The sequence below is a fragment of the Colius striatus genome, chromosome 1 (assembly GCF_028858725.1).
Source record: "Colius striatus isolate bColStr4 chromosome 1, bColStr4.1.hap1, whole genome shotgun sequence".
Taxonomy (NCBI): domain Eukaryota; kingdom Metazoa; phylum Chordata; class Aves; order Coliiformes; family Coliidae; genus Colius; species Colius striatus.
In genome coordinates, this window is record NC_084759.1 from 156,131,335 (window position 1) to 156,255,691 (window position 124,357).

Genomic DNA, 124,357 nt, shown 5'->3' on the forward strand with positions numbered 1-124,357 from the left:
AAAATGCACAACCCTTCTTGAGTGCTCCTGGGCAAACATTTAGTAGTTATGGCAGGCAGCAGAGTCCTGTCTCCACATCTATTTATCACTTGGAATGTAAGGATTTTTTGTTGTTGTTGTTAAGGTATCAGTTTTCCTGAGACTTCAGCTTGCCTTAACAAGTCTTAGGATCACTCAGACAAACCAGAGGAGCTCAAATTGTTTTTGACAAGTATTGAAACCAATGACTATATGAGACGTCCAATGGCATCCTGGGATGCATCAAGAAGAGCGTAGCCAGCAGGTCAAGGGAAGTTCTTCTCCCCCTCTACTCTGCCCCGGTGAGGCCTCATCTGGAGTCCTGTGTCCAGTTCTGGGCTCCTCAGCTCAAGAGGGACAGAGAACTTCTGGTGAGAGTCCATCTTTCATACAGTAAAAGGCTGCAGGAACTGGGGCTGTTTAGTCTAGAAAAGAGGAGACTGAGGGGGGATCTTATTAATATTTGCAAATATCTAAATGATTGGTGTCAGGAGGTTGGGGCATCCCTTTTTTCTATAGTAGCTAGCATCAGGACAAGGGGTAATGGAATGAAGCTGGAACACAAAAAGTTCCACTTAAATATAAGGAAAAACTATTTCACTGTGAGGGTGAAGGAGCCCTGGCACAGGCTGCCCAGAGGAGTTATGGAGTCTCCTTCCTTGGAGATCTTCAAGACCATCCTGGACATGTTCCTATGCGACCTGATCTAGATGAACCTGCTTCTGCAGGGAGGTTGGACTAGATAACCTCTAGAGGTCCCTTCCAACCCTACCATTCTATGATTCTATGTTTTTTGAAGCTACATTTAACTACTGAAATTTTAAAAGTAGTGGGAGTGCGATTCAGAATTAATAGGTACATAGCTTCCCAAATTAACATGGAGAAGTGTTGTTCTTGAAATAACAGAAAAGGAAACATTTTTTTTCTCCCCAATCAGCACTGAGACCCATCTGGATTTCTCTGTCCATTTCTGTGCTCCCCAGTGCAACAGAGACACAAACATACCTGGAGTGAGAGGAGTGAAGGGCCACAGAGATGATAAGGAGACTGGACCATCTTTCACATCAGGAGAGGCTGAAAGAGCTGGGACTGCCATCTGGAAAAAGAGAAGGCTCAGAGAAGTCTTATCCATGTGTTCAGATACATGCCAAGGGGAATAAAGGAGGCAGAATCCTATTCTTCTCAGTACTGTCCAGGAGAGGAGTCAATGAGCACAAACTCAAACATAGGATGTTCTACTTAACACTCTCCAGAGAGGCTGTAGTGTATTCCTGTTCTAGCCCACCCTTCTTTGATCATGGAGGTTGGACTAAATGTGCTTTCCAACTTCAGTTCTCTGGTGATTCTAGAACATCTGCAATCTTCCAAACCTCTGTTCCTATGCTCAAGTACTCTCCAAATGGCGGGCAGCAATTCTTGCTCTCTGAACCTGAGCAAAGACTTCCAGTATGGATTTTACTAGACTCTCCTATCATGGGAAATTGTGGGGGGAGCATCATCTTTGTCAGCTTTGATGAGCTCAGTGACAGGGTGGATCTTACATTTACAATTCTTCCTGTATGCATTTCTGTGTGCAATCTCAGTACAATGTCTCAGACTGACAAGAATGATAAACCCTTATTGTCTGCCTTTGAAAGTAGCAGTCATCAAAATTGTTCCTTATCCCAAGGATGAAACACAATGTTAGGGCAATGTAAACGTGTTGAAGAAAGATATCCATGGCTATCCACACACTCCACAGCTGCAGAACATCCTTATATTCACTTCCTTACAGATAGACCACAGTGTTTCTCTGTCTCTGTGTCTGCAGCGCATCATAATTTCCCAAATTTTGCTTGCATATCTTCAAGACTATGTTTCTTGGCTAATACCAAGCTGAAACTCACTTTACTCCGCTTTCTAAACTGTCATATTATTATAGGTGTTAGATTAGAAGTCAAAATACCTTTTTTAGGAGCTGTGAGGTCCTAACACTGAAACATCTGGTAGCATACTTCTATTAGCTTAGTTGAAGCATAGATCTAAAAGGATAGTGATTTCTTTACCACTGTTAACTCTTTGAAATCTTAACACTTCCCTACTACATAAACTTTGCAATTGCTAAATCAGTGTTGCCAATACAGTTGAAGGATGCCAGAAACTTTTGTCCTTTGATCTTGTTGTAGTTGTTTTTATTATTAAAAGAGTGATTACTGATTGTTTGCAAAATCATCCTTTGCAAGAGATAGGATGCTTCAATTAAAAGCTCATCATTTCTCTCACTATTCACCATGCTAAGAATACCAAAGATAATCTGTAGGCTTTCAAGTGAAGTTGGCTAATGTTCTTGTCCACATAGTTCTCCTATAGTATTATATGCCTCTATTTATCTGATGTCTAATCTGTTTCTTCAAATTGTGGAGCTGATGTTTTGATAAAGAAAAAAAAATAATTTCTCTGCTATACAGTTTTAGGAATAATTTTCTTAAGTTATGTGTGAAAAATTTTTGTTTTGAAGATCTTAGCAAGGGCATTTTGTAGCATGTTCTGTAATCTGCACTAGGACATAACTGTTAGGCAAGGAAGGAGGCCAGGGCATGTGGTGTGATGATGCATGGAAATTAAGTTCTGTTTTGAGGAAATAAGGGTATGCTTTTTAAGGAGGCATAAGAAACTGATTTGAGGTACTAGCAGGAGATAAACAGAGCCTACGTGGTGCTTGGAAAAGAAAACCAGGAGAATTTTCAATCTTTGCTGTTTGAAATTTAGTGTAAAAGGAGTTAGACTTAAATATTTATCTCTTCACATGGAAACTACAAGCTATTTTGGTTATCAGCTCAGTCTCAAAACTTGTTTTTCAAGTTTCCTGGCAAGAAAAAAAAAACCCCTCTGTCAGGAGTAAATTTTTTTCCATACTCTACCATTACTTTGCTTTGTCTTTTTTTATCTGTAAAACACCAGAGCAATATCAATGTTACTTGTCAGGTACATAGGGAGTGCTCTCTCTGAAAACTGAGCATTTTTCTTGTGGCCTAATGTGGCATTTCACAGTTATTTCCAGCAAGGCATAGCCAAAAATTGTTCAAAGTATCTGACAAGTTTATTTTCTCTAATTAATTAGAAAATGCCATTGCTTGGGTCAGGAGGGGGAAATTACCTTGGGAAAGCCACCCCTTTCACACCTCATATTTCTAAAGCACATCACTCTACAATAAAAAAAGCAAACAAACAAAAGTTTGTCTTTTGCAGAAATAACTGGTAGGAATATGAACATTTTCACTGCTAAAAAGTAGGCCATGAATAATTTGTGCAGAACAGGACTGGTTTGATGGTTACTGGCACATGATGCCAGAGGCCAGATGGTGAGCCTTCCAGAAAAAAACAAGGAACTTCAGAAATGCAACTCTAAATAGGGAGCAGGGAACTGTGTAAAAGACATACACATTTACACTGACGACACCAGAACTTTTAGTTTAGAAGAAGTCCTAAATTCTGCTCCTTTAAATCCTCAGCCTTCTTCATGTGCTTTCCTTACAACATCAGAGACAATTTTTCGTTTAAATCTTGTCAGAGAGCAGGGAGCAGCAATCACTATGTGTTGTAAACGGAGTTCAAGTGACTACTGCTACTTAGGGAGTAAGATTTAAGAACTCTTCTCCCATCTCTTTCTACCTCCTTTATTTATTACAAACCTGAAGTCTGTTTATGGGTGAAGGAAATCTCTCCTGATGGACTGTGAACATGTTTACAAATAGCAAACTTGAAGGAAAATATGCCCAAATGTGTGGATCTGAGGGATGGAAGTGGTGAAGAGGACACCTCTGGTACTACAATGGCACTGTTGCATCAGCAGTTTCTATTCTCTCCCAGAGAGATCAGTTTCTAGTGTAATAAACCAGAGTCATAGAATTCTAACACTACATCATCAAAACTACAGAGAATAAAGCACATTAAGCTTCTTTCAGTCTTTATTCTCAGAAGAATGTGCATTATATTAAACAGACCCAGGTAGAACACAATCCTTCTTGTCTTTTGTCTTTTTGTGTCTGATTCTCCTGTATTCCTAGCTCTGTTCACATTCTCTGGCAAATAAACATGTTTTTCTCACGTTGCCACAAGCAACTACCTTTTTGCCTCTTAGAAACATAATCCTACATACATCTACCTTTGGGTTACCAGTCCGTGCGTTCAAACTCTATGGCTCCTGTGGATTTTGTTTAGTTGCTTATGTGGGAATGACATCCTGTTCACAAGAAATATGACAGATTTCACAGCCTACTTCAGCATGCCTTTTCAGTCTGGTTTTTACTGCCAGGTACCGAAAAGCCTAATTTTTCCCTTTCTCTGCTTTATCCTTCCTTCTTCTTCTCTTCTTCAAAGTGTTTATTAGTTGGCCTGTAGGTAGAAACAACAAAGTAAAAACAGAAGTAAAAGATAATATGAAACAGTGGCATTTAATTGTATTCACTTGTGTTATTCTAATAAATTTCATTTTAATCTAATTTAAACTATAACTACTTACTATGAAGTATAACTTAAATGTGTGTTCAGCATTGAAGGTATGAAAATAAATGCCAGGGCCTTTTTGAAATGTAGTACTTTTCTTCCAGAATTTCAAATTCCTTTGTAATAGAAGAGATACTCCTTTCATGAAATAGCCCAGCAATGTTTCCTATGATTAATTTTTACAAAGTACAATGGAGAAAAATATTAACTTTGGCTTAATTTGTCCTTTTCAACCAGGGAAAAATATCTGGCTGTTTTTTAATTAAAAGTCAATCCAGGCTTTTGTCCTCTGATTTAACCAGAAATTATCCTAAGCAATTTGTAGCAGCCCATAAAAAAAATTTATTTTTTCTTGATTGAGACTTGATAATTGAGATCATAATAAATGCAGTTTATTGTGATTTATGAGGATTATCTGGAAATTATTTCAATATTCTGAGGATTTAGATGAAATGCTAAACTAACAAACATTTTCCTTCTCCTTTAAAGAAAAGAATAGCATCTATATATGGAAAAAGACCAAAGGAGAACAAAACAAAAAACCCTCATCCACTTATGTCCAAATATTTACAGGTAACAATGAGGCTGAAGCATTCTCTTCACACAGTGAGATTTCCATATTACATATCTGGAGGGAATCAATGCTCCATCTGGCCCTATTAATTTTCGGGTAGCATACACTACACATCAGTATATCTTTACCTGTTTGACATTTTTTTCCCTTACAAGTCTGATTCTGACCTTTATAAGTCATAAGGAATAATAGTATACACTACTATAACTGGGAAAGTGTTACACTAGCAGTTTATAAGGAATTTATATGCCTTAAATAGGCATCGACATCTTCATTTTATAAACAGAGGCTATTTGTAAAAATATCAAAATCGTGCAATTCACTTACAGAACTCGACAAAAAACGCAGAGCCCTGGTATGTTCCAGACACTTTTTAACAGTATATATGTTCCTCTGGAGGTCCCTTACTTTCCTAAAACTCGAGGTTCTGTAGAAATACTGTGTCCTTAATAGTTAAAGATATGGTTAAGAGAGCTGAATCTTTATCCGTATTCAAAGCTCAGCCATGAAATTGTGTTACTTCCTTCTCTTTGAAATCAATTTACGACAAAAATACTGAAGCTGCCGCTTCGGTTTCTATCCTAATCTAGAAGAAAGCCCTTAAAGAATAAATCTGCGTGACGGGGGAGACTTTTTATCCACGGGTTTTATTTTAATTTAGAAGGAAAAACAAAAGTTTGCCGTTCCCGGGGTCTCTCTGGCTTCACAACGCGGGGTAAAACACGTCTTTTCTCGGTCATCTGGGGTCCTAACGGCAAGAAATTCACCCGTGTGAAAGTCCACCGTCTGCTCCTCACTCCCCGAAGAAACTGGGGTGATTTTGTGGCCCGTATTTTTTTAAAAATATGAATTTATAACTCCGAAGAAACACAGACTCGGAGGACGAAAAGCTCTTCCTGGCTAACAGTTAGGCGGGCTCTGCAAAGCACCAATCACAGATCACCGCTTCGCTATAAATTCAGGCATCGGGGTTACTGTAGCCCAATTACTTTCTTTTGATTAGGAAGAAGTCTCTGCAGCGATGTCGGAGACCGCTCCTGCTGCCGCTCCCGCTGTCGCGGCCCCCGCCGCCAAGGCCGCCGCCAAGAAGCCGAAGAAGGCGGCGGGCGGCTCCAAAGCCCGCAAGCCGGCGGGCCCCAGCGTCACCGAGCTGATCACCAAGGCCGTGTCCGCCTCCAAGGAGCGCAAGGGGCTCTCTCTCGCCGCCCTCAAGAAGGCGCTGGCCGCCGGCGGATACGATGTGGAGAAGAACAACAGCCGCATCAAGCTGGGGCTCAAGAGCCTCGTCAGCAAGGGCACCCTGGTGCAGACCAAGGGCACCGGCGCCTCCGGCTCTTTCCGGCTCAGCAAGAAGCCCGGCGAAGTGAAGGAGAAAGCCCCCAAGAAGCGGGCGGCCGCGGCCAAGCCCAAGAAGCCGGCGGCCAAGAAGCCTGCCAATGCTGCCAAGAAGCCCAAGAAGGCTGCGGCGGTGAAGAAGAGCCCCAAGAAAGCCAAAAAGCCGGCGGCCGCTGCAGCCAAGAAAGCGACCAAGAGCCCCAAGAAGGCGACTAAGGCTGCTAAACCCAAAAAAGCGGCGGCAGCAGCGAAGAGCCCGGCCAAGGCGAAGGCGGTGAAGCCCAAAGCCGCCAAGCCCAAGGCGACCAAGCCCAAAGCAGCCAAGGCAAAGAAGGCGGCAGCCAAGAAGTGAAGTGTTGAAGTGGAAATACTTAAACCCAACGGCTCTTTTAAGAGCCACCCACTCGTGTCCGAAAAAAGGGCTGATACACTCGGTCGCCGAGCTCTGTGCCCGCAGCAGGGCTACCCCCGCGCTGCTATCCGTGTGGGACGTTCGTTCGTGGAGTGGATGGGACGCTATAAACTTCTGGCCGTGCTTACGCTAAGGCTTGGGGGAAAAATAAAGTTTACTTTCCCTGCGAAAACTCTTTTTTTTTTTTTTTTGAGCACCGCCAGAGGGTGTGTGGGTTAAAGGGACCGCTTCTACTTAGGGCGGGTATCGCTCTACAGCGCAGAGGTTTCTTTGTGCTTTAACCGGCGCGGTTTCTAACAGCCTGGGTGCGACTGCCACACCTCCTTAGTGACCGTATCCGGGAACTGTCTGCGCCACTCCTCCGCTGCTTTGGCAGTGAGCCTTTCCCTGGGCAGCGCTGTCACGGGGCAGGTCTGAATTCTTGCGTGATTTCATTGACCTGCTTTTCGAGCAGGGGATGGGCGAGGGACGGGTAGAGCTACCGGAGGCCCTCTTGCCCACTGTACCGGCGGCAGCTCTGCCGGGAGGTTGTGGGGAGCCTCGGCGGCAGGGCGGCGCGAAGCTCCGTGCAGCCCCGGCAGCTCCGGCCCCGGCACTGCTCATTGGCTGTTGGCAGAAGCAGGAGCCGCTTATTGGGCCGCGAGGCAATTTTGAAAAGCCCGCGCTACTGGGGCCCGCGGTGCATCCTCCCGGCACTGTCCGCCCCGGCTCGAAGGTGTCACTCCTAGTCTTCCGACCTACAAGGCCAGTTCCTGTCTTTACAGAAGGGCGTTTCTACGCTTTCACTCTCCCTTAACAGCTGTGCAAAACTGCACACGCTCATTTATTTTTTCCCCCTCATCCTTTGTGTTAATGCAGCGATTTGAAACCAAGGGAAGCTCTTAATCATATCGCAACGTATGGCATGATAGATGGTATCTTATGTCTACGATCAAAAATAGCTTAATACTGCTTGCCTTTATTTGAAAATATTTTAACGTTAACTGCTATGAAGTAAAAGTGAAGGCTTGGATTTGACTGAAGTTCTACAACGTTTAAGATTTCAGAGATTGTTGATCACTGCATGCTTTGGTATTGACAGAGTTCTGTGATATCTTGTTTGGTATTATTCAAGTACACTGCGTTAACTAAACAGATGGAGACTATTGTGTTAAAGCTCTTTCACGGAAAATGTGGGTGGCTCTTAAAAGAGCCTTTGGGTTAAAACTGACGATGCGAGACAATCTACTTGGAGCTGGTGTACTTGGTGACAGCCTTGGTGCCCTCGGACACGGCGTGCTTGGCCAGCTCGCCGGGCAGCAGCAGCCGCACGGCCGTCTGGATCTCCCGCGACGTGATGGTGGAGCGCTTGTTGTAGTGCGCCAGGCGCGAGGCCTCGCCGGCGATGCGCTCGAAGATGTCGTTGACGAAGGAGTTCATGATGCCCATGGCCTTGGACGAGATGCCGGTGTCGGGGTGCACCTGCTTCAGCACCTTGTACACGTAGATGGAGTAGCTCTCCTTGCGGCTCTTCTTGCGCTTCTTGTCGCCCTTCTTCTGGGTCTTGGTGACGGCTTTCTTGGAGCCCTTCTTGGGCGCTGGGGCGGACTTGGCCGGCTCAGGCATTTTCGCAGCAACCTCACTCTTTGACAAAGAAAAGCAACCACACTGTACAGCAGCCGTCCCGTGCGCTACTTATAGCGCTGCTGTGCCTCCACGGGCCCTCTAACGCGCGCAATGCGATTGGGCCTTTCCGAGCGGGGGCGGATCCTTATTGCCGATTGGTCAAAATACGATCCGTGTTCCCATTGGGTGCGCAGGCCGTGGCTGGTTCCAGCCAATCAGCCAGCGCGCGTCCCGCCCAGGGAAGGGATAAAAGCAGGAGCCGCCGTGCGGCAGAATGGGTTCACTCTGACTGGTAACGGTGAGGCCGGTCCGTAGCTCTTAACTGCCTGAAACATGTCTGGCCGCGGCAAGCAGGGAGGCAAAGTCCGAGCTAAGGCCAAGTCGCGCTCGTCGCGGGCCGGGCTGCAGTTCCCCGTGGGCCGAGTGCACCGTCTCCTTCGGAAAGGTAATTACGCGGAGCGGGTGGGCGCCGGAGCGCCCGTCTACATGGCTGCCGTGCTGGAGTACCTGACGGCCGAGATCCTGGAGCTGGCGGGCAACGCGGCCCGCGACAACAAGAAGACGCGCATCATCCCCCGCCACCTGCAGCTGGCCATCCGCAACGACGAGGAGCTCAACAAGCTGCTGGGCAAGGTGACGATCGCGCAGGGTGGCGTGCTGCCCAACATCCAGGCCGTGCTGCTGCCCAAGAAGACCGACAGCCACAAAGCTAAAAGCAAATAAGCACAGCGAGCAAAGCTACCCAGACTTTGCAATATTGTAACCCAAAGGCTCTTTTCAGAGCCACCCACATAATCAAAAAAGAGTTGTATTGCTTTCTTTGTAAAAGCACTTTAGTGCTGTTTTTTGATCCTGCTGTTAAACTAAGCCCACTGATTCTGTGACCAAGTTTTAAAACTTGGTTCTTCCCCATGGGGTGATAGCATTTGCCTTCTAACTTCTGATCTTTTTTAATGGAAAAACGCTAATTGCATTGGTGCTGAGTCATTTTGATTTGTAATGCAATGAGTAAAATATTTGGTTTTAATATTGAAACTGTTCAACTGTGAATTTACAGGCTTTTTATAGTGTGAAATGGAGGTGATTAAAAGACTGAGGCAGCAGTGGAAAGGGATGCAGCATAGAAGGGATGCATCTCAAACCCTGTATAACTATGTCTAAGAATGAAGAAAGGCTTCCCTTTTACTCCTTATTTTATTTTGCAATGCAAAGATTCCCTGTGACTTGACTTCATTTAGAAATAAAATGATAAATGATTTAGGAGATATATCTCAACTTGATCTTGACCCTCAACTAGTCAATCCTGCCTTGTAAAGCAGTAATGTAGTATCTTTTCTTTCAGATTAAAAACCTTTGCAGTGATGGTATATTCCTGTTTAAAATGGGATTTTTACTTGAGACTCTCTCCTATTAAGTTTCCTCCCCGTACATAACTATTTCTCTTGTTACATCAGTATCTGAGGGGAGGGCAATATTATGTGAATTAATCTACATTGATACAGCAACTACCTCACGGGAGCACAATGTTGTTACTCCCTGCCCTCAAGCTATAACAGAGGCGTTTTGGGAAGGACTGTACCATGGCCCAAGTGGGACATCAGGGGTCATTTGTGGAGAGAAATATAAAGGAAGAGAGCTGTCTGGAGCACCAAACTATTGATATAATAACAGTATCTGTCTTTAAAGGTTTTGTTTGCAAGTGGATACATTTAAAACTTATGTTTTCATTATCCCATTTTACTAATCCTCATTAGCTGCATTTACAAGTCTCCTGGTGCTTATGTTTATGTTCTTGAAGATCTGTAGTGATATAAAACCTGTGTTTTAACATGCACAACTTAGCTGTATTTAATTTCCAGAACAGATCCATGAATAGGTGTTGTGGTTGTTTAGCCAGCTGTCCACTAAGTCACGTCATCACTCACTCTCCTAAACTGGACAGGAGAGAGAGAAATATAACAAGGGGTTTGTGAGATAAGGACAGAGAGATCACTCAGCAATTTGCGTCATGGGCAAAACTGACTCAATTTGGGGAGAAAAAGATTTGATTTATTAAAGGAACAATAAGAGCAGGGAGATGAGAAATAAAACCAAATCTTAAAAAAACACCTCCCCCAACCTCTTCCTCTTCCCAGGACTCCCTTTCCTTCGCCCCAGCAGCACAGGCGCTGGGGGTGGCAGTCAGTTCATTACAGATGGATGGACTTTGCCTCTGTTTCTTCTCAGGGGGAGGCCTCCTCACACTTCCCATTGCTACAGTGTGGGGTCCCTCCCCATGGGAAACAGTCCTTCATGAACTTCTCCAGCATTGGTCCTTCCCATGGGCTACAGTTCCTCACAAACTGCTCCAGCATGGGGCTTCCCATGTGGGCAGCTCCTCACACTCTGCCCCAAGGTGAGTCATCCACCGGGAGAACAGTCCTTTAGGGACAGACTGCTCCAGCCTGAGTCCCTCAAGGGATCACAAGTCCTGACAGCAAACCTGCTCTGGCATGGGGTCCTCTCTCCCCACAGACTCTCAGGTCCTGCCAGGAACTTGCTCCAGGGTGAGCTTCCCATGGAGTCATAGCCTCCTTCAGGCATCCACCCGCTCCAGTGTGGGGTCCTCCATGGGCTGCGAGTGGGTCTTTGCTCCTTGGTGGCCTCCATGGACTGCAGGGGCACAGTTGCCTCTTGTCCTGTTGCTACAGGCCTGGGTAAAAAGTTTCTTCGTCTTTCTGTATTGAAAAGCTGTAGTAAGATCTACCTAGGGCCTGTTTTTCCCCAGGCTGAAGAACCCCAACTCTTTCAGCTTTTCTTCATGGGAGAGAGGGTCCAATCCTCTGATCTTTTTCATGGCCTTCCTCAGGATGCAAACCAACAGGTCTGTATCTTCCTTGTACTGGGAGGAATCCCCCAGAGTTGGATGCAGGCACCAGGTGGGATCTCACAAGAGTCAAGGAGAAGGGGAGAATGACCTCCCTCAACCTCATGGCCTGGCTGCTTTTTATGCGGTCTGGGATATGGTGGGCTTTCTGGGCCACAAGTGCACTCTCTAGACCAAAGCACTGGAATTCCTGAGAAAGATCATGGGGAGTGTCTGTACTCAGGAGTGGCATTTCTCTCTAAACAAACTTCTGTAGACAGAAATCAGAGCTGATACTACAGGACAGGACCCTGGCCTTCTCTGAGTGTGGAGATGAGACTAGCACCTCCGAATTCTACTCATCTTGATAACTGGAGTTTCACCCTCTTTGATGTTTAGGTCCACTTCTTAGCTTTCCCTGGTTTTGTTCCTAGCCACTAGTGCTTTCCTCAGTTGTGAACCCTGTGCTGCCATCACACTGATGAGGCCTCAAATGTAAATGTCGTCTAAGTCAGATGGATTATGTGACAACAGTGATAGCAAATCTACTCTTAAGACTTGTATCTTTCAAACCAGTTCCACTGGAGGAATGTAGCAAAGCAAGTTTAAATAAATAAGTTTTTTCTCATTTCATATACAACAAACAGCAGTAAAGAGGAAGACAATACTGTGTGGTGTCTTAGCTGTGTCACTAGAGTTCCAATACACCTTCACATTCTAAAGAGCTCATCATGCAAAAATACCTCCAACCAAACTCTCTTGAATGTGTAGCTCAGTTACATTTACGGATAATTCAATCATGTCAATATATATATCGAAAGTCTTTAAATCACATTGTTAAAGAGTAAGTTGAAAAACTTTTCTATCTCTTTTCATCTTTACTTTGCTTACAGTATTAGGAATAATGTACTAAAAAGATCTTGAATGACTTTTATATTATTACATATTCAGCAGACACAGATATTTATTTCGATTGCCATATAACTTCTCAAGAAAATTAAAACCAACTTGGCAGTCGGATATAATACACTGATTTGATGGTTCCTCACAGAATCATAGAAATATTTGAGTTGGAAGGGACCTGGAAGATCATATAATTCTGGTCTCTCTGCCACAGGCAGGCACACTTTCCATCAGATCAGGTTGCTTCAAGCCCAGTTCACCCTGGCCTTGAACACTTCCAGGGATGGGGCAACCACAGCCTCTCTGGGCAACCTGTTCCACCATCTCACCACCTTCATAATGAACAACTTTTTTGTTATATCTAATATAAATCTACCCCGTTGCTGATAAAAGCCATTACCCCTTGTCCTGTCACTACGTCCCATTGTAAAAAGTCCCTCTTTTCTTGTAGGCCCATTTAGGTATTGGAAAGCTTCTATAAACTCTTACTCGAGCTTCCTCTTTTTTCAGGCTGAACAAACCAAACTCTCTCAGCCGGTCTTTGTAAGATAGGTGCTCCAGCTCCCTGATAATCTTCATGTCCCTCCTCTGGACTTTCTCCAACAGTAATGTGTCTGTTACGTTGGGAGCCTCTGAACTGGCTGCAGTACTGCAGATCAGGTCTCGTGAGAGCAGAACAGAAGAGGAGAATCACATCCCTTGACCTACTGGTCACCCTTGATGCAGCCCAGGATAGGATTTGCTTTCTGGGCTTCTGCAAGAGTTTACTGTTGGGACATATTGAGCTTCTCATCAACCAACACCCCCAACTCCTCCTCAGGGCTATTCTCATGGCCCAGCCTGTATTTCTGCTTAGAATTGCTCCGACTCATGTGCAGGACCTGGCACTTGGCCCTGTTGAACCTCATGAAGATTGCATGGGCTCACTTTTCAAGACCTTCAAGGTGTCACTGAGCTTGATGACATCAGCAAATTTGCTGAGGGTGCACTCTAACTCACTGTCCATGTTGCCAACAAAGGCGTTAAGCAGCACCAGTCCCAGTACTGACCCCATAGAAACATCACTTATCACTATTTTCCATGTGGACGTAGAGCCACTCACCACAATTCTCTAAGTTATCCACTGAGTAGTGAATCTATCAAATCCTTGTTTCTCCAGCTTAGAGACAAGGATGGCATGCAAGATCATGTCAAATGCTTTGCACATATTTTTTGTTTCCTGTTTTGTACTGGTGCCATCATAGAGAGATGTCGCCTTAGTGCAACAAACAAATGCAGTTTCTTCATTATAGTTTAATGAGGAACTAGTGTGACTGTCCTAATTAAAGTACACTTGAAAAGCTAAGGAATTTTTTTTAAATGGAGAAGAGTTTTGCAAAGGTTTCTGTTCTCATTTGAATCCTACTACTACGTGTCCAAACTCATCAGAAAAATCTAGTACCCATAAGTTGGGGATAGGATCTTAAACTTTGATTTAAATAACAATATTTTGTCTAATCAACAATAAAAGCAACTTTATAAGGGATTATACTCAGGAGCAAAATTTGTTTCCACTTCCTTTTTTTTTTTTTCCCAAAAAAGCTCCCCTCTGGTCCATGAGAGAACTGATTATGTCACTAACAGAAACACTTGGGAAAGGTATCTGTGGCTGCCTGTAGCAACAACCTACAGGCAAGGTAGCCTTCTAGAAAGCATGATATTAAATGATATCAAATGTGTTCCACACTTCGAGGAAAGGGGTTTGCAGTTAATTAATCTGTAAACTACTGGTCTCAGCCTCTGCATCACATATTCTGCCAGGACACTTTGGAAGATGATTTTCCAAGCCTTCCAGCAGTTATACTACCAGAGAGATAAGATATACTCACCTTGCAGTTAGGAGGTTTTGAAGAAATAATGATTTTTGACACACTAAGAGACTTTATGTAATTCTGTTATGCTTCCTTTAGAATTCAAAAGGCCTTTTTACAATTGCCTTAGGAAACACAGATCTTCACACAAAGAACAGAGCAGACTTTGTGGAGTCAAATGTTAAGGTCAGGCACTAGCCTGGCACATCCACTAGTGACCTTTCAGTTGATCTATAAATGGTTTTAGTTCATTCTATTCAGTAAAAAACTCTAAACTGAAGCTAGTATTGCCTGCTTATGTTGTATATATTTGTGGACAATTCTTTAAATCCTTCAGTTGGTTTAAAAAAATGGTTTAAAAGAAAATGGAATACACAGAGATAATGATAATCATAGAAAAGATAAGTAATTTTTTTGAGACCTGTAACTTAATACTCCAATATATCACTCTAACTTATATATGTCATATCTCAATTACATTTTCCTCCAAATATATGGAATATAATCTGCCAAGTAATATTAAGGAGATGTTGCCTAAATTCTATAAGTTATCTTCAGGAGTGAAATTACATTAAAAAAACTGTACACATTTAAAGGAATAGCAATATTATCAATATAATGTATACTAGAACAGCAATGTTTGAAGTACACAAAACATTGCGTAATATAACAACAGGCAGGTACCATAGGCATGTTTTTTCTGTGGAAGTAATCTTAAGCACATTTAATTTTAAGATATAGATTAATTTCAATATTTATTCATTCACTTTACAAATACAGTCCAACATATACAGTCCAATATGATGTAAACAGCACATATGCAAGGTTTGTTAGCAGAAGTGTGAAATACACAGCAAAATATCTAGATTGCTCATTTGAAGAAGAAATGATTGGTTATTGTTCAGTTTTTAAATGTCATACAGACATCTGGTTAGTAATGTCTATAAGGTTTTCCTTCGCTTCTTGGCTCCAGTGACATGCTAACGAGCACTCCTTTTGTTTTAGCGAGGATCCCTGAGACCAACGCTGCCCCTGGGACCGCGCTACGGGGCTGGGGCTGGCTGAGGAGCAGAAGAGAAGACGCTTCCCTAGCGCCCACCAGCAGCGGTTCCGAGTTGCCTTCGCAAGAGTCACAGTGTTTCACATCGGAAGCCCTCACTGACCATTTTCACTGCCGCTTAGGACCTCGCTCCCTGCTCCCTCTTTGTACAGACCTGCAGGTCACTCCGTGCGTACATAAAATCGATGAATACACCGTTCGCGTCTGAAACAAGGAGAGAGTAGCTGTCGGGTGCACAGTGTCCGGACAGATAACGACGGAGCTGCCATAACCAAAGAGAACAAAGAGACCGACCCCTAGCAAATGTCCCTTCACGAACAGCCCACGACTGGAAGCGGGGAGCGGCGCCGGGGCGGGCGGCGGCGCCCAGCGCGGCCCAGGATTGGTCGGATTTTGCCGCAGACCCGCGGGCCCCGGGGAGGGAAGGGCACGGGCCGGGAGCGCCGCCGCCCGAAACGCGCGCCCGGGGCCGCCGCTCCTGCCACCGGCCGAGACCCAAAGAGGCCTCGGGACAGTCACCCGCGCGGCGGGGGCAAGGACAGGGCGGGAAAATAGCGCAAAGACGCGCAGGCTGGGAGCGGGACGCGGCAGCCTGCAGAGCGGCCCGAGGGTGGGAGGTGCGGGCGGGAGTCCGGCCCCGGTGGCCACAGGCAGAGCGGACGGACGCGTCCCGGGCGCCGGCGCCGGGCAAAGCGCCTCGGCCGCCTTCCCGCGGGAAGCCCGTGGGCAGCCGGGGCGAGCGGGACCGTGCGGGGGCGCTGGGCGGGGCGAAAGGCGGGGACAGCGGGCGAACCCCCGCCTCCGCGCCCCCCGGCCCCCGACGCAGTCCTCAACCAGGTCGGCTCCCGGGCAATATACCGCGGCTCCGCGGGGCAAGCGGAGTGCAGTGTGAGGCTGCGGGGAGCGGAGTCATGTCTGGCAGAGGCAAGGGCGGGAAGGGGCTCGGCAAGGGCGGCGCCAAGCGCCACCGCAAGGTGCTGCGCGACAACATCCAGGGCATCACCAAGCCGGCCATCCGCCGCCTGGCTCGGCGCGGCGGCGTCAAGCGCATCTCGGGGCTCATCTACGAGGAGACGCGCGGCGTGCTCAAGGTCTTCCTGGAGAACGTGATCCGCGACGCCGTCACCTACACGGAGCACGCCAAGAGGAAGACGGTCACGGCCATGGACGTGGTCTATGCCCTCAAGCGCCAGGGACGCACCCTCTACGGCTTCGGCGGCTAAAATCTTAAAAAAGTACATACCGTTTAAACATCAAGGCTCTTTTCAGAGCCACCCACAAAATTCACAACGAGAGCTGTTTATTGCAAACCAATGGGAAAAGTTCAAAGCCTAAAGTTGTATCCAGTTTTACATTTCATACACCTCTTATGTATGCAAAGCCTTAATAGGAATTGCAGCTCTTCCTAGGAGATCCTGGGGGCTCTTAAAAGAGCCATTATGATTATAGTTATCAAACTTTTACTTAGAGCTGGTGTACTTGGTGACAGCCTTGGTGCCCTCGGACACGGCGTGCTTGGCCAGCTCGCCGGGCAGCAGCAGCCGCACGGCCGTCTGGATCTCCCGCGACGTGATGGTGGAGCGCTTGTTGTAGTGCGCCAGGCGCGAGGCCTCGCCGGCGATGCGCTCGAAGATGTCGTTGACGAAGGAGTTCATGATGCTCATGGCCTTGGACGAGATGCCGGTATCGGGGTGCACCTGCTTCAGCACCTTGTACACGTAGATAGAGTAGCTCTCCTTCCTTGCTCTTTTTCGCTTCTTGTCACCTTTCTTCTGGGTCTTAGTGACGGCTTTCTTGGAGCCTTTCTTAGCTGCTGGAGCGGATTTAGCCGGGTCAGGCATCCCTAAAAGTTTCTGCGATCTTCTCTGTTCCCTCAACAGCATGAAAAATGGCGCCTGCCCCTCCTATTTATAAGGGCGTTATGCAAATTGGCGGATTATAATAATTCCATTCCTATTGGAGTAAAATGCACTCACGTAATTACAGGCATTTCCTTGTTGTAACCGTCACAGCTTAATTGCTGCATCTACACTACCGTACTCTGCAGTTACAGTGACTGTCTTCCATAGCACAGAAAAATGATTAAAAACTCCGTTTTTCACTCAAAACCAAACTGCAGTCTGATCCTAAAACGCTGTATATTTTGCAATAGTAGCTTTCTAACGGTATGTTCAGAAAGCAGTTGGAGTTTTTTTTAACAATTTCGAAGTTGAAAACTGTTACTAAATTAAAACACCGAAAGCACATTAAAGCCTCTTAAAATATATAAACTTCAGCAATAAATGAAATGTAAAACTGGATACAACTTTAGGCTTTGAACTTTTCCCATTGGTTTGCAATAAACAGCTCTCGTTGTGAATTTTGTGGGTGGCTCTGAAAAGAGCCTTGATGTTTAAACGGTATGTACTTTTTTAAGATTTTAGCCGCCGAAGCCGTAGAGGGTGCGTCCCTGGCGCTTGAGGGCATAGACCACGTCCATGGCCGTGACCGTCTTCCTCTTGGCGTGCTCCGTGTAGGTGACGGCGTCGCGGATCACGTTCTCCAGGAAGACCTTGAGCACGCCGCGCGTCTCCTCGTAGATGAGCCCCGAGATGCGCTTGACGCCGCCGCGCCGAGCCAGGCGGCGGATGGCCGGCTTGGTGATGCCCTGGATGTTGTCGCGCAGCACCTTGCGGTGGCGCTTGGCGCCGCCCTTGCCGAGCCCCTTCCCGCCCTTGCCTCTGCCAGACATGACTCCGCTCCCCGCAGCCTCACACTGCACTCCGCTTGCCCCGCGGAGCCGCGGTATATTGCCCGGGAGCCGACCTGGTTGAGGACTGCGTCGGGGGCCGGGGGGCGCGGAGGCGGGGGTTCGCCCACTGTCCCCGCCTTTCGCCCCGCCCAGCGCCCCCGCACGGTCCCGCGCGTCCCGACTGGCCACGGGCTTCCCGCGGGAAGGCGGCCGAGGCGCTTTGCCCGGCGCCGGCGCCCGGGACGCGTCCGTCCGCTCTGCCTGTGGCCACCGGGGCCGGACTCCCGCCCGCACCTCCCACCCTCGGGCCGCTCTGCAGGCTGCCGCGTCCCGCTCCCAGCCTGCGCGTCTTTGCGCTATTTTCCCGCCCCGTCCTTGCCCCCGTCGCGCGGGTGACTGTCCCGAGGCCTCTTTGGGTCTCGGCCGGTGGCAGGAGCGGCGGCCCCGGGCCCGCATTTCGGGCGGCGGCGCTCCCGGCCCGTGCCCTTCCCTCCCCGGGGCCCGCGGGTCTGCGGCAAAATCCGACCAATCCTGGGCCGCGCTGGGCGCCGCCGCCCGCCCCGGCGCCGCTCCCCGCCAGCCCTTCCCGAATCGCTGCCTCCACGTGTCGCTTTTTCATTATTTATTTATTAGTATTTGCCTGCATGGCAGCCCATCTTCCTTGCGCTTAAATAATGTCTGCTAGCCTTTCGCTCTTCTACCTACAGCTTCTTTCTGCTACTAAGCCCTTCCTCATTTTGCTTAAAATAGGAAGGCAAAGGAAACACTCGAATGCCGGGATGTGAGGAGGGTTTGGGGGTGGTTAAGTTCTTTTTCTTTTTTAAATGTAACGTAGTGAGTCCTTGGTGCTGATTAAAATGTGATCGCTCTTACGTTTGTGTTTTCTTCCCGCAGCACACGCACTCAAACATCAAACTCAAACTCAAACATGTTTGCCATACCTTTACCTATCTAGCAGATATTGAAAGGTGCAAGGCTTGGAGCCTAAAAAATTCTTCTGAGAGAATAAACATAAGGGAGGGAGTCACATCACCTTTTGAGAATACTTCTTATTGTGAAGCAAGAGATCCATCCTTACTTAGGATGGAAACAAACAAACAAACCTATTACGATATAATGTTGATTTATCTCATTGCTAAACATGTATCATTCAAAATGGGAATGTTACTCATCTTTTTTTATGGTTAACAACATAATATGGGTCAATGTTCTAACATCAGAAACTGTCCTCGCTTAAGGTTGATTTGCTCAAACTTATAACATTTACTCCCTGACACAGATAACATTCAACTAATTTGTACTGAGGTTAAGCACAACTTCACAGATGAAGAGAAAAAAACCCCATTTTTAGTTATGCGGGAGTTTTCTTCAAATTTCCACAAATTTCGAGTGATTTTGGCAATAGGAAATAGTTTGTCCATTTAACAGAACAATATTGAAATAAACATAAATATGTTGTAAAGAAATAGTAATGTTAGAGTTTCCCAAAGGACTTTACAAGGATTTTGCTTTGCTGTGGTTTCTGTTTTCATTTGCACGTGTGTAGATATATATATATACATATATATATATATATCCCCCTTTATTTTCTGAGAACTCATAGAAGTTTGAAAGATCCTTGCTGCCATAATTTTATGTAACTGCTTTAGAAAAGAGGAAAAAATGTGATTCTGTGGCAATCACACACAGAATGTCTTATTTATTAGTCATAATGACTCACACATTAAATATGAAAATTACCTAGTTCTTTCCCTTAACATTCCCCCCTCATCTTCTATAAAATGGTCTAGCTATATATGCAAAAATGAACTTGCTATCCTTTTAGAAGGTATCTATATCCTCAGATATACATATTACTTGTATTCCAAACACAGAAACATAAGGAAGCATGTTTGAGTTATTGTTTTGGGGGGTAATTTTTCTTTAAATTTCTATGGTATTTTACTTCTTTTTCCATTTTTGTCTTCTTACTCAGATCTCTTTGACCTTCTTTTACCAAATTGTGTAATTCCATTGGTAGTTTCTCTTTTATAACTCAGGCAACTGCCAGTTTGGAACTGTGACTACAGCATTTAGAGATCTATCATAGCCCATTTATTTATTATTTCTTCCTTCAGTTATTATTTCTTCCTTTGATTTGAAGCACTCTTGCCTTTTCTGCCTATTTAGCATCTTATAAACATCACCAGTCACCCTTTTATCTGATTCCTACATTTAAACTAGTCTTCTACAATGACAGATCCATTAGCATGTGTCAGACCCCAGACAGAGAAACCTCTTATGTATCTACAAAGCAAATCAAATTAGCAACTCCAAAACTAAAATCAGAATGTTGAGTAAAGGCATCCATAGAATTGATGGAGAAATGAAATAGTTGTGGAAAGATATCTCAAGGAGAATGGGTATAAAAGCATCCCTTTTGCAACTATGAACATCTGGAGGAGCCTCAGGAAAGGTTTTAGAACCCTGTTTTCCATTTTTGGGGAACATCAGTCAGACTGTACCGGCACTCTACACGTGTACTAGGACAGTGTGGTGACTTAGTGGGAACTTTAAATTGCACTTTTACTTAGCTGATAACTAGTAATTCTTAAATGTTATTTCTAATATATTAAAAAAGCCCCACAAAAACTAACAAAAAACCACCCCAAACCAAACCCCCACAACCTCTTGAGGATACAAAGTATCAATATTTGGAAATGTTCTTAAAATACAGTGTCTACAAGTGCTCATAAAGAAAATATAGTTTGAAATATCTCTAATGTGGTGTTAATGCCATTCATTCCATGGGAATCAAAAGAGATAAACAAAACTCCTATTTGGGATAAGTCTAAAGATATGAGACATTATAGATATCTGAAAATGTGTAAAAACTGGAAAAACACATGCACATACATATATACATACAATAATTGCTATTCAGCCCTCATGGCATGTAAAACAATGACTACTTCACTTCAGGCTTGCTGTTCATTTTATTCCTGTGTAGCCTGCACTTCTGCTGATGCAAAAGGAACTGAAACCCCGCACACACCTGCCTAAACAAACAGTGAAGAGTCAAGAACTAGCTTGGCAACATTGTTCACTCTGTGAGGTTTTCAGACATTGGATACAGATGTGACACCTTCAGTCTGGTGAAACCTCTGTGTTACATTTGAGATCACAGAACTAGACTGAAAACACACAGCACTGGCAACCTCTACGTTTTCTTTATTGACTATATAGTTATCTCTCAATTTAAAAATCATCTATCCTGGGAGTGAATTAGTTCATATCTATGTATTCCACCTGCTGTGGTTTTTGTTTTGTTTTGTTTTTATCCAGACAACTTCATTTTCCCTAACACTCCCCCCGTCCCTAAACATCACACAATCTTGAGAGACCTGATGGGAAGATCAAAATTGGCACAACTAAGGAAAATAACATTCTATTTCAACAACCAGCATCATATTCCATTCAGGAGAAAAGAGAGGGGAGGCAGGAAAGCTGTGGAAATGTTTTTTTTCTTTCATTATATAACTGTTGCAAATATACTGGGAAGAAAAACTTATCTAGACAAAGTTAGATAAGCAGAGATAGCCTTTATTTGATGATGCACAAGGGTCAAGGTATAATTCTCAGAGAATGTCCAACAAAGCATCAAAATTAACAGATATTTATACCCAATATTATTTTGTTCATCCCTACTATTCATATAAAGCCCATGTATTTGTTTCATTTCATTTTAATTTAAACAATTGTTCGTTAAAGTTGCCCTTTACCTCGATTCGTTACTTGTTAATTTTACACATTATATTGGCCTTGTAGATTAATCCCTCATTACACAAGTTATACATATTCATAACATTTTAAAATCACATGGCTAATTAACTGACATAAGCTATTGATTATCTGGTGTTCTGGACCAGTATGGTACATGGGTTCAGCACAGTGAGTTGCTCAATGGTTAATATAACAAACTCTTTTCTTCTTCCTTTGAAGCAGTTACTCCCAACATTGCACTTGGATGTTTTATGGCTTGCAGGTGCATGGATCTGAACAATTCACCTTGTTCCCACTCTCATCCCCATGGTGTCTGATTTCTTGTGCATGTTCTTCCCTTTGGGAGCAGTTTCACAAAGGAGGCCTAGTTTTGCTTAGTTATGCTAAACTACCTATAAATTTACTTAAAAATAACTATTTTATGAAATCATTTAATTTTTCATGCTTTTATAACATAACTAGAATTGTAGCTAGCATGGTTCTTCAAAGCCCTTTAATGTCAGTGTGACAATGATTTTGACAATTGGTGGATTGCAGCAAATCATAGAGAAATTCTGAAATGCTATTTACTGTACTGGTGCAGTGGGGAATTTACCCACTTTTCTATCAGTAGTCTGAATTAATTCACACTACTGTTGATAGCTCAGTTTATTGAATTGGCATCTGAAACACAGAGAATGTTTTGCACTTCAGTTTTGGATATTCCTGAAAGTTCATCTCCCTGAAACCATCCTTCTTCCCTTTTTCATCCTTCTTCCTACAATATGCATTAAGCTCTGCATTCATACACATATTATAGCATTGGCATAGTGTGTTATAGTCCATGGAAACATAACAAACTTTTATTGAAAACTATCTCCCATGCCGTCTACAACAATTTTTTCTTATTGATGGCCTCACAGACAGAAGCTGTTACAAGTCCCCAATTTGTAGATCTTTACTGGTTCATCCTGATAGATCAGTGGTGTGCTTGAGGTAACAGAAATAAAACACAGATCCAAAGGGAAGAGTGGTGCTTATAGCCATTTCAAATATTCCTGATACCAGGTAGACATGACAGGAAATGCTGGAACACTTTCAGAAATTTATAGTGATGGATCAGGATAGAGAGGGCAGTGAAAAAGATACATGGGAGATTACAGTAGCTTTTTCAATATCTTGACTATGTTTAATCTTTACATGTGCATCAGAACAGATAACACTGTACAACACACATACTACAGTCTTTGGTGATGTATAAAGATGGTGTGATGAAGACTAGTAACACATTTTCTTCCCAGTCCTTCACCAGCAATTGTGTTACAGTGTAAAGAGATGAAAGATTGTAGGAGAGAGATTAAAATAGTATGCACTAGTTGCAGATGCATAGGTGCTTTGTGATTAGAGCTAATGTTAAGACAGTACCTATTGAAAAAAAATGAACCCAGGACAAATCTATCTTCATAAAGTCCTGGAATAATAAGTTCCTCTGCATGAGGAGGAGAGAGTATTATCGATGGGTGGATGAGTCACTTTATATGCATAGCCTGAAAACAAACAACTGTACTATGATCTTTGTCAATAGCTTGACTGGGTGGGCCTGGTTACACTATATGTATGGCTTGCTAAAGACTGTATTCTTGAATAAGGATCAGATGGATGATCCTTTACTCAATCTACATGGCAGGTGGAAGACTCACTAAAAAGAACAATAGTATGTATTATCTAAGATTTTGTCTAAATACAACAACGGGTGTACTGTTGGGTATGCTGGCTTTGTGGAGTTAGCTTCCAGCTAATCTGGAGTTAATTTCCAGGTAACTTCTAACTGAGAAGTTATCTTCTATTCAAAGACACAAAATAAAGCATTATCTCGACTCCCTGTAGGTTGCCTTACTGCACATGAATCTGCTTTTCTGACAACAACAGTGCTTAGGGGTAAAGTGGCCTACAAGACCAAGAATTGGTTCTGTAACTGAAGTCATACGACTATCACTGCCTGGAAGCTGGATAACAAACAGTTCTTTCTCTGTAACTAACTATTAACTGATGTTAAGAAAAAAAAAGGGGGGGAAAAAACCCTACAGCATCTAAATACTGCTGCAGAAAAGTTCAGTGCAAGAACTTAGAAGGAAAACATGTTTTTAATTTTAAAGTAAAAGTGATTTACTCATTTGTTCTAACACATGCTCGAGTTTGCAAGTGGGCAGGCCAGTATTGCTTGCAAGGACAAGCAGGATAAGGAATGCTTGCTATGAACCCTCAGCAGGCTACTAGAAAGGGGAAGGTGCCATATCTAACATGCTCCTCTTTGAACAGTCTCTTGTGCTGTTTAGAAGCTAATAGCAATTCTGTCTATGTGTCTGTCCAACATCTAACATTTCCCTGACCATTACACCTTTCTCACCAATTGTGGTCTTCCCCTGCCCAACAACTGATTGTTATTTTCCTCTCATCTTCTCTCACTTGCTTTAAGCCCTAACTTTGTTTTCACAAAATGGATGTCTCAGACAAAATGCAGGTAGATATTTTAGGATCTCAATTACAGGTGCAATAAAGACACTTCATACCTTACAGCTATTCTTCTACTCTTTCTGGTGATTGCATATACTACCTGGTTCTAGACTTCTGGGAATATATGGGTTGGGTTTTTACACCTCTGGACAAATGTCAGTTTTTTAACATCTCACAATTTCAGTTATTAATGTTGTATGAGCATTCACCAGTGGTAAAGGCCACTGCTCTTTTCTGAGAGAGATTAAGGCTTCAGAGTGAAGCACTTACACAATAGTGTTCACCAAAATTCAGAAAGGTGTGCTTTGTAACTCTGCTGCACACTGCTGCTCTGTACTGTCATCTAGAGTATTAGGGCACTCCTACAGTGGGAGTTTTCAGACACAACAGGCTGAATGCTTAGAGCCTTTGCTACAATTGCCCTACAAAAAATAACTGTCCTTGGATAAAAGAGATTAAAGAGGCTAGAAATGTCTCATGTCCCAGACTTTCATAATATATAGAACACTGTAACACCACCACTTTATAGTTTGCCTCTCAAAGCCAAGGTATCAAATTAAATTTAAATTAAATTAAGTTTTCAACTACCATCTGTTTTTACCAAATTAATTTTCATTTCCATTGGTTTGTATATTATGTTCTTTGAGCAGATTGGTTTTTTATTAGTAGTCATTTTCACTTGAGTAACAACTTCACTAAGAATACAGCTTCCCATTTGACCATTGCTTCACGGTAGCTGACAAACAGTATTTCCTAAAGGTCACCTATATACACACTACAAAAACTTAGGAAATAGTCTTACTGTTGTGACAGTGATATTTGTGCAATTACAACCTGAAAGATGCTTATACCCAGCAGAAGATACAGCATGACTTGAAAGTGAGAGAAAAGATATAAGAAAGGATGCAGCAAAGGAGCACAATCCAGGCTGGCAGGGGAGATGAGGTTGTATAATCACTGTTTGCAATTACTGAAGGAAAGCAGCCCAGGAAAGGTATTTGCAAATAAAAATAATGTGACAGGAAGTTTAGGATTTATGTTTACATACTGGCTTGCAGATGATAAAGTGGTCTCCCTTTACAAAGTTTTTACGTTACAATAGTTAATTCAAATGAAAACCTCTCCTCTTTAGGGCAGCTAAGCTCTACCTTATCCAATGGACTGACAGGAAATACCTTCTTCAAAGCAGTGATTTGAGCCAGATGACTCAAGGAAGACAGCTAAACAGCAAGAAATAGTCTTAGATAGATAACTGACCAAGCAGCTAAAAAAAAAATCTCCCACAAAAGAACCTTACATGATTACCAAGTGCCACAAGGGCAAAGCACCAGCAGTTTACAAGCCAGTCCTCAGCTAGTGAGCACACTGGGCTTTACCCACACCCAGCTTCTACCTGGCAGTTTTCATTAGCTCAAGCTCTCCTATAAAAGCTAAAGAAATGCTGCTGGACCTTGCTGGTACTAGAGGAAACTTCTCTTTATTTTGAGTTAGGAAATCTTCCACTAAGCATTCCTTAAACTAAAGAAATATCACATCAAATAAACTATGGCAAATTAAATTTTATTTCTAAACTATGGTGTCTGGAGTTTCCTTATAACAAATATCTTCCAGGATATATTCTGTGTCAAACCTGACTGATAAGCAGTTTCTCTTAGAATTTTTTAGCGTTTTCAATATGTTTTTCAATTCCTTAAGTACTTTTATCTTTGCTCAAAAAACCCAACTTAATTAAATGCTCTTGATATTAGATATTATATCATATGAAAGACTCCCCCCCCCCCTCCCCGTCCAGTCTAACTCTGATTTGGGATATTTGTCATGTCTTTTTTATACTTAAGTGATTCAACACAAAATGCAAGCTGTTAGGATTCCAGGTAGGATTTATTACTTGTATAAAGAGGAAGAAGTAAAGCCCTTTTTATACATTACAATCAGTCTATCACTATTCCCTACATCACTATTACAGCCTTCTGCAGTTGTTAAACCCAGTTGAAACCCACACAATATATTCTTTCTAACTCCTAGTCCACAAGGACAAACTATCACAGGTTGTTAGTAGGGTTTCTTTTCATAATGTGCTACACCCCAAAACTACTTCAGACTTCGATGTTATAATTTGGGGTTCATGTGAGCTCACTCTTCCTGCAAATGAAATCCCTTACTAGTGTTGCCTTCTCAGCTAATGGAGTGATAGTGTTTACTACAATTCGAATTTGCACGTCTCTAAATTATTCCAAATACTATTTATTGACCAGCGTAAGGGCTTCAAAAGAGTAGAGGAAAAGTTACAGAAATTAGGGCAAATAAAACCCACCTCTTCTCGCTCCTCAAAAATTGTTTATTTCTTGAACATGCAAACAGACATCATTTTACACTCAAAACTCTTGCTGAAGTGTTGTTTGCTCATACATTAAAATATTCACAAGATAAAATATTAAAAATTCCGATTTTACTGAGTTTAATTTAAAATGTTGTCATAAACATATGTAAACCGGTTTAGATAAATAAATAGATCTCTTACTAGCACTGACAGTGAATGACTTTGCTTTCCTGCGATCACACTGCTAATCATCTACTACAAAAAAAACCCCACCGAAATTAAAACACACAAATCCTGTGTCAATGAATAAATAAGAGGGAGAGGGAATAAATCACGGAGACTACAATAATTCCCATAACACTTCGCAGTACTTCCCACCTCCCTTTTACAACACCGAGGTTAACTAACAGAAAATGGCTGAAAGTGAGAAAAACAAGAGAAAGAAAATGGTGCTTCGAGGCACTTGATTGGACAGATTTTGCTGCAGACTCCAAGTTCCCGACAGAGAGAAAAGATTACCTCAGGTAAAATGCATCAGCAGTTAACACAAATCAGTCTTGAAGTTTCAGGCTTTCTAAAATGTTTCCTCTAAGCAATTGTCGGGGGCTGCTTGTTTCCGAGTGTAAAGGAAAGCTGTATTCAAATCAATCAGACCGCTTCTTAAAGGCACAGCTACTCATTTGTAGCACTGAAATGGTTCGACGGAACAGCAAGTTCCCCACATTACATAAAAGGGCCTGCAGTATCAAGAAAAAAACAAAATGCATCCCCTGATTAGAGATAATTTTAGAAGTGTAATTAAAGAGAAGCTCCATTTTCCAGATAGGTTCTCAAAAAAACCCCACAATTATAAATAACTGACGATGACAGATAAGGAAGTCTCCATTTAATAATTCTGGAGTCGATGTCAAGTTTTTAATCGCTAACATTCTTTGGAAAACACTTCTGCAAATATTTTCGAGAGCCTAGACACAGATGAAGAAAGTTGATTCAAAGACGTGACTGTAATCGCTGACAAAAGATACCCAGAATCATCAAGGATGCCATGATTCTGTGCCCCAGAGAAGACACCAGCAAAAAAGCATAACTTTTCAAACTGGGATTCACTGACATTACCTTTGCCCCCATCGAACCTTCAATTCTCTCTACAAATACATTGTTTTTCTCTGGAATAAGTGCTTGAGATGCTTGGGCTAAAGATGCCCAAGGGGACCTCGCTCAAAACACTGATAATCAGAGCACAAGTAATAAATCACTGAGGTAAATAGTGACCGAGTGGCCCTTCATGAAAATGCTGGACAGGACTCCTTGCACATTCAGAAACACTCACCCCCTTTCCCCTCCCCCTCCCCCCCAAAAATAAAAGCTTGGAAAGGAAAACACTTTCTGTCGGGACAATGAGACAAACTTGTAACCATAAGGATATAAAGTAAGTGGAATTGAAGCAGTAGGCGTGTACATATACACTTCTCTGAACACATCTCCCCTGAGAACACAGACTTCTGTAAAGAACTATTTATTCAAACTCGAGTTTGTATAATTGCTTTCAGAACAGACCGATTTTAAAAATGTTTATAAGCATTTTGGAGATGTGCATCTTATTCAGGAGAAGAAAATCTCAACTGTCCTTATGAGCAAAAAAGTTAATTGGAAAAACATATAGAAACAAATCTTCACTCTAAAGTAGCATTTGTGAGCATGAATCCCTCAACGTCAATTTACCACACCGTGCTGCTTCACTACAGTCAGGATCTTTTTGAATCCCTTTAAAACGTACCTTACATGCAGCTTGCTACTCACCTAATGAGATATTGGCTCTTGGTCACTGGAAAACTACATAAGGACAAGGAAACACCGCTTTCTACATGAGAGCAAAAGGTTACAGCTCTTTCCAGTGGCTTTGTGGTGGCTCTTAAAAGAGCCTTTGTGTTCTGGGCGAGTCTGAAGGATCCGTTAGCTAGAAGCTCAGGCACGCTCGCCGCGGATGCGACGGGCCAGCTGGATGTCCTTGGGCATGATGGTGACGCGCTTGGCGTGGATGGCACAGAGGTTGGTGTCCTCGAAGAGCCCCACCAGGTAGGCCTCGCTCGCCTCCTGCAGCGCCATCACGGCCGAGCTCTGGAAGCGCAGGTCGGTCTTGAAGTCCTGCGCGATCTCGCGCACCAGGCGCTGGAAGGGCAGCTTGCGGATCAGCAGCTCCGTGGACTTCTGGTAGCGCCGGATCTCGCGCAGCGCCACCGTGCCGGGCCGGTAGCGGTGCGGCTTCTTCACGCCGCCCGTGGCCGGCGCGCTCTTGCGGGCCGCCTTGGTGGCCAACTGCTTGCGGGGCGCCTTCCCGCCCGTCGACTTACGCGCCGTTTGCTTGGTGCGGGCCATGACCGCCGAGCAGCTTCCCTGCAACGAGCTGAAAACGTCTGCACCCAGCCCCGCCGCGGGGCCCGCTATATATAGCCGCCGCCGCGCTGTGATTGGCCGCCGGGAAGACACGCACGCCATTGGCCAATGGGAAGCATTCGAAAAGCCCGCCGTCCACCGCGGCGCGCGGGCGCCAACGTCCTCTTCCTGCTGCGCAGCCCCCCCTCGCATCCCCCATCCCCCCGGCGGCACGGCTGCTCTCGCTGCTCTGAACCTCCAGCGCTGCCCGCCGAGCGGGGCCGGCCGCTCTGACGCACCTGTAAGCTGGACCCGAAGCAGACGCTTCTGTGACCACCTCAGTCCTGGGCAGCCGGGATTTTAGCTTCCCCTGCAAAAGGCAGCGTTGCTTGCGCATCCTGCGCCACTGGAAGATCGCTCGAGCGCTCTCGTTCACATTTTCTAGGCTTAAACCTCTCATTTTTTAACTTGGATTATTATTTCACTCGGATTTTCGCACAACCTTGTCACCTAGGACCCTAGAGAAACTTTTTGCTCACCATCAGTGAGGAAAAAAAGATCCCGAACAGAAGGCGCAGCCTACACCAGTTCCGCCAGAGCTGCCTGGGGCTTATGCAATTGTTACCCTCTTTAGCATTCAGCTTCCGCAGCGCGTGGCGTGATGAATTTCATGAAGCTTTGACTTCTGAATATCATATACACGGACTAATTGCTAATCCCTCTGGAGCTCTGAGTAAACAAGCTGCTCTGGCTTGCAGCCAAAGTCGCTAAAAAAGGACGGCTTATCCTTTAAGGGGATGACGTTTTATTAGGAAAGGTACAAAAAAAGCATTAGAAACAGACTTATGTAAAAGAAAAAAACATAACAACGAAGCTGCTTTATTTCATATGAGAAATGTAGGGAAAAAAAATACCACTGTGCATTTTTCCTTTGCGGCAAAAGGTAGCTCTAATTACTCAAAAATAAGGAAAACTTTTAATAGTTGATAGCTTTAGAACTAATTAGGTGCTTAGGACGCTTTTTTATAGACCTGCGCGATTAGCATTTAGGGCAGGGCACATACAAGTCAGCCCAAATCATACCGGTAATTTTAAACACGCCAAAGGTTTTCTCTATTAAGCAGTTTTATCCTAGCTTGAGAACAGTGCTAAATACAAATACCACTCACCGAACCGACTCAGTGTGAACGACTCTTTTACTGAATATGTGGGTGGCTCTTAAAAGAGCCTTTGAATTAGACGATTTTTCAAACCGAGATTTACTTGGAGCTGGTGTACTTGGTGACAGCCTTGGTGCCCTCGGACACGGCGTGCTTGGCCAGCTCGCCGGGCAGCAGCAGCCGCACGGCCGTCTGGATCTCCCGCGACGTGATGGTGGAGCGCTTGTTGTAGTGCGCCAGGCGCGAGGCCTCGCCGGCGATGCGCTCGAAGATGTCGTTGACGAAGGAGTTCATGATGCCCATGGCCTTGGACGAGATGCCGGTGTCGGGGTGCACCTGCTTCAGCACCTTGTACACGTAGATCGAGTAGCTCTCCTTCCTAGTCTTTCTACGTTTCTTGTCCCCCTTCTTCTGAGTCTTGGTGACGGCTTTCTTGGAGCCCTTCTTGGGCGCTGGAGCGGATTTAGCTGGTTCCGGCATTTCAGAAGCCTGTCCGTACCTGTCTACCGCAGGAACGACGTAAATACAATAGCGACGGCGCCACTATTTATAGAGACGGTATGCAAATGAGATGACTCGAGGCTGTCCCTTCCCATTGGGCAATCCGCGGTCGTGATGTCACACCCCGTCGCGCCTCGGATTGGTCGCTATTTCATCTCTCTTGCAATTGGTTGCTTTCACAATCGCAGCCTTCGCCAATCAGAAGTGCCACCGAACCCCAGCAGGAAGGGATAAAAAGGCCGGGTGGCACCTCCTGGCGCAGTTGTGTCGATTTTTGCGACTTTCAGGAGCATTACGCAGTTTTTTATTTTCGTTTAGCTTAAGCCTTTGCCTGCCAAGATGTCCGGCCGCGGGAAGCAGGGCGGGAAGGCGCGGGCCAAGGCCAAGTCGCGCTCGTCGCGGGCCGGGCTGCAGTTCCCCGTGGGCCGTGTGCACCGGCTGCTGCGCAAGGGCAACTACGCGGAGCGGGTGGGCGCCGGCGCCCCGGTGTACCTGGCTGCCGTGCTGGAGTACCTGACGGCCGAGATCCTGGAGCTGGCGGGCAACGCGGCCCGCGACAACAAGAAGACGCGCATCATCCCCCGCCACCTGCAGCTGGCCATCCGCAACGACGAGGAGCTCAACAAGCTGCTGGGCAAGGTGACGATCGCGCAGGGCGGCGTGCTGCCCAACATCCAGGCCGTGCTGCTGCCCAAGAAGACCGACAGCCACAAGGCGAAAGCCAAGTAAAAAGCTCCTCTGACAAAACAACCCAAAGGCTCTTTTCAGAGCCACCCACGTTTTCCCAGAAAGAGCAGGAACACTTCAGCCTGGAAATACGTGCCTCTTCAAAAATAGTGTTTTCACATATTTGGAAGCTTTTTAGGTGTTGAGAGGGAAGGCTTCTGAAGCATAATAAGGTTTAAAACATTTCGAGGAAAGATCTACGTTTTCAACCTTATTTCACTGTTCTTTGTAGGTCCCGGTGTTTTTTCTGTAAGGAACTAATGTACTTAGTGTTTTTCCCAGTTTCACTTTTGTCAAAGTCAGCGGTTGCCATTGCTGAGCTCAGCCACGGCCAGATGGTGTAAGGGGACGCGAGCAGGTCACGGGTGGGTTTGCTGTTTCCCCGTTAAAGTTTGGGCCGCGGCGCGCACTCGGCGCGGGGATGGGGAGGCCGGAGCGCGCCCCCCCGCCCCCTTCCCGCCGCGCGCTGATGGGCGGGGCCGCCGCCCGCCAATCCGGGCCCAGCGCGCGGTTTTCAAACCGAGAGCGGCGCGGAGGCGCAGCCGCTCTGCCCCGGCTCCTTCATGGGAGGCGAACGGAGGCCGAGCACTGTGTGCTTACTGCCCGCTTTGGGGTTTGGAGGGTGTTTTCGTTGCTTTATGCTGCGCTTTCTTTTCTTTTTCGTGTTTAGAATCTACGGCTTTCAGGCAGGGGTGACAGAACACTAAGTGTTTCATAGGTTTGCTCTCCGTTAACTAGCCCAGAGCTGTTTCCAAACTGTTTAGTTATTTTAAGTAATGGGGAGGCTAGTGGTGGAAATCATAATAGGGGATGGTCAGTTAAACCAGCTAGGCTAGACTTGACTTTTCCATAGAGCGTGAGCTTGAACAGAAGCACCCCACAAAGTCCCAACGCTCACACACAGAGGATCACTGAGTACTGGTTTAGACTGAACTGATTTTTCAGTTCTCCCGTTTTTGTTCTGACAGCGTGGCTGCTGTTTAAAAGCGCTGATGAGGTTTTTTTGCAAAATATTCTCTTTCTCTTATGGTATTGCCTCCTGGGTGCTGTCTTCTTCAGCTTAACTGCACTTTTTAGTGCTGCCTTTTTGTGCTTGGCCGCCTTTTGGGGCTTTTGGATGTGGTCAGAGACCTCTTTCAAAAGGTGGTGGGAGGAGTGCAGGGAGAAATAAAGATGTTTAGTGTAAGGCCAGTATTTATAGGAAGGTGCCTCTAACTCCATTACTCTGGAGGAATCTGCCGCGATGGAAGGTACAGATTAACATGCTTTTTCTAGTCATTTGAGGGACACTGCCTTCCCTCTTTTGTTAGGCATATATAGAGAAAGCAGGGTTTTAGTCTTTCATTCCGTGGTAGTTTATATGGAAGAAAACAAAACTGCCCGAAGGGACTGACACGCTGGAGCCTGGAGACTCCGAATGAGGCTGCTTGGGGGAGTATTTGCTTTGGTCTTTAAAAGCCCCCTTGGGAAATAAGGCAAGCAAGACAGTATTGATTTTTGCAGTGTCCTCCCTCAGGAGGGGGAGGAGTGAATCGTTGTGGCAATGTGATAAACGGAAACGTTTCTCAAGCAGAAAGGGAGTGCCCGGCCGAAGTGTTGCTTGGAAACAAAATGAGAATCCCGAGACTTGTTTTAAAGCATACTGGCTTTTTAGATAGTTTTCAAGGGGGGGGGGGGGGGGGGGGTGTTTTTCCAGAAACAGGTAGAGGACTTGAGGGTTGGAGTGGTTTTTTTTCCACTCTTTTATCAGCCCTTCCTTTATGAAGGAAATTATATGGGATATTAACGATCTACCATACAGAGTTAGAATTTAAAACAATATTAACCACAGGACTTTATTAGTAGCTGTGCTGAAATTTAAGGCTAGAACTAGGTTTAAAGCATTTGATGATTACTCCTTTTTAAACAATGCCTGGTTATTTAATGTAGCATATTAAGGAAAATAACCAGGGAGCAGGGGGTGGGGTGTTGTTACGTGGCTCTGAAGCAGAGGACTGATTTGCAGAAGTTCTTGAATGGGACATTTAAAAATGACGTGGTTTGAAACAGTCTTTCCAGGTTCAAGTTTGCCTTCAAACACCCTGTGAAGAGTGAGCATTAGTCTCTTTTGAGGCCCAAATCCCACACTGAAGTGCCTAAGAGGGAAGTGTATCTGTTTTGTTTCTCTTGGACATTAGGGAAGGAAAGATTTTTCTCCACTAATGTTTGGAAAAACACATAAACCCACAAGTAGTCTAACTTTTTTTGGAGTTTTTTAGTGAGATACAAACAACTTGAAATACAGTAGCCTAAAGTATTTTTTCTGTTATCCTCTTCATTAGAATCTTGTTACATGGAATAATGGCAAATCACAAAACTTACCATTTTGTTCTCTGCCCTTCTAGCTATGTTTCCACCTTGAGAATTTTTTTCTACAGTTACTGAATATAATTCCTCTTCCTTCCTTCTCACCAGTCATTGACACTTAATGTAGGAAGGCAGTATATTCTACTTTGTGTCACTATGCTTGTTATAAAGTAGGGTAGATTTTCTGGATACCATAGTTAAATAAGAGTTCTATATAATCCAGCTCTCTCATATTTTAATGTAACATCTATTTACTAGGTGATAGATGAGATATTTAAAAGTTTTCTTTAATAAAAAAGTATTTTATTTTAAGTTCAAGTGCTGAATTTCTAATTATTTAGGATCCTTCCCTGGATTTCCTTCCAACTATTCGGACAGTCTAAATTCTCAGACATATCTCTACACAAAGGAGGAAGGCATCACAGGTGATGGTAGTAATGAAAAAAACACAGTGCTCTAGATTATGACTTAAATTACTTTTGACCTTTAAGTCCATACAAAATACATTCTTATGCTTTAGAGTATTAGCTCTAGCACTGGCAGAGCAATCTGTCAGCTTGCTCCCAGAGAATTCAATCTGTAGTTTCTTAGTAGCTCTCCATAGCTTTCTTTTTTTTCCCCCATAAAGCACTAGCAGATAATAAGGAAAGGAAAGGAAAGGAAAGGAAAGGAAAGGAAAGGAAAGGAAAGGAAAGGAAAGGAAAGGAAAGGAAAGGAAAGGAAAGGAAAGGAAAGGAAAACCATACTCAGTTGCAGAAACATTCCCAAGTATGCAGACAAACAAGTAAAAACATGAAATAGTAAATGAACATTAAATTGTAGACAAGTTACAGTATTTGCCTAGCCAACAAAAGTGAATGGAGTTAATTGCCTGCTACCATGGATATGTCCATGAGACTGTTGGCTGCTTTCTGCAAAACTTCTTGGAACATTTGTGTGGCACAGCCTATGCAAAGGTTAAACATTTCTAGGTCTTTTTGTACATTACTCTCAAATCCCTTCACTCAACTTTTTAGTTCCATTAGTACTTTTCTGCAGCCATTCATGAGTACACCAAAACACAGTAAATTAGGAATATCTTATAAGTCTGCTGTAATGTACAGAAACCTTTTGAATAATAACATCATAGAATCATAAAATGGTAGGGGTTGGAAGGGACCTTTAGAGATCATCTAGTCCAATGCCCCTGCAGAAGCAGGTCCACCTAGATCAGGTCGCACAGGAACGCAACCAGGCAGGTCTTGAAACCTTCAAGGAAGGAGACTCCACATCCTCCCTGGGCAGCCTGTTCCACTGCTCTGTCACCTTCAGAGTGAAATAGTTTATTTCTTATGTTTAAATGGAACATTCTGTGTTCCAGCTTCATCCCATTACCCCTTGTCCTGCTGCTAGATATAATAGAGATCAGTAATTTACTTTTCATATGTACTTGAAAACAGACCTGCTTAAACATCAAATGAAGTTTAAAAAAAAAAAAAAAGGTATTTTTATTTCTCTCAGATACACAGTACATTTTGACAAGTGAAAAAGAAGCTCACATGTTTCCACTCAAACAATTTCAGGAACTGATGCTGACATATGGGAAATTTGAATGCCAGTCTGAAAACCACTTGCGTTATGGCTGTAGAAAAGCATCAGAAACGTGCAGCTGCAGGTAACAACAAATGCTCTGAGTGTGTCTAATACTAACAGAAACACCTGTTGCTGGAATCTGTAGGCAAGTCTTTGTGTGTCTTTCTCATTGCATCTTCTGAGAGTTTCCCTGATAATACCATGGTACAGTCAAGTAATGGGGGGATCGATCTGGTTTGGGACATTTCCCCTGGAACACTACACTGGTTTGGGATGGGCTTGGGGTGGCTTCGGGGCCCCTCAGATAGACTGCACCCAGGCTGCATCAATTTGTGACCAATTCTGCCTGGGAAGCAGCTCCCTTCCCTTCCCTTCCCAGTTATTTTTACCTGCATTTTATTTATACTTTTATATTTATTTATATTTCTGATGTCCAGGGTTAAAAAAAAAGGCTTGATCAAAAAGCACCAGGAGCAGTAGGGCTTCCACCTTGCTCTGTTAGAAAATGTTATTTTGATTCTGGAGGCTTTCATGGCTGATAGCACAACTAACCATTCTGCTCGATAAACCACCTCTATAAGGAGCCCATGATCCTTAGAGTGTTTTCTCCCCTCGTTCCTTCTGTCTTAAAAGAAACATAGCTGCATAGGAGTGAAATAACAGTACTGTACTAATTAGGCAAACAAACCTTTTTTCCTCTCCAGATAGCATCTCTCTGTGTCACTTATTTAAGGACTCTATTATTTCAGGTCTCCGAACACAAATTCAAAAATTATATTGCTCTTGACATGTGGGGAGTGATTTCACATAGAAACCAAATCTTTCCCTCTACCTGTACACCCTGCAGCTTTTTCCTCTTATGCAACCCTATTGCTTCCTTAAGTAGTTTGTGAGAGGATCATGGAAACACCTGCGCAAACCAGGACATTGGGAACTTGGAAATCCCTGGAAAAAAGAAGAATCAAATTAATAGGAGCTTTTTTAAAAGGGAAGTGGTATTGGTTTTTGAGGATTGGCTCTTTGTTTATGACTGAATTTCGGGGTTATTACCTTATAGCAAAACCAAAACTGATCCTCAGGAAGCACATTTAATTAAATGGCAGTTGATATCACCAGGGATCAATTTAGAAGTTTTTAAGGGATTGGAACTATTTATCACCATGGTTATGCAAGCAGCTGTGTTCTCTAGAACTGATTATTAAAGAGGGGAGAGATGGCTTCATCATCACTTTGTCACTCATCATCTTCAACTCTTCTTTTTCATTTGGAAAAAGTCTATAGAGATGAGTTCATTTACTTAAGGAAATCACCTATGATATTTAGACAACCTTTCTGGCCTCAGTAATCTTGTGATTGGTAACTAACTTTATAATTAGATTGGACATTGCTAAATTTGACAGATTTAGCCAGTGACCCTACAGATAGTACAGAAGATGAGCAGGAACATCTTCACCCTGTAGTTATGTTCTGAAAGTGTCCTAGTATCCTTAATATGGAAGCCATTTTAGACATTCAATCATCTTTATTACTTTTCTCAGAACTTTCTTTTCCAGTTGCACTACAGCATTTTTTAATTAGAGGCCACAAATGTACACAGTATTCAAGGTGCAGCTATTCCATACAGTTCTACAATGGTACAAAAATACAGTATCTCCTGTTTAACTCTCTGTTCTTCTTCTAATGATTCTTGACATTCAATTTATTTTCATCATAGTGTTTCTGAACATTGAACAAATCTTTTGGTTAGTTATTTATTGGATTTGAGATGTGGGAGGATTTTTGTTTTATTAGGATCAACCTGGAGGGTGCAGTGAAGGTAGAAGTTGGTGGTGACACAGTTATGAAGACTTAAGAGGGAGGGAACAGGTAGTGCAACAAACCTATGGTCCAACAAACAAACAAGAATAAACAAGAAGGCTAAAGGTTATTTTCATTTAAAGACACTCAAAATACCTAAAGCTTGGAGAACCCATCCTATGAAGCTCATGATGGCTTTTGGCATTGTTGCAGGTCAGGCAAATGGGAGATTTTTTAATCACCATAAGGATGTTTTGATTTTCCACCGTCCATTATGATCCAGAAGTTCAAGTCCACACATCTCTACAGGCAGTGGAGTTCTCATTAATTGCTAGTCCTAGGTACACACTCTGTGTGTACAGACTGCTAACTGCTGAAGGACCTTGCAGCCACATCAGAGCAGCTGGTGGTGGATTTCAACAGGAAATTTCATACTAGATGTGTGCCTGTGTTTGTGTGTGTGCATAGATATGTAACACACTGGCAGTGTAAAATGACAGTATCCTACATTACAGCAGCATAGGACAATCTAATACTAATAAGGTCAATATTTACTTACTATAAATGGAAAGGAGCAGGGAGGTCATTACCTTGTAAAGGACTTCAACTTTCTCCTATGTGCTTTCACCCATGTGGTTTTTGGTTGTGGGTTTTTTTTTTTTGCTTTCAGCCCAAACTATTCCTTGTCTATCTCTGAATCTGGGGATAATCAGTAAAGGTAACTGAGGGTTGCTGCATAAACACACCAATGCATGAAAAGATAACACTTTTAATAGGTGACGTTAATAAATGTATGTTAATAAATACAAATATTATTTTAGTGAGATTTATAAAGCTATGTCTGAGAAGGACCCCACTGTTCTGGGGTAGAAGTCCCCAGGAACAATCCACACTGGATCAGGACTTCCAGCTTCTGTCTGGAACTTACAATGCACCTTCGGTGGCTTCAGTGTAGAGCCCAGAGGCAAATGCACAACCTAGAAGAAATCCTGCTGTGCCTGTGAGGAACAGTCAGTCCAGGTGAATGAGAATGGAACATAAGCTTGAGCTGACCAAAACTCAGGCAGTCCAGAAGTAACTTAGGAGGTTATTGAGCTGTCAAGTGTAAAATGTGCAAATCTCCTTTATATTGAGAGGATAAGTACCAGTCATACCAATGGGCCTGTCATCAGTTTCCTGGCAGATGTCCCATGCAGAGGTGTAGGTTGCTGACCTGGACAGAGATTGAAAGCTTGGAGTTTCTGTATGAGTGGGATGCACAGAGAATTAATTTTGCTTGTAGTTTAATTAACAAATTTGTGGTGTAACTCACCAGATTTTTTTCTCCTGGAACCAGACAACTTCTGTAACATTTTCATCACATTATTTATCACTCTAGGCAAAAATTCATCTTCTTGTTTACTTGGATGTCTGTATTTCATGTGATTATGCCCTGAGAACTCTAATATTTCCCTTAAAAGATGATGCAGTCTTCCTTTTCCTCACAAATATTTCACGTAAGTAAAATAACACATTTATCACAAGCTTCTGCTTTAGGAGGTGAAACAAATCTGTTTCTCCAAATCTCAACATTTCTATCACAACACTTTCGTCTGGTTTAAAAAAAAACAGACCACAGAGACTTTCTAAGTTGATATTAATTCTCCTGTTGACCCGAGAAGGCACATGCTGACAGACCTACTGAGGGTCAGCATCTCCTTCATGTAGCTAAAGAGTTTTTTTGAAAAGCCCAAAGAAAGTAGGTACTTTAAGAGAACACAAAATTGGAAATTCACACTATTCAACAGCCTCCTCAAGGGGATGGTTGTCTTTTGGGAAAGCTGGGAATATTAGCAGGAATAGCAGGATGGAAGATCAAGAGCTGATGGAGAAGGGAAGTGCTATGACCTGCTATGACATACCTAGAGTGGGAAGAGGAATAAAATTGTTGCCCTTACCCAACCTGCTACTTCACTCCAGTATGCTCAGGGTGGCTTTCCACACTATAGAAGACAGCTCAAGGCTCCTTCAACTAGTGCTGCCTGATCAGGAAGAGTGAACCTTTCGCCCTCCCCATTCTGTCTTCATTAATGATGACAGACAAATTGTAAAAGTAAACTAATCAAAGGGTAGTTCATATACTTACTTGTTGGTTCTCAGTAGCAAAACCTATGTAAATGAACCACCAGGAGTGAAGGATGAATGTTTGTAACAAAATACAAGACCAAGATGTCATATTGGGAAACAAAGTGTTACTCCAGAATTCTGTCACTGCAGATTGCTTAGGGCTTCTTCCTCTTTTTCCAGAACATTAAAAGGTTTAAGCTCCTGTAGATAGGATGTGTGCCCCTCCTCTTGGTTTAATTTTGTCTATTTTCAGGAGTGCCTCAACACTTCAATATACACTTACTTTATAGCTACTACAGGTGTCAGTGAAAAGTTTAGAAAGATACCACACACATCATGCTAAAATAAACCCAAGAAATTTAAACTGTCTATTGTTTGGTGTGGAGAACATAAAACTGTCTAAGCATTACCTGACTTTAACCATCATGAAATTTAGGACAATACTTCCTCAAATAATCCAGCAGTGTAATACAGCAGTCTATTCTATGTATATGTACATTGCTGTCAAAACTAGAAAGGTTCTGGGTGAAATCATAGTGAAAATTAATGCTTTAGACTATCTGTAGGTTTTATCCTTTCTGAAGCCGAGACGTTCCTTAGGTCAGGAACAAATTACATTTTTGGCTGCTATGACTTCTCAGTAGGGTTGTCACTCTTAAGTAATGGACCTTGGAGACAGGTGTAAACTTGGTTATGTAATGAATTAGAAGGATTACTATTCTAGCATTAATAAAGCATGATGCAAAAATAAGCAAAGGTTATATTTCATGGATAAAAAAATATCTACACATGAAATAGTCCTAGTGAACTAAAAAGAAGCAAGAAATGCTTGCTAAGAGATTGTAAGCTTTGGACAAAGTGCCAATCAACATTCAACCACACCAGGCATAGGAAACGAATAGGTCAGTTTGAAAGGCAGAATACCTACTCCTACTAAGCCACATAAAGAAAATGGAATTAGGCGTGTAATCTTACAAGAATGTTGACACCTAAAGCATCTGAACTCATGAGGTGAAATGAAAGCAAAGCTATAAAAAAAGATGTAAAAAAAAACCCAAACCAAGTCAGATGAGATGGGAATAATAATTCTTTGAAGAGAAAAAATGACATCCTTTGAATATAGACTGAAAACCACACTAATAACTGCCAGAGAAAATGTCTATGATATTAAATAGTGAGAGAAGTAACAGGGAGGGAAGACTACACTTTATAGTGATGCGGAAGCTTTACTGTGAGTTATCTTGTATTCTATACATTCTGAAACCAGTAAACATGGGAGAAAAAAATTATATCAATTCGGGGGTTTTTCCCTCAAATATTAAGAGAACTAACAAATACTGTGTGAAGGCACAATGTTTGAAATATAAACTGAGGATCATCTCCTGCACCACCAACACGATAAAGGTTGATACACAAAGATAAATACATCTTTGCTATTTCTGTAGAACTAAATAAAGTAATATTAATAAAGACTGGTATAAACATTACAAAATTGTCTACACATGAAAATAGGGATCAAAATGATGGTGAAACATAAACTGAATTAAATAACATAGTAAAAGGCTACAGAAGGAGAGAAGAAAACAAAAAATACCCAAAACATCACACCCATACACCTCCAAAGATCCCAGAAAAAAAATTATTTCAAGTAAAACGGATGGAAAAGGTAAAACAATGAAACAAAAATGTGACATCTGAAAGGGACAGGGATATGGAATTACCAAGCAAAAAAAAATTACCCATCAGGAAACGTTTTGGGAAGTGGGGGCCCATTAGTAAACAAGGAAAAGATTGGTGGGTGGGAATCAAAGAAAACAAAAATCACATGATAGAAAATTAAAACTTATATTTCATGCACATATAAGCAACCACGGAAAAATTCCTGACTAGGAAGAGACCATAAACAGCAAATATTAGAAACAGAATTTAATAATGACCATTCGAGAACAAAGTAAAAATACTTCCAAACGTATTGCATAGTAAATTTAACCCCAAAGTCAGACAAAAAAGAAAAAGTCCAAAGCAGCATGCTGTCCACACGCAGCGTTTGAGGGCTTTTTACAGCGGTCAGCCTTCTGGGAGACAGCACAGCAGTTCCCGTACGTGTGGCTGACAGACCGCCAGCAAAACCAACACCTCCCAAAACTGACGCAGCTAAAACCGAAATATATCGGAACTGTTCAAGTCATTCCTTAAAAAAAGATAAAAAAATAAAGTAAAAAAGGGACTATGCCACGGGGACCGTTACCCTGCATTAATGTCCTCCACGTCGAAAACACCGACTACCCAGAAAAACGCGCCCGAGGCCTCCGAGTCCTCCTCGGCCGGGCCCTTTGTTGTAGCGCAGCGAAATGGCGGCGGCGGCGGCGCTTGGGCGGGAAGCGGCGCTCCGAGCCCCGCCGCCCCATTGGCCGCGCTTTGCCGCAGCCCCGGCGGGGCCCGGCTCCCAGGCACCGAGCGCCGCACGGACGGCGCCGGGAAGCGGGGCCAGCGGCGGGAACAAACGTGTCTCCGTCGCCCGCGCATTTGCTCCCGCTGCACCCGGACCGAACCGGCAGCGCCGACGGCTCTCGCAGGGGCCGAGGCAGGGACCGAGACCGGGGCCCGGTATGGTACGGCATCGCACCGCATCGCACCGCACCGCACCGCACCGCACCGCACCGCACCGCACCGCACCGCACCGCACCGCACCACCCGCCCCCGCCCCCTTCCGCCGAGGGAGGTGATGGCGCGAACGCTCCTGCCCGCAGGGGGAAGGGCGCGGAGAAGAGCCCGCCCTTGCCCTGCCCCGCCGCAGTCCCCAACCAGGTCGGACCGCCGGCAATATACACAGGCGCCGGCGCCCGCCGCTTCTACTCGTTGTCTGCACCGGCTTGAGCAGCAGCATGTCTGGCAGAGGCAAGGGCGGGAAGGGGCTCGGCAAGGGCGGCGCCAAGCGCCACCGCAAGGTGCTGCGCGACAACATCCAGGGCATCACCAAGCCGGCCATCCGCCGCCTGGCTCGGCGCGGCGGCGTCAAGCGCATCTCGGGGCTCATCTACGAGGAGACGCGCGGCGTGCTCAAGGTCTTCCTGGAGAACGTGATCCGCGACGCCGTCACCTACACGGAGCACGCCAAGAGGAAGACGGTCACGGCCATGGACGTGGTCTATGCCCTCAAGCGCCAGGGACGCACCCTCTACGGCTTCGGCGGCTAAACTCGTTTTCTCGGATAGCTTACGCGTATAGAACACAAAGGCTCTTTTCAGAGCCACCCAAGCTGTCATCTACAGAGGTGAAATCATTTCTTGAAAGCGTGTGTGAGTGCTGCCCTTGTGTTTGCAGTTGCTGAGTGGGAGGTGGGATGGGAGCTTTCCCGGGTTCTAGCCCGAAGTTTTCATTTCATCCCTCACTCGCTAGCTTAAGGCGGGAGGTGGTTTAAGCAGAGTAGGGAGCAGTATCCCAATAATTCATAAAAGTTGTGACAAGGACAGGGCTTCTCCTTACCCCATTTTCTAGCCCCAAGATACTTCCCCCCGCTTCCCCTTGGAAAAGTCATGGATAGAACAGGCAGGTGAGGAAAACAGTCCCTCAGGGCAAGCGATATTGGGACAGCCGCTACCCCTCCTCGGCCTCCCCGTGACAGCCTTTAAGGGGAAGCTTAGGAAATGGAACTGCTTTTTTCCTGCCAAGCCCCGGGCGGGGAAAAAAGCAGGAAGGTGTGGGGTGGGGAAATGGCCGAGAAACACAGTGCTCCAGGGGGCTGCAGAGAAAACAGGTTGTGAGCCCCCTGCAAAAATTGCTTCGCTTACATACACATCAGTATCGCTCTTACTGCCCCCATCATCCCTCATCATCTCTCATCAGCTTATTGTATCGGGGAATAACCAGAATAAGACCGGCAACAGGGCGGGGCTGCCCCCCCACTACCTGTGGCTCGAAATCCCCGCTGTCTGCACCCCCCCAAAGAGCACAAGGCAGAAGCTGCCTCTGCTTGCGCCAGTCATAGCGATACAGCTCTCTCCAGCGGACAAGTGAGTGGCTCTTAAAAGAGCCTTTGGGTTTGGTGGTGTGGCAGCGCACGAGGCTCAGGCGCGCTCGCCGCGGATGCGACGGGCCAGCTGGATGTCCTTGGGCATGATGGTGACGCGCTTGGCGTGGATGGCACAGAGGTTGGTGTCCTCGAAGAGCCCCACCAGGTAGGCCTCGCTCGCCTCCTGCAGCGCCATCACGGCCGAGCTCTGGAAGCGCAGGTCGGTCTTGAAGTCCTGCGCGATCTCGCGCACCAGGCGCTGGAAGGGCAGCTTGCGGATCAGCAGCTCCGTGGACTTCTGGTAGCGCCGGATCTCGCGCAGCGCCACCGTGCCGGGCCGGTAGCGGTGCGGCTTCTTCACGCCGCCCGTGGCCGGCGCGCTCTTGCGGGCCGCCTTGGTGGCCAACTGCTTGCGGGGCGCCTTCCCGCCCGTCGACTTACGCGCCGTCTGCTTTGTGCGGGCCATAACTAGTCGCTTGCTGTCTTCTAGTGCTGGAGAGCCGAGAACAGTAAACTGCTGTAACCGCTTCAGCCTACCTCCTTTTTATATGCAAGCCCTGCCTTTCCATTGGCTGATGAAACCGGACGATCCTATTGGCCTGATTTGAAAACCCGCGGCAACCCTTGTCTGAGCTGCACCTACCAACTGCTTAGGAGTTAGACAACGCAGGCTCGATTGTGTCATATTCCGTTTCCTCAGTAGTGATTTGTAACTTTTGTGGGTTTTTTAAGCGATGTATCTTTTAAAATTATTCGTTCGTTAATTATTCATCAGTTAAATATGCATTAATTAATTTATTAAGCCTTAGGCAAATTGCACAGTCCATAGTTTGAAAACTCTGTTTCCAAAAAGGAGTGAAAACAAAATATAGCTATGTCTAGGTTTATCAGAAGGAGAAACCTTTTTTTTTTTTTGTCCCCTGGTTTGTTTAGTCAATCTGAAGCATGTAAAAGCATACTCTTTGATACTTTGTAGTTCTAAATTGCTTAGGGAATTATTTCCTGGAGATTCGAATGCTTTGACTGCACTATGAAACTAATAGTTCTTACTAGCTAAAATCAAATGTATTGTAACATGATTTGCATTAAACACAGGCCTTTTAAGCACGATTGAGAGGCACAAAAAACTGAAAAAGCTAAAAAAAAAACAAGGGAGAAAGGAATAACGAAGAAACAAAAGGTTTGTCGCTGATAAAGTTTTCAAAACCAGCAAAGGCGGCTGTTTTCCTGTGGCAGGGGCTGGGCTCGCGGCGCCCGCAGCTGCCACCGGGGCTCCGGGGTGCCACGAATTGCCCAATTACATTCTTTGCCCTCTGACCAATCAAAGCTGAGAAGGCGGGGCCGACATTCTATATAAATAGGAGTAGCAAGGGACGACGTAGCCCTTTCTGTCTTGGGGAGATAGAAGAGCGCGATGGCCCGCACCAAGCAAACGGCGCGTAAGTCGACGGGCGGGAAGGCGCCCCGCAAGCAGTTGGCCACCAAGGCGGCCCGCAAGAGCGCGCCGGCCACGGGCGGCGTGAAGAAGCCGCACCGCTACCGGCCCGGCACGGTGGCGCTGCGCGAGATCCGGCGCTACCAGAAGTCCACGGAGCTGCTGATCCGCAAGCTGCCCTTCCAGCGCCTGGTGCGCGAGATCGCGCAGGACTTCAAGACCGACCTGCGCTTCCAGAGCTCGGCCGTGATGGCGCTGCAGGAGGCGAGCGAGGCCTACCTGGTGGGGCTCTTCGAGGACACCAACCTCTGTGCCATCCACGCCAAGCGCGTCACCATCATGCCCAAGGACATCCAGCTGGCCCGTCGCATCCGCGGCGAGCGCGCCTGAGCCTCGTGCGCTGCCACACCACCAAACCCAAAGGCTCTTTTAAGAGCCACTCACTTGTCCGCTGGAGAGAGCTGTATCGCTATGACTGGCGCAAGCAGAGACGGCCTCTGCCTTGTGCTCTTTGGGGGGTGCAGACAGCGGGGATTTTGGGATATCGCAGGCATTTCGAGCCACAGGTAGTGGGGGGGCAGCCCCGCCCTGTTGCCGGTCTTATTCTGGTTATTCCCCGATACAGTAAGATGATGAGGGATGATGGGGGCAGTAAGAGCGATACTGATGTGTATGTAAGCAAAGCGATTTTTGCAGGGGGCTCACAACCTGTTTTCTCTGCAGCCCCTGGAGCACTGTGTTTCTCGGCTGTTTCCACACCCCACACCTTCCTGCTTTTTTCCACGCCCGGCGCTTAGACGAAAGCAGTTCCATTCCCTGAGCTTCCCCTTACAGGCTGTCACAGGAAGGCCGGGGAGGAGTAGCGGCTGTCCCAATATCCCTTCCCTACGTGGCTCAGTTTTTTTTTACCTGCCTCTTCCTCCCATCCCTTTTACGAAGGGGCAGAGGGATTGTCTGAGGGCTAAAGAAGGACTAAGGACAGAAAAGCAATGTACTACTGTCATAATTTAAATGAATTATCGGGATACTGCTCCCTACTCCGTTTAAATGATCTCCCGCCTTAAGCTAGCGAGTGAGGGATGAAATGAAAACTTCGGGCTAGAACCCGGGAAAGCTCCCATCCCACCTCCCACTCAGCAACTGCAAACACCAGGGCAGCACTCACACACGCTTTCAAGAAATGATTTCACCTCTGTAGATGACAGCTTGGGTGGCTCTGAAAAGAGCCTTTGTGTTCTATACGCGTAAGCTATCCGAGAAAACGAGTTTAGCCGCCGAAGCCGTAGAGGGTGCGTCCCTGGCGCTTGAGGGCATAGACCACGTCCATGGCCGTGACCGTCTTCCTCTTGGCGTGCTCCGTGTAGGTGACGGCGTCGCGGATCACGTTCTCCAGGAAGACCTTGAGCACGCCGCGCGTCTCCTCGTAGATGAGCCCCGAGATGCGCTTGACGCCGCCGCGCCGAGCCAGGCGGCGGATGGCCGGCTTGGTGATGCCCTGGATGTTGTCGCGCAGCACCTTGCGGTGGCGCTTGGCGCCGCCCTTGCCGAGCCCCTTCCCGCCCTTGCCTCTGCCAGACATGACGCTGCTCAAGCCGGTGCAGACAACGAGTAGAAGCGGCGGGCGCCGGCGCCTGTGTATATTGCCGGCGGTCCGACCTGGTTGGGGACTGCGGCGGGGCAGGGCAAGGGCGGGCTCTTCTCCGCGCCCTTCCCCCTGCGGGCAGGAGCGTTCGCGCCATCACCTCCCTCGGCGGAAGGGGGCGGGGGCGGGTGGTGCGGTGCGATGCGGTGCGATACGATACCGTACCATACCGGGCCCCGGTCTCGGTCCCTGCCTCGGCCCCTGCGAGAGCCGTCGGCGCTGCCGGTTCGGTCCGGGTGCAGCGGGAGCAAATGCGCGGGCGACGGAGACACGTTTGTTCCCGCCGCTGGCCCCGCTTCCCGGCGCCGTCCGTGCGGCGCTCGGTGCCTGGGAGCCGGGCCCCGCCGGGGCTGCGGCAAAGCGCGGCCAATGGGGCGGCGGGGCTCGGAGCGCCGCTTCCCGCCCAAGCGCCGCCGCCGCCGCCATTTCGCTGCGCTACAACAAAGGGCCCGGCTGGATTTTGCAGGATAGATGGAACAGGTGTTGTGAGAGTCTGTCCTTCTCATAAATCCCCGGTTTATGTCGAGAGTTTAGCAATATTATTAGCCCTCATTGTAATTTTTTTAATGTAGAAATTCAGTTGATTGTCTCAGGTCTCTTAACTGCTTGTTCACGTGGCTTTTTTTTTTTGTGGGACTGAGGTGCTGATGGAGAAAGTGCTTTGTTCATCTTACTCATCCAGCCAGGACAAAAAGCTAAGATTCTTGAGGTGCTTTTAAAAAATCGGCACACGTTTCTAATTTCCACGGTGCTACCCTTTATTGATACATAATATCCTAAAGTATTCCTTTTGCTGCTTTTTTTCTTGCATAGTTTCACTTTTTGGACACAAAACATAGTATCCTTCTATACATTGTATTTCTTCATCTGCAATCAGAGGGGAGAAAATGTTTAATGAGTTGCCTCGTTAATAGTCTGTAGAAATCTCAAGTTTCCCAATATCGTATATTTCTGAAATTGCATGTCAACTTTCTCTCTATTCTTTGCTTCCATCTTGTGGCTTTTCCAGTGCAGGTATTTTATGCTTTAAAATTGTGGCCCTCATATTTACTGTTTCTCTAAGTACTTAGTTTGTCAGATGATAGGGACAGCTTGCAGCTATAGATGGAAAAGTGTGCAGGATATAATACGACTGTGTTTAATATTTCAATCTTAATGTCTAAAAGTAGGTACTCACAATTTAAAAACCCAGCTTCTTAAATGTGTTTATAAAGTGCATTGAGTTCCTTAGACATTTCATATATAGTCACAACTACTAGAGAGCTCTATGTTTCATCATCAACATATTTGTTATAACCTCTGTCGCTATTTGCTGTGTGTCTTTTGTTGATGGTCTAGTTATTCTTTAACTTTTCCTGGGACTTCTTAGTTCTTTTTTCTGGATTCCATGCAGAAGAATACACTACCATAAAATGAAATGATATTTGGAATCCAACCTAAATCTCAGATATTTGCCCTACTACACTTAAAAGTCTACTTTTTAACCTCAGCTTGTTTCCTTTGGTTAAAGTCTTTTGTTGGTTTCTTTTTCATGAACTTCTGACATGCAGATGTGTATTCTGTAGGCCCAATATATTATACAGGTTTCTAACTTTCTCTCATCAGATAAGTGTTCCTCCAGCATATCTGGCTGAAGGGACTGCAGAAGATGGGATAACTAGAGACAAGATACTACTAAAAACATTTTACTTTTTTTCCTTGCAGACCATTTAGGCAACAAGCACAGATAGAAAGGAATTATCTTTCTGGCTTGGGTTTTCAGCATAAGAAAGAATACTTTTTTCCAGAAAATAAACCAACCTATGCAGAGCTCTCACAGGAGGTGTACTGGGAAAACACTAACAGCAGCTTTGCCTTGTGTCTTCTCATTGCCTTCTAAAACCTTCCAGCTGGAATAGTTACCTGAACAGGAGAAAACTGTCAGCCTGTAGCACCTTCACCTGCAGGACATACATCAAGTGGGAAATTGGAGGGGCAGGGGGCAACGAGGAGGGAGACTATGCCACAGTTCATACTGTTTGGTAACATGCAATAGGCATGTTAGGTAACATACAAGCTCTGATGTCCTTGAGTTCTTCTGGAGCTGTTATTGCACATTTTTCTCCATTCCTCCCATCAGACTTACATTTCCTGATTCTGATGGGTTATGGTTTTTTGGATTCTCCAAAACCTTGGTCAGTCACTGGAAACTCCATTGTTGTTGATGGAGGGTAGATGCTAGGTGACTAAACATTAACAAATTCCAATGTTTCCTTCACTGAATATGGATGTTTTGCACTGTTGAGAGAAATATGAATGTCTGGGTTCCTTTTCCATGTATTCTGACTGTCTAAACACTCTTGGCTCTTCTACCATTATTGATAAGGTTTCCACAACCAGTTCTTTCCAAGAACTTGAGTTTCCTTTATAAATATCTCCTAACTCTCTCACTACTCCCCAATTATTTTTCCTTTACCACTCTCTGGTTGTACCTCTCTGTAAAGAGGCAGCACATACAACTACACTACACCAGGACTGACTGGCCTTTAGTCATTATTCAGCTGCTACTTTTGTTTAATTGGGATTTGATTTTGTGGGGAAGTTTCATCTGGAAGGCAAAAAACTAGCAGTATGTGCATTTAACAAATAACCATCTTTCCGCTCCATAGCTGTCCTGTATGAAACTTGTTAGAACTAAGATTCTCTTAAGACCTGGGCCAGCTCTTACTTCAGCCTTGAACTGATCAATGGACTTTAAAAGAATGGGGGGGGAGAGGACTCAAAAGCTGGGGTTTGGGGTTTTTTTTGTTCTGTTTTTAATGCCTCTGTATTCTGAATCAATGGACTTTACATTGCTGAGATTGTCCTATGTTTTTTCACAATTTCAGAGCAGTATAACAAAAAGAACGGCCTTTGCCTGCTATTGTGGAGACAAAACTGGAAATCCTACACCACATTTTCCAGGTGTGATGTGTCAAGTTGTGGATTTTCACAAATGCTCTTGAGAGAACTCCTGTTATCAGGCAGAGCTGTTCACTGTTTTCCCAGATAAGGTTGCTTCTGAAAGAAACTCATCTGTCATGGTATATGTGTGGAGCAAAATAGAAAGGGCCATTCTGACTTTTCTTGCTTTGAGGGAAGAGAGAACTACTTGTCTTCTCCATAAAAAGCAGATACAACTCCTTTCTGCCTTCTCAGGTTTTCTCCAAGCTCATCAAGCTTCTACTGGCAGCCTAGGTGGAAGGCAAATAAGACGGGTGAGCACCCACTCTATCCCTTTTACTGAGGAGAGGTAGTAGGGCTGGGTGGATATGAAAACAGAGAGCTGCAGCATTGCAGAGACAGCATGAAGCTGCTCTCTTCAACATGTGTGTCTCCTTTTTTTCTCCGCATTTTAAGTGTTACGCATAGTTAATGCAAGCAAGCATTCCTCGCTGGGAAGATGAAATGTCCCACATTCCTCCTTAACTGCCTCCCTTTTTTCAGATACTTTGAACACAGGCTGGAAGTCTTGACACATCCAGAATTCTGCCCAGCAAGGTAAAAGTATTTAAAAAAAAAAGCAGAAGCTAAAACTAGTCTGGTAAGGTGCTAAATCTTTTTATTGATTGTACCAGTACCCAGAATGTCCCACTATCCTTACAAACCTACCTGAACAATTAGTTTGCTGTGATTTTATCAGCCTCACCCACCTTAAACCACCTATGCTAGCTAGGTTCCTTAGACAGACCCATACCATCTGTGTCCTCTGATACCACAAAAGTCTAGACTTTGAATGACACTTAATGGTTCCAAAAGAAAACGGCATTATTACAGTACTTGCTGTAAATCATATATACGATAACGAACTTATCAGGTAAAGAGTTTAATTCAACCAAAAATTAACTTGATCCCTTTAAAAGTGGATTATAGCATTCTAATTTACTGATGAATGGATTGATAATGTTTGTATTTTAAACAAAAAAACCCACAGCATTTTAAATTTAAAAAAATACCATTTTCAACTCATAAAATACATTGTTATATAGAAAAGTATTAGTGCATCATAATTCCTAATACCATCAAATCATTTTCATCTGTTTAAATGAATGTATTTTCTTCTCATGCAGTTAGGTCAACTTAACAAGAAAACAGACAGAATTTCTGATTCATAATTATTTCAAAAACAAAGTTTAAACCCATAGTTTATTTTTTATAACCAGGAACATCTTCATTTTGACTTAAATTAATCCTGCCTTTGATACCTCCAAACAAAATTCCACGTCCATAGAATCATAGAATGGTCTGGGTTGGAAGTGGCCTTTAGAGGTCATCTAGTCTGATCCCCCTGCCAAAGCAGGTCCACCAAGATCAGGTCACACAGGAATGTGTTCAGGTGGGGTTTGAAAACCTCCAGATCAGGAGACTCCACACCCTCAGTGGGCAGCCTGTGCCAGAGCTCCCTCACCTCAACAGTGAGATAGTTTTTCCTTATGTTTCAATGGAACTTTTTGTGTTCCAGCTTCTTTCATTTACCCCTTGTCCTATCTCCTTGTCTTGTCTTTGTCCTGTCATTCTTTCAACTTACACATTTAAAAAGAACTTCAATCTCATTTAAAGCCCCCAAAAATAAGCCCCGTTTGTTGGCCAGAAGAATTACCAAACACAGTTATTGAAGTTTAATATTCTATTAGTATCGTCCCTGTATCTTTTCTGCTTGATTTTTTCTTCCCCTTTTACATGTAACTTATAGCAGTTACAAATGCAGATTACTATATGAAGTATGCACTTAAAAAAAGTGTTAGCAAAACCTCGCACAGATTTATCTGTTGTGAAGGATTCTTTTGTTTGTTGATTGTTTTCATTTTCTGGGAAAATCCCCGATAACTGCACTTTGTACAAATCCAGCCGAGAGGGAAACGTCAGGAAAGACCCGAGCGCGGACGCTCCGGGGTGACCCTGCGGGCGGGAGGTGGCCGGGCGGCAGCGGCCGAGCTTCCGCACCGAGCTGGGGGATTGAAACAGCAACTTGTGACTGGCTGAGAAGATGCGGATAATTAACCAATAGTCTCGTGGCATTTAAAAAACACCAATGGCAATGCCGCTCCGCGAGGGCGTGACGTCAGGGGCGCAGCTATCCAATAGACGTGCTCATCTCGGAGGCGACAGATTTGCATAGGGCCTCTATAAATTGGGCAGTCTCGCCTTCTCAGGCACTTCGGTGTTCCCGAGCAGCCCGAGAGTTTTAGCGATGCCTGAGCCGGCCAAGTCCGCCCCAGCGCCCAAGAAGGGCTCCAAGAAAGCCGTCACCAAGACCCAGAAGAAGGGCGACAAGAAGCGCAAGAAGAGCCGCAAGGAGAGCTACTCCATCTACGTGTACAAGGTGCTGAAGCAGGTGCACCCCGACACCGGCATCTCGTCCAAGGCCATGGGCATCATGAACTCCTTCGTCAACGACATCTTCGAGCGCATCGCCGGCGAGGCCTCGCGCCTGGCGCACTACAACAAGCGCTCCACCATCACGTCGCGGGAGATCCAGACGGCCGTGCGGCTGCTGCTGCCCGGCGAGCTGGCCAAGCACGCCGTGTCCGAGGGCACCAAGGCTGTCACCAAGTACACCAGCTCCAAGTAGATTGTCTCGCATCGTCAGTTTTAACCCAAACGGCTCTTTTAAGAGCCACCAATTTTTTCAAGTAGAAGAGCTGAAATGCTTTTAATTTTTCTTGAGAGGTATGTAAATAGCCTGAGTGTGTTCATCTGCGTGTTTATTAAAAATGTAATATATTTTACTTTCTTGGGTAGCTGGGACGTACTGGCTTAATTTCAAGGTGCGGTGGGGGAGTTAAAAGTTTAAAAAAGCGTGTTTAAAGTCTATGCTGCTTGTTCTGGTCATGAATGTAACTGAAAAGCAGCGGAAACTTGTTTTTTGTGTTTTGCCAGCTGCTTTTCCGAAACTAAAAAGCTCTGAGGGAAAGGTTGGAAGTCTTTAATTATTTTATACATCTAGTACAATAATTATAGATGCTGATCTCTCCCTTTATATGTACTGTGCCTGTAAAATGTATTAAGTCTTTAGTCTTACCTTTTTCAGTGATAATAAACACTTTAAAAACAGTGACTGACCCACGTATTTCTGAACTGGTTTGGGAGGAGATGGGTGTTGTGCGTTGCTTTCTCCTTCCTGCCCCTGGAGCTGTTTTCAGTGCAGCGGCTGTCCGCCCGCAGTCGGGCAGCAACGAGGGAAAGATTTTTACGAGGGATTTTCTAGTTTAAAAAGACCAAGGTCCGAATTTACGCAGGAGTTCGTTTATTTGTTTTATTTACTGTGTTAGGGCTGTGAAGCAGGGTGCAAGGATGCCCGGGGAAGCAACGTGGGGCCGCAGCTGCCGGGAGCTTTTCTCTGTGGGGCAAAAGCAGAGCTGGGCCACGGCGCGCATCTTTTCCCCACCCCTCATCTTCATTCCTCCCCCTTCTCCCGGCCGGCTCCCATCCCCCGGAGGAGGGAGGGCCGATGCGGTGCCGCACGTAACCGAGCGGGAGGTGCTGCGGGCAGGGGCGGGGCTGGGCGGCGGGAGGGGCCAATCGCGGCCCAGCGCGGGACTTTTAAACTGGGCCGGGCGCCGCGGGGAAGGGGCCGCCGTGGCCGCGGCAAGCCCGAGGGGGCGGCGCCCGGGGCGACCGCGGGGCTCCTGCGTGTCATGTAGGAAAAGCTCCGCAAGGGAGTCCAGCTCTCCCACCCCCTCCCCAAGCTTTACGGAACGCTCCCCTCTCGAAAATGGCAACTTTATTTCGGTACGAACTGCTGCTCTAACTTCCTTGAAAGATTTACTTTTGGTGCCGTGATTACTGTGGTGTTTCAGCTCTTTAAAGACAAAGTGGGTGGCTCTTAAAAGAGCCTTTGGGTTTATTGAAAAGAGCAGACTCTCTAGTTGTCAGTCCAATTATTTCTTCTTGGGCGCCGCCTTCTTTGCCTTGGCTGCTTTGGGCTTGGTCGCCTTGGGCTTGGCGGCTTTGGGCTTCACCGCCTTCGCCTTGGCCGGGCTCTTCGCTGCTTTCTTGGGGCGACCCGCCTTTGCTGCCTTCTTGGGGCTCTTGGCCGCTTTCTTGGCCGCAGCGGCCGCCGGCTTTTTGGCTTTCTTGGGGCTCTTCTTCACCGCCGCAGCCTTCTTGGGCTTCTTGGCAGCACTGGCAGGCTTCTTGGCCGCCGGCTTCTTGGGCTTGGCTGCCGGTTTCTTCTTAGTTGCCTTCTCCTTTGTTTCGCCTGGTTTCTTGTTTAGCTTGAAAGAGCCGGAGGCGCCGGTGCCCTTGGTCTGCACCAGGGTGCCCTTGCTGACGAGGCTCTTGAGCCCCAGCTTGATGCGGCTGTTGTTCTTCTCCACATCGTATCCGCCGGCGGCCAGCGCCTTCTTGAGGGCGGCGAGAGAGAGCCCCTTGCGCTCCTTGGAGGCGGACACGGCCTTGGTGATCAGCTCGGTGACGCTGGGGCCCGCCGGCTTGCGGGCTTTGGAGCCGCCCGCCGCCTTCTTCGGCTTCTTGGCGGCGGCTTTCGCCCCGGGAGCAGAAACAGCGGGAGCGGCAACAGGCGCGGTCTCCGACATGGCGGCGGCCGTCGTCCACGAATCAGGGGAAATCACTGGGCCTGGAGCAAGTCCGCGGCCTCGTATTTATAGAGAGGAGCCGCGCGGTGATTGGTGCGTTGCAGAGCCCGCCCCGCTGCACGGCAGAAAGGTCCCTTCTCCCCGCTCAGTTTGTGTTTCTTAGGAGTCAAAAAAGCCCGTTTTTCTCAGAATTTCCGCCACCGACCCCTTCCCCGTTCGCAGCGGCGTGGAAAAGAAAGACTGATGTTCCCCTCGGCAAAGTTTCCCTTCGAAGAGGCAAAGGGTGAGTTAAAAAAGAGGCGATAAACCCCGAGTCCTGGACCTGGACAGACCTCGGGAGACAGAAACTTTTGTTTTTCCTTCTAAATAAAATCCGTGGCGTGGGTAACTGAATCTCCAAAGTAATTAATTATTATTCTTTAAAGGGTCTTCTCTCAATCTGAACTGAAAATGGGGGATTTGAATCGATATTTGAATCGCAATTTGATTTCAAAGAGGAGGAAGTAACACAGGCTCATCTCGAGCACTGAATATGGATTAGAAATTAGCTTCTTTGTCCGAAATCCTGTACCCCTTTGAAAATAATTAAAATTAGTTAAACTGGTGCGTTATGCAAGGAGGTGAGAAGCAGATTAAAGTCCTGTGAAGGGCCGTTTGTGCCCCAGAAGGAGATGACTTTTCCCAGCATAGCAGCTGGCACAGTGTTGCTCAGTGTGCCACAATACAGACATGGTTCCCCAGTGCTGTGCCACAGAAATAGTTCTTTTCTTAATAAATTAGGGGACATGAGAACTTAACACCGCCGAGGGGGTGGCTTTTTTTGTTAACAATCATAATCTGTGTCCTATCAATTTATAATTCAGGGGTGTTTTTATTTTGATACAACTCGATTGGTGAGAATCTGAGTCATGGTTATCTAAGGAGACGCTGCTGCAGCTGATTACTTTCCATACTTCTGCACAATAAAAGGTGCCTGAGTTGTAAGTTCGGGCTCTATCTTCACATCAGGTTGTGAAATAGTCCATTTTTCCATTGTCCAGTGACTGATTCCTGCATTCGAAGCATTATCAAAACCAGCATATCCAAGAGATGTAGCTGCTGTGCCAAAACAACTGGCTGGTGACAAGAGGGGAAAAGCTTTCATCCACCTTTTACAAAGACCATGCTTAAACAAATTAAACCCAATCATGCTTTATTTTTTTTAGGGCACGGAATTAAAACAAGTTTTCTCTGATATTTTCATGGTTGCCTGAAACCCTTGGTTTTGCCAGAGGCCTTTAAAATGCTCATTACCTCTTGCTACTGTCAGTGGTGCTAAAATATTGTGTGTTACAATCCAGGTAATTTGTGTTTTCCAACGAGTGGTTATTAAAATGTATTTATTGACCCATAACCACAGATTTTTCTGGTATTATTGCAATATGGTTTCATGGTCATGTTCAGCACTAGATATAAGGTACAACTGAAACTAGTAGCAGTCCTTTTTCACCTCCCCTTGCCTGCCCAGTCATTACTGGTTATTCCCAAGCCTGTTCTGATTTCAGCCAGAAAACGGGCACAGCAGCTCAGCCAGAGCCAGGAGAAAAACACAAGAAAAATTAATAACTTAAATGCCTATTGTTAGGAGAAAAAAAAAACAGACACATAAACACAACACAGAAGCAGTGTGTAAGTCAAAAGGTTGTTCAGAGGTGGGCAGGGCTATGTTTAAGACATCAGTGAGATGCTTCAACTTCCCAGAGGGCTAAGCCAATCCAGGAAAGGCTGCTGGGCCATATTCCTTCTCACAAACCATCACCTTTGTCCTCCTCATACCTACCCGCATAGAACCCTTCCATGTGGGATAAACCTCATTATTTAAAGCATCCATTTACCAGAATTAATGTGCTACTTTATAATGCAGAGGGCTTTAATTATTTCACTTTCAAGAATAAAAATAACAGAAAGGGTTTAGAGTTAGTTTCTTCAGTGGATTTTTGGCGGGGGGGGAGGGGGGTTCTTAGGATCTACAGCTCTTTTATGAGAAGGTGGGTGGCTCTAAAAAGAGCCTTTGGATTACTTTTGAGGTGGGAACGCTACTTGGGTTAGCTTCACTTGCTCTTTGCCTTGTGGCTGTCGGTCTTCTTGGGCAGCAGCACGGCCTGGATGTTGGGCAGCACGCCGCCCTGCGCGATCGTCACCTTGCCCAGCAGCTTGTTGAGCTCCTCGTCGTTGCGGATGGCCAGCTGCAGGTGGCGGGGGATGATGCGCGTCTTCTTGTTGTCGCGGGCCGCGTTGCCCGCCAGCTCCAGGATCTCGGCCGTCAGGTACTCCAGCACGGCAGCCAGGTACACCGGGGCGCCGGCGCCCACCCGCTCCGCGTAGTTGCCCTTGCGCAGCAGCCGGTGCACACGGCCCACGGGGAACTGCAGCCCGGCCCGTGACGAGCGCGACTTGGCCTTGGCCCGCGCCTTCCCGCCCTGCTTCCCGCGGCCGGACATCGCTACCGACGCTCTTCCGCAGCTGCCACGGCCCAAACTGACGTGCACACGCGTCGCCGCCCCTCCCGCCCGGCCCCTTTTATAGGCTCCCGGCGCGCCCCGGCCCGTGCTCTGATTGGTTGTGGCGCGCTCTCTCGCGCCGCGACCAATGGCGCTGCGGATCCAAATCCACCCAATGGGGGAGCGGGCGAGCGGCCCCGCCCCGCCCCGCCCCGAGCGGCTGCCCCCGCGGGCCAGGAAGGGCGCGGGGCGGGGCGCTGCCGGAGCGGCGCCAGCGGGGGTCCCAGGAACGGGGATGTAGGGAGTATCACAGTGAGTACTGTACGTGGAATCCTGTATTTAGAACCTCAGAAATGCTGCTTTCTAAAGAAATAATGTTTATTTCATCATAAAAGATTATCTTTCCCGTTCCTTCCGGATTTTGGGAGCCCGCGCTACTGCTCGCGGTAGAAACCAGGCAGGAACACGCAACGCAGGGCATCTCCCCGATTCTGGAGATAAATGCCTCAGATACTACCGTAACCAAACAACTGTGGCAGTAGTTGCAAGGCTATTCTGAAGAAGTCACGAGGACACACTTGTTCTCAATCCGGAGAGTATGTCACTGCACTGAGAAGCCACTTCCAAGATTCAGGATGATGTCTGATACAGTCTGGCCCTGTCCTACAAAGATACTCCTATTCATTTTTCGTCCTTTGTTCTACTACCCCTGCCTTCTCTTTAGTCCCTCTCTCCTTCTACACATTTGAAGCAAGGATAGACACTGCTTGGCTAAAGCAATGAAGGCGCCTATGCCCTGCACTTGGCCACATCCTTCTGCTACCCCCATGTAGTAGAGCAGGCTCTTCCTCCCTTTTCCCCACAGTAGAAGGAATCAAGTGACTCCCACAGGTTACTGATGTAGTCACACAGCTGCCAGGGAGATTTTCTCTCAATCTGGAATGACTTAAACACAGAATATAATTCTCTCATGTCTGCTTCCTGGGAGGGAAGGTCACTACTAGTAAAAATCAAAGGGTCAGAGGTACCACAATGATGCCTCTTCACCCTAAAAAAAAAATCATCATTCATACATTTCACTTATTAAAGAATAAAGACAAAACCAAAATCTAAGAAGTTAAAATACAGATAAGGTATTCCATAAATATAACTAGAAAGATTTAAGATACTATTGGCACAACAGCAATTAACTCCTGAACCAGGAAGAGAATTGTTGTACAAATCTACATGGCTTTATGTCCAGAACTTGTGAAAACAGAACCAAAGTTCTAGAGTGTAAGTTTGGGTAGCTAATAGTTTTGTCTTCTTAAAATATTAAACCTCAAAGCTAAGCCCAAGGCTTGCAGCCAACTAAAGGTATTGTTTGAAACGTCTACTAGGCTATCAGCTTGCCACTCATTCTCTTTATTAGAAGTCCAAAACCCCACACTCCCGGATACATTCACCTAGAACTTGATATATTGTTAATGACTAAAATCCAGTTCTCTAAAACATTCACCAGAAGCTCTTCAGCTGAGACAACGTTGAGTTTTCTCAATCTCTTTTAGTGTTGCAAGTGTGAAACTCTGTAACACTCACTTTTGTTTTTCTAGCAGGATGAATACATCTGCAGAAATAGCTATCTACTAGCGCTAGATCTTGTGCTCAAAATCAGTATTCCAGACAAAACTTTGGAGGCTGGAAATATCTCTGTGAAGCAGCAGCTCATTTGGGAGAGACTTCTGGCCAACACAACTGATCCCACTGGTCTTAAACTGATTTATCTACAAGATCCCAAGAGATTGTGCAGCCTGTTTCAAATGAGAATAAAGATTTGTTTCTTGCATATGTGGTATCACCGAATCTTAAGGGCTGGAAGGGATCTTAAAAGATCATCTAGTCTAAACCTCCTGCCAGAGCAGGATCATCTAGAGTAGGTCACACAGCACCTTGTCCAGGTGAGTCTTGAGTGTTTGGCTCTATCAGCATAGGGAACACTTCTGCCAAAAGAGAAAAGTTAAACTGGAAATGTGAAAGTCCTTTGTAAAAAGTACCTGCACCTTTAGAGCCACTGATTTCATCAAATTTGAAGTCAGAAATTTTCCACAAGTAAAATTATTTACCAGACTATTAAAACTGTTTAACAATTTTTACTTAAGGTAACCCACCCAAGATGCATTGGGTAGGTAGCTGAGGCTTGATGCTGAGTAAACCTTTCACTCAGAGTATATAAAAGAAGGCTTTTTTTGTAATTACTACTAGTACTTCAGGATTTAAATTTCTACCAGCTACCAGAGGTTGAAGGTGATTGTTCAGGAACTCAAAACCAAAAATACAGGAGAATTTTAGCTTTGTGGGGTTTTTTTTAAGGAAGTATTTATTACTCATAATGCAGCTATTGCTTTGCTTTTCTGAGGCTCAGAATACCTCTTATCTTATCCCAAGGCCAGCAAAGAATCATAGAATCACAGAATGGCAGGGGTTGGAAGGGACCTTTAGAGATCATCCAGTCCAAACCCCCTGCAGAAGCAGGTTCACCTAGATCAGGTCACACAGGAATGCATCCAGGCAGGTCTTGAAGATCCACACCCTCCCTGGGCAGCCTGGGCCAGGGCTCCCTCACCTGCATAGTGAAATAGTTTTTCCTTATGCTTAAATGGAACTTTTTGTGTTTCAGCTTCATCCCATTACCCCTTGTCTTGTTGCTAGATATCATCAAAAAAGTGATGCCCCAACCTCCTGACACCCACCATTTAGATATTTGTAAATATTAATGAGATTCCCCCCCCTTCAGTCTCCTCTTCTCTAGACTAAACAGCCCCAGGTCCCACAGCCTTCCCTCATAAGGAAGATGCTTCAGTCCCCTGATATCTTAGTGAAGTTGAACCAAGTTGAACTTACCCCTTTCCATCTACACACTGATTTTGGACAAATCACAAGGCAACCAGTAATGTGATACACTGAATATTTATTGTCCGTCTTTCACAAGACAACCTGAAGTTTCCCCGGCTGATGAAAAGCCATCAAGGTGACCGTAAAGGGGAGAGGGCGCAAAATTCCAGTGTACAGTATACGCAACAAATTACCTCCCTGACTACCCTGGAAGAAAGATGATTCATCAGTCTCACTGCAACTAAAAAAACAGAAACAAACAACCCCCAGATTATAAAATATTTACACAAAAGAACAGTATGGAAAGAAAAACTGGACAACCATATGTGTATGAAATGCTGCTAACGCTTTTCTGGCTCCTTAAAAATCCATTCCACTACCCTCACCAGAGCACTCAGGATGTGCAAGGACTCAGGCAGAGCGTAGTCACCCCGCTACTCTCACACTCTCCCCTCCTCAAAGTACCATTATCTCCCTCCAAGGAAGGAGGAGGACTGGAGGGCAGCAGCATTGCTGCCTTGGCTGTAATTTCCTTCCACCAAGTGGACATGCTAGCTCTGAAAGGCAGTTCCCAGCTACACCTCATCTGCAGCAGCCTCTATTCAGAGCATCCTGGCAAGTTAACCTGTGGGTAGGGAACTATGCCCTGTCATGCGAGCCCTTTCGTTGCTTGCAGGAGAGTTGTTCCTCCTCTTCCCTCTGTGGTGGTCTGAGCTGTGTTCAGAGGGGCAGGAAAGCTGACTGGGATAACGACGGGTCACAGGAGACCTTCCATTTCCTTCATGAAGGCTTCATACACATCATCCTTTGTCTGTACGGAGATTGGGGCAGACGATCCAGCCTTAGGGGCTGCTTTGGTTAGTGGGAGAGCAGGCTCGTCATCCTGTTTTCTCTGGGAGGCAGCTGAAGCCCCTTTATTCTCCCGGCGCACTCGCAGGGCCGTGGGCACAAAGCGAGTGATCTCTGCCTTGGGGTTGGTGATCTGTGGCTTGGCGCTGATAGTGGCCGTAGCTTTCTTCTCGATGGTGGCTGCACTGGTGTCATCCGCCTTGGGACGCTGGATCAAGCTGGGGGGGGCACTCAGCACCCCAGGATTTGGAATAGGAGCTGGTGGGAAGAGCCCAGGTGGGGCAGGTCCTAACGGAGGCACCAGAGGTGGCCGTAACATGCCTGGGCGAGGAGGAGGGATACCTGTAAGAAGAAAACAAAGCATGAGCTGGCTCCACACCCAGCAGTCTTAAAAATCTTTGGTCAGAAAAAGTGCACAGGCTCAGAAAGCCAAGAAACAAAAACAACAACAAAAACCTCCCACTTCAACAAGATGCAGTAGCACTGGCTCTAAACGAGGTTTTCACCCTTAGCATATCTGGGTGGAAAACACTGCTGCTCCTCAGACTTGAAAAGCTACAGGATCCTGTGTATTGCTCTCTTTCGAATTTTAAAGTTACATTCTGAAAATAAAAGTTTCTTGATGATCCATCCCACTGGAATTGCTGTTATCAGAAATGTCTGACCAGTCAGGAAAAAAACTCAACAAACACCTATCTCCAAGTCATTAAGTGCAGCACTGTTAAAGCACCTGGAGGTTATTCAGAAACAGTTCAGCAGAAGCCTAAACTCTGAGATACCCTTTTTGAGGACAGATTTCTTGCTACCAAACCACACAGAGCACTATGGAATTACTTGTTATTACACAGAAAAAAATGCAGCACAATGCAGCCACACAGACTAGAACAAAGGTAAACTAGTAACCGCTTACACTTCCTGTCTCTGTCATCACTGCAAGAACTGGGAAAATAAAGCAGGAGGAGACCTGGTGCTGAAGCAAAGAGAACAATTTACCTGGTGGAGCAGGAGGGGGCAGGCGAGGAGGAGGCCCACGTGGAGGAGGGCCTGGGGGCAGACCTGGTGGGGGGCCTGGGGGTGGGCCTGGTGGCCGCCCAGGGGGAGGGCCCGGTGGCAGAAGTCTTGGTAAAGGTCCACGAAGCCCTGGTAAGCCAGGAGGTCTCAGGAATGGAGGAGCTCCTGAGAGCACAAACAAAAAAGGAAGATAAATTTAGTTCATGTTTAAGAAACACCAAAACTATCCCATCAGCTAATTCTAAAGATCCTCAACAGGAACTTGAAAGCTGTTCTATTGCTAGCCAGCTGCCAGATTAAACAGATCTAAAAATAACCTCAAAATGAAGCAGCAGGGAAATTTCTTCATAATAAGCATGTATCCTCCTTCACTTGTAAGGGCTCTTCCCTGTTTAAATGAAACAACAGCAGAGAACACCTACTGAGCTGCCGTTGTTACAAACTGAACAGATAAAAGTGAAAGAATTTTTCACTCTGGCTTTTGATCACCCTTCTGGCCTGAAAGGAAGTAGTTTTGCTCTATTGAAAGTAACTGTTTTGAAGTTTGAGGTTCCCCCTCTAGGGATATCAGAGAAAAACTCTAGGTAAGACACTGGAAAGAACTTTGTTGTCCTCTCACTCCCTTGGAAAAAAAACTGTTAGTATACTCATATAGAATAAAACACATTAACATATATCATACACTGCTCCTCACTGCAGTCCAACTATTGATCTTTGCCATGTAAGTATAAAACTGAAGAGAGATTTACATGCTTTTTTAATTACAATTCAGCTTGTCACTCTTACCCAGTTCACCTACATGGCAACTCCACTAACTTACAGAAAATAAACTACTATCTTCCTCTAAATCAGGTGTTTGCTCTCAAAAAAAATAACATATACTATAAAAAACGTTACTGATTTGCCCCATTGAAAGTAGCCTCCAGACAGCCTAATACTGACATAAATTCAGTACTTATTTCATCTGAAGACAGTTTTCTTCCCTAATACGACTGAAATACATTCAGCTGGTAGAACAGCAGAAGCCTTTCACACCACAGCTTGTTAAAAACCCCCCAAAAAACAGCAAACCATCAAAGCCTGGAACCAGGCAGTGGCTCTCAAATCTCTTCAGCATGTCTTGTTCAGGAGAGGGTGTGAGGGGAGCAACACAAATAAACCACCCACAAACAAAACACTGTTCATGGCACTAGGCACTGCACGTGGCACTAGGCTTTGTTCTTCATACTCCCACACTGACTCCACTGCTGCCTGTCAGTGCTACTGCTAACAAACAAGCCAATGCCCATCAGCCTGACTACAGGTACTGATGCCTCAAAATACAGTACAGTAACAGACTGAAGAGCTCACACAGGCCTCAGCAAGCGCCACAGTGGGCTCCTGTACCTCATCTGCAACACATACTGCAGCTTCAAACTCTTCAGCTGATCCCCTGTCTGCAGTACACAGAGCCCGCATCCTTCAAAGCAGAGTAAAGTGAGTATTCACCTGGTGGAGGGCCAGGGGGAAGGCCGGTGGGTGGGCCTGGGGGTCTCAGTGGAGGGGCTGGAGGTGGCCCTAGTGGAGGTGGCCCTGGCATAGGAGGTGCCTGTATCTGAGATGGAGCAACAGCCTGGGGAGGTTGTTGCTGCTGTTGTGTCTGGGAAGTTGCAGATGACCCGGTGTCTGCAAGAGCTTCCTCACTGAGTTGTTGCTGCTGCTGCTGCTGTGTTGTCTCTTCAGACTCTGAGTCCTCTTCCTCTTCCTCCTCTTCTTCTGAATATTCCTCCACTTCTCTTCCTTCCTCTGGAATTTCCTGACCTGGAAATGGAGACATACTTATAAAACCACTCCACAGGTAATAACTGTGTGCACATCAGAGAAATCTGAGCACACAGAACAAAATGAAAGGAAGAAAAATAAACCTTATTTCAAAGGAAACAAAATTGCCCACACCTTACTGTTAAAAAGAAAATTAAAATTAAAAAAGTCACAGTTCTAGGTAGAGCTTTGACATACAAAAATAAGTGTTCCTGAGGGAGCTGAGACTTCTACTACTAACCTGACCTGCAACTATTTGATCTACGGTTTGGAGGAGTTTAGGAGGCCAGGGGTGTGGAAAAAGGGACAAGAAGGGGAACAGGGACACAACCTCGAAATAAGCACAATCCTGATCTTCAAGAAACTCCAGTGCCTTTGAAAGATACTGGGGGTAGTCTTTCTAAAACAAATAAAAAAAAATCTTAACTGGTTAACGTATTTCTGCAAAAAGAATATTTTTAGGGAGTAGGAAACCTTACAGGTTACAGGCTGAGGGCATAGAGAATCTCTCCTTTTCTTTTCCACTAAGAGGTTTTGCTTGCACAACTGTTTAAAAGTTATAAAACTTAGAAGCAAAAAACCCCTGTACATAAAAACCCTCAGTAAGTTGCTACCATAGCTTCAACTCTGCTATGCAAAACACACGCACTACTAGACTAAAATTGATTTTAAAAACTCCATCAAATAACCTAACCACAGCTTATATTCTTAGTAGATCTCACATTATAACAGTATTTACTCTATAGAACAAAAACCACGCAAACAAAGTAAGCTTACCAGAGAAAGCTTAACTGGAAGCTTAATGGCTTATCTCCACATCTCACTCACCTGCCATTCGTAACATCATAGCCTGCAGTGGAGTCAGTTCTTTCATGTTCTTTTTCTTTTTCCGGGACTTCCCAGGCATGTCTGCAAACCGTACACTATGACCTGGGGAAAGCAAAGCACAGGCAAGGGTAGCAGGGGGTGGGAAGAAAAGAAGAGACATCAGATAGATTTAAGTCTTCAGCCAGGTACGAGTAATCTAGGATTATAATACCATGATGCTCCTTCACATTTGGCTGACCTATTATTTTCTTGCAATTGGTCTCCCCCAAGCAATCAAGAAAAAGAATATTATCCAAAAGCATTTGCAGCATGAAATTTAGTTGTCTTAGTTGTTCAAGTCACTGAAGAGGGAGTGTATTTTACACCGAGCTTTCATTTTTGTAGGGTATCCTCCCAACTCAATGCTTCTGGTGGAAAATAGCTTGTGACCTTAGCAACCTAATTCAACTGTTAAGAAACTAAGACTATCTGAAAAAGATGCTTCTCTTCCAGAGAGTCTCCTACTGATTTGTTTGCTAACAAAAATTCTTCAGTTGGAATTTAGGTGAATTAGAACAGAGTTAGCTGGCTAAAAAAATCACTTTCCCTCTCAGTCAGAAAAAGATACCAACTCTGTTAAGCAGTGTCACTCTTTTGAATAAAACCCAACCCCAATCTATAATTTCTCCTCATACCTGATTTCTTTTCTTCACCACCTTCCCTCTCCTTGTCATTATCCCGGTGCAGGAAGTCCTCGCCTTCACTGTCTGCATCTGACCTGTCGCTGTCACTGTCATCACTGCTCTCATCATGTTTGTCTTGATCCATATCATCAGGATAACCTTCATCTTCACTGGTGCTGGACATATCCTCATCATGCCCTCGCTGCCCTGCAGGAAGTGAAGTGTTAGGAAATGCCTGAACTCCAAATATAATGGTGTGAAAGACAGAATTTTGATGTGTCTACAGCTGGAAGAATCCCGCTGGCAGCAGCACAGACACACTGCCCACCCCTTACTGTTTAGTACATATTCCTATTTTGCAGAGTCTTTTTATAAGATTCCCTGTTAACCAGATGGTTAATTCACACAGCAAGCAAGTGAAGGCAGCTCCTACCAACAACTCATTAGTTTGTTTCTATACAGAAATCACCTACCGTTAAATGCTTTGATGCTTTCTGGTATGCAATAAAGCTGATCTACCCATTCACAACAGTTACTAGGGAAGATACAGCAACTGTTAAAAAGAAGGACCTAGGTACTTCTACAAAATCCGTACCCAGGCTTGGTTTGGATTTTTGGGGATTTGATTTCTTTTTTTTTTTCCTTTTAGTGTTTGTTTGTTTTGTTTTGATTTTTTTTCCTAGAGAAAGCTGGGGGAAAGTTATTGGTTTGTTGTTGGTTTGGGATAATATGTACAATTTTTCATCCCTGTTAAGACTACATGGGAAAATATCCCAACTGTGCAACATAACGAAAAAACAAAGATCTCAAAGTTGTAATTAGAAGTTTCAGCATTTAAAAATACAGCTGAAAACAAAGTTTCAGGTATTATGGAAGATTTTAGAATCACCTGAGAGATATGATCACTGAAGAAGAATCCTTCAAGTAGTATTAACATTCATATTGCCAGAGAACACTTTGTCTAGGGCACGCAATTTTTGTGACAGTGCTATCCACAGCAAAACAGAGAGGTCAAGGAAAATCCCAGAGAGCAAGAAGAAAGTCTTTACCTCCTTCAGAACTGTAAGAAATGTCCTCTTCTCGCCTTCGAGGAGCCATCTCCAAGGTGAAACCCACTTTACGGCCATACATCTGTAGGACTTGAGGTGGGGGTGGCCCTGGAGGAGGTCCAGGGGGCTTCCTGCCTGGAGGTAAGCGTGGAACACCAAGACCAGGAGGAGGAAGGACAGAAATGGATCGAACTGGTGGTCTGGAAATAAGAAACACAAGAACACAAACACACACACACGCGTGAGCTTAATAGCATTGTCTCATCATTGCTTACACAGAAGCCTTCTAAAAGGAAGCATGAACATTTATGAAATATAGATGTGTCCCAGGGAGTTCACTACATCATACAAAGACACGATTGCTGAAGACCAGACAAATGCAAGCTTCTCAGAAGGCAACTGAAGAGAAGACCGAAAAAAGTAAGTACTGAATCTCATCACAGAAGCAGAATGAAGCAATCATGAAGTTGTTGAAAACACACTACTCAGAAAGGAATAGAAATAATTAGTATGAGAAACCTGATAAACAAGTAAACTGAGAGCTTAAACTGAATACGCTAGCAAGACAAAAGAACATAGATAACAAGCTAAGGGGAATTTATGTTCAAGGTTGCAGTGCTTTAACTTTACTGGTATGCAGAAAGACAGATGGTAAAAGTCATACTATATTACTCAAACCAGTTTAAATAAAAAAAGGTTATATTAGGGCAAGATTGTTTTTAAAAAAACAAACCAAACTCACTCACACAGAACTCTTATTTCTCCTAGTCAATACTACCTCTGCTTCTACCCCTAACTCCTCCCCGTAATAAAAGTGGGATTTTTTTACTTCCTCTCCAAGTGTGTTTTTTGGTTTGGGTTTTTTTTGGGGGGGGAGGGAGGGGTTATTTTTGTTGTTTTTTTGTGTTGTGTTGGTTTTGGGCTTTTTTTTTTCCCCTCTTACCCATAGGCTGATGTCTTCTTGAGGATAGAAGGTGGTTGGGCCCCTGGAAGGGGAATGTCCTGTATGAGAATGTTGGAGGGAGCATGTGGCATATCTGGTAAGGGGATACTTTCCACTTCAACATGCTGAGCATTCTGGAGGTTAAAAAAAAAGAAAGAAAAAAGAGAGAGAGAATTGTTTACTCCCACAGAAGCTGCTGCACAACCTCATTACCTTTCAAAGCACAGAACATGTAGGACCTGCCGCCACTTGCCAAAGGCACCTGTTTGGGCATCTTATCTTACAGCAGTCTATGAAGGACATTTGGGAAATCAATAGTAAAAGCTATTAACACAAAACAAAGCATATGCAGTGAACACATGAAAGGCTTTAGAAGTTCAGTCAAACCACAGACAGGTTTCCATCACCCTTTAGACCTTCAGTTCCCAAAGTGAAGCAGCTGCAGACAAATGTGCCTGTATTTCAGTATACAGAAGGCACAAAACACAGGCTGCTGCACATTCCAAAGAAAAAAAACAACTTAAAAAAATCTTATAGATACTTGGACTTGGGCAACATTATGTTCTCCAAAATGGTAGGGAAGAATGTCAAAGAAAGCTTTTTAAATGAATGCCAAAGAACTGTCATTATTTCCAGCAACAGATTTAGCAGAAATTCACAGAAATACCCACTGCACACTCACAGGCTTGTTCTCTAATACAGAAAACAAATCCTGCAGGTTTTTATTTGCAACATAAATCTCCCTTTTCCCTGTAACTTACTGAGAATTAAATCAATGTATCAGAGACAAATACAGACCTGATAACCCCCATGCAACTCTCTCTTTAATGCCACAACTGGAGAAAGTATCCAAATTAGTGCAAGTGCTTAACATGGGCCACATAACATGTACACTGGTCTTTTATAAAGCTCCAGTCCTTCATAACTGTCAAACCTAATAGGCATACACTACCATAGCACGTAACACGCATTACCTTGACAGCATCAAAATACTGGCTGAGTTGGGACCTCTTCTGCTCGTACTCCACTTCCAGCTTGCGCAGCTCTTTGTAGATGTCGGGGTTCTCCTTCTCATAGAGCCGCAAGATGCGCTCAAACGTCTCACGGAGCTTCTTGCGTTTGTCCTTTAGCACCTTCTCATTCAGCTGTGGCTGCTGTACTGGGTTAAATTCTAATCCAAGGCAGACAAAAAAAACCCCAACCCCAAAATTCTTAAGTTAATATCTCACAGTTATGGCACCCTGCCCTGGTGAGGTCCTATCTGGAGTTCTGTGTACAGTTCTGGGCTCCCCAGCTCAAGAGGGGTGGGGAAGTGCTGGAGAGAGTCCAGCACAGGGCCACCAATATGATCAGGGGACTGGAACATCTTCCTTATGAGGAAAAGCTGTGAGATCTGGGGCTGTTCAGCCTGCAGAAGGCTGAGGAGGGACCTCATCAACACTTACAAGCATTTAAAATGTGTTTGTCAAGAGCACGAGGCAGGACTTTTTTCTGTAGTGTCCAGTGACAGGACAAGGGATAATGGACAAAAGCTGGAACACAAGAAGTCCCACTTAAGGAAAAACTTATTTGCTGTGAGAGAGCCTTGCCACAGGCTAGCCAGGGTTGTGGAGTCTCCTTCTCTGAAGGTTTTCAAACCCACCCACACACGTTCCTGTGTGACCTGATTGAGGTGAATTTCCTTTGGCACGGGGTTTGGACCGGATCATCTCTAGAGGACCCTTCCAACCCTGATCATTCTGTGATTTTGACTGTCCCCTCCTTCTGCTCTAAGTCATCAGGATGCACACTATTCGTTCTTTATACCAGCCACCTTTGACAGCACCACATCAAATCATAATCAATCCCCAACTACTCACAGAAACTCTCCTTCTAACAGGAAAGAAAAAAGGCTACTCTACTTTAGTCTCCGACATTCTTTAAAAGTGTGTTGTGTATCTGCTTAAACCACTGCCCAAATCCAACACCCAGTACCTCCCACTCACCCATCTCATCCAATTTTTCCATGTCCCGGATAATCTGCTTTGGATCTTTCATCTTTAGTACAGCTGCTCGTACCATCATCCGTTGCTTTTTGTTCTAAGATCAGAGATCAAGCTGATCAGTAAAGCATCACAGGAGAAAGAGACAGAACCTTTGTACCAAATACCACTGCTCCAATCCTCACCAATATTCCCAGTCTGATGAAAAAAAAATCACCTCAAAATGCCCTGAAAATATTAACCATGGCACACATCAGCAGCAAAAGTAATCAAATTCCTAGGAGTTTTAAATTCCACTATCTTGCTATTTACAAATGCTTCTGCAATTCACTCACTCGAATTCAGACACATCTAATCCACAAGATAAACCAACTGCCAAAAGGTATACAGTAAAACATGCTGAAAATTATGTGAGTTTTGGGTGGTTTCCTTGTGGTTTGGTGGTTGTTTCTTTGTCATTCCCAAGTATTTACAGTAACGTGTCAAAAATCTGTAATCACCACAAGCTTAAAATCAGTAGATGATGCGTTATGGTTACTCAAAACAAGATGCCTGTCTATGTTTTCTTCAACTACTTGTTTGGGAAGCATTTTCCAAAGTGATTCTTAGGATATCAACCAAAACAGCTGTAGTCTATCCATCAGCCACAGCCCATTACAGTCACAAACATCATTAGATATGTGGTTTAGTGATGGGCTTGGCAGTGTGAGGTTAGTGGGTGGACTTGATCATCTTGAAGGTCTTTTCTAATCAAAATGATTCTACGATATACAGTACAGGGAATGCATTTCTAATCTCCTTCTTTACCTTCTTTAGTTCCCTTTTCCGAGCTTCCTTCCCTAGAGAGGAAAGTAAAAAAGAAAAATGACAACTTGAAAGACAATCCAATCTATGAAGAACATTTCATTCACCAAGACTAGTGCTGTTTTGCAACAGTTCACTCATTTTAGAAAGACTGTAAATGTTCAACTCATTCCAGCACTACAACAGGCTGCCCAGGGAGGGTGTGGAGTCTCCTTCCTTGGTGGTCTTCAAGACCCGCCTGGACATGTTCCTATGCGACCTGATCTAGGTGGACCTGCTTCTGCAGGGGGGTTGGACTAGATGCTCTCTAAAGGTCCCTTCCAAGCCTACCATTCTATGATTCAACATGAAGGAGATTTTTATTTTGTGTGTGTTAAACTGAAAGAAGAGATGGAGCACTCTGAACTCTGTGTCTCCAGAAGCAGCAGTGTTTCTGCACACACACACAAAAGAATAATAGGCAGCAAAAGTCAGAGTGATATTGTATGTGCAGTCATGAAAGGATTGCTGCCCAGAAGCTGAAATAGTCAACAACACACTTAAAAATGTGCAGGCTTTAAGTATACATTTGAAATAAAGCACAGCACTTTTTTCTGTTGTATCCAGTGACAAGACAAGGGGTAATGGACATAAGCTGGAACACAAAAAGTTCAATTTAAAGACAAGGGAAAACAACTCTGCTGTTCAGGTGAGTGAGCCCTGGCACAGGCTGCCCAGGGAGGGTGTGAAGTCTCCTGCTCTGGAGGTATTCAAAACCCGCCTGGATGTGTTCCTGTGTGACCTGATCGAGGTGAACCTGCTTTGGCAGGGGGTTGGACGGGATGATCTCTAAAGGTCCCTTCCAACCCCTACCATTCTGTGATTCTATGATATTCACCATGGAACTCTGGATTTTCTTTAGCATCGATAACCTCTGGCATGTTACTAGAAGGAATAGAAAACCAAAAACCCACCATAGCTAGACAACTCCCTCATTCTAACCACAGAATCTGTAAAGTCTGACATGTTCCTCAAATTCTAGCCTTGGACAGATTAAGTAAATCCCAAGAAGCAGCTTGCAGTTTAGCCAACAGCTAAACTACAAAGAGCTTTGAACATAAATAACTACAGTAAAAACATACATCTCCCACTCTCCCCACCGGCTTAGCTCTTACGGATACTTACGGGCCTGATCCGTGGGATTCATGAACTTCCCACTCTTGGTGGATGAGGTCGATCTCCGCCCCATTTTGACCTTTTTCCTTCTGCCTCAAAACAACTTTAAAAAAAAAAAAAAAAGAGGGAGAGACCTGGAAAATAAGACACGGTTTCAGGTCATATGCACTGGTGGCTTGAGTCTGCTTATTTCTCTTCTCTGTCTCAGCAGGTTGCTCCCTCAAAAACCTTAAATAATTGTGAGGCCCTCGAGCCCCACACACTCACACGTTCACATGAAAATTACCCCACTTTAAGTGCTACTATTTAACAAAGTACCTTCTTACTAGTAATAAGTCTAGAGAAGAGGAAACTGTGGGGGGAATCTCATTAATATTTACAAATATTGAAATGTGGATGGCAGGAGGTTGGGGTGACACTTTTTTTCTGTGGTGTCCTGTCACTGGACAAGGGGTAATGGACATAAGCTGGAACACAAAATGTTCCACTTAAGCACAAGGAAAAACTTCTTTGCTGTTCAGGTGAGGGAGCCCTGGCACAGGCTGCCCAGAGAGGGTGTGGAGTCTCCTGCTCTGGAGGTCTTCAAAACCCGTCTGGACACGTTCCTGTGTGATCTGATGGAGGGGAACCTGCTTTAGCAGGTCTGGATGATCTTTATACAGGTCCCTTCCAAACCCTGACGTTCTATGATTCTATAATTCTGTGGTACTAGTTTACTAAGTACCTCTTTTGAACTAATCAGCTAGTTTATTGTCTTTCACTCCAAGACTCAAAGAAAAAAGCTTCTTGCTTCCACAATGGAGGGGCATAGGGAAGGCAGGAACACACATTCTGTTTTCCTAAGTGACCGTCAGAGTCTTTCTAGATCTCCTAAGAGCTATCCAATTTTTACCTTTCTATTCCTCTCTATTCCAAATGTTTCCTAGAAATTTCCCCTCTTTCTCAGACTTTTAAGCTGCCCTTGATTTCTCTCCCCAGCATCCACTGGCAACTCTTCTGCACACATCCATGTCTTTTCCTCCTCACAGACAACTGTTATACTTCTGTCTTTATGCTTTCTGCCTCTGTCAATATGACTTCAAGACGCATTTTGTCAAGAAAAAGTTATTCTGGAAAAAATTCCTTCCAGTCCCCAGACATTTTGTTAACTTTTACATGACTCCATAAGGGTCCAAAGTACAGCCACGGATGCTGCCTCTCTCACAGCTCTAATCCCCCTACACACACCCCTCCAGCCCTACTTCCATGCCAAAACACCACTGGAAAACAAAAACCACAACACACAACAGATTCCACCCTGAAACCCAAAACACCCTTTGAAATGTGGGAGTTGAGCTCTCTGCTCACCAAACTGTACCCAAACAGATTGCCACCAAAGTGAAGGCATTCACGAGCTCAGCCCAAAGCCCTCTGCGGCCTCACTGCAGCTGCCACGTGCATCCTTCCTTCCCAACTGCAAAGGTGCTGCTTTCAGACCCCTCAATGATGTGCCTTCCCTTAACCCCAGGAAGAAATTCAGGCACCATGCCTCATTTATAATGCTTTAAGGCCTTATTAAAGGGGTTCCTAGCAAGCTCCCAGAACTAACTGCCTCCTTCTCTAGGGACACGCCAAACCCACCTGGAATAATTCCTGTGTGACCTACTCTAGGTGGTCCTGCTCTGGCAGGGGGATTGGACCAGATGATCTTTCAGGGTCCTTTGTAGCCTTTCAGATTCTGTGATTCTGTGGCTGGCAAAAAGCGCCGGAGCTCTGCTCACGGCTCATACTGCCATACTAAGCTCACAGCTGGCCTGCCGCTTGCAGAAGCAGCCCGTGGCCTACAACTCTCAGCAGCACACTTCCCACTTACTGCCCTAACGCGGTTTTTGGCAAGACACTGTCATTTCTTTAGGCGAGAAGCTCACCAAACAGAAGTACGAGCTACATTTGTACGCCGTCCTTCCCACGCTTCTATCCCTTAAAGGGTAAAGGGAAAGAGAATAAACTTCAGAAACCCCTATCCCGAATACTTTCGGGGCACAAAGCAAAGAGCTCCCACGCAACGAATTAACGGCCGAAGGAGAAAGAAATACACTACGGACCACATGTCGGCTGGGGAGCAGGGCGGAAAGCCGCCCATGAGGCGCACCAACACTTCCCCTCCTCCCCCGGCGCAGGGAGGAAGAGGAGGCGATAGCGCGAGCCACCTTCTCCTCCTTCTCGCTTCCCTCCTCCTCCCCCCTTCTGCCGCCGCAGGCCCCATCCCGTCCCGGTGCTCTCACCCCTCCGCCCCCCGCCCGTGCAGCCGGGGCGGGCCGGCTCCGTCCCGCTGCAGCGGCCGTTACAGCCCGCGCCGCGCCGCCGCCGCCATCTTGCACCGGGACCGAGTGCCGCGCCGCGGCCGTAAAGCGCGACTGCCGCGCACGGCGCGGGACCGGAAGCGGGGGCCGCCGCGCGCCGCCTCCAGCTGCGGGGTTCCGCGTCCCGCGCGCGCGGGTAGACGGGCGCCCCCTGGCGGGGTGGGGGAGGGGAGCGGGGAGCGGGCGGCTCCGGGCTGGCGGGGCTGCGACGGTGTGGCCCGAGCTGGGAGTTCGCTGGGAGCCAACAGCAACGCCACGCGACGCCACAAGCTTGGGGCAGAGTGCCTGGAGAGCTGTCCTGCAGAACATGAGCCAGCAGTGTGGCCAGGAGGGCCAATGGCATCCTGGACTCTGTCAGAGAGAGTGTGGCCAGCAGCACCAGGGAAGTGATTGTGTCCCTGTACTTGGCGCTGGTGGGGCCACACCTCAAGCACTGTGTTCAGTTCTGGGCCTCTCACTACAAGAGGGACATTGAGGTGCTGGAGCGTGTCCAGAGATGGGCAACAAAGCTGCTGAAGGGTCTGGAGAACAAGTCCTTTGAGGAGTAGCTGAGGGAGCTGGGGTTGTTTAGTCTGGAGAAGAGGAGGCTGAGGGGAACATGATCACTCTGTACAGCTACCTGAAAGGAGGTTGCAGTGAAGTGAAGATGTGGGATGTGGGATGTGGGATGTCTTCTCCCCAGTAGCGAATTATAGGACATGAGGAAATGGTCTCACATTGCTCCAGAGGAGGTTTAAATTGGAGATTGAGAAGATCTTTTTTACCAAGAAGGTTGTTAGACACTGGAACAGGCTGCCCAAGGAGGTGTTAGAGTCACCATCCCTAGACATCCTGAGAAGACACACAGATGAGGTATTCAGGGACATGGTTTAGTGATGGGCTTGACAGTATGAAGCTAGTGGTTGGAGTCAATGATCTTAAAGGTCTTTTCCAACCAGAGCAATTCTATGGTTCTATGATTCTAGCATGGTTGCTGCAGCCACTCTTCCCCTACACTCTCCTGGTGAGATCTGACAAAATGCCCCCCTGCCCTGAAACAAGGCATAGGTGAGGGGTGTGTGGGATTTGAAGGTTGGCTGCTCCTCAGAGGGCTTGGAGTCTTCTGTCATGGCAATTAGAGACATGGTTTAGTGGTGGGCTTGGCAGTATAAGGTTAGTAGTCAGACTAGATGATCTTAAAGGTCTTTTCCAACCAAAACAATTCTGTGACTCTGTGAATACTGGGCTTAGTGGGGGCAGCCATGCTGCCACACAGCCCTCACTACTTTCTCCCAGTACCATCTATTGACTTGGAGCACAAGCCCTCTCATATTTTTTTTTCACTTGGTACTTCTCTCACACCAAGGGGCAGTTCCAGGGAGTCTAGAGGAGACACATCATCAGACTGGTTAACCCCAGGCTGGTTATGACGTCTTTGGAGGACTGCATTGGGTCTGTGTGGCCAGGTTTTGATGGTGGGGGGCTACAGGAGTAGTTTCTTTAAAAAAGCTGCTAGAAGCTTCCCCTGTATCTGACAGGGCTGGTGCCAGCTGACTCTGAGAAGGACCTGCTGCTGACCAAGGCCAAGCCAATTAGTGATGGAGGTAACACCTCTGTGATTAATGTATTGGAGAAGGGGAAGAAGTTGCCGCACAGACACAAAACTGCAGCAGGAGGAAGGAGTGAGAATGTGAGAGCAAACCTGGGAACCTGTGGGGAGAGAAGCCCATGCCAGACCAGATTTGCTGTCAGGACCTTTGACCATGTGAGCAACCCACGTTGGAGCAGTTTGTGAAGAACTGTAGCCTGTGGGAAGGACCCACGTTGGATAAGTTCATGGAGAACTATCTCCAGTGAGAGGGACCCCACACTGTACCAGAGGAAGTGTGAGGAGACCTCCCCTGAGAGGAGGCAGCAGCAAAGACCATCTGTGATAAACTGACTGTAACCCTCATTCCCTGTTCCCCTGCATTACTGCAAGGGAGAAGGCAGAGACATGGGAAGAAAGGAGGGTGAGGTGAAGTGTTTTAAGGTTCAGCTTTTATTTCTCATTTCCCTACTGTTTTGAGTGATTGTTAATAAATCAAACAAATTCTCCCCAAGTTTGGTCTGTTTTGCCTGTGAGGAGTGATCTCCCTGTCTTTATCTCAACTCTCCAGCCCTTTTTTATATCTCTCTTTCCCCTGGCTTTGTTGGGCACCTGGCACCCAGCCAGGGATAAACCACCACAAGGACCAAGTGTAAGATGGGTCAGAGAACTGGAGTTTCATGTTTTGTGGGACAGTTTCAGTTACCAAGCAGGAACAGAGAGCTAAGCTGTTTCTGCTCCACTGGGTGCTCTCCCTTGCATCTAGCTAGTTAAATGCATTCTGCTCAAGTATGTAACTGTCAGTAATACAAGTAAATCTCATTGATTTTCTTATTACTAGAGTTGGGGGAAAGAGTTTGGGAAACTCCCAAGGTGATTGGTAGGGTTGGTTTCAAAACCATCCTGTTAGGGCTGGATATTGCCATACCCTTCCATGAGGTCAGAGACAGCTCTCCTAGCTGGCTGGCAATGGTAGCCTCTGTGAGCTCACAGCCACCTACCTCATAAGCACAGGGACAGGTTGCCACCCAGCAGGATCCAACGTCTTTAACATCTTCCAGCATCTCCCAGGCATCAGGACATCTGCCACACCTGCTGTTGAGGCTAAGCCAGCTTTAAGCACACCAGGAAAAAAGATCTATCAAGAGGTGAATAGAGATTTTATATCTTTGTGTTCCTCATTGCATATTCCCCTGACACCGCTTACCATTTGCTTTTGAGAAAATGTGGGCAAGCTGCCTGAAAAATACAACAGATTTGTTTTCCTTTGTCTCCTCTGTTCTCATACAGCAGTGATTGGCAATCTCAGAAAGATAGATACTGAACTGGTGGGTTTTCTTCCTAAATTAGAATTTACATTTGCACATAGAAAGTCATCAGAAGCCAGGAACTCTTCCTGCCTCTCCAACACTCAAATATTGCTGTTCTGCTGATTGACAATCTTTGGCCTGTAACAAGTACCTCTAAACTGAGTGCCACGTGTGTCAGGAGATGATGTCACATTTTGGAGAAATGATGCCTCATTTCACCATGTCCCACCCCAATACCTCGTGTGAGGCAAGGAGGTGCGTTTTGCCTCCTCTGAATTGCCTCTATTGACCCATATCACTCAATCTGCGGCTTGTGCTGGTCTCAGTTCGCCAGTCCCTGGACCAGTCCATGCTTCTGAACCCTGGGCTTCCTCCCGCGGTGCCGGCAGAGCTGCTAGAGAGCCAGCAGCTGCATTGCCATCTACCGTCTTTTGAACGCAAGAGCAAGGAGGAGTCAGCGAAGATGATTAAAGTGGGAAGAGTTGGGAGGGAGGGAGATCAAATGAAAAAACAACCCCCACCCTCCCAGAAAAGAAAACAAAAAACCCCACCCCAGAATGGAAGGACAATTACGAAGCCAATGGAGAGCTTCCTGTTTGTAAACTCATCCCTATTTTTACTTTCACCGGCATGATCTAGTAGTTATTGATAAAACAAGCTAATATCGCTCATATTGAGTATTAAAAACTATGTATGAATTTGGATAGGCTTTTAGAATGAGGGAAGCTGGTACTGAAAACGAAGCCTGTATGCAATCCTACTAGATTAGTCTGTCATGGATATAAAAAATCATTTGTAAATTGCATCTATAATTAATTCTTTTGAGGGGAGCGTGATTTGGTTTAATATTAGCTTTTCAGACAGAACAAAAAGAAAAACCAAAGCAAGTACAGGAAAGAAAGGTCTTAATTCAGGTACAATTTATTCATTCTTACATTACTTTTTTTTTTTTCCAAAGATCAAAGCAAAAAACCCCCAAACCATAGCTTATTAGAGCGAGAGACTGCAGAGCATGTGCTTGCTTCCAGCTTTGTTTTTTAAATCTGAAAAATAAGGACATTTTGTAGCACATTGGGAAATGCAGAATCTGAGCATGTGCCTGGCAGTCCCACATTGATGGGACTGAGTAAGGCACTTGAAAATAAATTTAGTGCCTTAATAGGGCCGTAATCCTGCATTGAATTGACAGAGCAGCAACTGTGCACAGAAATATTTACCTGTGGGCTGGAGGGAGCAGGGCAGAAGAAGTTATTTACAGCCAAGTATGCCTGGAAAACTACAGATGGTTTCTCTCAGCTGTGAGACAAAGTTGTATTTGCCTGTAGGCCATGCTTCTCTTAGCTGCTAATCTGCAGGGATTAAAGTTTATTTAGAGAAGATCTCTGGCTGGCTCCTTAGGCAGGGATGCGGCAGGAAATAGCAGTTAAACACGCTTCAACTAGTCCTTGTAAGCACTTTAATGAACAGAGAATCCAACCTATTTGATTTGGCACTAATCCACACAAAGAATTTGGCAGTCACAGCTGTCCTGATGAGCCCTCCAGAGGAAGACACGGACTGGTTTGTTGAAATTGTTTTTCTCCCATTATGTTGTCATCTTTGATGAAGAAACACAGAGAAAAATCACACCTTCTCAGCATTGCTGCTCCAGCAGTGGATATTGTTGTCACTATCATGAATTACAGTTCAAAGTTATCTACAATGCATTCCAGAAAACAGATGAAGGAAAGATATGACGTATTTGAAGTGTTCCTTCCTAGACGCATCTATAAGTATTTCCCTATGAAGAGATTTCAGTGACAATTCCCTGATCTGTCGCATCTCTTGCTCTGATGACACTAATAAGAAAAAAGCCATCAGTAGGTCGTTTACCACAATGAATCAAAAAGGTTTCTGCAGGAGTAGCTGCTGCAGATGCTGTCACAGCAGGAGAGACAACTCTGACTTCATTCACTGGACCTGCTGTCTCACCAAAGAAGTCACTTCATGTATTGCATGCTGGTACTTTTCTGAGGCTGCCTTAAACTCAGCCAGGTGCTTCTCATAGCTTCTCACAGCCATCAGGAGCTGATTCCTCTCCACAGCTCCCAGAATGGCATGGAGAATCATTTCAATGCCGAGCCCAAGAATGGTGATGCTGATTCCTCCAAGAACAGATGCCCCAATCTGTGCAAGGAGACTCACAAGCTTGCTCACAGTGAGAGTTATAAGATTGGAGCTAAGCAGCTTGATAGCTACCATCTCAGCTGTTGAAGTTGCTTCTCCAAGAACAATGGAAAAAACTTTATGGGCTATTGCAATTTTCTCTAACTCAGGCTCTTTGATGTCATATAGCTTCTGGTACAGCACAGGCTCTAGCTTTTCCTTCATGTCACTATCAATCTTCTGTACCTGCTGCTGAATCTCACTCATGGCTTCAATGATAAGGTCACAGTTTTCCTTGACGGTGCCGCTTGCTCTCATCTGAACATGGGCAATGGTACAGCCCAGGTGTTCATTCAGCACTCCAGCCAGTTCATTTGTTGCACGGAAATTTGTGGACATGCAGTCGAGCAGTTCCTGGTGCAGATGGATCAATTCTTGCCTTCTCTTGGGGTTATCTGGGTAAAGGAGGTCACTCAATGCCATTTTTCAGAAATAGGCTGCTTCAAGAGAGAAAAGAAATCTCTTAATGTGTTCATCTTAAAGAGCAATGAAATGTCCTTTGTCTCTGCCTCACTCATTGCTTTTATACTCAGCAAGTCAAATCCCAAGACATAGTTTTTAAGTGCAGAAATCTTAGTTCTTGTTTTGGATCTTTAGCCAAATGGTTGGAAAGAGGCCTTATGAGACATTGGACACACTCAGAGCAACCAAAATAGCTAGCAAAACATGTAATCAGCAGATTGGTAAAATGAACATGGATCAGTCTTCACCTTGGAAACTGAAGACAGTAAAAGCTGAACTAGTTCACTAAAACCCAGAACAATCTAATCTAATCTAAGCAAAATCTAATGTAAGATGTGGAAACAAAAGGCCTGTTCTAGACACACTTTTGTATCAGCCTATTTTTTTCAGTTTGTGGCATCTGATTTTTTAAACAACTATGGTGGAGTGGGCACAGTCTGTATCACCATAAGGCAGTTTTATGCCAGGATTGCTTATTTCTCTTCACATTCAACAGAAAAAGTTACTACATAAGCAATCTGTTCTTACACTAATGAACTTGCTCTTGGGAATTCGTAGAGAATAATACAATCATCTATAATAAACTCATTCTAACCTTTGCCACCTTACAGCACAAAATATCACTTCTTTGATTACCCCTCCCCCTGAACACTTGTGTCTAACCCTTATGGCTACCATTCTTCTCTGAACTGTCAGTAGTTTGCATGCAAAAGGACATATTTAATACATTTTTCTTCATTACCTACACATCAATATGCAGAGTCCAAAGTGACTGAGTTGTCAGTGATCACGGCGTTACTCTTCATCACTAAAGTTCTGTAATCCGTGACACTTCCCTTTAGTCCCTCACCAGCTGACTTTGCACATCTGTCTTTGCAACAGGGGTAAACTATGAATGAGTAGAATGACTCCTTTCCTTGTTGGTACTTTTGCGTTCTCAGCCCTCTCATTGCAAATCTGGGCCACTTTTATGCAGTGCTTCATATTTTTCCAATATAAATCTCTTCTTGCTGTTGGTACCTACATATCACAGTTATAGCAACAAATAGATATGTGTAGAGGAATAGTTAGATTTTTCTTTTTAAAAAGATACCTCTCTGTCATTTTGGCCCTTTGTAGTTCGTGCATTATCTGCTAACTGGAAGTCATCTGATGCTGACCCAGCTGTATTTTGCTGAACACACCCTCCCCCACAAGATCACTGTAGAAAACCAGAGTGATTTCAACAGTGCCCTAGCCAGCTTTTAGTCTCAATGTTGAAATACAAGCCAGTCTGAAGAGAATTTTTCCCACAGTTATTTACACAGCACTGTACATTTCTTTCAGCCACTTACCTTGCAGCTCTGTCAAAGGAATAAACTCTTTAATATATCTTTCTTTTTCTTCAAGCTGAAGGGCAGAAAATCTGTACACACTAAAGGTTTGAGATTTTCAGGAAACATAAAGTCACATCAGAGCAAGTAATGATTTCATACCAGTCTTGCCTCAGAGCTGTTGCTGGCTTGCTCTCTGATTCAGTGTGATATTAGATCCTTGCTATTCCAGGGATGTTTTGTTGAAAGGTCATTTGTTCTTCCTGATTTGTAGAAACTGAGAAGACAAAATGTTCTAAGAGGAATGGCACTTCAACAAACATTTTGTTAGACAGGTGTGGAGGAGACTTTTAGCATCTATTATTTATGCATGATTATTTCAGCTTCCCATAACTGCTCTAGTCTCATTATTGTCTCATAATGATAAAATTAGCTTTTACTCTTCACATTAACACATCTGACAGTTTTTATATATGCTTTCTAGAGTTAAGCAGGCCACATATATTTCCATAGTTCAGACTATTTCTCCAGCTCCAGGGAGATTTTCTCCATTAGCTTTTCCAAACAAACATTTAGACTGCCTACCTGATTTTGTCTGAGTGCTCCTGCAATCAGCTGAAATGTGTATAGGAGGGTGACTACATCCTCTTTCCCCTGTGTTCCTCTGGTGCTTTCCAGCAGCATGTGATGAGTTAGGGATCCAGAGGCTGGGCTTCAGTGAGGTCCTGTTGCCTGCCTGCCTGTCATTAATTCTATCGTGTGATGTTTACCCAGATTCATCCAATTTTCTTCCTCCTTTCCCCTTTTAATTTTAATAGATTTCAGTTTATTTCATGCTAGTTCCCAATTGTTAGATCCTTCTAAGACCTTCTGTTCCTGGAGAGAATAGATACAGCATGAAGACTTCTGCCTGATGCCAAAGGTATTGTCACAGGCACCTACAGCCATGACTTAAAGAGGATGGTATTATTTGCCACTCTCAGAACATAAAATATGTAGGATAGCATTTTTCATTCATGCAGATGCAAGACTAGGTTTTAAACTTAAGTGTTTACATTTATATTGTTTATAAGTATAAACAATAAGCACTAATACTTACAGCTAATTACTGAAATAATGAATGGTTGCCAAGACTGGTTTTATATTCCTGTGAATGATGGAAGAAAAGTTTAACAGTCCCACACAAATAGAAAAAATAGATATCACAGACAGTGAAAACAGGCTTTGTCTGTCCCAGCAAAACAAGCTGGTACTTCTGCCTTCATCCAAGCTAGATATCTTGCATGTCTGATCCTTAGAAAGATAGACCTATTGCTCACTATGCTCTGATCATGATGAATTCTGCCTCCTCAGTAGAGAATGTTTGAGTTCATAGATGAAAGTAAAAGATCAGGCATAAAATGAATACTCTGCAATTGCCAGCTTGTTTTCCTCTCAAAGCTGAGCTACTGTGTTCAACTCAGAGACAGACTACCAAACTCCTCTTGTTTTCAGAGCTGTAGGCATGAGACAATGAGTACTAATGATTTCACTATTATATTTCTGCAACCGTCAATAGTTGTGACTCCTGTTATTAACTGAGAATGCCATGTAGTCCTGAAATACTTCTTTCAGTATTGGACTGAACTGAATTGATCAGGCTGGCAGCTGCTTCTGTGTCACATTCTGTAGGCTGGAAAATGATTTCAGGTCTTCAAGGTTTGCAGAGGATGCAAATTCTTGTTTTCTGGAGCCTCTATCGTTTGGAAGAGTACAGAAGAAACAATAAGCAAGCGGTTTTGTTCCTACTTTACTCTGGGCCTTTAGAGAAGATTAATGGCAATTGTTTCAGACCTATTAAGTTTGAGGAAAGGACTTCATCTGGAGGGCCTGTCACTCCTCTTTGTTGCAATTTGCTAGGTACCCTCCTCTGATGCCACGTGAGTTGAAGAAGTGGAATAGATTCCCAGAGCCAGCTAACTCTGTCAGAGCAGCAGTGGCGGCTAAAGTCAGTTTTGCCATTTCACACAATTTCAGGCCACTTTTTCTATGGGAAGGGAGAGGAGAAAGAGACAGAGGGCCGAGCTGAGCACAGAGAGAAAAGTCTTAAAAGTATTAATTGGGATGTGAAGCTGCAGCTGCTTGGACACATCTAACTGCACATCTAACCACAGCAATGTCTGATGAAACATGTCTACTACAACCAGTCTGGCTTTCCAGGGCTCTAACAAAGCAAAGACAACATCAGGAGAAGTCCCTCAGCCATGTGCTGTCTCAGGACTGTACCTGCAGTTAGCCTTGGGAGAACTCCTAGGTGCAAACAGAAGGACATAACTTCCTTAGCAGTCAAAAGAGTAGCAAGATGAGAACCCAAGCAGGGTACAATGTTTTGTGCTTTCACCTTTCAAGGGATGGTTGCAACACCTAGCTGCTGTATGAAGGGATAGATATGAGTCACTTCACAGGAAACTGTAGCCTGACAAAATGTTTCATTACTTTATCTCCAGTTGCTTTATCTCTTGAATGTAGATGTCTGATGTATTTGCTGTGTCTATTCACCCCATCCCCAAAATGTGAATTTAATTCTGGATAGACCTACCAGTATCTACGAACTAAAGGATTAGAGTTCTAAGGACAATGTAAAGTAGTTTGTAATACTGCTTTCAGAAATATAACATTCTAGCTGAAAATATATCCAGTTTTATTCCTCTATATCTTCTGAATTTCCTCTGTTTGTTTTTCAGAGTCAGATCTCATTCCAGAAATGTTAGCCTGCCTTGGTTTTAAGAGTGATAAAGAAAGGCTGGTCATGGCCTGCCAGAATCTGCATGACTTAGTGTACATCTATGTCTCTTCAGCGAACAAAATATTCCGACTCCTCAACACACAGCTTGGCACCAATTTCCCCATCATGTCAGTAAAAGAAAACTTGAGCATTAAAGACAATCTGCAGCTCCTGGTCAGTGCTTTGAAAGAGGTGCAAACCAGTATAGAAACAAAAGACAAAGATGTGTGGGAAAGCATCAGCCACAGTTTGCATGCTAAAGTTGGTGGTCCCATCACTTCCCTGCAGGACAAGACTGCTGCAGTAAAGGAATTTTATGAAAATTACAAGGGAGTTGTAGAAAGCAACATAGGTGTACTCATTGCAGTGATGTTGAAACATGAGAATGTCCCCAACACAGTAGAGTCTGCTGTTCATCAGTTATTGAGTTCGCCTGCCTTATCCCTCCAAGTATCAGAACTTCTCATGGACCACTCTGATATTGTGAAGATGCTGCAACAAGAGCAGACACTGAGTGCCACGGAAGGCAGCTCCTCCTTGGCTGGAACATCACACTTTTCACTTCCTGGTTTCCAACAGGCTAGCCTTCAAGGACACAGATCCATAAAGAAAAACCTGAAAGTAGCAGCTGACAACTCAGAGGAAGTTTTCAGTGTGCTGAAGCCACCTTGTGAAGGATTCCAAACCTTTGTTAAAATGCTTGAAGCCTTTGTACCCCAGCAATAACACATAATCAGCAAGAGATATAAATGTGCTGATGTGACAGAAATCTATCTTGGTTCCTGTAATTCTTACATAGAAAAGAGTTTATGCATGTTTGAACACAAATGCAAGAGGTACCTTCAGCAGCTGCTTCTAAAGTTTTTATTCTTTTTTGAAATCTGGGCTTAATATCTTTGATCATTTAGGGATCAAAATCAAGTCCTGACAACTTATTATTTGAAATCACTGGTAAACCAAGAGCAATGAGAAAGCTACATGAAATATAGATAGAAAACAAGATAATAGTAAAATAATTCCGTATTAAATCTGATTTAGCTGCTTGGGCAAGTGTGTTACAGTATTTCAGGGGCAGTAGTTCAGTTTCACAGAAGATGTTACTAGATTTTTGATGATTAGATGATGGCCTCTGCTATTATAGGCTCCTAAATCTAATACACAAGACGCTGAGCCTCCAACTGCTCCATTTAAGCTTTTAAAACCTGAAGACATCAAAATTCCTTAAGTGCCTACGTTTCTAATGCTAATATTTCTCTTGTACCTTTGTTCTGCACCTCTTGCCATAGGATTTTCAAGGGAATGGCAGCAACAAGCTTATATAGAGCTGCTTCGATGATCAAGCAGTTCACACAGGTGCTTTTGTCTGTCCTTGCCTTTAACTGACCATTTGATGAGCAACTTATGCAGTCCTCATATTCAGAAATCTTCTGGATAGCACATTTGTTGCTTAGTTTGGGAAAGGCGATGGTGAACATAAAACTCCAGCTTCCTGCCACGATCAGCAGTGTCTGAAAGCTGAGGTCATTTGTGAAATGTGCCAGTGAGTTTCAGTTTAATTGTTTAATGACTCCACTACAAAGTTAAATCACTATGACTAGTCTTCTTGGACCAGTGAGAGAACCTTTCTGAATGTAGCCTCAGCCCACAACTAGTGTCAGTAGGGATGAGTGACCAGGGGTGGAGAAGCAAGCAAGACATGTTGGAAAGAGGAATTGCAGGAAGAAAATATTTCCTATCATTTCCACACCATATTTTCTTTTGAGGTGGGAAGACTTCATAGCTGTTCTGGCTTGGGTGTCTAAAGTTCCAGAAGTACTAAATTCACATTAAAAAGTGAGAGGAGTCCGTAGCTAAATCATAAGTTCCAGTTCCAATTTGTGATGTTGATTTAACCTCCAGCATTAGACATTGCAGATCAGCAAAGCAGAAAGTCAGGCAAATGAATTTCAGTCACATCTAACACCCATGAAGACAGCAGTGGGCTCCACGGGCTCTCCTTCCTTTCAGCATGGAATGACTAGCACACACTCATCAGTCACTAGATATCTGTTATGAACATGGGATCTGTCTGAGTTTTTCAGAGAAATGACGAAATCCAACATGAAAGCTAAAGATAGGCCTGAAAAGTCTCATAATCCTCTGCTGCTAAGCTCATATCTCAAGGCAGCTTTATGCTTCTGTCTCCCATGTGTGAGACGTGGTCAGTCTGCTTGAGATGAGAATCATAGAATCATAGAACGGTAGGGGTTGGAAGAGACCTTTAGAGATCATCTAGTCCAACCCCCCTGCAGAAGCAGGTTCTATGGCTTTTGTGCATGGAGTCATACAGTGGGGAAAGACACTATGCAGCAGCCACAGATTTTACTGTTCATTGAGACCCTGCACTCAAAGGTGATTTGCAAGGGTGCACAGCTACCCACTCAATTTTACCAGCATGGTCCATCACACGGACAGACTCACTAAAATAAAGCTACTCAAAGATCTGTAAAGAGTACAAAGTCCAACTCTTTCCTGAATGCCTAAGGGAAAAGCTACCTACACTGAAGGATGTCACCAGCCTACTCTTCAGAAAGACTGTACATAGCTGGCTTCCTACCTGCAGGGGTCCAGGGAATGTCTGTTTTGATGCACTAAGTTGAATGCTCCAGTCTCAGATGGAAAGTTGCAGCTGAAAGCAAAGAGAGGACGGTGCCTTTTATAACAACAGAAACTCCAGATACTGATTTCCTGTGGATTCTTCTCACTCGCTATTCAAATGTATGAATCTGGCCCAAAAATCAGTCATTGTGGGCCAAGCACATGAAAACTCCAAATGCAATAGGAAGAACAGCAGAGGCGAGGGCAGTGGAACCACTGTTTTCATATCTTGAAGCTGAAAGAAAGTCAAGAGACCAGTCATTTAAACCTCTTTTGCTGCTTAAAGCTTCCTACACTTGCTAACAGAGCCTTTGCCCAGAAGAGCTGTTTCCTCAGGTCTGCTTACTGCTTTGGCTTAAGTCCAGGCACAAAGTCTCATTCCTGAATAGTTATTTTGCGCTCAAATGTTGTATTGACACACTGCTGCTCAGAGAGACAAAAGAAGGAGTCCTGTATTGGTGGTGGATTCACAGGAGGACAGGTTTGTGGAACAGGCTCAGTGAGGTCTTCCAGCACAGAATAGTTATCTCTGTAGCCAGAATACTCTCAGTGTGTGCTTTGCCAAAGCATATCTTTCCTCCCTTCTGCCACAGGAGAGAGAACACAACTAAAGCAGCAATAATTTTGTTCTGAGGCTTGAAGTGCAGCAGCCTTGCAGGCCACCAGAATAAATATCTGAATTCAAGATGCCTGCAGATCTCATCTGCCTTTGCAGTAGGAATGTTGGGGACCCACATGCTTGCGTCTTGTGACATCCTTGCAATGGCAGATGGGATAAATGGAGGCTGGCAAGAACCCTGAGACCTGCTGTGTATCAGGTGGATTCATCTTTAGTGAGCTGTGGAATGCTTCCAGGTTTCATGACAAACAGATGAAATCTGGGTCGTGTGCCCCTTGTCTGCAAACACAGCGGGCAAGCTACAGATTTGGCCTTGAGTGTGGTCACATGTAGGTGCAGCTGGTGAGGGCTGCTTGGGGCACTTGTGACGAGACTGTTCTACATCTCCCCTGCATGAAAGGCTGTATACAATACCTTGCACGAGCTGGCAGCGGTACTTGCTGTAGTTCCCCACAGAATGCAGGTGCAGCCGGTTACCATGCTGTGTCCGAAAGAAGGTCTTGACAAGGAATACCTCATAAGGGGGAATGAGGACTTCCTTCTCAAATGTGTAGTAAGAAAAGCCTTGCAAAGCTGCTCCCAGGCAAGTTGTCACTGTGAACAAAGTTTCATTCCCAAACTTTTGGGCTTCATTCCAGAGGTGGGAGGTGGAGGTGAAATGGCCAAATCTCACCCTGCTGCCTACCGTGGCCTCAATGTGTAAGTCTTTTACGCCCCTGTGCACCCTGTAGCATTTACGTTTCCCCGTGCTCTCCTTCCTGCTCTGCCATTGCTTCATGATCTGGATAGCTGTCGTTAGGTAAAAGTGAAAATATTTGAAACCGAAGTTGTGTCTGTAGTGCTCTGGAGAGCTTCCTGCTGTAGATGTGGCCCAGTTCAACTGAGAGTACAGGGGAGAGTTCATAGTGTAAGCCATGAGGACTATGGCATGGCTCTCATGCATCTCCCGCAGAAGACCTACAGGGCTCTTTAAGAAAGCTTCCTGAGCATTCTTCCAGAGATTCAAATAGTCCTCGTTAGCAGCTATTTCCTTTTGGAAATAGTCTCCTTGCTCCAGTTCTTCCATCATCTGCTCTCTGCACCCCAGATACTGGTCATCAAAGGAATGCAGAGCCATATCCATCATGAGCTGTGACACAGCCTGCAACATAAAACCAAATGAAGATTAGCATCAGAAGTGTGAACTTCATGTGTATCTCTATGGATTCAAGCCAGTTTTTTCCCTACCCTTTTCTTGTCTCTTTGCCATTATTGTCAGAGCGAGCACAGAGGATAGGAATCTTTGATAACCCCTTCCTGAGCAAACTCAGATTATTGTCCATGCTCCATCTCAGACAAATGCCAGACAGGATGCCAGAGTTGCTATTTTATGTGGATCAGTAGCATTAAAAACTTCAGGAGAGTTTACCCTTCAGACGGTGAGGGTATAGAACCTGTAGGGCAGACCCAAACTCCATTTATTTCAATACTCTGCTCATGATTAGTGAGTGATTTTGAGGAGAGAAAGAGTAAGCAAAACAATGTGCTTGAGACAGTGCAGTCTGAATATGTCTCAGGAGTGAATTTCTTCTTCCTGTTTTGTCACATCTTTTAGATATGTTTTTGATTCCAGAGAACAATGTTCATTTCTACAATATGATAGCACTGCACCAAAACTTTTGGCATCGTCCAGTTTGTTTTAGTGAGTCCAACTGGGATTGCCATGTAAATAAACATTAAACACAGGAGTAGGGCTTTACACAATTGGATACTATAACGGGAAATAGTAATAGATCCTGTCTGTGAAATAGCACACTAATTACCTGCTTCTAGCTTTTCTGATTAATAAAAACCTTGTGTAAGAAAACCTAAGAAATTATGTGAGTTATGACATTGTTCTTCTCGCTTTTTGATCTCCTGGTAGACTAGTCAAGTACTGTAGTCAGTTGACTGTTGAATTCTACAAGTATATATTCACTTCATCTCAAATAGTCAACCCAGACACACAACCAAATTGATAACTTTATTAACCTCTGAAGTTATACTGACCCATAAACTCTACCTGGATTAACTTGATTTCTCCATAGTACTATAATTGCTTTGAGAGAAAGCTGAAAGACAGTCACATTTAACAGAGCAATATTGTCATTTTCACACCAAACAACACAATGCTTTTGTCAGAGCCCCAAATGAGACGTGCTGGAAAATGAGAGGAACAATTCCATGAGATTTACTCACAAACACACCCAGGAAACCATCTGACTTCAAACAGGAGGAAATTCCTCACCAAGTAGTTAAAAGGAATTAGGATAGGTAAGAAATGGAACAGAGCAGCTGAAAGCAGAAGAGTTTAAGCTGAAACCAGAGCTCCTTAAAGAGTGTGTTTCAAATAATAATAAAAAAAGCTTACTTCAGTATTATGAGCAATTTCATAATTTGAAATAAAGAACGTTTATCCCGTCTTACCAGCCTTTGCAAGGAGATCAGCAACAGAAGGCTGGCCAGCAGCATCGGCATCCTAACGTCCACCCAAGACTCTGTAAAGAACCTTGAGCTTAGTAGAGGTCATTTCCACTTGTTTCTTTCCCTTTGTTCTTCAACTGATAAATTCTGCATTTTGTAATTTGTATTCAGGTTTTGATGATGCTTCTTCAACCAAAGATCTTTCACCAGATTCTCACAGCAATTCAGAGGTTGTTAGTCAAATGGACAATTTACTGGTAGAAGTAAGCCCACAGGCCATAAGGAAGGATCTGATTGCACCAGCTCCAGCAAGTATGGCTATCCTTCACCTTGATAGTTCTCTTAATTCCAAGGTATCTGATGTCCTTGTTCTTGTAAAAAGGAAAAAAACCCTCTTGGCTTGGAGAGGCCCTAAAGCAGTTCTCTTCTGAGGAGTGATGTGCGAGGTTGATGTGGAGAGCACTCCCTGGTCAGGAGCTTAAAAAGTTCTTTTAAAGCAGTGCAGAGCCCTGATAAAGCCAACACCGAAATGCAGGGTAGGTTGGGATCCCATCTGGAAGCGGAGATAACGTAACTGTCCTTCTCCTCCTTAGCTTCCCCCAGTTTCTAATAATGTGCTTCCAATTCTACCCTTACACCACTGCAGAGAGACACCTTGCTGAGCTGTTTACTTTGGGTAAACTCAAAATGAGTGTGTAAATATAGGTTCTATACTGAGACCAATCTCTCTGTAGTAGCTCTCTCCTGTCACCCTTCCAAATAATGTCAGTGAATGTCTGAAGCCCCACAGCCTCTGATAAAAACTCTGCATGGGAAAAGAGCCAAGAGGAGGTGTCAGGACCTTGTTCTGACTACAGAGAAGTGAAGTTCATTTTCTGTTGCCTGCTGGTGATAGCTTGGGTGAGGGGGGCACCTGTAAACATAGTGTGATTCCTTGAGAAAAGAGATGTTTGTCCAGCTGTGAACAGAGAGCATTTGCCAAATATTGCTGAAATAGCAAGAGAAATTACAAAAAGGTGTCCTCCTGAGTTGCTTTCAAGGTGATCTGTAACACTGCACCCACTGATGCTTCTAACAATATCTGCAGCCACTGGTAATACAAGATGATAGCATGAGCGATGACTCAAAGTGATTAATGCAGCCTGCCTTGCTTCTCCTTCTCAGAATTGTTCTGTTTTCTTGGGATGAGTTTTATAAAGTGGTCCTTTGACCACTAAAAGTGAATCCGCAGAAGGACTTGTGAATTTATTCAGTGATATCACCTCTTATGTTCACATAGAGATAAAAAGGAGCTAAATGGTGACATGATTCAGTGAAAACTTGACAATTGGGATAAATAGGCCCACTAAAATGTCAATTTAGCTGCATATAATCTAGTTGCAGATTATATCCCTATTTTTACCTTCTGGCCTCTTATTGTATGTTATAGTATGAAGTGAATCAGGAAGAAAGCCCAGTAGGTTTGCATTTTCCAACACTTCAACGCATCGTTAAATACAATAACTTCAATAAATACAATAGCCATAAGATGGCAGCAGAGAATCAGTAGTTGTAATTAGACCTACATTAACCAAGCAAAACTCGAGTTCCTCCTTTCCAGCAGAAAATTTTTAGTGGGATTTGTGCATCCAAATCCTCAAAGGTTGTACTGACTTCATCCCCTATAGACATCTGGTGACACAGAGCAGGTGACATCGTGGAGGCCTTTGTGTGCAACTTCCCTGAAAAAATATTTACTGAATGGAAGAGATAAATATAAACCTAACATAAAGATGCAAATATAGCCAAGAAGTTTGGTTTTCTTTTTGTGAAAACAAAACCAGCAACAAAACTACTACCTTGTTAGCACAGCAGGTATTAGGATTTTGTTAAACCTTTCTCTAGGTTCTTTTCCATCAAAATTTTCACTGCTTTCCATGACCACTTTGTTCAGAGGAGATTTTTGCTGTGAGCAGTGAAACCCTGTCAGTTTATGCCAAGAGAGGAATCAGTCCCAGGTGTTTAACCAAGTCAAGCAGAGGTACTTATTAACTGTCTGCTCCTTGGCCAAGGTCAGCATAGCTGGTGCAAGCCACAGCAGCTTGTCAAATGAGAGATGCTCACACTCACACTGGCAGCCATTTCTGTGGACGCATCCTATGTCTTTCAGAGAAATGCTGAACTCAGTAGATGGTGAATCAGGAAAGCCCAACCCTCCTCTCCCTCACTGTCATGGTGTGCTGGGATCATCACCAGAATTTCAATGTAGTCGCTTCTGAGACACGCTGAGGCAGGAAGGGGAGAAGGAAGCCTCACAATTCTGGATCCTGCTCTTTGGGGTTCATAGGAGCAAACTTTATCTTCTAGGCATCCCTAACCACAGATAAAGGTTGTGTAGAGGAACAGAGAGAAACATCACACCAATCTACTTTACATAAGCAGTATTTATTGCAGTCAGCAGCTGGGGATGACTGCACCAGCTTACATGTAGCCAGAGATGTTCAGTCTCTCAGGTTCCTGAGGGTCAGCAGTTCCTGACCTTGGAGATGGGATCTGCCATCTATCTTTCTTTCCCTAAGGGGAAGGAAAGCTGACTAGGCACATCAAGGGAGGCTGTGCAGAAAGTTGCTAAGGTGTAAAATTCATACCAGAGGGCAGAGTGAAGTAGTGCAGAGGGAAGAGGATATGTATATAAACATACACGCATAGTTTCTTTTAATATATATATGACAGAGATATAAGTTGCCTTGAATATACCAAATGCTGACCCAAATTCAATCCATCCTTAAGTTAATTTCAGTTTTGTTTATTTCATAAAGTTTATTGTTTTGCTTGGGTTTTTTTTGTGGTTTTTTTGGGGGGAAGGAGTTGTGTGTGTTTTTTGTTGGGGTTTTTTTGAGCTGTTTAGATATTTTTACTTTCAAGAGTAAATCTTAAATTATAAGAGAGAAGCAGAATATTCTATTGTTCTGCTTGGCTATATTCAGTTTCACCAGAAATCCAGTTATGACAAACTCAAGAATTCCAAGTCTTTTTTTTATGGACAGTCACTGAATGCAGTTTACAAACAGAAGGGGTTCATAGAAAAGGACTCTTTAAAACACATATTTTGGGATTTATCTGTTGCTGCTCTACAGGCAAGTTTTGTAACAGAATAATTGGAAGAGTGTACCAGAACCTGTTTTCTGTCTATGTAATAGTATTTACACACTTCTATCCTTATAAAAAATCCTGCATTGGCATATATTTAGAGTGATTAAACTACTTGAAAATATTGAACTTTCCCAGTCATTGTATCAGGAGACAACCAATTTGCCTTCTTTCTGGGATCAGAGCCATCACATCTACACACGTCATGATATTGTCCTCCCATAATCCTTCTGCATTTTGTGGAAGAGGACAAAATGTCTTGTTGTGTTTCTAAGGCATACATTGATTTTCTTGAGAGGAATTACAGGCTTTTTCACCTACTGCATCATGGAGATCCAAATGCAAGGAGGTAAGAAAGAGCCTTCTCGATCACTTCTGGTGAAGCTCAAAATACCACAAAAGATGGCTGAAGAGAAACATTTTTAATGAAAGGAAGTAAGCGAACACAAGCTCAACAAGTGAGACAATTATTGCCTTGGCATTCCAGCTGGCTAGGGACATGGTGGAATAAGGCTCCATTCTAGATTTTTTTATTCCTTTCTTCTCACCTACAATCTTCTTTCTCCTGGGGGGGATTCAGAGCGGTCCCAAGCCAAATTAACAAAGTGGCCATCCCATCTTTAGTATCTCCCAAAGAAACGGTTGTAGGCCATGGAAAATCCTATTTGGTCAGAGAGATAGTCACAGGGTGGGTAGTTTTCACAACGCTCATGCATCTGCTCCATTGGACTTTTGTAATACTCAAAGTACCTGGAGTAGACAAAGAGAGAGATGCCACTCTGCAGATTCAGTTGATGCAGTTGGAGAGTTTTCACACCCATGACACTAATATGAGAAGAGCAATTGCCCCAACAAGGGACTTCTCATGGTAAGTTAAACATCCACTTACATGGAGATGGACTGACTCATTAACGCTGGGGAAAGGTTGGAACTGACCACAGCTTAAAGCAGTTACATTTGAGCTTTTATCATCAAAGAAGAACCACAGAAGCAGTTATTGGGTTTTTGTCCCTAGCCTCATTCCCCAGCTACTTAGGAATCTTTTGTTATTGTTGTTACCCATTTATATCTAAATATATATATATATATTTAGATTTAAAATATATATATAAATATTTCTATCTATAAATACCCATTTATCTTTTTTTGCTCCTAGTTTCTGCTCAGTTTCCAACTAGCCACTATTTTCCTTCAGCTTAAGGAGTTTTCTCTTATCATCCTCTCTTCTGTTATTGGCAGCAACACTATCCTCACTCAGCTTTTCTTTTGACACTCTAAGCAAGCCCAAGAACAGCCATTCTGATCTAGCCTCAACCCTGCAAGAGAGCTGTGCTTCCTTTGGAGGGAGCCAGATGCAGCAACCAAGGCTCTGTGATGCTAATTATCCTGGAAACTGAGTCTGGTGACCCTGCAGGGTAGAGTAGCTTCTGATTTGTATCCTGGTGTCCCCATGGCTAGTCCAGATAGCTAGTACTGTCATTCTCCCTGAGAGGAATATCAAAATCCAGCTATGAGCTCTCAGAAATGTATTTATGAAAAAAAAGAACCGTTTATCTATCAATAACTGTCTCCCACAGCCCTTTTGCTTCAACACATGAAGGTAATAACACAGATGTACAACAAATTAATGTCATGTCCTGTTGCTTTCCCACCCTCTCTTCAGAACAGGTGCAGTGTCCAGCTCTCTGACTCATGAATTGTTACCGTTCATACAGGCTGGATCTCTTCTGCCTCTTTACAAAGGCATTGGCAACTTCTTTTTTAATCTTGATACCTATCAAGAGAGGACACAGAAGGTTAGAGTTGCAAGGCCATGGCCTATTAAAAACAGAGACCAGTCTAACCTATGAAAATGGACAGTCTACTCTCTTCACAAGAAGATGACAGACACAAACCAATCTAGTTGCCCATTCATCTCTCCCCAGCCCATTGTCCACTCAAAGCCCAACAGCTGGGCTCCTAACTTGCACATCTACATGAAGCAAGGGCCTTTTCTGTCATAAATTCCATTACCTTACCACACAACATGATCTGAGTCCAGAGCAAATGTGCAGAAAGCAAAGTCATGTCAGCTTAAAGTATGAATAAGGAGAAAATGAAAGGAATGACACCTTCTCTTCCTAACCCACTTAACTTCAGGTCTGTGTTTTGGCTTAGGCCGAGTGATGTGGGATACTGATAACTAGGGCTTAAAATGCTTCTAATGAGCCATAAGCAACAGATGGCACGTGGAAATACCAATGCTGAGATGTACAGGGTTCCATGAAACGTGAAAAGTGTAAAATAACGAGAGTAAACGTCACCCAGGGAGATATACACCCAGGACATGTGAAGATTCTGACATTTAGGTCTTGAAGAACGTAAGAGATCTTTCTACCATCACAGCATTGGCCCTTGGTCTGCACTAACATACTGTGTTAGTGCAGTTACTTATACAAACACCAGGGTGCTGTGGAGCACCCCACAAACAGCAAATAGAGCCACTTCACTCCCCATTCCCAACCAGGGCTCAACACAGCATAGTCTCACTCCATGGGATGGACCCAAACCGGCAGAGGTGTGCACACATGCCAACACACCAGCAATGTGGACAGCTCCAACGATATACATGTTTCAGGAGGGAAAGTAACAAACTGTGAGTGTCACTAAGGGAAAGAAGTTTTCAAGACCTCTGTCTGTGTGGACATGGTAGGATTTGTGCCCTTCACTCATCATGTAGTCATTGAATCATAGAATCATTTCAGTTGGAAAACACATTTAAGATCATTGAGTCCAACCACTAACCTCACACTACCAAGCCAACCACTAAACCATGTTCCTCAGCACCTTAGTTATAACTCTTTTAAATATCCCCAGGGATGGTGACTCCACCACCTCTCTGGGCAGCCTGTGCCAGTGTCTGGCAACCCTCTCAGTGAGAAAGTTTTTACCAGTATCCCATCTAAACGTTCCCTGGTGCAACTTGAGACTGTTTCTCCTATCACTTGTTACTTGAGAGAAGTGACTGAAAACCACCTCACTACATCCTCCTTTCAGGTAACTGTAGAGAGCAAGATCTCTGAGCCTCCTTTTCTCCAGGCTGTACAACCCCAGTTCCCTCAGCCACTCCTCACAGGACTCCAGACTTTGCTGCCCACCTCCAGACACACTCCAGCATCTCAGTGTCCCTCTTGTAGTGAGGGGTATTTGAGATACAGCCTCACAGTACTTGAGATACATCCTCACCAGCATTGAGTACAGGAGTACTATCACCTCCCTGGTCCTGCTGACCACACTATTTCTGATACAAGCCAGGATGCCTTGATTGTTTTGTCCCAAGTGCAGGACCTGGCACTCAGTCTTGTTAGACCTCATACAACTGGCCTCAGCCCATTGATCTAGCCTGTCCAGGTCTCTTCAAACATATCTATGCTCCCACTCAGCTTGGTAACATCCACAAATTTACTGAGAGTGCACTAGATTCCCTCATCAGGTCATTGATAAAGATGTTAAACAGAACAGGCTCCAGCACTGAGCTCTAGGGAACACCACTGGTGACTGGCTGTCAACTGGATTTAACTCTATTCCCCACCACTCTCCGGGCCTGGCCATCCAGACGGCTTTTACCCAGTGAAGAGTAAATTAATCCAAGCCATGGGCAGCCGGTTTCTCCAGGAGGATGATGAGGTAAATGGTGCAAAAGGCTTTACTAAAGTCTAGGTAGACAACATCCACAGCCTTCCTCACTCTCAATAAGTGGGTGGGTCATTGTGGGGTGTTTGACTGTGTGTCTGTTTGGCAGGTGAGAGATGCAACTGCTCTAGCAAGCCAAGGTTTAATCTCGGTCAAAATACTGACTACACAGAAACTGACAGTTAATGAGCTGTTAAGGAACCTTTCCCTGAGAACTCCTCATTTTTTTTCCTCTTTCCTATTCTGTGTTTGTATTGGCTCACTGGAAAAATACCAGCTTTCATGCTCCTCAGTGGTAATGTTATCCTTTAAGGTGTGAAAAGGGAGAAACAGGGGAGAACGAAAGGGATTTTCCACACCAATTTCTTCCAGGATCAGCTTGCTTCAAAAGCTTTGAATATCCAAGGTGTGCAAATCCCTGTTTCTCAAGTGACCTGACAGGAGGGACTACAGCCCTCAGGAGCAGCCAAGGAAGGTACTTTTTTTCAGGATCTCCAGGTTGTGGGATGAGGTAGGGATATCACAGCCTGTCATCATGCAACCCCAGACTGACTGCTCAGCAGATCAGAAAGACTAGTTTCTGGAACTCCTGGGACAGATTCTCTTGACAGTCTGGGGATGTAGCATTCACTTTGGGTAGGTCTCTAAGGCCAGCTCAGAGAAAGAGGGAGACCATCCATGCTGCTTCACCCATATGACCCTGTTTTACCGAGGGCAGATACATCCAGCTGCTAACAACCCGCAGGACTCACATCCTGCCTGGGGGCTGCTGAAAGGTTGTGGAGATGCAGACATCTGTCACACCCAGAGCAATGCTAGGCTGCTGGTGCAGGGGGGCTGACCTCCCTGGTGTCTCCTACCCCCTTGGCTGTGAAAGACAGCCTCTGTCTTTGCTGCAAGTGCTACTGAAGCTCAGGAACTGCAGCACTGAAAGAGCAAAAAGGCAACAGTTAAGACTCAGCATGGTTCTTGTTCATCCATTGAACCTAGAAAGGGGAGAAAGGAGACAGATGCAGGAGAATGGAGCTGAACGTCAGTCACAATGAAATACTCACTGGCAGCGCTGGAAGATTCTGAGGGGCCTTTGGTATCTGGAAGACAGACAGACAGAAAGAAATTTGCTTGTGAGTCAGCTTGTTCTCCTCCACTCTGTAACTGAATCTCTCTGCCTACTGACTGGGTCCAGCTCTTCTCACTTTCCCAGGCCTGTTCCAAAAAGAGTGTTATTAACAGCCACCATTTAGAGACAGACTTCATCATCACAGCAAAATTTACCCATTGTGCCTGGATTTGCTTAATTTCAGCTTCCTCTGAGCCATATTAAGTGACAATAAATATATAACCATTGCAGAATCTGGAGGAAGACCTTCCTCCTTCTCCCTCCTCACACTTGCTAAGAGTAAGGATAGCTAGAGCTAGGAGACATTTGAGCAAAATCCCAAATTTGGACAGAACCTGAAGATAGGTTAGCATCTCTCCTATTTTGGAAAGAAAGACTTCCTTAACTCTGGGGAACCACTGATAAGGAAGAAGAAGAGAACCATAAATACAGAACACTGTTATCACAGTTTTCTGTCTCAGGGTTGAGGTACCTGGCTTGCCAACCCATCCAAGAGAAGTTTCCTTACTGTATTTCTGTGTTCAGTCCTAATCTGAATCCTTAATGTTCCTCATAAACACCCAAGGAAAGTATCCTTTAAGATAAATGGAAGGCCTCTTAATCTTGGCTCTCTCACAATCTTGTGCCCTGTTTCACAATTATTTTTCCTGTCTCATCATACTTTTTTACAACAATACCAGTTCCATCCAAGTTACCAGGTATTTGGAACAAGCCTATTTATTGGCAGAAAGAGGACTCTAGAGGCCAAAAAAATAACAATACTTAAGCAAAAACTTAATGTGAATAGGGCTGCATGTAGTTCTATTTTTAAACAATGCATACGATCCTTGGATGAAAAATAAATAAAGAACTGGATAGGTAAGAAGTTACTCCAAGGACATTAATTATTCTGAAATATAATAATGACTAAAAAAAAAAAAAAGTATATATTATATATACTCAACAGTGAACAAATGAGAAAGAGATTGACAGAAGGAAAAAGCTCATCAAACAAAACATATTTGCCAGTATTGAATCATGACATATCTTAGTCAAGGACTGAAAGAAATTTAACTGCCAATGAGATAATACAGGAAAAGATAGAGCTGTCTCCTGCTCAGCTTCTCTTTTCCTGCTGTAAAGAGAGAACACTTGTTTTCATCAACTATAGAGCTGACACTGCATTACTATCCCTTTGTCATAAGGTCACTGTCCCTAAATCACCTTCAAATATGAAGTACTCTTATTTCAATGGGATAACTCCTGTTTTTTTAACCACCAACAGGAGGCTTTCTCCCTCCAGAAATTCTCCACATCCTGCATTTCCCTGTGAATGAGGGCTTGACTCAGTGTACGTCTCTGATCCTGCAGCACTCCAGGACTGACAGACACAAAATCTTTCTCCCCATGGTCAACATAAACCTGCCTGCATCTCAATCCTCTTACTCAAAAGTGAGCATCCAGCATACGTTTGCCAGTTCACCTAAATGCTAAATTGGTTTATCACTTAAACATAGTCAAATGTTTGAATTCTCTGCTGTAAATCAACGATGCAGTTGCAGGGGTGGGGGGGGGTGGATCAGCGCTGACCAGAGGAAGAAAGCACCTAGTGAGAGATGAGTTTTTCTGTCCTCAAGCCCTCTCTCTTCCGTGACTCTGTCTCTCGGATAGAGGTCTGAAGTTGTGTAATGACCAACAGTTCATCTCCCCTCCCCCCACCCCCCAAAACTGTGCATCTCTCCCAGCTGGACAGAAGGTTGGCGGCAAGCTCTGGGGCTGAGCAACACTCCAGGGAGCCTTCCTGGGCAGATGTCCCCTTACCTTTCTCACAACAGCAGAGTGCTGCCAGGGCCAGAGTCACAATCAGTGGTGTCAACAGCCTCCTCATGTCTTCTTTGGCCGTGCTGGTTTCCCTAACCTCAGAGCTTTCCTGGAGGTTACTGAAATTCTCCGGACTTGCTTTCAGGCAGCTGCTTATATCCTGTAATCGCCTGGAGAGATCGAGGCTCTGGCTTGTGTTTCTATGTCTGAACTCCAAAACAAAGACCATTCTTTGGGCCAGGAGATATTGGGTCCTGGCATTTTTTTCATCCATCTCAGGACTTGTGGCGTTTCCAGAAGATTTTATCTGGAAACTGTTGAAGAAAAACAACTGGATTAAAAAGTCCATCATAAACACGAAAGTCATTCAGCTTCCTGATGGAAAGCCAGGAGAGAGATCAGCACATCCTGAAGTAGAGCAGCACTTTCCATGTTTTTTTCATGACAAAAATCAAATGAGGCTGAACCCAATGGTGACCCTTTTCCCCCACTCCATCCTGAACAGTTCTCCTGAAAGTAAGGAAACTCATGAAACAAATTACATAGGCAGAAGATTTTTGCTTCAGACAGTTTCACCAAATCACTTTGGAGAGGTGAGATTTTTATACTGTTGGGATCTTTGATAGTGTGAGAGAAAGTCTTTCTATTTTCTTCCTGGAAATCTGCCTAGTTTGAAGGCTTTAGTTTGGCTTCTCCTGTCTAAAAATCAAGTAAATCTCTAGATTCCAGAAGTGTTTTATTCTTCAGAACTTGAGTGGCTGTTGTTTACTTGGTATGTCAAGAGCCTTGCATGTACTCTTCTACAGCATTATCTACCAATAATCTCATTCAACTCAAACCCATCATTCAAGTTCCCAAAGTTTGTTTTGCAAACAGCATATGGATCATAACTTCCTCCACCTCATATCCAGTTCTACTCAGTCCTACATGCAGGAGACATGTCCAAAAGTTACAGAATTAAACTCTCAAAGGCTCCCAAGGGCAGTCAGAGCCATTAGGGATGTTTGCTAATCTTTAGAAACACTGCCTTTTAGCTTAGAGAAATTTCAGGATTTGGAGGGGGGAAAAAAGGTATCCACCAAAAGTATCTTAGACAGTGATAGTTTAAAAACAAATAAATCTCTAAAAATAATAGATATTCTAGGAAAGTTATGCTTCCAAAAGGGTACTTAAAAAATATAAATGTATAAATCTAGTAATCCAAACAGATTTATTTATCTTCTCAACTTTTCCCAAACTGCATGTAGTCTCTTAAACGTGTCTAGTGATTGCTGACACTAACAAAATCCCGCAGAAATTTTTGGCATTATTCACTATTTATAGTAGTAATCTTGAGGATGGAATCACAAGATATTTCTGGACACAGACCCAGACGGCACTAGTCCTGTGCCTTCTGTTTTGGTAGTGTCACCGTGTCAAGTCAAACCCAGACATTGGAGACTTGTTGACTTTAGGGTATGAAACTTTTGCTCCAATTGGTGCTCATAAGATTCACCCACTTAGGAATATGCAGAGCAGTGTGGGCGTGAATATACCTAATCCATATGGCTTTTTTCTTTCCTTTAAATTTGTTTGTCTCTCATTTTTTCCATTGGAAAAAATTGAGCAATTGTCAGGGTAGATTTTCCTATCAGAAGTGTTTTCAATAAATAGATCATATTTCTTTCCAAAACTTCATTTTCAAATGTGGCAAGGCCTTGAAGGGTGTTTTGGAATACACGTGTTTCTAATGTGGCAGGTGGATTTAGCTATAGACTTAAGTTCACAGATTAGTCAACAGTTTGATAGTTCATACGTCAGCCTTTGATAGCATGCCATGAATCTTTCCTATTGATATAATTTTCAGGTACCTTGGAAGTCTGGAGATGTGAGTATTGAAATCAACGGTGCTGAGCTGAGATAGATGTTTTGTCTCCTACATTGGCATCCTGGCTTGTATCAGAGAGTGGCCAGCAGGACCAGGGAAGTGATTGTCCCCCTGCACTCAATGCTGGTGAGGCTGTACCTCAAATACTGTGTTCAGTTTTGGGCCCTTCACAAAAAATAAAGCCACTGAAGTGCTGGAGTGTGTCCAGAGATGGGCAATGAAGCTGGTGAAGGGTCTGGAGAACAAGTCCTAAGAGGAGCAGCTGAGGGAACTGGGGTTGTTCAGACTGGAAAAAGGGAGGTTCAGACGAGACCTTATTGCTCCCTACAACTACCTGAAAGGAAGTAGCAGTGAGGTGGCTTTCAGTCTCTTTTCCTATGTAATGAGTGATAGGACAAGAGGAAATGGCCTCAAGTTGTGCCAAGAAAGGTTTAGATGGGATACTAGGAAAAACTTCTTCTCTGAGATGGTTGTTAGACATTGGAACAGGCTGTCCAAGGAGGTGTTGGAGCCTCCATCCCTGGGGATATTTAAAAGAGATGTAGCTGAGGTGCCGAGGGACATGGTTTAGTGATGGGCTTGACAGTGGGAAGTTCGTTGTTGGACTCAATGATCTTAAAGGTATTTTCCAAACAAAACAATTATATGATTCTACATATCCCACACCAAGGAGTGTCAGAGCTGCCCAGAGCAGCATTGAATTCTTGGACATGTCAGAACTGGTGCCTCTTGGCCTGGGGACGGGCTTTATGAGGTGTTTTGGTTCTGGTGGTGGTGACAACCTTACAGCAGTGATGCTCGCTCCTTAACAGGATGAGAGGTCTCAGCAACCTGTGCACTGGGTCAGGCCACATCTTGGTTTCAAACCAGTTAAGAGCAGTAAAATGAAATTGTTCTAGGTGAACAAAGTTGGGCTTGACACCAAACAGCAAGTTTCTTTTATTTGTTTATTTGTCACTCTGCACCTTTAGTTTCTGCAGCTTTCTAGTGCTACCAGAATCATTCCAAGTGGAAATAAAGGCATAAAAGGGGATTAAAAAAAGAAATCAGAGTAAAGTCTGGACCATGCACGCCTTTCTACAGGAGCATCCAGCATCACAACCTGAGGGTAGCTGGATAAACAAGATGCAATTTACAGGCTTTTTTTCTGTCACCAACTCTCCCTAACTCTGTTTTTAAGATAAAACAGGCTCCTTCTGAATTTTCCTTCCCCAGTTGAGGAAATACATAGATTTCACTTTCAAAAAGTGCATCTCACCCTGCCTGCTGAACACCATGCCACTTTAAGATGTCTTAAGATTGGGAACTGGAATTTTCCAGTGCCCTCTAAAAGGAGCCACTTGTAGACCCTGGAACAAAAACCATTGTAGATCCTTTCAAATTTGTGCTGTTGCAAGGTAGTGACTTTTTTTTCCATAATCTGCACCAGACTCTATGATAAACAAACTCAGCTTCTTCTTGGAAAACTGCACACGCCCACTCAAAATGCTGTGACTCATGAGAAGATAGTATCAAACCAGCGATTTATTGTGTAATAAACACCCACATCTTGAACTCTCTCTGATCTCTGCTATATCAGCTCAGCGCTAGTTAACACAGTGTAGGAATCCCTGGCTACATGGGACAGAAGCAGCAGGCAGGATAACATACAGGGACACATGCAACTGAATATGTTTCAGAGCCATTGCATTTTTGAGGAGGATACCCTGGGCTCCAGGCCCCAGGATGGGGACAGGTCATCCTTTACTTAGTCCTCCTCCTCCCAAAATAGTGCCTGTAAGCAGCAGGATAGCCATGGCGGAAAGCATACAGTTCACAGGGGTAGTAGTCCTCGCAGATCTCTCTCTGACGTTCCTGGGGTGCCTTAGTACGCTCCCTGATCCTGCAAAAGTAGGATAGATGAGGGCTAAGTGTTGTCATCTTAAATATCTGTTCACATCCTTTTCCTGCCCTACAATTCCCCATCAGGATTAAGGGTACATCACCATACTCCGTCCTCCAGCTACAAGGATCTTAGTGCACCTGCTTCTTCATTCATAGCACTCAGGGGAGTGATGTGACTACAGGAGGAACATTTTTCCTCCTCAGTTAAGCTACTCAAGGTTAAGTAGGCTGGTGAGGAGAGGGTAGTGGCTCTTGCCATGAGCTCAAGAAGGATCATCCCTCCACAACTTCCCCAGCCTACTGCCTTCAGCTCTTCTGCTCTTCCTCCAAGCCATGCATGGAATAAAGACCTGAAACATCCAGTAAAAGGGTACTATGGAAAAAGTTTGCCTTTACACCTCACTAAGAGATGATTTCTGTGCTTCAGCTTTTACTTTTATAAGCTCTGCATTAAGTATGAAACTGCTTATATCTGCATTTTATAGATGAGGCAAGAAGGCTCCCAGATGGCCCTGTGATTTAGAAAAGGTCATGCAAATTCTACATGAGATCTGAGGACTAGAACAAGATCTCAAACTGAGCTTCCATTCTGGCCATCCTACACTGATTCCCTCTCCTTCCGTTGGTGTTTCCTTCAGATGAATTAAGAAGCGCACTCCCAGCAAATGGCATGTCCTCAAACACAAGGACTCACTCTCTGCTCTCTGAGTTCTGGTTTCTCCCAGGTTTAGGGACATCACAAGAACCTCATACTGAGAGAGGGGCTGAGGCTTCTCAGAAGACCTATGGCTGCCACCCCTGTTAACCATCCTCTACTTGGCAAGGAGATATCTCTCCCCACTCCCATCTTCTGCATCCTGAGGCCATAGCATACCTCTCTTGAGTGATGGCTTCTAGTCTCGTGTCAGCTTGTATGAAGTCATTGGCCCTACGCCTGTTGATGAAGGGATCTGAAAAGGCAAGGGGTTGTTCAGAGTACATAGACACTTTTTCAAGGCCAGATTTCAACAAAAGCTAGCCTCCCCATTTATAACAGCTCTCTTGTCTGCCGCTCCATGCACAGTGAAACCCAGGAACTGCTGGGGTCCCTGATGTGCAACCCACTGTTTAATGCACAGACCCTTCCTCTGGCTTGTGCAGCCTGCATGGAAGTACAGAATTACCAGAACCATGAAATTACAGGTAAAACCAGGAAGGGCCTGAGTAAGGTTATCTGCTTCCAAGGTTGGGCAGTCACTGAGCAGTCTACGTGACAGTTTTGGAATAAGGTGTCTGAAAGTCTCTTCTGTCCTTTTTGAGAAACATCATAGTCCTGTTGCAGAGTTCAGGAGTCTGTGGATGTCTTTGGCATTGGCTCCCACACGTGCCCTTGTGCTTCTGACTAGCTGCTTTGTGAAGTCCTTCTCCCAGGTGGTCTAATTTCTTTTTAGTTTTGATGCATCTGTTCTTTAAATTCTCCAGGACAGTGTTTGTTCTAGAGTGAGACTTTCCACCTTTTCACGCTTTTCACGTGACACTAACTCTCTCTTCAGCCAAAGGATCCCTCCTACCCACACATCCCACCTGCTTCTTCCAATATACTGAGAGTAAGACTCTCCCTGTCCTTAGGGGAGAAGAAATCGTGTCACTGGCTTCTGCAGTACCTCTTTCCATGCTCATATCAGAGCTTTTTAAGCAATGTCCTTTTCTAGTGTCACTTAAATTGTTTTAGGTCCATACAGCCAAGATCTAAGCTCATGATTCTATGTTTTCCAGTTCTCATTATACACTTTGTAAAATAGTGCTGTGCACTTGTGCTCAAACCTGTGATGTCTAAATCTTAATTCCCCTTTCATCCTGAAACTCCATCGCCCAGTAAATTCAATTTCCCTGGGCTGAGTGGCTCTACCTATTTAATCCCTACAGTAAAGTACAAGGCGTTGGTCTTGCAGATGTCTGTAACACACTACAAAAATCAAGAAATAGCGAAGCAGTCTCTTACTGAGATACTCATGGGATTCCATGCTTTCATGGGACTCTGGGGAAAGAAAGAGTAAAACATATGGTAAGACATTGCATTGATGGTTTCACAGTCTCACACATCACAGATCAATAACACACACACACATATCTGAGAAGCTGGGTTTTGAGGCATCTGTTTAAAAGGAAGAGAAAGGGATCAGGAATGTGATCTAGAATTTATATTAGGAGTTTGGGGAGTTCAAGAGTTTAAAATGGATCTATCTGGGTTCTTAGGCTTGACTTCCAGGCTTGTGCTTGGTGTTCCAATATTTGACTCTCAAACATAGATCCTCACCTTCATGTTGCTCACACTACACTGGATATGATACTTCCTAGCTTCAAAGCATGCATATGTTCTTAGGGAATGGATTAGCACAGTAAGGTGTCCTTCACTCTTGCATGAAACATCATCTTAATTCCATCAGTATGAAGCTGTGTGCCTCACAGGAAAAGGTGGCTGACATTAAAAAAAAAGAAGAGAGAGAAAACAACACCTCTCCATTTACAAGGAAGAATTAAGAATAAGAGCCCTTACTGTAATATGGACAACAGAGGGGCAGAAAAAGGAGCAGTTTGCAAGGTGAGCTGGAACAGAGAGTAAGGAGCTGATTCTGGACCATAAATCACAGTGATTGGAGCTGACAGCTGTGGAGCAGGGCTAGGAGAGTCTGACACAAGGGCAGGAAAGCAGGCAGGAGATCAAGTTAAGGGGAAAGAAGACACAAAGTTGAATTAAAACATCTGAACAGATCCACAGATGCATGGAAGTTTAGAGTTACCAGTCTGCACAGTAAAAGGGTCACCTACCATAGCAAGTAGCAGCCATCACCAAGACAGCCAGGAGCGCAAGGATGATGAGGGTGCGCATTGTGCCAGTACAGGGAGGAATGTCTCACTCTGTCTCTCTTGCTGCGTCTCACTCTTTTCCCACTGAGGGCAGCTGGAGATCTTGGGCTGCCTGCAAAATTAGCAGTGGAATGTTTGTTATGAAAACAGAGCCAGGAGGGGGCCCATGAAAGAGCCTGGGGAAGTTGACAGCTGGCTGGTACACACTCTTTACAGAACTGTTACAAAACATCTTCTATTAGCAGATTGAATCAGGTTTCGGGAAGGAGGGGACATGCCCCTTTCCTCTCTCAGTTCAAGGCTGGGGGTCATAATTCACAGGCAGGCATGTCACTAGCACTCCACGCTCAGAAAAGCTGGCCTGTGCAAGTGGAAGGAATTTCAGGGGCTGCTGGGAGCCTGGAGGGCTATGTGTGTGCTGATCCCAAATGTAAATGTTTGCCTTGCTATTTTTTCCTCTGATATTCCCTCTTTGCCCTCACCATCCTCTGTCTGCCAGGACCACAGTGAGGATCTGTAGAGATAGAGTTGTGGGTGTTGCTGACATCTCAATGAAAAAAGATCATGATTCCTCCAGCAGAAGGGATCCTTCTAGGTTCAAACACTTCAAAGCTGATAAAACAGTCTGAGCTGGCACCCTCTGGGAGCATTATCTCACCTTCTAGCACCTGAAGAGCTTGTCTGGGATGAATGTGATGGATAGTAACAGCAGACAAAAGATGGGATGTTCCCCCCTCCATCTCTGTGGTACAGTAGGAGGGAGTGAAGGAAGAAAGGGGCTACAGAGATGGCCATCCCTACTGGATGAAAACCAAAGAGGAATAGTTTGTTAGAGACATGGCAAGGAGGGAAGGTGTGTACTCAGTACCTGCCAGCCCTCTCCCACGAAAGTAGTGGGACTGGGATGATGCCCACAGCCTGGAGATGAGCCTAGGGTACGGTAACTGCTGTTATGTCTGACCCAAGCTGTGATGACCTCCAGTTTTGTCCATCTATACACATAGGCATCGGGATTTCTCACTGACAGGGTACAGACTGCATGAGCTCTAGGTGCAGACCATCATATGCAAGCCAGTGTGGTGTTGTCATTGCTGTTGCCTTTAAAGGCCATTCTTAGGACCCATGCTGCATGTGACATATCTGAGAACACTTCCCCAGTGGGGAGTGAAACAAGATTACTCTGGATTTTACAACTTAGCCATTCAATTTCAAACTCGTAGCCATTGCCTGAAGCCTGTGGTCTCTGGGAGAGAAACTAAGCAGAACCTTCAGCTTCAAAGATAAAGAATTGGTTTTGTTCCTCATTATCCCACCCCATGCAGAGAGCAGCTCTGCACCTTCAATGCCCCCCATACCATCCACATCCTGCCTGTTCAGAACTCAACCTGAGAGAAGGAGGAAAACCAGGTTTTGTTGCGGCAAAAGCCAAAAGTCTGCTATAGATAAAAGGTCAAGGGAGAACTGAGACTTTTCTGCTGTCCCTCCATGCCCTGTCCACTCTCTTTAAGGGAATTCTTTACCCTGGGATTATTTACATTCCTTCGAGTCCATGTTTTTGGAGTTAGTGTTGAATGTAGATTTTATGCATTCCCTGAAAGTCTTATATACCCTGGGACCTCATGGGAAAGGGACATTTGAGAGAGAGACTGGAGGAAGGAGACCAGCAGGAAAGCAGTGAGGCACAGAGAGGAAGGTTCTGAGAGTACTTTGGAATGAAGGTGAGCCTGCACAGTGGGAAACTCCAACACATTTTCCAGCCAAACCCTCTTTATTTATCTTTCTTCACTCAGGGCAAAGCATTCCACTCCCTGGAAGATTCTGGTCCCATTTCAGAGGACTCTGATCCCAGAATGTCCGGAGCATCCCCTGCCATCTACCACAGGAGAAGAGCCACAAACACCACTTTTACCCAAATGTTTAATTTTTCACCACAGAGGCAATGCATTTTCCAAGAGATGAATGAACATGCCAGCTACAGAGTCCTATACTAACAAATCTCCTTCAGGGAACACTTCTCCTTGCAAAAGTGCATCTCCTTTTTACTCTTCCTGAATTCCACACTTCTCCAGCACTCATCTCCCCTCCCCAGCATCAGTGGGCTGCCCCTGAGGCAACATATCATGCAGCACAGTGAGCCCAATACCCTGCTTTCTAGCAGCATCCACTGGTTAGAAAGACGGAGAGAGAAGCAAAGATAAATTGCCTGCAAATGCCAGGGAAATCTCCACAGTGCCTCAAATTAAGGTGAGATCAGAAAAGTAGCCCTGTGATCTTTCTCCTGCTAGAGTGGAGAGTCATGATATTACGCATGCCATAGCAGCCAGTTCTAATGTTTTGCAGCTGTGGAGCACCAGTAAGACATTAACACCGAGTAGGCGTCCAGGAAAAGCAAGGCGGTCCCTGTATACTCACTAAGCCGTCGCTGCTTCCCCGCCAGCCTGCAGTTCTTGTCTGAGGGGGCAGCTCTCCCGGAGTCCTGGATGCTGGACTGAAGCAGAGAAGCCTTTTATTTATTAGCATTGATCAGTGACTCCTCCCCTCTTCCGGCTTCCACTCACAATCTACCCGGAGGCTACTACCTTCTCTGTTGAAAACACCTTCTGCCCACAGCCAGGAAACCAACAGCCTCGAGCAACTGAGCCAAGAGAGAGTGGAGTGAGCCAGAGCAGACATTAGGGGCTAGTAGCCACAGCCATGTCTAGTCTGCCTTACTGTACCCAGAAGTGGGTAGAGATCTGAGGATAAGCTTCAGCCTCCCTCTCTGCAGCAAGATCTCTCACTCTTGCCTTTTCTACCCCTTACTTTGCTGTCTGTGCTCTAACTAGAGCTGTAGTGCTGGCCAGGGCACCTGTTCTTCCATGGGTCAAGAGACTTCTTTCATGCTAGTTTAACAACTGCTCTATTCCCCTCTCTTAATGGCAGGCTAATGTCAGACTGAAAACTCACATAACAAAGGTGTCTGCTTTAAATATCTGTAAGTGACAAACCCCACAAGGCAAAGAGCTGCCTTTAACAAAGTCCCTGTGATGCACCCTTGCTGCTCACACTAGGCCCACAACAGTGCTGGACAACACATCAGATAACCCAGGACATGTACTTGCTGAGCTGGACTATTGGGCTTCTGGTCTCCCCTGCATCCAAGCCAAGAGCACCATGTGCACTGCACTGGGATGCTGAATCCATGTGAGCACCAACCCACAGCAGTGCTCCTTCACTCAGCAGAGATCCATGCTGTGTGCATGCTCAGAATGGATGCTGGCACGCCTAGTCCTTAAATAAGTGTAAGCCCAGCCTGATGGACGGAGCTCAGCAGAAGTGAGGTGAAGAGGATGACCAGCGTGCAGAATCAGTGACTTGGGAGGTTAAGAAAGAAAAGCCTTCATATCTATTCATTAACCAAACAGCTGGAGAGTGTGGTTTGTCTGGTCCAGAAAAAGATCAAATGTGGCCTGACGTACAGCCTTGGTTGCAAAATGAAAATGATAGCATAACTGTGGAGTTAAAGAAACACCAAATGATTGGGACAGAGGTGGGATTTGCTGCATTTTTATAGGACACCTTGTCACCTTACAGAGCTAAAACATGCATTTTTTTATCTACATACTTTTGCTTGGTTCCCAAAGAACACTGAGGAGCTCCTACAGTGCTTGATAAGTTTGGGGAAAGTTCAGTCCTACTTATGGCAACGAGATACTGTGTTACGTGTGTCCTTGTACAAGCAGCTCTTGGCACTCAGAACTTGAGAACAGCAGCCTTGAGCTGTCCTCAAAGTATAGGGTGCATAGGCATGAACCACCTTTGAAAAACAGTGCAAATAGGAAAACATTCCTTGCTCCCTTCTACTGTCCTTCAAGGACAGCTGAATATTCAACCCTGTGACATGTTGAACCCTGAAGGAAATCAGAACCTGGAAAACCTTGTTGTCCTCATCTACCTAGATATTGCAAAAGCTTTGGTCCTAGTGCCATTTGGTAAGTTTTTTGTAAAGTTAGGGAAAATAGGCATTAAAACCAAAATTGTGAGATGGTAAGACAAATGGGGCAGAAGCTTCACCAGTGGAAAGGGGAAACATTGAGAAATTACACACTGAAATTATCTTGGGACTAGTTTTACTGGATACTTCCATTAATGACTGGCTTAAAAAGGGAATACTTGCTGACAAAGTTTGTTGATAACACAAAGGAAGAAAGCAACATCGGTGGAAAGGAGTCCTGAGAGCTCATACAGGAGGAAAAGGATTACTTTGAAAGTTGGATTAATAGAAACAGGGTAATATGCAATAGCAGAAAGGCAAGGTCTTCCATGAGAATTAGCAGTAAGAATCTTGCTGTACATTAAAAGCTTGTAAACTGAAAGTAAAGGGGGATCAAAAGGAACAACTATGAACCGACAATCATAAAGGTGATCACAAAATACTGATTCTGAGATGTCTACTGAGAGTGTGCCAGCAGAGACGGACATCTGTTAGTGCCACTGGGTAAGGTTCCAATGAGACCTTGGCAAGAGTTCTCTATTTGGCTCAGGTCACCCATGTTCACGGAAGAATAATTCCTGTGGGAAGTGGTGTAAGGACGGACTACCAAGGTGAGGTGATTTGCAGTTACCCAGAAAATGACAGGTCTTTTCACCATAGTCTGTGGGAGTTAACAAGTCTCTCCCTCCTTGCATTGTCCACAAGGCTTTTCCAGCAACACAATGGACTAGCAATTAAGTTTTGTTTCCAGTATTCCTCCAGAGGCTGTTGCAGAATTCACAGCTCTCATATTTAGGCAAAGTTCTATTTCCAGTCTCTGTGTCTTTAGGGCCAGAATCCATATCTATGTGTCTCTTATTGAGTGTCCAGCTCATGCCAGAAAGGCTTCAACAAAGTCACTGAACACTGCAGCAAGGGTATAAGCCCTATCAGCTCTGTGACAGAGGAAGCTTTCCAAACCCAGGTTGCCTGTGTTATCAAATAATGACTCACCTATTTGAACAGCCCTTTCCAAGCTTGCTCCAGTACATCAGAATGTAAGTTAGTCAATCGCCACATGGTCTATGGCTTAGGAAGTGATTGCCCAACATGATAAACAAGTGCTTTTTGGAACAACTAGTTCTACAGCACATGAGAAAACAAGACTTTATTTTTACTTTTTCATTTAGTCCTAAGTAATACCTAGGAACTGATCCAAGAAGCAAGTATAATAGAGCCACTAAGTAACAGTGTCTGAGTATCCACAATATAATTAAGGTCAACAGTCTCATGGAATAAATCGTGCTGAAAACTAGCATTCTGACACTAAGCTTTAGAAATTGAGATTTTTTTTTTAAACACAGGAGTTAGTCAAAACACTGTGAAATAAAAATAAATGAAATACATTTCAGACATTTAGAGAAATTTGATATACATACCTGAACATGTGTTAGCTCTGGCAGCAAACTCAGACACCTGAAATTAACCCCAAAGCTAGCTCAAAAACTGTTTCAACTTGGTAAAAACACAGGTTTAAACACTTCAAAACTAGGTTTGAAAAGTTCTGGAGATTAAAGGAAAGGGGGATCATATAAACAGGAGGAATCTAGTTTCACAGAAATCAAACAACATCTTTTCAATATAACTTAAATTCTTAATTTCCATTTCATAGAATCATAAAATCATAGAATCGCTTCAGCTGGAAGAGACCTTTAAGATCATCAAGTGCAGCCTTTGTGCCAGCCCTATCAACCACTAGACCATTTCCGTAAGTGCAACATCCACTGTCTCTTAAACCCCTTCAGGGACAGTGACTCCAGCACTTCCCTGGGCAGCCCATTTCAATGATTGACAACCCTTTCAGTAAAGAAATTCCTCCCCATATCCAGCCTGAACCTCCCTTGGAGCAACTTGAGGCCATTTCCTCTTGTTCTATTGCTTGTCAATAAGAAGAACAGATCGATCCCCACCTTGCTACAACTTCCTTTCATGTAGAGAGTGATAAGGTCTCCCCCGAGCCTTCTTTTCTCGAGGCTAAACAGCCCCAGATCCCTCAGCTGTTCCTCATATGAGACGGGCTCCAAATCCTTTCCTAGTTTGGTAGTCCATCTCCGTATCCTCTCCAGTGTCTCAATGTCCTTCTTGTAGAAAAGTTGACACAGTATTCCAGGTGCAGCCTCACCAAAGCCAAGTAAAGGGGAATGATCACTTCCCTGCTCCTGCTGACAACACTGTTCCTGATCCAGGCCAGGATGCCATTGGCCTTCTTGGCCACCTGGGCACACTGCTGGCTCATGTTCATCAGCTGTCAATCAACACTCCCATGTCCCTCTCTGCCTGGCAGCTTTCCAGCCACTCCTCCCCAAGCCTGTAGCGCTGCTGGGGGTTGTTGTGGCCCAAGTGCAGGACTTGGCACTTGGTCTTATTGAAACTCACGGCATTGACCTTGGCCCAGCCACCCAGCCTATCTAGATCTCTCTGTAAAGCTTCCCTACCCTCAAGCAGATCGACACTTCCACCCAGCTTGGTGTCATCTGCAGACTTACTAAGGGCACACTCTATCCTCTCATTCAGATCATTAATAAAGATGTTAAACAGGAGTGGCCCCAGTACTGAGCCATGGGGGACACCACTCATGACCGGCTGCCAACTGATTTAACTCCATTGACCACAGCTCTTTGGATCCGACCATCTAATCAGTTTTTCACCCAGGAAAGTGTATGCCCATGCAAGCCAAGAACAGACAACTTCTCTAAGAGAATGCTGAGTGTCAGTGTCAAATGCCTTACTAAAGTCAAGGCACACAACATCCACAACCTTTCCTTTATCCAACAAGTGGGTCACCCTGTCAAAGAAGGAGATCAGGTTTGTTAAACATAAACCTTTCATAAACCTATGCTGACTGGGCTTGATCACCTGGTTGTCCTGCATAATACAATTTAGGATGATCTGCTCCATCAGCTTCCTGGGCACTGAAGACAAACTGGCAGGCCTGTAATTTCCCAGATCATTCTTTCATCCCTTCTTACATATGGATGTTATATTGGCTGACTTCCAATCAGATGGGACCTCCCCAGCCAGCCAGGACTGATGATAAATGATGGACAGTGGCTTGCCAAGCACCTCTACTACTTCCCTCAGCACTCTAGGATGTACCCCACCCGGCCCCATAGATTTGTGTACATCAATGTGGAGCAGCAGACCACCTCCTCCCGAATTGTAGGAGAGACATTTTTCTCCTTGCCTCTGTCTCTTGGTTTGGGGGGGCTGACTTTCCGCAGTGGAAGTGCTCTATTACTAAAGACTGAGGAAAAGAAGCCACTAAGCACCTCAGCCTTATCCTCATCTTTTATTACCAAATTTCCTTCTGGATCTAATAGGGGATGGATCTAATAGGGGACGGATTTCAGTGGTATGGTGAGGAGAAAACAGTAATTTCATAACAAATAAATGTATGGATTTTTCCCCACAAAAAAAGTAAATACATATAATTGAAATCTGCTTCCACCTTTCCTCTGAGAAGAATTTTGCATCCAGCATTACAGCTTTGTGCAAAAATAAAAAGTTTATAGTGCAAACATACATATTGGAGCTTCTTCTAGCAAAGTGAATCTATATATAGTCTTAGGAGCATTGTAGAAACCATCATCTGAAGCTTACAGATAGTATCCTGTGAGAGAGGAAGGTTCCCGCGCTACCTCACAGCTATTTTCCTTCATGCTTCCTCCAATGTTTTTGGCCAGGGGTAGTTTACAAACTCCTCTTTCCATCGCATGCAATGGCTTCCAGTGACTTTCTCCTGTCCATGGATGTGGAGGACACTCAAATGTTGATCCTGCAGGGTGTCACTCTGGACACTGGGACAATTGGTTGTTCAGTATTCCACTGCTAAGAAGCAGGACTGAAATTAAACATCATGAAAAGACCAGATCCTTCCTTCCTGACCAAAGGCAGAGGGTGAGAGGATAATTCTTCTACTTGCAGTGTCCTACAGAATTTTTGTCTCTACATTAGCCATGACCATAAGGACAGGTTTCCAATTGATGAGGTCTGGGATTTGTTTGGCTGGCTGGTTGTTTGATTGGTAATTTGGGGTGTTTTTTAGCCACTGTATTCTATTGATCATGGTGAATGTTTAACTGATTGAAATTCAGAGATTAGTGGCCAGACACAATTTCACAGCTATGGTCTATGGAGCTGTGATCCTCGAAGTCATTCCTTGTAATGCATCAGACTTCAAAATGAAGCCCAGTGTCCAGGAAAAATCTCAGTCTGGGTATAAATACAGGAGCATTTGAGGTCAGCAGTACAACACAATGGGAATTCATTGCTCTCCATTTCTGCTTGATGCAAAAAGTGAGTCTGGCTTAAGCATTTAACTCCAATACTTGACACTCTCCATGGGATATCATTGAATCACCTTAAAGTTTGATTCCCTCTGTTTGGCTAAGACTTCCCAGAACAGCTGTGTTTGTCTGAAACAATGAAAAAATATTACTGGTAACGGGAAGTTGATGAGCACAGAAGACTAAAATTTCACAGAAGCCAGACCAAGGTTCTTTAATTAACTGAAAAAAAGCAAGCAAAGCATTCAGGGCTAAAAGCTAACTCTGTTGCTTCCTTTGGCTTCACCCCCACCCACCCACACATATCCACACACACTGATCAGCCTTTTTCTCTTGCTGTTTGGGAAGGAAGGAATAACGTTAATACTTTTTGGATGTTGAAAAAATTGGCAGTGACTCCTGTGTAGGGATTAAACAATCCTTATAAGTAACTAGAATTGATTGTACTTCAAGTATTCTACGAAAAACTGAGCAATCAAAAAGTTTGAACTCTGGCTATAAAAACAGAGTGTGCTTCTGGGTTTCACTCTTATGGGAAAGGGGAGTAGAAGCCTCTCTGCCTTTTCCACCCCTGTCCTCCTTGCTTCACCACATAGACATAAAAATGTCCTGACCGGATTCATTCTTTGGGATCAGATGAGATTTACCCGCCTTCTTTCCTGTCCAGACGTGCAGAGTGATAAGAAAGCAACTGTGGTTTCACTCTCCTCATCCATCTGGCAAATAAAAAATAACGATAATGCCTCTTTCTTCAATGATGAACTTAGATAACATCTTAGATCCAAAATCTGCCAGTCCTTGAGACGCCAAGATTGAACTGAAACGTTTCTGTTCTTTCTTGAATACAGGAAACCACTGAAATATTTACAAGCATCTCTGTAATGTTACATATGTTTGCCTGTTCTATCTTGTGTTCAGTATCTATATTTATCTGTAGCTAGTAAAGTATTTATCTGTAGCAAGTAAATAACTTTTTCCATGTCACACCAAGCCTCTGGTCTTGCCCTCTGTTGTCAGTATCTGATAGAATTCAAAGGAAGTGTAGGGGGTAGAGGGAAATGCACAATACTCAGCTAATTGTGAAATGCTGTTTGTGTCAAAGACAAAGACATTCTTTTTCCTTGAAGCATTAAATCTTCCTTACTCTTATCTTCCTGTATATAACTACAAATTATATTAATGTTCCTAACAACACATGCTAGCCAATTCATTTGACTTGTTGACCTTCCTTAGAAATGAATTTCACACACTAATTGTATACTCTTTGGACAAATATTTGTTGTTTATTTGCATTAAATGTGACAGTTGATTATCTGTATGAAGAAATTTTCTGTTCTCATAAAGCAGGAAAGAATTTTAAAAGGAGAGGGAAAGATGAATCATGCCATTTTTTACTGTTTTTGAATTAGTTTTTCTCTCTTTCTAAAATGGCACTGGACTCCAGAAGTCAACACTTTTACCAGGTTGTCTTTGTCATTAGTAGTCATAATTTCCTTTAAATAATAAAACAAACAGTAAGGATGGTATAAATGGAGAACAAAAAAGAGGGGGCTGGGTGTGGAAATACTGGAGGGGAAAAAAAGGCATAAGAAAGGCTACTAGAACACCACACATTGGTGGCAGCTGTATTAGCAAATCATTAAGGTCCCAGCATATTGACACAGGGATCCTCTGGACATTCAGACTGGGTAAACAAAGCACAGTTGAAAATAAGATCTGTCCTAAAAAAAAGAGGCAGAGTACACCTAAGGATTAAAAAAAGGAAAAACTCAATTCATCAGAGATTATGATGCCAAAATGGAAACCAAATTTCAGCTATGAGATACCTAGATGAGGAGACAAAAGATGATGAAACCAAATGATGCTCAGAGGTGGGAAAAGATGGAGAAACATAAGATCACCATCACTCTCAGCTCCTGAAGGACACAAAAGATGTATCTAAAATAAGCATGTGGCAGTCACACTGAGAGAAACTGAGGAGACATAATGAGGACTGAGAGCCTGTACCTTGAATCCTCTATATGATTGCAAGAAAAAGAAGTTGTATGAACAAATACATCTCTGTGCTTGTGAGTATATGACTGTGACAATATTAGTATGAGAGAGTGAAATCAGTATGGCTTAAAATAAAATAACCTATTTTTTCCCATAGTGTCTCACACTGACCTCTTATTCCAATATTGAAACAGTACTACAAAACAATCAAAAGGTAACAGGAAGACTTGTTATGACATCCTCAGTACAGAAAAGTCTTCATTCAAAACTATCTCACATCATTCTACAGCTCTGACAGTAGTCTGAGTGGCAAGAAATTCCTTTCAGATAGATCTTTTTCCACTTTGGCTCATGGTTCTTTTAGCCAGACACTGGGAGGAAACCTGGGACAGATGCACAAACAAAAGCACAAGTCATTGGTGCTGCAGTCATGAGGTGATATTCTTGGATTCAGCATCCTCCCTCACTTGGCTGGAGGAATGTTGGTTGGGATCTGCTGCAGTGAAACTCTCTGCCCTTTTTTCTCTCCATAAATGTTAAAAGGATAGAATTTTAAGACTGAATACAGATGTCAAAAATCACACCCATGGTTTACAGAATATGTCAGTCCTAGAAGTTCCATAGAGATTTTTTCCATAGCAGGACCTTTCTTTAAATACTCTTGGCAACAAAGACACTTTTGTCCTTCTTGGGCTTTAACTGATGTTTTTTCCCCTCTGTTCAAGCAATAGAATCTGTGTATAATACTTCCTGGAACCAATTAGTCTGTATTATTTGGGATTTCTCTTCTCTCCTTCTCCCATCTACAGCCATGCCTGCACTGGAATATGTTGCTGTACATTCATCATCAAAATACACTACGAGTCATATGTTGGGTACACAAGCATTTACAGCCTTGCTGGCTGGCTAAGCATAAATTTAACGAGGGAATTATTTAATACATACATTTTCCTGAAGCAGACTTTCTATGGGAATCTCTGCTGTGCATGTATTATTTACAGAACATCCGTACACATCAGTAGGACGAGCCTCCTTCCACGTCACTTGGCCAATCAACTGCCTGTCAATTCAGCTCTTTGAGGTAAGTGCCTGTCTTTCTTGATGGGTTTTTCACTAGTGAATCTGCTAGAGGGTCCAATAAAAAAAATACCAATACTGCCTCCTCCTCCTCCTCCTCTTCTCCATCTCTCCACTGGCTGTTTAGCCTAGAAAAGAGACGACTAAGGAAGTACTTCATCAATTCCTATATGCACCTAAAGGGTGTATGCCAAGAGGATGGGGCAACACTTTTTTTCTGTAGTGCCCAGCAACAAGACAAGGGGTAATGGGCATAAGCCAGAACACAAAACATTCTGCTTAAATACAAGGGAAAATCTTCTTTCCTGTGAGGGTGAGGGAGCCCTGGCATCTTCTCTGGAGGTTTCCAAACCCACCTGGATGCATTCCTGAGTGACCTGATTGAGGTGAACCTGCCTTAGGAGGGGGTTGGACCGGATGATCTCTAGAAGTCCCTTTCAATCCCTGCCATTCTATGATTCTATAATTCTACCCAATAAATAAAACACATTCATTTGCTTCTAAAGAGATTCTTGTCTATTTTGAGAAATGAGTGTTGACCTGAAATGAACAGCTAACTCCAGGAAAGGACTGCAGTAAAGACAACCATTTCATTACAGTCCCCCAGGGACATCATCAGGAGTAAGGTCCCATTTGTGTCCAGTGCTGCACAAACCTGAGAAAGTAAAGATGTGTGATTACATGTCTGTCTTTGCCTCTCCATAGAAGAAACCTTGCTGGCAGGACCCCTTTCCTTAGCCAAGGACTCCCTTATCTCTGCCTGGCCTTCCCAAGCCTGGGGCTTGGTGATGACAGGTGATGCACAGCCCAAAGGCTGAGATGTCAAGTTCAACCTCTTTTTAAGCCCCTGGAGTTCTTCTGCATTATCTGATCTCTCTGGCCCACTCTGCACTATTGTTCTAATTATATTCTGTTGCTGACCCTCAGCAACCATTGCAGTCACTGGGATGCTGAACAGAAATCTGCTGTCATCATACCTTAGCTTGGGAACATCTTGAGATAGTAAGAATCTAAGAAAATTATTTATCATGGTGGGTTTGCACTTCCAGAGAGGGGCACCATTGGTAAAACAGCAGTGCGAGTGTTACAAGGAGCTCTGTACAGCCACTGAAGAGACTGGAGTGACATCTGAGACCTTAGCTTTAGTTCCTTCTCTCTTGCCCAAAAGCAAGCACCCATGATTGTTTCAGTCAGGTTTCTGCATTCTGCACGCAACACTTAGCACTGAGGCACAAAGGTGACCTCAAGCTGCTCCTGACAAGAAGGATCCCGCTGGCCTGCTGCTGAGGCTGTTTCCTGCCCATCCCTGCCTGCCTGGTGGTTGCTGTCCTTCATTCCTGTAGTCTGACGAATCATGTAAACTCCCTGAAAAGCTGCTGGGCCCCAAGAAGGGTTTGTTCTGCCCTGCTATCCTGCAGTTGCTCCTGCAGTGACATGAAACCCCATAATCCAAGCCAATGTCCAGCAGTTCAGTGGAGAAAAGTGGCTCAGGAGATGAGACAAAAGGGCACAGGGACTTTCTTGACAGCCATTGAGATGACCAGTGTAAGCTAACTCACACATATGTGTTTCAACTCCATTTAATTTGAGCAGCCTCTGATTTTGTTGATAAATTAAGTTGCTAAATAGGAGTAAAGTAACAACATATCCTTGTGGGCCTGAGCAGCTAGCAGGAGAAATGGATTCCAGTTAATCAGCTAGATCTAAATCCCCATATTAAGGTCTCCAAGCTATCAGAGGAAGAGGAGCTGCAAACAGGACACTGAGGGCTGCAAGCAGCAGCAGGGCCATTTCCCAGGCTAAAGCTGGATGTGCTCCCAGGGTGGAAGGCAGAAGGTTGGATCTTACAGCAATCTCATGTTTACAGTGAATACCAAACAAAATGAGTGTCCAGATGTGCAACTCTGGGTAAGGAAAGGATGCTAAGGCTAGCCACAGGGAACAGCCACCCCATCCCACAGAATGGATGGTTCCATGACTTGCTTTCAGCTGTAGGGTGTGAGGGGTCCTGCCCTATCTGCCCTACATCACTTGTCCCCTGCATGCCCCCTCATCATCTACTCCAGCATCTCAGCTTCTCCCACAATAGCTCCATGTCTGTGCGTCCTCCTGAACATTCATTTATTTTTCCTGACCTGCCTTGCTGTCCAGAAACTGAATTAAAGGGCAGAGGGACAACCAGGGTGTACCTCCAGTCCTTTTCTGTTTTTAGGGCTGCTGCTGATGCTAGTGAATTTGAGCCTGTGACTGGTGCTGGATCCAGCCTTCCAGAGAGCCACAGTTTAACATGGGAACAGTAGCCCCAGGCAGGAGAGGGGTCAGCCTCCTCACTCTGCAGCTGCTCACCACACTCCAGCCATGGAGCTAAACAACAGCAGCTATAAAACACAGTCCAAACCAACTTCACCTCCTCTCATCTCTCTCTGCTTCCTCTCCTCTTCATCCCTGCCCCACTTGGCCAGTGGGAGACACCATGGCACTAGCCTCATCCCCTTCCCTAGGCTGTCTGTTATCTCCACAGCAGATATGGCACTGCCACCTCCCACCTGCTCCAGGCCATGTTCCAACCTGGGAAGAGCCTTCAGGAGGGTGCCATGGCCAGGTGAGTGTCAGGGAGAGTGGCCTCAGTTGCTGGGGAGAGAGGCAGAGGAAACATGCCCAGTCAAGCCCAAAGGACAAGGCAAAGCATTTGCCAATAGCAGATACATAACACAGGAGGAAGCAAAATGAGACTTTGATACCCTGAGGCCTTGGTGTCTACACTCTGACCATTATGAGGCAGATAAGCTTGCCATTCCTCCCAGCTCCCTTCTCCATGCTGATAGTGGGAGCCTTTAATGCTTTTTTTCAGTGGCCTGGGGAATAGGGCTCCCTGGGAATTCCCTGAGTGTGTTGCGAGGCTGGGGAAGAAACAGAAGAGGAGGATGCTTGTCCTGAAACAGAACCCCCTCCCACACATGCCACCCATCTGTGGCATGTCTGTCTGTCACAGAGAAACTCATGGAGATAGATTTACTAATTTAAACATAAACAAACCAACACCAAGCCTTTGGCTGATCATCACATCTAGAAATATAAGCCAACCACTTCAAGGGTTTTGAGTTTGCACACCCAATGGAGTCTCAGTACAAAGATGAATGTGCAATTAATCCCAGACCAAATATAAGTAAACACTCCCACCTGAATTTTCAAGCAGGAGACACACAAGTGAGTCACAGAATATCAGTGTCTTTCTATGGCAAGGAGCAGCTCTCAAGCAGCTCATCTGGTAGGGAGTGGAGGGTCCCAGCAAGGATATGAGGGCAAGAGCAGGATCACAGTAGCCCTGGCTCAACAAAGCTAAAGATGTAGCTTTTGAGACTTTCCTTCTCTGCCCAATAGCTAGTCTCACAGAATCAGTAGCACTGTAGTACCTCAGTGACCACTGCCCTGCCATCAGATGTGTCTGGAAAGGCGGACAGGGTGAGCATCTCATTTCCATAGGAACAGCCACAGAAATAATGTCTCTCTATCATGTAAAATGCTGGCAAAGCAGTTTCTGAAGTTCTAAATCTCCTGGATACAGTTATTTTTCTTAAGAAGAGAAGAAAGGTTTTATCATCCTAGATCACAGAGCAAGACCTGCCAAGAAGGACTCAATTGAAAAAAACGGTTGCAGGAGTCCAGGACCAAACAGAAGCCTTTGAGTGAACAGTGCCTCCAGGGCAAGGCAGCTAATACATTTCCTTGTATTGCTACAGTCTTGATTTATCACTCTGATGGAGGGTAACTGGTGGGTTCTCTTTGTTCTCTCTTTGTGGGGGATGTTTGTTCTTTGTAAAAGGGAGTGCCTGGGGCACCTGCAATGTGGCAAGCACCTTCCCTTGGGAGCAGCAGGGTTATACTTGGGACAGAGATATCTCCAGAGCATGGGGTGGGTAAAAAGAGAAATAAAATCATAGCAAGGGTCAAAGGCCCTGTCACTTGCACAGAATCAAGGAGACAATGGGGAGGAGGGTGCAATTAGAGCCAGCCCTACCCTGAAGTTATGTGGAGTGTTTTGTACCCTTGAGAGTCTCACACTGATTAACCAACAGCAAAGCAGCTCCCTACAACTGCATGAAAAGAGGCTGTAGCCAGGTGGGGGTCCATCTCTTTTCCCAAGTAATAAGTGATAGGACAAGAGGAAACAGCCTCAAGTTGTGCCAGCTGAGGTTTAGACTGGATATTAGGAAAAAAAATCTTCACTGACAGGGTTATTAAGGACTGAAACAGGCTGCCCAGGGAAGTAGTTGTGTCATCAACCCTGGAGGTATTCACAAAAGGTGTAGATATGGCTCTTAGGGACACGGTTTAGGAGTGGACTTGGCAGTGCTAGTTTATAGTTGGACTCAATGATCTTAAAGGTCTTTTCCAACTTAAACATTTCTATGGTTCCATAGGAGACCCTGGTTTGGGATACTGAGGACAACCCTTAGGGAATGATTCTTATGTCACCCTACTCTAGCCTGCTTCTCTGTGGGAGTATTGCATATTCCCAGAGTGCTCTACATCTCTGTGTAATAGCAGTGAATTATCAGGTCACAGGAGAGACACCAAAGACTGTTTCCACACTAAGAAACTTCAAGATGGAAGCATTTGAAAGAATCACTAACTGCTTCAGCATCCAGACTCCTAGTTGACAGAACAGATAAGTGAAATGAAGACTGATGACCATTTAAAGATGATTGATCCTTTTATATAAGAATCACTATCTCAGTTATAGCATCAGAAATACACATAATATCTTTACCTTTCACTTTAAAAATCATTTCTACAATGTTACTGTCTTGCCAAAACTAAAATGTACCAAGCAGGGACTCTTTCATGTTTTCCTCTAACCTGCCATAGATGTTTTTTCTTTTAATATGCAAAGATTTCTTCTTACTAAAATATTTAAAATAAAATAGTATTTGGTTAATCATTAATTATTTAACATATTTAATGTTAAAAGACATCTTCTTAATTTTTTATTTATTTTTTTTATTTTTACTGACAGACTCTCAACAAAGCCTGTAAACATTGCTACAGGATGAGGTCCAAAATTCAATATGCATAGGGATCAAAGATAGAACTGTAACTGCAATGGAAAAGCCACATAGAAGGAAGCACATTCCTCATTGGCCTCCACAAGTATAAGGCAGTTGCTCCAGGAAGAAAGCTCTCACTGGCAAAGTAAGAGAGGGATGGAGAAAGAAAGCGGTGATCCAGAACTGTTCAGCTTCAGTTGTGCCAAACTAGAGCAACCGAACAAGACAACCTTTGATTCATGGCAAAAACCTATCATTTCAACTTGAAAAATGGCCATTAGGAGTCACAGGGAGGTAGAGGATGGAAAGAAATTGTGGCCATGTGCTAAGGCTCAGGAGATCTGTGTTATCTCTCTTACTGACTCTGCCCATAGGCTTCCTCAATAATCTAGGGTACATTACTATCTGTTTCTTCTGTTTCTCAGCCAAAAAATGGAAATAATTGGCCAAGGAAAATAAAGTCTTGATTACAATGGGAAGCCATGAAATAGCCTAGGGGCAGCTCCCACATTGAATTCTAAAATGTCAAAGAACACCCACCAGAGCACAACAGATTTTGTACTGAAAGTATCACATCTTTATGTTAAAACACAATCTTTTGGCCATACAGCCCTGCATTATTCAGTGGATAAGAAAACAGATGAGTTTTTCTTGGTTTGATTACTCCATTGATTCCAGTGACTAATAGGAGCAATACAAAAACCAGGAAAATGTCAAGATCCTATCCTACTCCCCTGAGAGCTAATTAGCAGACTCAAGGACTTGACATTTCTTTGTAGTTACTCCCAGATCAAGGAAGCAGAAATGGACTTCACAAGTGATAACTATGTCTTCTGGTACCTATGGAAGCAAAGACATTCTGTCTCTGTCCTGTCAGAGAAAGTTACAGATAGCACAACTATAGCCTTAGCTGCTAGATAAAAGGTAAGAAATAATGCTGGTGATGTAGGCATAATATAAACCACATTACATGTGTGGCACAGAGTAACACAAAGCCCCTAACAAGATGACAAAATGTGGACTCTGTTCTAGGGAGGGAGGTGGGAGACATGAAGAGTATATAATTCTCATAACACAGGACTTGAGAGAAACCTGGAGAGCACACACAGTCCATGAGTTTAGGCTGGAAAGTGGATGGGTCTGACTTTTCACCCTGTACCTGGACAGGACGTGGGGGTCTCCAGGGGCTGCTGGACAGAGGAGTCAAAGCCTTGAGCCCTGCATGGAATTGTAGGTACATTAGCAGAGAAGGAAGAAATTCAGAGAGGAGAACAAGTACTTCTTCAATGTGCATCTTGTGGCTTTGCAGATTTTTCCCCTGAGAGTATATCTTTGAAGTTTCCTCAGTGACTGAGCCAAAATGGATCAAAGAAGTACTTCAGTCACAGCCTCAGAAAAAAAAACCAGTGCTGTATTCTCCTCTTTATCATGATCAGTTCTCTGTGGAACCCACCCAGCACCTTCCCTCACTCAGGTCACACAGGAACGTGTCCAGGCAGGTTTTTCAAACCTCCAGAGAGGTCTCTTGCTGCCTGGTGACATGTCTGACATAGAGTCAGAGTCCTGAGGGGTATGCATACCAAGAAGAGGTGCTGATAAAAGCTGCCTACTGCATGGGGAAACATCCCGCCAAAGAGTAGGAAAGGCTCAGGACAGGGCTGTAACAAACCTCTGCATCTCCATGGCATGGGCAAGCAGCAAAGGGAAGTGCCCAAGAGAGCTGAACAGTGCCACTAGGAACTGAAGACTGGTTTCTGCCTTGGGAGGGTACATGGGGAACACTCCTGGGACTCAGTCCTTACCTCTCAGGAACATTTACTTATTTTATGCCACACACAACAGTTCATGGGTCTGAAACATAAAAATGTTACTCCCCTTGCTGAATCTCCAGTTCTTTGTAATCTTCTGCTTCTGGAAGCATTTAAATCCTTTCTCACAAAGGATGGATGTGAAAATGCATCTTCCACAGCACAATCTAATTCACTCTCCAGTGGGGTAAAGACAGCAGCTCTCACACGCCTCTGCAGTCTCGCTTTGCTGTCAGGCAGGCTCAACTGCTTTCTCAGCTATTTTGAACATCCCTTGAGTTCAGGCACCATGATATCTCCACAATATTGGGGGGAAAGGAAATCCTTTCAGCCTGCCTTCTGTCACTTTGTATTTTCCATTGAAGTACAACCCAGCCTCCCAGGCCAGCTCAAAATGCTTGGGCCAAGTATATCACAAATTCAAGTCAGATATAACAACACAATGGGGGAAAAACCCCAAAATAAAACATCAAACAAGAGACTGACCCTCCACAAATTTCTGCTGCTAGTTTCTACCTCGGATGCACCATGGCAGTGGCTAAGCCCACCAAAGCTGCCTTACAGAAGCCTTAGAGCACAGGGATTGAGGCAGACCCACTGGCTCTGCAGCCACCAGTATCTGTGCTCAGGGCATCCCAAGTGCAGCACTCTGGGGCTGTCTGTGCTGTACAAGTCGCAGAGAGTACTGCAGAACAGCTGGAGGAGGAGAATTTTCCTGTGGCTGATTTGTGGCTCCCAAGGTTGTTGGCTAGTTGCAGAGTTATGGAAGGTGTGGTGGGAATTAAAATCCCCAGTGTACATAATGAAGCTCCTGAAAAGCTGTCCCTATAATTAGCTATGTATACAGCGAACACGGTCAACGGGGACATTGCTTTTGCTCTCAGGCTTGTTTACAGAACCAGAGCTTCATTCATGTACTGTTTTGTTTCCCTCCAGTACTGAGGAAGAGTCACGTCCCTGTGCCCAATTCCTGCAGCTGTTGTGTCCACGCAAGGCCAAGACACGACCCTCAGACACCGGCAGGCCACTTCCCATCACACTGTTTTTTCTGGACCACAGAGGTGCGTGACACTAGAAACATCTGCAATGCTAGTGGTCCTTGTATTTGTCTCTATAGAAGAGCTTCCCACTTTACTTCAGAGAAAGCAGTGCAACCTTAAAAAGGTTGTTCCATAAAAAGGAACAATTTTCCCATTGAGACAAGGCAAGCAACACTCTTGCTAGGTGACAGAGTGCTGCATGTTCCAGGACCTGTGCAAAACCAGGAGCTCAAAACCATCACAAACCAATGACATGGGGATGTTGGAAGGCAAGTGTGAGTTTGGTCTGCCTGGGCTCTGGGCCAGCGTAAGGTGAGTCAGCTCTGATTCTCAAAGTTGTAGTGTGTGACAGAGTTTGGGATGAGACTCTGTGTCTCCCCGGTGCTTTGGAGGGGCTGAGCCCTGTGCTCATACCCTCACACAGCCCTAGAGTCAGAGATAATGTCCTCCCTCCACTATGCCCCTTGCACAGGGCGCACACAGGCCTGGCCAGCTTCATGCATTGCACAGGGAACTCCAATGTCAAAGTCAAGGTTTCATTCACACTCTTCCAGTCCAGCACTGAATCTTCTGCCCACATCCAAGGGCTAAGACAAAAGCAGCAAGACATTCTGCCACCTTAGACCTGTCCCCTCTCCTTTACGTCTCAGCTTCCAGCTCTCAGTATCTTTCCCATACTTCTGTAGCCTTTTTTAATGCACAAAAGCCACAAAAGCGTCCAACGGGATTCAAGCAAATATAGATTTCCATGAGGCAAATGCTCATGCAAAGGGTCATCTGGTGCAGGCAGTTCTTTTCCTTGGCACTACTGATGCTTTGCTCTGCTTACCAACAGCATCTCCTGGGCAAGCTCACCAAGCAGCCACATGATACTCCCAGGCAAGGTTCTGGGTGCTAAGGAATGCCGCCGAGAAGCAACCTTCACTTGCAGCTCCAGAACATAAATCTAATGTCCCAAACACAGAGGCACGTATGTGACCCACCATGAAAAGTTTCATGCTTCAGAGAAAAAAACAAGAGATCTGCAGAGATGGCTCACTTCAGCTGTTATATGAACA

General features: G+C 44.5%; 16 protein-coding genes and 1 pseudogene across 31 annotated transcripts; 6 read left to right on the top strand and 11 right to left on the bottom strand.

The window, feature by feature from the left end:
* Positions 1–6,083: 6,083 nt before the first annotated feature.
* Positions 6,084–6,996, top strand: LOC133627641 (histone H1.10). The gene has a single exon (XM_062014137.1). The coding sequence runs from the start codon at positions 6,099–6,101 to the stop codon at positions 6,762–6,764; it is 666 nt and encodes a 221-aa protein (XP_061870121.1). The 5' UTR covers positions 6,084–6,098; the 3' UTR covers positions 6,765–6,996.
* A 999-nt stretch (positions 6,997–7,995) lies between these two features.
* LOC133627689 (histone H2B 1/2/3/4/6) lies at positions 7,996–8,429 on the bottom strand. The gene has a single exon (XM_062014409.1). The coding sequence runs from the start codon at positions 8,427–8,429 to the stop codon at positions 8,049–8,051; it is 381 nt and encodes a 126-aa protein (XP_061870393.1). The 3' UTR covers positions 7,996–8,048.
* A 289-nt stretch (positions 8,430–8,718) lies between these two features.
* Positions 8,719–10,014, top strand: LOC104557657 (histone H2A.J). Its single transcript, XM_010201966.2, has one exon. It carries the CDS (start codon positions 8,763–8,765, stop codon positions 9,150–9,152), a length of 390 nt encoding a protein of 129 aa, XP_010200268.2. The 5' UTR covers positions 8,719–8,762; the 3' UTR covers positions 9,153–10,014.
* Positions 10,015–15,983: 5,969 nt separating this feature from the next.
* On the top strand, positions 15,984–16,383 carry LOC104549382 (histone H4). Its single transcript, XM_010208937.2, has one exon. The coding sequence runs from the start codon at positions 15,999–16,001 to the stop codon at positions 16,308–16,310; it is 312 nt and encodes a 103-aa protein (XP_010207239.1). The 5' UTR covers positions 15,984–15,998; the 3' UTR covers positions 16,311–16,383.
* A 103-nt stretch (positions 16,384–16,486) lies between these two features.
* Positions 16,487–17,064, bottom strand: LOC104551069 (histone H2B 7). The gene has a single exon (XM_010209302.2). The coding sequence runs from the start codon at positions 16,968–16,970 to the stop codon at positions 16,548–16,550; it is 423 nt and encodes a 140-aa protein (XP_010207604.1). The 5' UTR covers positions 16,971–17,064; the 3' UTR covers positions 16,487–16,547.
* Positions 17,065–17,422: 358 nt separating this feature from the next.
* On the bottom strand, positions 17,423–46,016 carry LOC133627644 (uncharacterized). 2 transcript variants are annotated; one of them, XM_062014163.1, is made up of 5 exons: positions 45,714–46,016; positions 41,516–41,548; positions 28,439–28,782; positions 20,722–20,733; positions 17,423–17,820 (listed from the first exon to the last, which is right to left on the bottom strand). In XM_062014163.1, exons 1-5 carry the CDS (start codon positions 45,998–46,000, stop codon positions 17,507–17,509), a joined length of 990 nt encoding a protein of 329 aa, XP_061870147.1. In that variant the 5' UTR covers positions 46,001–46,016; the 3' UTR covers positions 17,423–17,506. The 2 variants fall into 2 exon arrangements, 1 of the variants encoding a protein (XP_061870147.1); XR_009820325.1 differs by lacking the exons at positions 17,423–17,820; positions 20,722–20,733; positions 41,516–41,548; positions 45,714–46,016 and adding an exon at positions 25,877–27,130 and having other exon boundaries at positions 28,194–29,935.
* LOC133627688 (histone H2B 8) lies at positions 29,945–30,456 on the bottom strand. Its single transcript, XM_062014398.1, has one exon. The coding sequence runs from the start codon at positions 30,404–30,406 to the stop codon at positions 30,026–30,028; it is 381 nt and encodes a 126-aa protein (XP_061870382.1). The 5' UTR covers positions 30,407–30,456; the 3' UTR covers positions 29,945–30,025.
* LOC133627681 (histone H2A-IV) lies at positions 30,687–31,519 on the top strand. The gene has a single exon (XM_062014324.1). It carries the CDS (start codon positions 30,767–30,769, stop codon positions 31,154–31,156), a length of 390 nt encoding a protein of 129 aa, XP_061870308.1. The 5' UTR covers positions 30,687–30,766; the 3' UTR covers positions 31,157–31,519.
* On the top strand, positions 41,808–44,839 carry LOC133627709 (histone H3-like; annotated as a pseudogene).
* Positions 42,996–43,674, bottom strand: LOC133627654 (histone H3). The gene has a single exon (XM_062014229.1). It carries the CDS (start codon positions 43,450–43,452, stop codon positions 43,042–43,044), a length of 411 nt encoding a protein of 136 aa, XP_061870213.1. The 5' UTR covers positions 43,453–43,674; the 3' UTR covers positions 42,996–43,041.
* Positions 46,017–51,245: 5,229 nt separating the features above from the next.
* LOC133627711 (histone H2B 1/2/3/4/6) lies at positions 51,246–52,135 on the top strand. Its single transcript, XM_062014516.1, has one exon. It carries the CDS (start codon positions 51,273–51,275, stop codon positions 51,651–51,653), a length of 381 nt encoding a protein of 126 aa, XP_061870500.1. The 5' UTR covers positions 51,246–51,272; the 3' UTR covers positions 51,654–52,135.
* A 762-nt stretch (positions 52,136–52,897) lies between these two features.
* Positions 52,898–53,744, bottom strand: LOC133627714 (histone H1). The gene has a single exon (XM_062014528.1). The coding sequence runs from the start codon at positions 53,617–53,619 to the stop codon at positions 52,963–52,965; it is 657 nt and encodes a 218-aa protein (XP_061870512.1). The 5' UTR covers positions 53,620–53,744; the 3' UTR covers positions 52,898–52,962.
* Positions 53,745–54,735: 991 nt separating this feature from the next.
* LOC133627719 (histone H2A) lies at positions 54,736–56,137 on the bottom strand. Its single transcript, XM_062014539.1, has one exon. It carries the CDS (start codon positions 56,097–56,099, stop codon positions 55,710–55,712), a length of 390 nt encoding a protein of 129 aa, XP_061870523.1. The 5' UTR covers positions 56,100–56,137; the 3' UTR covers positions 54,736–55,709.
* Positions 56,138–59,029: 2,892 nt separating this feature from the next.
* Positions 59,030–72,427, bottom strand: WBP11 (WW domain binding protein 11). 2 transcript variants are annotated; one of them, XM_062014561.1, is made up of 12 exons: positions 72,318–72,427; positions 70,063–70,156; positions 68,902–68,933; positions 68,098–68,191; positions 67,087–67,283; positions 66,113–66,246; positions 65,170–65,369; positions 64,133–64,327; positions 63,459–63,560; positions 62,319–62,630; positions 60,813–60,995; positions 59,030–60,161 (listed from the first exon to the last, which is right to left on the bottom strand). In XM_062014561.1, the coding sequence occupies exons 2-12, from the start codon at positions 70,124–70,126 to the stop codon at positions 59,728–59,730; spliced, it is 1,947 nt and encodes a 648-aa protein (XP_061870545.1). In that variant the 5' UTR covers positions 70,127–70,156; positions 72,318–72,427; the 3' UTR covers positions 59,030–59,727. The 2 variants fall into 2 exon arrangements, with proteins under 2 accessions (XP_061870545.1, XP_061870537.1); XM_062014553.1 differs by having other exon boundaries at positions 70,063–70,187.
* A 3,750-nt stretch (positions 72,428–76,177) lies between these two features.
* On the bottom strand, positions 76,178–88,433 carry SMCO3 (single-pass membrane protein with coiled-coil domains 3). 14 transcript variants are annotated; one of them, XM_062014598.1, is made up of 6 exons: positions 87,718–88,433; positions 85,687–86,413; positions 84,613–84,888; positions 79,838–80,399; positions 79,274–79,529; positions 78,686–78,959 (listed from the first exon to the last, which is right to left on the bottom strand). In XM_062014598.1, the coding sequence occupies exons 1-3, from the start codon at positions 87,766–87,768 to the stop codon at positions 84,794–84,796; spliced, it is 873 nt and encodes a 290-aa protein (XP_061870582.1). In that variant the 5' UTR covers positions 87,769–88,433; the 3' UTR covers positions 78,686–78,959; positions 79,274–79,529; positions 79,838–80,399; positions 84,613–84,793. The 14 variants fall into 14 exon arrangements, with proteins under 14 accessions (XP_061870628.1, XP_061870636.1, XP_061870608.1 ...); XM_062014583.1 differs by having other exon boundaries at positions 79,838–80,987; XM_010209110.2 differs by lacking the exon at positions 79,838–80,399.
* A 2,817-nt stretch (positions 88,434–91,250) lies between these two features.
* On the bottom strand, positions 91,251–97,724 carry BGLAP (bone gamma-carboxyglutamate protein). The gene is made up of 4 exons (XM_062014704.1): positions 97,436–97,724; positions 95,571–95,606; positions 92,548–92,617; positions 91,251–91,593 (listed from the first exon to the last, which is right to left on the bottom strand). The coding sequence occupies exons 1-4, from the start codon at positions 97,707–97,709 to the stop codon at positions 91,464–91,466; spliced, it is 510 nt and encodes a 169-aa protein (XP_061870688.1). The 5' UTR covers positions 97,710–97,724; the 3' UTR covers positions 91,251–91,463.
* Positions 97,725–100,235: 2,511 nt separating this feature from the next.
* MGP (matrix Gla protein) lies at positions 100,236–106,548 on the bottom strand. Its single transcript, XM_010209482.2, has 5 exons — positions 106,446–106,548; positions 103,995–104,145; positions 103,168–103,203; positions 102,061–102,136; positions 100,236–101,184 (listed from the first exon to the last, which is right to left on the bottom strand). The coding sequence occupies exons 2-5, from the start codon at positions 104,053–104,055 to the stop codon at positions 101,046–101,048; spliced, it is 312 nt and encodes a 103-aa protein (XP_010207784.1). The 5' UTR covers positions 104,056–104,145; positions 106,446–106,548; the 3' UTR covers positions 100,236–101,045.
* Between the last annotated feature and the right edge of the window lie 17,809 nt (positions 106,549–124,357).

What these genes read in the sequence shown, in the direction of transcription:
- LOC133627641 (XM_062014137.1), top strand. Translation starts at nt 6,099, where the DNA reads ATGTCGGAGACCGCTCCTGCTGCCGCTCCCGCTGTCGCGGCCCCCGCC.
- LOC133627689 (XM_062014409.1), bottom strand. Translation starts at nt 8,429, where the DNA reads ATGCCTGAGCCGGCCAAGTCCGCCCCAGCGCCCAAGAAGGGCTCCAAG.
- LOC104557657 (XM_010201966.2), top strand. Translation starts at nt 8,763, where the DNA reads ATGTCTGGCCGCGGCAAGCAGGGAGGCAAAGTCCGAGCTAAGGCCAAG.
- LOC104549382 (XM_010208937.2), top strand. Translation starts at nt 15,999, where the DNA reads ATGTCTGGCAGAGGCAAGGGCGGGAAGGGGCTCGGCAAGGGCGGCGCC.
- LOC104551069 (XM_010209302.2), bottom strand. Translation starts at nt 16,970, where the DNA reads ATGCTGTTGAGGGAACAGAGAAGATCGCAGAAACTTTTAGGGATGCCT.
- LOC133627688 (XM_062014398.1), bottom strand. Translation starts at nt 30,406, where the DNA reads ATGCCGGAACCAGCTAAATCCGCTCCAGCGCCCAAGAAGGGCTCCAAG.
- LOC133627681 (XM_062014324.1), top strand. Translation starts at nt 30,767, where the DNA reads ATGTCCGGCCGCGGGAAGCAGGGCGGGAAGGCGCGGGCCAAGGCCAAG.
- LOC133627654 (XM_062014229.1), bottom strand. Translation starts at nt 43,452, where the DNA reads ATGGCCCGCACAAAGCAGACGGCGCGTAAGTCGACGGGCGGGAAGGCG.
- LOC133627644 (XM_062014163.1), bottom strand. Translation starts at nt 46,000, where the DNA reads ATGTCTGGCAGAGGCAAGGGCGGGAAGGGGCTCGGCAAGGGCGGCGCC. An exon ending in GCCCTCAAGCGCCAGGGACG is followed by an intron (nt 41,549 to 45,713) that starts CACCCTCTACGG and finishes GCCTCGGCCCCT; the next exon opens with GCGAGAGCCGTCGGCGCTGC. An exon ending in GCGCTGCCGGTTCGGTCCGG is followed by an intron (nt 28,783 to 41,515) that starts GTGCAGCGGGAG and finishes GTTGCAGGGAAG; the next exon opens with CTGCTCGGCGGTCATGGCCC.
- LOC133627711 (XM_062014516.1), top strand. Translation starts at nt 51,273, where the DNA reads ATGCCTGAGCCGGCCAAGTCCGCCCCAGCGCCCAAGAAGGGCTCCAAG.
- LOC133627714 (XM_062014528.1), bottom strand. Translation starts at nt 53,619, where the DNA reads ATGTCGGAGACCGCGCCTGTTGCCGCTCCCGCTGTTTCTGCTCCCGGG.
- LOC133627719 (XM_062014539.1), bottom strand. Translation starts at nt 56,099, where the DNA reads ATGTCCGGCCGCGGGAAGCAGGGCGGGAAGGCGCGGGCCAAGGCCAAG.
- WBP11 (XM_062014561.1), bottom strand. Translation starts at nt 70,126, where the DNA reads ATGGGGCGGAGATCGACCTCATCCACCAAGAGTGGGAAGTTCATGAAT. An exon ending in AGTATTTTGATGCTGTCAAG is followed by an intron (nt 66,247 to 67,086) that starts GTAATGCGTGTT and finishes TTTAACCTCCAG; the next exon opens with AATGCTCAGCATGTTGAAGT. An exon ending in TGGTGAAGAAAAGAAATCAG is followed by an intron (nt 63,561 to 64,132) that starts GTATGAGGAGAA and finishes TGCTTTCCCCAG; the next exon opens with GTCATAGTGTACGGTTTGCA.
- SMCO3 (XM_010209110.2), bottom strand. Translation starts at nt 87,768, where the DNA reads ATGCCGATGCTGCTGGCCAGCCTTCTGTTGCTGATCTCCTTGCAAAGG. An exon ending in TGATCTCCTTGCAAAGGCTG is followed by an intron (nt 86,414 to 87,717) that starts GTAAGACGGGAT and finishes TTTATGTTGCAG; the next exon opens with GCTGTGTCACAGCTCATGAT. An exon ending in CCGCTGCCAGCTCGTGCAAG is followed by an intron (nt 84,889 to 85,686) that starts GTATTGTATACA and finishes ACTTTCTTTCAG; the next exon opens with CTTCAAGATATGAAAACAGT.
- BGLAP (XM_062014704.1), bottom strand. Translation starts at nt 97,709, where the DNA reads ATGGATGAAAAAAATGCCAGGACCCAATATCTCCTGGCCCAAAGAATG. An exon ending in AGAATCTTCCAGCGCTGCCA is followed by an intron (nt 92,618 to 95,570) that starts GTGAGTATTTCA and finishes CTCTCTTGATAG; the next exon opens with GTATCAAGATTAAAAAAGAA. An exon ending in AGATCCAGCCTGTATGAACG is followed by an intron (nt 91,594 to 92,547) that starts GTAACAATTCAT and finishes TGTCTACTCCAG; the next exon opens with GTACTTTGAGTATTACAAAA.
- MGP (XM_010209482.2), bottom strand. Translation starts at nt 104,055, where the DNA reads ATGCGCACCCTCATCATCCTTGCGCTCCTGGCTGTCTTGGTGATGGCT. An exon ending in GGAATCCCATGAGTATCTCA is followed by an intron (nt 102,137 to 103,167) that starts GTAAGAGACTGC and finishes TTGCCTTTTCAG; the next exon opens with ATCCCTTCATCAACAGGCGT. An exon ending in GAAGCCATCACTCAAGAGAG is followed by an intron (nt 101,185 to 102,060) that starts GTATGCTATGGC and finishes CTACTTTTGCAG; the next exon opens with GATCAGGGAGCGTACTAAGG.